The sequence below is a fragment of the Ranitomeya imitator genome, chromosome 2 (assembly GCF_032444005.1).
Source record: "Ranitomeya imitator isolate aRanImi1 chromosome 2, aRanImi1.pri, whole genome shotgun sequence".
NCBI lineage: Eukaryota > Metazoa > Chordata > Amphibia > Anura > Dendrobatidae > Ranitomeya > Ranitomeya imitator.
In genome coordinates, this window is record NC_091283.1 from 159,553,830 (window position 1) to 159,698,008 (window position 144,179).

General features: G+C 44.2%; 1 protein-coding gene across 4 annotated transcripts; it reads right to left on the reverse strand.

Moving 5' to 3' along the window:
• Positions 1-5,479: 5,479 nt before the first annotated feature.
• LOC138662257 (ficolin-1-B-like) lies at positions 5,480-73,845 on the reverse strand. Of its 4 annotated transcripts, none has more exons than XM_069747649.1 (8): positions 73,701-73,845; positions 71,835-71,939; positions 62,082-62,144; positions 54,179-54,205; positions 53,903-54,030; positions 53,674-53,803; positions 6,492-6,626; positions 5,480-6,023 (listed from the first exon to the last, which is right to left on the reverse strand). In XM_069747649.1, the coding sequence occupies exons 1-8, from the start codon at positions 73,777-73,779 to the stop codon at positions 5,773-5,775; spliced, it is 918 nt and encodes a 305-aa protein (XP_069603750.1). In that variant the 5' UTR covers positions 73,780-73,845; the 3' UTR covers positions 5,480-5,772. The 4 variants fall into 4 exon arrangements, with proteins under 4 accessions (XP_069603750.1, XP_069603751.1, XP_069603749.1 ...); XM_069747650.1 differs by having other exon boundaries at positions 5,635-6,023; positions 54,179-54,202; XM_069747648.1 differs by having other exon boundaries at positions 5,635-6,023; positions 53,903-54,045; positions 54,179-54,202.
• Positions 73,846-144,179: the final 70,334 nt, after the last annotated feature.

Genomic DNA, 144,179 nt, shown 5'->3' on the forward strand with positions numbered 1-144,179 from the left:
TTTTCAGGATCCATCTGGCTTCCCTTTGCAGCAATACTCGATTGTGATTGCCACCTTGCTGTGGAAACTTAACCATCTCCAAACCAGCAAAGTTTAACAGGTTGGGATCGCCGCCATGCACATCCTGCATATGTTTCACTAGGCGTACGCGTCCTTTCCCTGTTAGTACAGAGTTAAAATGCTCACAAAATCGGACCATGAGGGGTCTTATTGTTTTCCCGATATAAAATCGGTTACATGGACAGAAAATTGCATAGACTATAAATTTGGTTTTACAAGTTATAAAATCCATTACCTTATGCTGTACGGTGCCAACTTTTAACGGGTTATCAGTCTTGTGCAGATGACACATGCTACAACTACCACATTTAAAGTTTCCCTGGGGCATTGATTTCTTAATCCAATTATTATCCATGATAGAGAGCCGATTTTTTACCACTAAGTCTACCCCTATATAAGGAAGTGACATCACCAGCACTATTCACCTGACCCGTAGAAGCGCAGGAGCACGAAACGGCCGTCGTCTGTCTTGTCTCCATTCACTCCCGCTCCCCTCTGCAGTTTTGTCTACACCGCGCCACGTCCGAAATGGCTTGTAATGCTTAAATAAAGGACTTCTTATTACTGGAAGATTTTGGGTGACTGCTGCACTCTTTTTTTCTCTCTTCATGTGCTTGGATTACAAACTGTGTATGCATAGCACCGCCTTAGCTTCAGTGGGAACGGAGTCCGTCTAGCCCTCTCTAGATCACACATGCAGGTGATATGATGAATAGCAGCTTGTTCAGTGCCGGTCATACTTGCACCTTGTGCATGCCTTTTTTGAATTGGATTTGTCAGCAGATCTGTTTTCTGTGTACCTGAGCACGAAGTGAGAGCTGTGATCGTTGCATATTCCACCATGGAAATGGAAGGAATAGTGGATCTGGCTAAAGACGGAGAGGTTTCAAGTGGCTTAATGACAGGCAGAAAGGGAGCTGCGGAGGTTTTTATGGATTGTAACTTGAAGGATGAACTAGAATTGATTAGCACTAAGACTTTGGAATTTAAAATTCATACTTTGGCAGAAAGAGAAATTCGCCTTTATTGGACTATTAAGTCTCTCAAATCTTATGTTGAGTGCAATCGAGTGCCAAGAGGTTTGAGAGTTTTTAAAGAAATCTCACAATTTAAGGATGATCCCAGCTTCCAAAAGGCATGGGAACAAATACAGTACATCTGCAATGCTCCCAAAATTTACTACAGCGGGTGATATCACAAAACGAAAAGGATTACAGCAGTGTATGTGAACAACTAGAGAAATCCAAACAGGAATTGGCATCCCGCATGAGTGAAGACAATTATAGAATTTTTCAAAAGAAATTAGAGAAAAAACTTGTTATGGTGCAAATGGAAACTAAAGAAAAGAAAAAAGAAAAATTTCTTAGAGATAAACGGGACTTTGAGATGGGCCAAATTTTCTCATGGAACAAAAAAAACCCTAAAAAAACTTTTTTTTAAAATCGCCCAAGGAAATTTGGGAAAAAACAAAAGTTCTCCCGCGATGGATGGATTACAGACTCAGACGCTAGTGCTACCGAAGAGATCGGTGAGGATGTCGCCTCTACCTCTTCGAACTCGTTGTTACCAAGTGCAGCAAATTCTATGCCTGCAGTCCCTTTAGGGGGAAAAAAAATCCGACGAGGAGGGAGAAAAAAGCGCTCTAAAAAAACGCAAACATGTATCCTGGAGGCGTTAATGGCACAAAGTGAAAGCACTGCAATTGACAATGCACTACAAATCATTAATTTGTCAAAAAGGGTCTTATCCTCGGACCAAGTGAAGGTCCTTTCACAGGGGGTGAATTTTTGTTTACCTGAGGCATTTGATTTTTGTGAATTCAGAATTGATTTATTCAAAAGCATCAGAAAATTGCATCTCTATAAACATTTTTGAAGGAGCACTGAGAGAAGTGTAGCTTCTGTCACCACTGATACCCCTGCTACAGTGGGTCCCTTGGGGTTTATGGCGTACCCTATCATGTACCATGATGACATGGAAATGACCGCCCTGTTGGCAAATTTAGTCGAGTATTATGGAACAATCTGCGGGGCTTTCGTCTTCCGAAGGGTTTGGTCCTACTCAACCGTTTGTAGGGGGGGTTAATTCTAGTTGGATGCCTCCAATTTCACCTGGGAATTCCATAGATCTATTTCAGGATCTGGTTATCAAGGATATAGAAGCGCTTCTTTATAAGCAACCGCATAAGAACCTTTCAGCCCAAGAGGAACGCGCTCTTAGAGAAATACAAAAATGGGAGGATGTCATTATTAGAAAAGCCGATAAAGGCGGCAATTTAGTCATCTTGGACAAATCCTATTATATAGAGGAGGCGTTATCACAGCTTAATGATTTGGGCACATAAATAAAGTTGGAATGTAATCCAACTCATAACATCAAAGAAAAATGAAGAACATTGTTACGAAAATATGTGGAGAAAGGGACAATCACTAAAGGGAGAGCTGAAAATCTATTGCCGGAATTCCCGTGTTTCCCGCACTGGTATAACATCCCGAAAATTCATAAAAATGCAAAAAAAAAACCAGGGCGTTCAATAATCTCAGGAAAAAATTCGATGACAGAGCCGTTATCCCAGTTTTTAGACTGGTTATTGAAACCTCTGCTCCTAAAAATCCCCTCGTTTGTAAAAGATTCCGGCGACTTCTTGTTGGCTTTGAGGAGTTTTTGTTGGCAGCCAACTTTTGCTTTAGCATCTATTGACATTGTCAATCTGTACACAAGAATCTCCCAACAGAAGGGTCTAGAGGCAATCCACCGTATCCTCAAGAACACAGAAAAAGATCAGGACTTTATTTCCTTTGTTTTGGATGGTTTAGAGTTTGTCCTGTCACACAATATGTTTAAATTTTTGGACAAGTGGTATAGCCAAAGAGTTGACACTGCGATGGGCACTCCGGTGGCATGTGTCTTCGTGAACCTCTTTTTGGCGGCGTTTGAGGAGAAACATGTCACCGGACCCCAGAATCCCTATTTGAAGCACATTCGTCTGTATTTGAGGTTCGCCGATGACATCTTTATTGTGTGGGATGGAGGGGAACAGATTTTCAACGATTTTGTTGCATTTTTGAATGAAAACAATGATGAAAACATGAAGTTCACATCTGTTTTCAATGAGAGAGAAATGGAATTTCTTGATGTAAAAGTTGAGATCAGTGAGGGGTTAATTAAGACAAGTGTCCATAGAAAAATTACGGCCACAAATAATGTTCTACATTTCCAGAGTGCCCATCCTAACCACACTAGACATAGTATTCCGTACAGTCAAATGGTTAGGCTAAGAAAAATTAATAATTGTGAGGAAACGTATATAAGCCAAGTACAAGAACTAAAAACACGACTTAAAAACAGAGGTTACCCGGAGCCCATTTTACAACAGGCAGAATTGAGGGCAGCCAAATTATCTCAAATTGATCTCTTAAAAAAGGGCAGTAAAAGAAAAAATAGAGGGAGAAGCAAAACCACAAATTGGGTCGAAAACCGAAAGTTTACATTCATGTTCAAACATAGTCCACTCGATAATGATATTCATGCTGCAGTGCGTAGAAATTGGCACGTACTGCAAAATGATGCGGACTTCAGAAATTTATCTGCTTTTACCCCTCTTTTTGCATATAAACGGTCGGTGAATATAGGAGACTTAGGGTACCGTCACACAGTGGCATTTTGATCGCTACGACGGCATGATTCGTGACGTTCCAGCGATATAGTTACGATCTCGCAGTGTCTGACACGCTCCTGCGATCAGGGACCCCGCTGAGAATCGTACGTCGTAGCAGATCGTTTGAAACTTTCTTTCGTCGTCTAGTGTCCCGCTGTGGCGGCATGATCGCATGGTGTAACAAAGGTGTGCACGATATTGTATACGATGTGCGCATAGTAACCAACGGCTTCTACATCGCACATACGTCATGAAATTATCGCTCCAGCGTCGTACATTGCAAAGTGTGACAGCAGTCTACGACGCTGGAGCGATATTGTTACGATGCTGGAGCGTCACGGATCGTGCCGTCGTAGTGATCAAAATGCCACTGTGTGACGGTACCCTTAGTGGTAAAAAATCGGCTCTCTATCATGGATAATAATTGGATTAAGAAATCAATGTCCCAGGGAAACTTTAAATGTGGTAGTTGTAGCATGTGTCATCTGCACAAGACTGATAACCCGTTAAAAGTTGGCACCGTACAACATAAGGTAATGGATTTTATAACTTGTAAAACCAAATTTATAGTCTATGCAATTTTCTGTCCGTGTAACCGATTTTTTTATCGGGAAAACAATAAGACCCCTCATGGTCCGATTTTGTGAGCATTTTAACTCTACTAACAGGGAAAGGACGCGTACGCCTAGTGAAACATATGCAGGATGTGCACAGCGGCGATCCCAACCTGTTAAACTTTGCTGGTTTGGAGATGGTTAAGTTTCCACAGCAAGGTGACAATCACAATCGAGTATTGCTGCAAAGGGAAGCCAGATGGATCCTGAAAACTAATGCTCAGGGACCATGGGGACTTAACGATAAATTGGACATGGCAAATTTCATCTAGCTTGCCGGTAAATTACAGTTCTTGGAAGGAGACAGGTTGGTTTTTAAACAATGTTTATATATGTTTATATGTGTTTTTATGGTAAGTCTACCCCTATATAAGGAAGTGACATCACCAGCACTATTCACCTGACCCGTAGAAGCGCAGGAGCGCGAAACGGCCGTCGTCTGTCTTGTCTCCATTCACTCCCGCTCCCATCTGCAGTTTTGTCTACGCCGCGCCACGTCCGAAATGGCTTGTAATGCTTAAATAAAGGACTTCTTATTACTGGAAGATTTTGGGTGAGTGCTGCACTCTTTTTTTCTCTCTTCATGCACTATATGTGTTAGGGAACCTGCATGACAATATGGCTGCAGCATGGCTGTCATTTATATCCTTACCCACTGATCCCAGTTGTGTGATCACTCCACCATTGCACTCATTTACTCCTGAATGACCCTTTCCTTGCTTGTTTCTTACCGAACAGTTTATTTCACAGAAATACTGAGAAACGGAGCTCTAAGAGCCCCGTGTGAATGGAGCATTAGTCGATCATGAAAACTGCAGATTAATTATTTCTTAAGGGAAGTGACAAAGGGGAGCCAAACCTAGGTTCTTGCTATAATACTGCCCCCTATGTACAAGAATACAACTACTACAATACTGCCCCCCATGTACAAGAATACAGCTACTATAATACTGCCCCTATGTACAAGAATACAAGTATTATATTACTGAGTTAACATTATTATTTACATACAGATGCAGATCCATGCATATCCTTTCACTGACAGCAATTAGAGATCCTGAAAGCAGTAAACCATTAAAAAGATTTCATGCAATTGATTTACAAGAACGTCTTGACATGCACCAATGTGCAAAAAATAATCGGCAAATTTATCATGGAGCATGAGGCTTTTAATCAATTTAGCGCCTTTTCCTGTCACGCTCAGCAGGTTACGACATTAGATATAGTGAGAAGTTCTGCAACTTTTTCCTTTTGGGGGAGAATTTAGGGAATAAACTTTAAATGCCTTACGTATCACAGTGGCTATGCCGTCCATTCCAACCAATCAGAGGCCACATTTCTTTTTAATAGTGGTGAACACTGGATTCTGATTGGTTGGTACAGATAACATGGTCGCAGCCAGCGCTTTGTTGACACGTAGCTTTCCTGTGGGCGCCGATCTCAGGGCTGCGGGCGGATTTTCATTTCCGTCACTTGGTAGGAATAATGCTGGCCTCTTCCTCTTAGCCAGTTCACCCCATTGGCGTAGCTGGTGTGGTTTCCCCTCAGATACAGGCCGTTGAGGTTGGCGTAGTGACAGGCGTTATACCACCAGCCTCCGCGGTATGTCTGGGCGCAGTTATGTTTCACGCTGTCATTGTCACGGTCTTTTGTAGAAAATGCAGAATCTCTGTGGTAGGTTAGAGAATCTCCTGAAAGGGACAGAAGATGTGGCCATGAATTGCAGAGCCTAAAAGGCAGCAAAACTCTCAGTTGGAAAGTGCGGCTCTGTGTTGGAGCCATTACACATCACCACCCAGCTTTCCCAGAGCCTGGAATGGAAAGGGAGTTTTGTATAAATGTGCACACAGCGAGCGCACCCTAGTGGTGACTTTTTCCCCAAAATCTTGCTGGATATTATGTTTTTTTTCTTTCCGTAGTGCAGCTAATGCTGGGATGTCATAGGTGGGATACCAGTTAACAACATAATCCTGCAGCCATTATGGCTCCGCAGCTTTCCTGGTGTCCTAATGGCCAATCTGCCAACTTATATACCAATACGGTAGTGGGGGAATATGGTCGATCTGCGTAGTGATCTATGCCCGGGGCCCATATTGGACTCGATTAAAGCTGGGTGTGGGCAGCCCTTGTTCAATATGGGGGGATGTGTGGACACAAACCTGCAGATCCCTTCAGGAACTGGACAGAACTCAGCGTGTAGTTTTGCTCCTCAGAGGATATGCTGAAATCACGGTACAAGGCGAAAGTGTGTTTATTCGAAAAGTCTCTGAAGTCGACCCGGAGATTAAACTTCCCTGCAAGGACAAGAGTGCGATGAGAAATGAGAAGCGGTCCGCAGGTCATCCAACATTACAGAATACAAGGTATAAAGATGGCGCTGCTGTGAGGTCCCCAATGTTTGGGATGCTGAGTGACGCGGTGGCGGAGGCTCCTCTACACCTGCAATGATGGCTACAATCAAATTAAGATTGGAAGAACTGACCGAAACAAGAAAGGTGCAACTTACATCCCTTTCCATATATATCCCACCACCAACTATTAATAATACGGTACATAAATATCTATTCCTGTATAACATGCTGCCATAGTATCTGATTAAATCAGCTGCCATGTGCGAGAAGGATGCGGGTTCAGCACCAGAGTAGCACCAAAGTCATGACATAGATTTAAGTTTTATGTCGTGAAGGGGTTAAAAAGACCCATCTACATATTAAAGAGCTGCAATTCTTAAACCCTTACTCCAGTTAGGATATGAATACTCTTAAATTAAAGCTGAGAGTCTGCGCTATAAGCACATATTGCTTATATAAATGTTTATTGAATACAGTTAGGCCTATATATATTTGGACAGAGACAACATTTTTCTAATTTTGGTTATAGAAATTACCACAATGAATTTTAAACAAAACAATTCAGATGCAGTTGAAGTTCAGACTTTCAGCTTTCATTTGAGGGTATCCACATTAAAATTGGATGAAGGGTTTAGGAGTTTCAGCTCCTTAACTTGTGCCACCCTGTTTTTAAAGGGACCAAAAGTAATTGGACAATTGACTCCAAGGCTATTTGATGGACAGGTGTGGGCAATCCCTTCGTTATGTCATTCTCAATTAAGCAGATAAAAGGCCTGGAGTTGATTTGAGGTGTGGTGCTTGCATTTGGAAGGTTTGCTGTGAAGTAAACATGTGGTCAAAGGAGCTCTCCATGCAGGTGAAACAAGCCATCCTTAAGCTGCGAAAACAGAAAAAAACCCATCCGAGAAATTGCTACAATATTAGAAGTGGCAAAATCTAGTTTCGTACATCCTGAGAAAGAAAGAAAGCACTGCTGAACTCATCAATGCACAAAGACCTGGGCGCCCACGGAAGACAACAGTAGTGGATGATCGCAGAATAATCTCCATGGTGAAGAGAAACCCCTTCACAACAGCCAACCAAGTGACCAACACTCTCCAGGAGGTCGGTGAATCAATATCCAAATCTACCATAAAGAGAAGACTGCATGAAAGTAAATACAGAGGGATCACTGCACGGTGCAAGCCACTCATAAGCATCAAGAAGAAAAAGGCCAGACTGGACTTTTCTAAAAAACATCTAAAAAAGCCAGCACAGTTCTGGAAGAACATTCTTTGGACAGATGAAACCAAGATCAACCTCTACCAGAATGATGGAAAGAGAAAAGTATGGCGAAGGCGCGGTACAGCTCATGATCCAAAGCATACCACATCATCTGTAAAACACGGCGGAGGCAGTGTGATGGCTTGGGCATGCATGGCAGCCAGTGGCACTGGGTCACTAGTGTTTATTGATGATGTGACACAGGACAGGAGCAGCCGAATAAATTCTGAGGTATTCAGAGCCACCATACTGTGTGCTCAGATCTGTTGTGAATTCTGTGGTCAAGCTCCCTCCTGTGGTCATGAGTGGTACTTCGGCTGGTTCTGTCTATGAGCTTCCTCTGGTGGATGTGAGTGGGGCTGCGGCTTCTGAGTTTCCTTCCTCAGGTGACGAGGTTAAGTCGTTAGGTGCTGCTCTATTTAACTCCACCTAGTTCTTTGTTCCTGGCCTCCAGTCAGTGTTCCAGTATTGGTCTTGCTTTCTCCTGGATCGTTCTTGTGGCCTGTCTGCCCTGCATAAGCTAAGTTTTGCTTGTGTTGCTTTTGTTTGCTATATTTTCTGTCCAGCTTGCTATATTGGTTTTTCTTGCTTGCTGGAAGCTCTGAGATGCAGAGGGAGCACCTCCGTACCGTTAGTCGGTGCGGAGGGTCTTTTTGCCCCCTCTGCGTGGTTGTTTGTAGGTTTTTGTGCTGACCGCAAAGCTATCTTTCCTATCCTCGGTCTATTCAGTAAGTCGGGCCTCACTTTGCTAAAATCTATTTCATCTCTGTGTTTGTATTTTCATCTTAACTCACAGTCATTATATGTGGGGGGCTGCCTTTTCCTTTGGGGAATTTCTCTGAGGCAAGGTAGGCTTTATTTTTCTATCTTCAGGGCTAGCTAGTTTCTCAGGCTGTGCCGAGTTGCATAGGGAGCGTTAGGAGCAATCCACGGCTGCCTCTAGTGTGGTATGATAGGATTAGGGATTGCGGTCAGCAGAGTTCCCACGTCTCAGAGCTCGTCCTATGTTAGTAACTATCAGGTCACTTTGTGTGCTCTTAACCACTAGGTCCATTGAGGTTGTGAATCACCTGTTCATAACAGTACTGGAGGCCCAAAGTACTAATGCTTCTCAATAGAGGGAAAAGAGAAGTTCTGAGACCATTTTTTTTCTCTGTACTGTGTTTTGTCTTTCTTTTCCCCTAGACATTTGGGTGGTTCAGGACACAGGTGTAGTGATGGACATTAAAGGTCTGTCTTCTTGTGTGGATCATCTCACTGCAAGAGTACAAAATATTTAAGACTTTGTGGTTCAGAAATTTATGTTAGAACCAAGAATTCCTATTCCTGATTTGTTTTCTGGAGATAGAGCTAAGTTTCTGAGTTTTAAGAATAATTGTAAACTGTTTCTGGCTTTGAAACCCCGCTCCTCTGGTGACCCAGTTCAACAAGTTAAGATCATTATTTCTTTATTACGTGGCGACCCTCAAGACTGGGCATTTTCCCTTGCGCCAGGAGATCCTGCATTATGTAATATTGATACGTTTTTTCTGGCGCTCGGATTGCTGTATGATGAACCTAATTCAGTGGATCAGGCAGAGAAAAATTTGCTGGCTCTGTGTCAGGGTCAGGATGAGGTAGAGATATATTGTCAGAAGTTTAGGAAGTGGTCTGTGCTCACTCAATGGAATGAATGTGCGCTGGCAGCAATTTTCAGAAAAGGTCTCTCTGAAGCCCTAAAGGATGTCATGGTGGGATTTCCTATGCCTGCTGGTCTGAATGAGTCTATGTCTTTAGCCATTCAGATCGGTCGACGCTTGCGTGAGCGTAAAACTGTGCACCATTTTGCGGTATTATCTGAGCATGGACCTGAGCCTATGCAGTGCGATAGGACTTTGACCAGAGCTGAACGGCAAGAACACAGATGTCAGAATGGGCTGTGTTTTTACTGTGGTGATTCCACTCATGCTATCTCCGATTGTCCTAAGCGCACTAAGCGGTTCACTAGGTCTGCCACCATTGGTACGGTACAGTCGAAATTTCTTTTGTCCAATACTTTGATCTGCTCTTTGTCATCCTATTCTGTCATGGCATTTGTGGATTCAGGTGCTGCCCTGAATTTGATGGACTTGGAGTATGCTAGGCGCTGTGGGTTTTTCTTGGAGCCCTTGCAGTATCCTATTCCATTGAGAGGAATTGAGGCTACGCCTTTGGCCTAGAATAAGCCTCAGTACTGGACCCAGCTGACCATGTGCATGGCTCCTGCGCATCAGGAGGATATTCGCTTTTTGGTGTTGCATAATGTGGTCGTGTTGGGGTTGCCATGGCTACAAGTCCATAACCCAGTATTGGATTGGAAATCAATGTCTGTGTCCAGCTGGGGTTGTCAGGGGGTACATGGTGATGTTCCATTTCTGTCTATTTCATCATCCACCCCTTCTGAGGTCCCAGAGTTCTTGTCAGATTACCGGGATGTATTTGATGAGCCCAAGTCCAGTGCCCTACCTCCGCATAGATATTGTGATTGTGCTATCGATTTGATTCCTGGTAGTAAGTTTCCTAAAGGTCGACTGTTTAATTTGTCTGTGCCTGAGCACGCCGCTATGCGGAGTTACGTAAAGGAATCCTTGGAGAAGGGTCATATTCGCCCGTCGTCGTCGCCATTGGGAGCAGGGTTCTTTTTTGTGGCCAAGAAGGATGGTTCGCTGAGACCTTGTATTGATTACCGCCTTCTAAATAAAATCACGGTCAAATTTCAGTACCCCTTGCCGCTGCTGTCTGATTTGTTTGCTCGGATTAAGGGGGCTAGTTGGTTCTTGGTTCACCAAGATAGATCTTCGTGGTGCGTATAATCTTGTGCGTATTAAACAGGGCGATGAATGGAAAACAGCATTTAATACGCCCGAGGGCCATTTTGAGTACCTGGTTATGCCATTCGGGCTTTCTAATGCTCCATCAGTGTTTCAGTCCTTTATGCATGACATCTTCCGAGAGTACCTGGATAAATTCCTGATTGTATACTTGGATGATATTTTGGTCTTCTCGGATGATTGGGAGTCTCACGTGAAGCAGGTCAGAATGGTGTTCCAGGTCCTGCGTGCGAATTCTTTGTTTGTGAAGGGGTCAAAGTGTCTCTTTGGTGTTCAGAAGGTTTCATTTTTGGGTTTCATTTTTTCCCCTTCTACTATCGAGATGGACCCTGTTAAAGTTCAGGCCATTTATGATTGGACTCAGCCGACATCTCTGAAGAGTCTGCAAAAGTTCCTGGGCTTTGCTAATTTTTATCGTCGCTTCATCAATAATGTTTCTAGTATTGCTAAACCGTTGACTGATTTAACCAAGAAGGGTGCTGATGTGGTCAATTGGTCTTCTGCTGCTGTGGAAGCTTTTCAAGAGTTGAAGCGTCGTTTTTCTTCTGCCCCTGTGTTGTGCCAACCAGATGTTTCGCTCCCGTTCCAGGTCGAGGTTGATACTTCTGAGATTGGAGCAGGGGCTGTTTTGTCGCAAAGAAGTTCTGATGGCCTGGTGATGAAACCATGCTCCTTCTTTTCCAGGAAGTTTTCGCCTGCTGAGCGTAATTATGATGTTGGCAATCGAGAGTTGCTGGCCATGAAGTGGGCATTCGAGGAGTGGCGTCATTGGCTTGAAGGAGCTAAGCATCGCGTGGTGGTCTTGACTGATCACAAGAACTTGACTTATCTCGAGTCTGCCAAACGGTTGAATCCTAGATAGGCTCGTTGGTCGCTGTTTTTCTCCCGTTTTGACTTTGTGGTTTCGTACCTTCCGGGCTCTAAAAATGTGAAGGCGGATGCCCTGTCTAGGAGTTTTGTGCCCGACTCTCCGGGTTTGTCTGAGCCGGCGGGTATTCTCAAAGAGGGGGTAATTTTGTCTGCCATCTCCCCTGATTTGCGGCGGGTGCTGCAAAAATTTCAGGCTAATAGACCTGACCGTTGCCCAGCGGAGAAACCGTTTGTCCCTGATAAATGGACGAGTAGAGTTATCTCTGAGGTTCATTGTTCGGTGTTGGCTGGTCATCCTGGAATCTTTGGTACCAGAGATTTGGTGGCTAGATCCTTTTGGTGGCCGTCTCTGTCGCGGGATGTGCGTTCGTTTGTGCAGTCCTGTGGGATTTGTGCTCGGGCTAAGCCCTGCTGTTCTCGTGCCAGTGGGTTGCTTTTGCCCTTGCCAGTCCCGAAGAGGCCCTGGACACATATCTCTATGGATTTTATTTCGGATCTCCCCGTCTCTCAAAAAATGTCGGTCATTTGGGTTGTTTGTGATCGCTTCTCTAAGATGGTCCATTTGGTACCCTTGTCTAAATTGCCTTCCTCCTCTGATTTGGTGCCATTGTTCTTCCAGCATGTGGTTTGTTTACATGGCATTCCGGAGAACATCGTTTCTGACAGAGGTTCCCAGTTTGTTTCGAGGTTTTGGCGAGCCTTTTGTGCTAGGATGGGCATTGATTTGTCTTTTTCCTCGGCTTTCCATCCTCAGACAAATGGCCAGACTGAACGAACCAATCAGACCTTGGAAACATATTTGAGATGTTTTGTTTCTGCCGATCAGGATGATTGGGTGTCCTTTTTGCCTTTGGCTGAGTTCGCCCTTAATAATCGGGCCAGCTCGGCTACTTTGGTTTCGCCGTTTTTCTGCAATTCTGGTTTCCATCCTCGTTTCTCTTCAGGGCAGGTTGAGTCTTCGGACTGTCCTGGTGTGGATACTGTGGTGGATAGGTTGCAGCAGATTTGGACTCATGTAGTGGACAATTTGACATTGTCTCAGGAGAAGGCTCAACGTTTCGCTAACCGCAGGCGCTGTGTGGGTCCCCGACTTCGTGTTGGGGATTTGGTTTGGTTGTCATCTCGTTATATTCCTATGAAAGTTTCCTCTCCTAAGTTTAAGCCTCGTTTCATTGGTCCGTATAGGATTTCTGAGGTTCTTAATCCTGTGTCTTTTCGTTTGACCCTTCCAGCTTCTTTTTCCATCCATAACGTATTCCATAGGTCATTGTTGCGGAGATATGTGGCACCTGTGGTTCCATCCGTTGATCCTCCTGCCCCGGTTTTGGTTGAGGGGGAGTTGGAGTATATAGTGGAGAAGATTTTGGATTCTCGTATTTCGAGACGGAAACTCCAGTACCTGGTTAAGTGGAAGGGTTATGGTCAGGAAGACAATTCCTGGGTCTTTGCCTCTGATGTTCATGCTGCCGATCTGGTTCGTGCCTTTCATTTGGCTCATCCTGGTCGGCCTGGGGGCTCTGGTGAGGGTTCGGTGACCCCTCCTCAAGGGGGGGTACTGTTGTGAATTCTGTGGTCAAGCTCCCTCCTGTGGTCATGAGTGGTACTTCGGCTGGTTCTGTTTATGAGCTTCCTCTGGTGGATGTGAGTGGGGCTGCGGCTTCTGAGTTTCCTTCCTCAGGTGACGAGGTTAAGTCGTTAGGTGCTGCTCTATTTAACTCCACCTAGTTCTTTGTTCCTGGCCTCCAGTCAATGTTCCAGTATTGGTCTTGCTTTCTCCTGGATCGTTCTTGTGGCCTGTCTGCCCTGCATAAGCTAAGTTTTGCTTGTGTTGCTTTTGTTTGCTATATTTTCTGTCCAGCTTGCTATATTGGTTTTTCTTGCTTGCTGGAAGCTCTGAGACGCAGAGGGAGCACCTCCGTACCGTTAGTCGGTGCGGAGGGTCTTTTTGCCCCCTCTGCGTGGTTGTTTGTAGGTTTTTGTGCTGACCGCAAAGCTATCTTTCCTATCCTCGGTCTATTCAGTAAGTCGGGCCTCACTTTGCTAAAATCTATTTAATCTCTGTTTGTATTTTCATCTTAACTCACAGTCATTATATGTGGGGGGCTGCCTTTTCCTTTGGGGAATTTCTCTGAGGCAAGGTAGGCTTTATTTTTCTATCTTCAGGGCTAGCTAGTTTCTCAGGCTGTGCCGAGTTGCATAGGGAGCGTTAGGAGCAATCCACGGCTGCCTCTAGTGTGGTATGATAGGATTAGGGATTGCGGTCAGCAGAGTTCCCACGTCTCAGAGCTCGTCCTATGTTAGTAACTATCAGGTCACTTTGTGTGCTCTTAACCACTAGGTCCATTGTGGTTGTGAATCACCTGTTCATAACACAGATCCAGCCACATGCAGCCAAACTGATTGGTCATCGCTTCATACTACAGATGGACAATGACCCAAAACATAAAGCTAAAGCAACCCAGGAGTTTATTAAAGCAAAGAAGTGGAATATTCTTGAATGGCCAAGTCAGTCACCTGATCTCAACCCAATAGAGCATGCATTTCACTTGTTAAAGACTAAACTTCAGACAGAAAGGCCCACAAACAAACAGCAAGTGAAAACCACCGCAGTGAAGGCCTGGCAGAGCATCAAAAAGGAGGAAACAGCGTCTGGTGATGTCCATGAATTCAAGACTTCAGAAAGTAATTGCCAACAAAGGGTTTTCAACCAAGTACTAAAAATGAACATTTTATTTAAAATTATTGTATCTGTCCAATTACTTTTGGTCCCTTTAAAAACAGGGTGGCACATGTTAAGGAGCTGAAACTCCTAAACCATTCATCCAATTTTAATGTGGATACCTTCAAATGAAAGCTGAAAGTCTGAACTTCAACTGCATCTGAATTGTTTTTTTTTTTTAAATTCATTGTGGTAATGTCTATAACCAAAATTCTAAAAATGTTGTCTCTATCCAAATATATATGGCCTGTATATACGTCGATGATTAAAACATAACCTTTACTCAAATCTCTAAAAGGAAAAGTAACAAAATTTCTATACTCTATTAAAAAGGCTCTGTTGCACTGGGCGCACACCAAAGCATGTGTCAGCTGATAGGCAAGGTGAGCGATGCATCCTGGTTGCATATTGTAACAGCCTCTGATAGTAGCGCATGCGCATCTTGGATTTTTGCGCTCCACAAAAAGCCGGGTATACGGCGGTCCGAACATCCGGCTAACTGCTGCATTCTAATGAGCACATATCCAGTGTTCATGCGCGATCATTTGATCGGCACCCACGCGTCAATGAAGCTGGAAACATAGACAGAAGGCGCATATATAAGGCCGGCTTACACAGCACTGACCCCGCGCATGGATAGCAGCGTTGGCTGTACGGCAGGTTTGAACAGCCCCAACGGTATCCCCTGATGAGAGATAACGAAACGCGTCGGGACCAGAAGTTGGGGAGGTACTCAGCGCCAGTATTGGAACATGAATAGAGTTAAGATGGTTCCTGGCGGGTGACATCGTTTCATTTTTTATTTGCCGGTTGTAGTCCTTGGTGGAGATGGATTCCTGGAGGTATGAGGAACAATGGGTGATATATGTATTCATCAATACAAAGAGTATGGTTTTTGCATATCAACTGTATCCAGGAAGTTACTGTCTCATACCATTTAATCCTGATAGCCCATGAGAAATTGATTGCACAGATTTAGTTCAAAACAGAGGGGGAGAGGGAGAGGTAGAGGAGGACGAGGTAGTACCAGGGGAAGTGGTAAGAAATCCTACCACAGAGAGATTTTTTAGAACTGAGCTACCCGCTCAGAAATCGACAAAATCATCAAAACTCACCCTAGTACCCCAAGTCCTAAATCTATCCTCACGAGCTATATCAACTAACCAGATGTGTGTCCTAAGTAAGGGACTCTCATTCGTCCCCTCTACAGATTATGACAGATTTGAAACAATAAAGGATTTACATCTCTTCGCACATAAATTAAGATGGAAAAAACATTTTGCTAAAGAGGATAGGAAGACATCAAATGAATTGGGGATTCCTGATAATATGTTATCAGATGTACGTCTGTTATTCCATTTGGGAGACGTGGATCCCAATCATAGGGGGAATGGTCCATTCACAAATTTAAAAAATAAGAGTAAAAAGATGCCCCCGGTGACAAATGATGTCAGCTCTGCGGATGTATTTTTGAATCTGGTAACGGAGGATTTATTAAGACTACCGAGATCCATTAAAATGGGACGTTACAACCTGTCAAAAGAGGAGATGATGAGCCTCAAAAACCTTGAGGGGGATGTAAGCATAACAATCAAACCCTCTGATAAAGGGGGTAACGTCGTTGTTATGAATACATCCGAGTACAGATCCCTGTGTATGTCTCTGCTTGGAGACACTGACGGATATAAAATTCTTTCACATGACCCGAGTGGTGAAATCATGAACAATTTAAAGAGCATGATCAATGAGGGGTTTGAAATGGGAGTGATAGACAATAATGAAAGAGAATTTCTAACCCCTTTACATCCGGTTATGACTACATTTTACTGCCTGCCCAAGGTCCATAAAGGAACAAACTCTTTAAAGGGTAGACCTATAGTGGCAGGCATAAACAGCATGACACAAAATTTAGGCCTAAACATTAATCAGGTACTCAGGCCTTTTGTTTTGGCCTTGAATTAATATTTGTGTGACACGACTGACTTTCTCAGGAGACTGTATGGCATATGCATGGAGGCGGGCACGATACTCTGCAGTATAGATGTTGAGGCACTCTATTCCTCCATTCTTCACGAAGTGGGCCTGAGGGCTGTGGGTGAATTCTTGCAAACCAGAGGCTGCCAGTATAACAGGCATAATGAGTTTGTGCTCAAGGCCTTGAAATTCTGCCCCACCAATAACTTTTTTTGTTTGACGGTAAATACTTCCACCAGCTCAGGGGCACTGCGATGGGCAGCCACTGTGCGCCTACATACGCAAATTTGCTCCTAGGCTGGTGGGAAGAAAAAATCGTATTTAACGAGACGTCAAACAGTCTGGAGGACAAGGTAGCATTATGGCTACGGTATATCGACGATGTCTTTGTAATATAGAGGGGTGATGAGGTGGATTTCGGTAAATTTGTGGACAATCTGAATGTTAACAGTCTGGGTCTGCATTTCACTTATGAGACTGATAGAGCTAAGTTGGCATTTCTTAATGTCCTGGTCCAAAGGGGTGATAGTGGAGAAATTGTCACCAAAAACTATCGAAAACCCACTGCAACAAACTCTCTCTTAAGATGGGAAAGTAATCACCCAGGACCCTTGAAAAGGGGTATTCCGAAAGGACAATATTTGAGGCTTCGCCGGAATTGTTCTGATCTTTCCAGTTTTAAGGAACAGGCGGATGATCTAAGAGTTAGATTTCATGAGAGAGGATACCCTGACCATATATTAAATTAAGTGTATAGATCATCACTTTTAAAAGAACGGAAGGACCTTTTAGGACAAAAGCCCCCTAAGGTGGAAGAGGGCACTACACGCTTCATAACACGCTTCTCTAATGGAGCGGATGAGATCCGTAAGATCTTACAGAGGCATTGGCAAATCCTCCGTATGGACCCGGACATTAAGGATGCTATTAACCTCACACCACAAATCACTTTCCGTAGGGGTAAACCCCTTAAGGATAGACTCGTCCATAGCCATTACCACAGTCCAAGGAGCCAGTCGTGGCTGGGTGTACAACCGGCAGGTTGTTACAAATGTGGCAGATGCAAAGCCTGTGCCTTTTTACAGACGACAAAAATGTTTGTGAGCAATAACACAGGTAGGATCTATCAAATCAGGCAGTTTATCAACTGTCAAACAAGAGGAGTAATTTACAAGGCAACATGTGAATGCGGATTGGAATATATAGGGAAAACTAGAAGGGAATTTTGTACGAGAATAGGAGAACACATATGAGACAACCTGAACAAGAGAGACACCTCAATAGCAAATCACATGAACAGGTGTTATCAAGGTAATATAAATAAAATCTCCTTTGTAGGGATCAACAAAGTGAAACCCCCAAGTAGAGGGGGGAATTGGGACCAGATGATACTGCAGAGAGAATGCAAGTGGATCTTTTGGTTACGCACTGTCCATCCTAAGAGTCTTAATGACCAACTCTCCTTTGCTTCCTTCCTGTAGCGTAGGGGTTTAGCAGCGCCAGTAGTGAGGGTTAGCCGCCGTCGAGTGGGGGAGCCACTGCGCAGGTCCTAGGGTGCCAACCTCCGCGTTAGGTAGTGCTTGATAGTATAGGGTGCCCTAGGTATACTGTAGGCTTACACCACGCCCACCCCCCCTTTCTTTCCATCTGCATCTTTAATTCCTCATGCCTACTATTCTCCTGGGATACAGTTGGTCGTCTCATGCACAAATATGAAATCATACTCTGATTAGAGTATTTTTTAATATATTTAATCTCAGTCCATTAAGATTATGGACCACAATTTCACCACAAGAAGTGTCTTTATAGTAGCGAGTATGCTGAAATTGGCACAACCCTGAGCTCCCCTATGTGGCAAAGGATATATCGATAAGATGTCTTACTGAAGATTGCAATCTGTACATACAGAGTGGTATGATTAGGGAAATCTGAGTGTGTATTCCTTTGAATAGGTTATATGATACAGATCCCCTCTGTTGCACCGGGACGCACACCAAAACATGTGTCAGCTGATAGGCAAGGTGAGCAATGGATCCTGGTTGCATATTGTAGCAGCCTCTGATAGTAGCGCATGCGCATCTTGGATGTTTGCGCTCCACGAAAGGCTGGGTACACGGCGGTCCGAACACCCGGCTAACTGCTGCGTTACAATGAGCACATATCCGGTGTTCATGCGCGGTCATGTGATCGGCACCCACACGTCATTGAAGCCGGAAACATAGACAGAAGGCGCATTTATAAGGCAGGCTTACACAGCACTGACCACACGCATGGATAGCAGCGTCGGCTGTACGGCAGGTTTGAACAGCCCCAACGGTATCCCCTGATGAGAGATAACGAAACGCGTCGGGACCAGAAGATGGGGAGCGCCAGTATTGGAACGTGAATAGAGTTAAGATGGTTCCTGGCAGGTGAGATTGTTTCATTATTTATTTGCCGGTTGTAGTCCTTGGTGGAGATGGATTCCTGGAGGTATGAGGAACAATGGGTGATATATGTATTCCTCAATACAAAGAGTATGGTTTTTGCGTATTAACTGTATCCAGGAAGTTACTGTCTCATACCATTTAATCCAGATAGCCCATGAGAAATTGATTGCACAGATTGAGTTCTGAATGGTTAATGGAGGCTAATTGGGTAGTGGTTTAAATGCGGATAGGTGTTGAAAAAAACCCCGCAACAAGGAGCGATCACACTCACTAGGGCCTAAAGGGTGACTGGTTCCTAAGCCCAGGTCGTGAGTTTTGCTTCATTTAAGTGGATTCTGCATGATATTTTGAACTACAGTGTTTAAAACCTGATAAACAGTTTAAGAATTTGAGCCTGTACTGTATAAAAAAATTCTACTGAGGGTTCAATACATCTGAAAAGATCAGATGCAGACATAATAATCTTTATTTTTATATAATAATAATCTTTATTTTTATATAGCGCTAACATATTCCGCAGCGCTTTACAGTTTGCACACATTATCATCACTGTCCCCGATTGGGCTCACAATCTAGAATTCCTATCAGTATGTCTTTGGAATGTGGGAGGAAACCGGAGTGCCCGGAGGAAACCCACGCAAACACGGAGAGAACATACAAACTCTTTGCAGATGTTGTCCTGGGTGGGATTAGAACCCAGGACCCCAGCGCTGCAAGGCTGTTGTGCTAACCACTGCGCCACCGTGCTGCCCCTGAATATTGATCTGAAACGTAGTCCACAAGTGTGTTTAGTGTTTGTTTGTCTTATGCACCCTGCACTTTTTTAAGAGAGTATAGAAGTTTTGTTACTTTTCCTTTTAGAGATTTGAGTAAAGGTTATGTTTTAATCCTAGACGTATATACAGGCAGCTATTTAGGGTTACACCACAGGCTGAAACTACCAAATATATATGGACCTAACTGTATGTTTTGGTAATCTGCTAAATGCCAAAACTTGTGTCACTGTCCGAATCTTTCTCGACCTAACTATAGAACTGTAGATGTCCTCTGGTCCATGAAAGAAATAATTGAGCGTCATATATTGATCATACATATTTATATGTAATTTTTGATTATCTTCCACTTCTTGACACGGGACCTAATATGTTGGGTTTGGGTGTTTGGAGCTCTGCCGCCTAGGCTATGTGCACACGTTGCGGATTTTGATACGTTTCCGACGCGTTTTTGGCAGCACGGATTCGCATCAAATTTGCAGTGTGGTGCACAGCTAATGTTGGTCTATGTGAAATTGTCATTTAAGAAATAAACAGGAGACCTCCTAAATGATGGATGGGGGAGCCATCAGCACAGTCCACGTCACCCCGACACGCGTTTCGGCAAAGCCTTCGTCAGGGGACATGGCTAGAAACTAGTAGTGCGGGTTTATATAGGAAGCCGCAACCAATACCCGTTTACCCGGAAGTGTCCTGCTATCGTTTTGGCAACCAAATAGTTACCCAGGTTCGTCACACATCAGCCGATCATAACGGCTCACAAATGTCTTCAAACAATTGAAATCCCCAACAAAAGGGCTCCAAGCCCTAATGAGAACTTAAATAAATCGGCGTAAGTATCTATTGTGGGTTACTGTTGTGAATTCCGCTCTTGGGCTCCCTCCGGTGGTTGTAACTGGCACTTTTGTGAGTTCTGCTCTTGGGCTCCCTCTTGTGGTTTCTAGTGATATGGCTGCTCCTTGGAGTTAGCTGTCTTCAGCAGCCTCCACTTATCGTCCGCTATTTAAATCTGGCTCTTTCTTCAGCCTGTGCCACTTGTCAATGTTTCCTGGCTGGATTCACATCTCTGCTTGGATTCTCCTGGTTTCCTGACCAGTTCTGCAAAGATAAGTTCTGGCTTTGCTCATTTCGGTCCACATGTTGTGGACTTGTTGTTCTGTGCATTCTATGTTTGTCCAGCTTGTCAGTATGGATTTTTTCTGTTAGCTGGAAGCTCTGGGAAGCAGATTTACCCTCCACACCTTTAGTCAGGTGTGGTGTTTTTGTAAACTCTGTGTGGATTGTTTTGTAGTTTTTATACTGACCGCACAGTATCCTTTCCTGTCCTATCTATCAAGCTAGACTGGCCCCCTATGCTAAAATCTGATTTCATTTCTGCGTATGTTATTTTCCCCTCCTCTCACCGTCAATATTTGTGGGGGCTATCTTTCCTTTGGGGATTTTCTCTGAGGCAAGATAGGTTTCCTGTTTCCATCTTTAGGGGAAGTTAGATCTTAGGCTGTGCCGAGGGGTCTAGGGAGCGTCAGGTACCCCCCACGGCAATTTTTAGTTGCGCTGCTAGGTTCAGGGTTTGCGGTCAGTACAGATACCACCTCCTTCAGAGCTTGTCTCATGTTGTTCCTAAACCACCAGATCATAACAGTACAAGTGGCCAAAAATGAATTAAATGTATCTCAAAAGAAGGAAAAGAAAGTTCTGAACCATTTTTTTTTTCTGTGCTTTGGTTTGTCTTTTTTTCCCTCTTGATATCTGGGTGGTTCAGGATATATGTTTTGGCATGGATGTTCAGGGTTTGTTTTCTCGTGTGGATCAACTTGCTGCAAGAGTACAGAGCATCCAGGACTATGTTGTCCAGACTCCGGCTTTAGAGCCCAGAATTCCTACTCCTGATTTGTTTTTTGAGGACAGATCCAAGTTTTTGAACTTTAAAAATAACTGCAGATTGTTTTTTGCTTTGAGACTTCTTCTGGTGATCCCATTCAGCAGGTGAAAATCATCATATCCTTGCTGCGTGGTGATCCTCAAGACTGGGCTTTTTCTCTTGAAACAGGGGATCCGGCATTATTGAATGTAGATGCATTTTTTCAAGCGCTCGGATTATTGTATGACGAACCTAATTCTGTGGATCATGCAGAAAAAACCCTGTTGGCCTTGTGTCAAGGTCAGGAAGCGGCAGAGTTATACTGCCAGAAATTTAGAAAATGGTCTGTGCTCACTAAATGGAATGAAGAGGCTCTGGCTGCTATTTTCAGAAAAGGTCTTTCTGAAACCCTTAGGCTAGGGTCACATTGCGTTTTAGTGTGAGCGCTAACGGACAGCGTTGCACGGCGAAATTAACGCCATTCAACGCGCCCGTTAGCGCTCCCATAGCCCGCAATGTAACCAGCGCATTGCTAGCGCGTGTCCTTTTCGGCACGCGCTAGCGATGTGACGGTCTTTTGCAGCGCGCCTCGGACGCTGCTTGCAGCGTCCGCGGCGCGCCCGAGGTCCGTTCACCGCTCTCGCAGATCGGGGATCTGTGAGAGCGGGGACGTTTATGCGACCCCGAAATGCGGCCCCTTAAAAACATTGCGTTAGCGCAATCCGCTAGCGCTAAACGGATTGCCCTAACGCAATGTGACCCTAGCCTAAAAGATGTTATGGTGGGCTTTCCTACGCCTGCCGGTTTGAGCGAATCTATGTCTCTAGCCATTCAGATTGATCGGCGTCTGCGCAAGCACAAAGCTGTGCACCATATGGCAGTATCCTCTGAGCATAGTCCTGAACCTATGCAATGTGATAGGATTTTGACTAGAATAGAACGGCAGGAATTCAGACGTCAGAATAGGCTGTGTTTTTACTGTGGTGATTCGGCTCATGTTATCTCTGATTGCCCTAAGCGTACTAAGAGAGTCGCTAGGTCTGTTACCATTAGTACTATACAGCCTAAATTTCTCTTATCTGTGACCCTGATTTGCTCATTGTCGTCCTTTTCTGTCATGGCATTTGTGGATTCAGGCGCTGCCCTGAACTTAATGGACTTAGAATTCGCCAGGTGCTGTGGTTTTTCCTTGCAGCCTTTGCAGAACCCTATTCCTTTGAGAGGCATTGATGCTACACCCTTGGCCAAGGATAAACCTCAGTACTGGACACAGATGACTATGTACATGGCTCCTGCACATCAGGAAGATTGCCGTTTTCTGGTGTTGCATAACCTGCATGATGTTGTTGTGCTGGGATTTCCATGGTTACAGGAACATAATCCGGTGCTGGATTGGAAAACTATGTCGGTGACTAGTTGGGGTTGTCAAGGGGTACATAGTGACGTTCTTTTGATGTCAATTTCCTCTTCCCGCTCTTCTGAGGTCCCTGAGTTTTTGTCGGATTTCCAGGATGTATTTGATGAGCCCAAGTCCAGTTTGCTTCCTCCACATAGGGACTGTGATTGTGCTATTAACTTGATTCCTGGTTGTAAGTTTCCTAAGGGGCGACTTTTCAATCTGTCTGTGCCAGAGCATGCCGCCATGCGGAGCTATGTTAAGGAATCTTTGGAGAAAGGGCATATTCGGCCCTCTTCGTCACCATTGGGAGCGGGTTTCTTTTTTGTTGCTAAGAAGGATGGCTCCTTGAGACCCTGTATTGATTATCGTCTTCTTAATAAGATCACGGTTAAATTCTAATACCCCTTGCCTCTGCTTACTGATTTGTTTGCTCAGATTAAGGGGGCTAGTTGGTTTACTAAGATTGACCTCCGAGGGGCATATAATCTTGTTCGTATTAAACAGGGTGACGAATGGAAAACTGCATTTAATACGCCCGAAGGCCATTTTGAATACCTTGTAATGCCATTTGGGCTCTCTAATGCTCCATCTGTGTTCCAGTCTTTCATGCATGATATTTTCCGCAATAATCTTGATAAATTCATGGTCGTATATTTGGATGATATTTTGATTTTTTCCAATGATTGGGAGTCTCATGTGAAGCAGGTCAGGATGGTGTTCCAGATCCTTCGTGATAATGCTTTATTTGTGAAGGGGTCTAAGTGCCTATTCGGAGTTCAGAAGGTCTCTTTTTTGGGTTTTATTTTTTCTCCCTCGTCTATAGAAATGGATCCTGTTAAGGTCCAAGCTATTCATGACTGGATCCAACCCACATCTGTGAAGGGACTTCAAAAATTTTTGGGCTTTGCTAATTTCTATCGCCGTTTCATTGCCAACTTTTCCAGTGTGGTTAAGCCCCTTACTGATTTGACGAAGAAAGGCGCTGATGTATCGAATTGGTCCTCTGAGGCTGTTGAGGCCTTTCGGGAGCTTAAATGCCGATTTACTTCTGCCCGTGTTGCGTCAACCGGATGTTTCTCTTCCTTTTCAGGTTGAGGTCGACGCTTCTGAGATTGGGGCACGGGCCGTTTTGTCTCAGAGGGAGTCTGATGGTTCTTTGATGAAACCGTGTGCTTTTTTTTCCAGAAAGTTTTCGCCTGCGGAACGCAATTATGATGTCGCCAATCGGGAGTTGTTGGCTATGAAGTGGGCGTTTGAGGAGTGGCGACATTGGCTTGAGGGAGCTAAACACCGTGTTGTGGTCCTGACCGATCAAAAGAATCTGATTTACCTCGAGTCGGCCAAGCGGCTGAATCCTAGACAGGCTCGATGGTCCCTGTTTTTCTCCCGTTTTGATTTTGTGGTCTCGTATCTTCCGGGATCTAAGAATGTTAAGGCTGATGCCCTCTCTAGGAGTTTTTCGCCTGATTCTCCTGGAGTCCTGGAGCCGGTTGGCATTCTTAAGGAGGGGGTGATTCTTTCTGCTATCTCCCCTGATTTGCGGCGGGTGCTTCAGGAATTTCAGGCTGATAGGCCTGACCGCTGTCCAGTGGGGAAGCTGTTTGTTCCTGATAGATGGACAAGTAAGGTAATTTCTGAGGTTCATTGTTCAGTGTTGGCTGGTCATCCTGGGATTTTTGGTACCAGAGATTTGGTTGCTAGGTCCTTTTGGTGGCCTTCCTTGTCTCGCGATGTGCGTGCTTTTGTGCAGTCCTGTGGGACTTGCGCCCGGGCCAAGCCTTGCTGTTCCCGCGCTAGTGGGTTGCTTTTGCCTTTGCCGGTCCCTGAGAGGCCCTGGACGCATATTTCCATGGATTTTATTTCGGATCTTCCTGTTTCCCAGAAGATGTCTGTTATCTGGGTTGTTTGTGACCGGTTCTCTAAAATGGTCCATCTGGTACCTTTGCCTAAGTTGCCTTCCTCCTCAGATCTGGTTCCATTGTTTTTTCAGCATGTGGTTCGTTTGCATGGCATTCCGGAGAATATTGTGTCTGACAGAGGTTCTCAGTTTGTCTCTAGATTTTGTGCTAGGATGGGCATTGATTTATCTTTTTCTTCGGCGTTTCATCCTCAGACTAATGGCCAAACTGAGCGAACTAATCAGACCTTGGAGACCTATTTGAGATGCTTTGTGTCTGCTGATCAGGATGATTGGGTGTCTTTCTTGCCGTTGGCCAAGTTTGCCCTTAATAATCGGGCTAGTTCGGCTACTTTGGTTTCACCTTTCTTTTGTAATTTTGGTTTTCATCCTCGTTTTTCTTCTGGGCAGGTTGAGCCTTCTGATTGTCCTGGTGTTAATTCTGTGGTGGACAGGCTGCAGCGGATTTGGACTCATGTGGTGGACAATTTGACGTTGTCTCAGGAAAGGGCTCAACGTTTTGCTAACCGCCGTCGGCGTGTTGGTCCCCGGCTTCGTGTGGGGGATTTGGTGTGGTTGTCTTCTCGTCATGTTCCTATGAAGGTTTCTTCTCCTAAGTTTAAGCCTCGGTTTATTGGTCCTTATAAAATTTCTGAAATTATTAATCCGGTGTCTTTTCGTTTGGCTCTTCCTGCCTCTTTTGCCATTCATGATGTTTTCCGTAGATCTTTGTTGCGGAGATATGTGGTGCCCGTTGTTCCCTCGGTTGACCCTCCTGCCCCGGTGTTGGTTGAGGGAGAGTTGGAATATGAGGTTGAGAAGATTTTGGATTCTCGTTTTTCGAGGCGGAGGCTTCAGTATCTTGTCAAGTGGAAGGGTTATGGCCAGGAGGATTATTCTTGGGTTGTTGCCTTCGATGTCCATGCCACCGATTTGGTTCGTGCTTTTCACTTGGCTCGTCCTGATCGGCCTGGGGGCTCTGGTGAGGGTTCGGTGACCCCTCCTCAAGGGGGGGGGGGTACTGTTGTGAATTCCGCTCTTGGGCTCCCTCCGGTGGTTGTAAGTGGCACTTTTGTGAGTTCTGCTCTTGGGCTCCCTCTTGTGGTTTCTAGTGATATGGCTGCTCCTTGGAGTTAGCTGTCTTCAGCTGCCTCCACTTATCGTCCGCTATTTAAGTCTGGCTCTTTCTTCAGCCTGTGCCACTTCTCAATGTTTCCTGGCTGGATTCACATCTCTGCTTGGATTCTCCTGGTTTCCTGACCAGTTCTGCAAAGATAAGTTCTGGCTTTGCTCATTTCGGTCCACATGTTGTGGACTTGTTGTTCTGTGCATTCTATGTTTGTCCAGCTTGTCAGTATGGATTTTTTCTGTTAGCTGGTAGATCTGGGAAGCAGATTTACCCTCCACACCTTTAGTCAGGTGTGGTGTTTTTGTAAACTCTGTGTGGATTGTTTTGTAGTTTTTATACTGACCGCACAGTATCCTTTCCTGTCCTATCTATCAAGCTAGACTGGCCTCCTATGCTAAAATCTGATTTCATTTCCGCGTATGTTATTTTCCCCTCCTCTCACCATCAATATTTGTGGGGGGCTATCTTTCCTTTGGGGATTTTCTCTGAGGCAAGATAGGTTTCCTGTTTCCATCTTTAGGGGAAGTTAGATCTTAGGCTGTGCCGAGGGGTCTAGGGAGCGTCAGATACCCCCACGGCTATTTTTAGTTGCGCTGCTAGGTTCATGGTTTGCGGTCAGTACAGATACCACCTCCTTCAGAGCTTGTCTCATGTTGTTCCTAAACCACCAGATCATAACAGGTTACACACCACCGCAAAGCGACGCATGCGCTGCCGTAATCTAGACCCTGTCACACGGCATCAGTGTCACCGGGAGGCGGAGCCAGGACATAGACATGCGACCTGACTCACGTGACCACACGGACGCCGAGAGCCGGGAGACACGGAGAAGCACAGCGCGCATGCGTATACAGCGGGTGAAGTCCCATATGGCGCTGCCGTAATCTAGACCCTGTCACACGGCATCAGCGTCACCGGGAGGCAGAGCCAGGACACAAACATGTGACCTGACTCACGTGACCACACGGATGTTGAGAGCCGGGAGACACGGAGAAGCACAGCGCGCATGCGTACACAGCGGGTAAAGTCCCATATGGAACAACTCAGAGCCTAATATAAAAGGTGAGTATATAGATATATATGTACAACGCTGACCAGAAATAGGTCTGGTCAGCGTTGTACATATACAGTACAGACCAAAAGTTTGGACACACCTCATTTAAAGATTTTTCTGTATCTCCATGACTATGAAAATTGTAAATTCACAATGAAGGCATCAAAACTATGAATTAACACATGTGGAATTATATACTTAACAAAAAAGTGTGAAACAACTGAAAATATGTCTTATATTCTAGGTTCTTCAAAGTAGCCACATTTTGCTTTGATGACTGCTTTGCACACTCTTGGCATTCTCTTGAGGAGCTTCAAGAGGTAGTCATCGGGAATGGTCTTCCAACAATCTTGAAGGAGTTCCCAGAGATGCTTAGCACTTGTTGGCCCTTTTGTCTTCACTCTGAGGTCCAGCTCACCCCAAAACATCTCGACTGGGTTCCGGTCTGGACAGGTCATCTGGCGTAGCACCCCATCACTCTCCTTCTTGGTCAAATAGCCTTTACACAGCCTGGAGGTGTGTTTGGGGTCATTGTCCTGTTGAAAAATAAATGATGGCCCACCTAAACGCAAACAGGATGGAATAGCATGCCGCTGCAAGATGCTGTGGTAGCCATGCTGGATCAGTATGCCTTCAATTTTAAATAAATCCCCAACAGCAAAGCACCCCCACACCATCATACCTCCTCCTCCATGCTTCACGGTGGGAACCAGGCATGTAGAGTCCATCCGTTCACCTTTTCTGCGTCACACAAAGACACGGTGGTTGGAACCAAAGATCTCAAATTTGGACTCATCAGCCCAAAGCACAGATTTTCACTGGTCTAATGTCCATTTATTGTGTTCTTTAGCCCAAACAAGTCTCTTCTGCTTGTTGCCTGTTCTTAGCAGTGGTTTCCTAGCAGCTATTTTACCATGAAGGCCTGCTGCACAAATTCTCCTCTTATCAGTTGTTGTAGAGATGTGTCTGCTGCTAGACCTCTGTGTGGCATTGACCTGGTCTCTAATCTGAGCTGCTGTTAACCTGCGATTTCTGAGGCTGGTGACTCGGATAAACTTATCCTCAGAAGCAGAGGTGACTCTTGTTCTTCCAATCCTGGGGCGGTCCTCATGTGAGCCAGTTACTTTGTAGTGCTTGATGGTTTTTGCAACTGCACTTGGGGACACTTTCAAAGTTTTCCCAATTTTTCGGACTGACTGACCTTCATTTCATAAAGTAATGATGGCCACTCGTTTTTCTTAACTTAGCTGCTTTTTTCTTGCCATAATACAAATTCTAACAGTCTATTCAGTAGGACTATCAGCTGTGTATCCACCAGACTCCTGCTCAACACAACTGATGGTCCCAACTCCATTTATAAGGCAAGAAATCCCACTTATCAAACCTGAGAGGGCACACCTGTGAAGTGAAAACCATTTCCGGTGACTACCTCTTGAAGCTCATCAAGACAATGCCAAGAGTGTGCAAAGCAGTCATCAAAGCAAAAGGTGGCTACTTTGAAGAACCTAGAATATAAGACATATTTTCAGTTGTTTCACACTTTTTTGTTAAGTATATAATTCCACATGAGTTAATTCATAGTTTTGATGCATTCAGTGTGAATTTACAATTATCATAGTCATGAAAATACAGAAAAATCTTTAAATGAGAAGGTGTGTCCAAACTTTTGGTCTGTACTGTATATCTATAGACTCACCTTTTATATTAGGCTCTGACTTGTTCCATATGGGACTTTACCCGCTGTGTACGCATGCGCGCTGTGCTTCTCCGTGTCTCCCGGCTCTCAGCGTCCGTGTGGTCACGTGAGTCAGGTCACATGTTTGTGTCCTGGCTCCGCCTCCCGGTGACACTGATGCCGTGTTACAGGGTCTAGATTACGGCAGCGCCATATGGGACTTCACCCGCTGTATATGCATGCGCGCTGTGCTTCTCCGTGTCTCCCGGCTCTCAGTGTCCGTGTGGTCACGTGAGTCAGGTCGCATGTCTGTGTCCTGGCTCCGCCTCCCGGTGACGCTGATGCCGTGTGACAGGGTCTAGATTACGGCAGCGCATGCGTCGCTTTGCGGTGGTGTGTAACCCACAATAGATACTTACGCCGATTTATTTAAGTTCTCATTAGGGCTTGGAGCCCTTTTGTTGGGGATTTCAATTGTTTGAAGACATTTGCGAGCCATTATGATCGGCTGATGTGTGACGGACCTGGGTAACTATTTGGTTGCCAAAACGATAGCAGGACACTTTCGGGTAAACGGGTATTGGTTGCGGCTTCCTATATAAACCCGCACTACTAGTTTCTAGCCATGCCCCCTGACGAAGGCTTTGCCGAAACGCACGTCGGGGTGACGTGGACTGTGCTGATGGCTCCCCCATCCATCATTTAGGAGGTCTCCTGTTCATTCATTTAGGTATTGGAAAACTACAAATACTTGCTCTATTTCTATCTATGAGCTGATTATCTGTGGTATATACTATATAGTTTTCCTACCATTACTGTTGGTCTCTTATGACTAGTGTTGAGCATTCCGATACCGCAAGTATCGGGTATCGGCCGATACTTGCGGTATCGGAATTCCGATACCGAGATCCGATATTTTTGTGATATCGGGTATCGGTATCGGAAGTGTAAAATAAAGAATTAAAATAAAAAATATTGTTATATTCACCTCTCCGGCGGCCCCTGGACATCAGCGGGAGGATCCGGCGTCCGGCACGGCTTCTTTCTTCAAAATGCGCGCCTTCAGGACCTGTGGAATGACGTCCCGGCTTCTGATTGGTCGCGTGCCGCCCATGTGACCGCCACGCGACCAATCAGAAGCCGCGACGTCATTCCTCAGCTAAAGTCCTAGAATGAGCGCCTTCTAGGACCTGAGGAATGACGTCGCGGCTTCTGATTGGTCGCGTGGCGGTCACATGGGCGGCACGCGACCAATCAGAAGCCGGGACGTCATTCCACAGGTCCTGAAGGCGCGCATTTTGAAGAAAGAAGCCGTGCCGGACGCCGGATCCTCCCGCTGATGTCCAGGGGCCGCCGGAGAGGTGAATATAACAATATTTTTTATTTTAATTCTTTATTTTACACTTTAATATGGATCCCAGGGCCTGAAGGAGAGTTTCCTCTCCTTCAGACCCTGGGATCCATGAGGATACATTCCGATACTTGATGTCCCATTGACTTGTATTGGTATCGGATATCGGTATCGGCGATATCCGATATTTTTCGGGTATCGGCCGATACTATCCGATACCGATACTTTCAAGTATCGGACGGTATCGCTCAACACTACTTATGACCTTATAAGTTACCTCTATCTATTTGTACTATTCAGGAGTACCTTACCTATATTATTCTGTGGGTGGGTATGATTGTGATATTAGTCATTTGTGGTACATAGTAACATAGTAACATAGTTAGTAAGGCCGAAAAAAGACATTTGTCCATCCAGTTCAGCCTATATTCCATCATAATAAATCCCCAGATCTACGTCCTTCTACAGAACCTAATAATTGTATGATACAATATTGTTCTGCTCCAGGAAGACATCCAGGCCTCTCTTGAACCCCTCGACTGAGTTCGCCATCACCACCTCCTCAGGCAAGCAATTCCAGATTCTCACTGCCCTAACAGTAAAGAATCCTCTTCTATGTTGGTGGAAAAACCTTCTCTCCTCCAGACGCAAAGAATGCCCCCTTGTGCCCGTCACCTTCCTTGGTATAAACAGATCCTCAGCGAGATATTTGTATTGTCCCCTTATATGCTTATACATGGTTATTAGATCGCCCCTCAGTCGTCTTTTTTCTAGACTAAATAATCCTAATTTCGCTAATCTATCTGGGTATTGTAGTTCTCCCATCCCCTTTATTAATTTTGTTGCCCTCCTTTGTACTCTCTCTAGTTCCATTATATCCTTCCTGAGCACCGGTGCCCAAAACTGGACACAGTACTCCATGTGCGGTCTAACTAGGGATTTGTACAGAGGCAGTATAATGCTCTCATCATGTGTATCCAGACCTCTTTTAATGCACCCCATGATCCTGTTTGCCTTGGCAGCTGCTGCCTGGCACTGGCTGCTCCAGGTAAGTTTATCATTAACTAGGATCCCCAAGTCCTTCTCCCTGTCAGATTTACCCAGTAGTTTCCCATTCAGTGTGTAATGGTGACATTGATTCCTTCTTCCCATGTGTATAACCTTACATTTATCATTGTTAAACCTCATCTGCCACCTTTCAGCCCAAGTTTCCAACTTATCCAGATCCATCTGTAGCAGAATACTATCTTCTCTTGTATTAACTGCTTTACATAGTTTTGTATCATCTGCAAATATCGATATTTTACTGTGTAAACCTTCTACCAGATCATTAATGAATATGTTGAAGAGAACAGGTCCCAATACTGACCCCTGCGGTACCCCACTGGTCACAGCGACCCAGTTAGAGACTATACCATTTATAACCACCCTCTGCTTTCTATCACTAAGCCAGTTACTAACCCATTTACACACAATTTCCCCCAGACCAAGCATTCTCATTTTGTGTACCAACCTCTTGTGCGGCACGGTATCAAACGCTTTGGAAAAATCGAGATATACCACGTCCAATGACTCACCGTGGTCCAGCCTATAGCTTACCTCTTCATAAAAACTGATTAGATTGGTTTGACAGGAGCGATTTCTCATAAACCCATGCTGATATGGAGTTAAACAGTTATTCTCATTGAGATAATCCAGAATAACATCCCTCAGAAACCCTTCAAATATTTTACCAACAATAGAGGTTAGACTTACTGGCCTATAATTTCCAGGTTCACTTTTAGAGCCCTTTTTGAATATTGGCACCACATTTGCTATGCGCCAATCCTGCGGAACAGACCCCGTCGCTATAGAGTCCCTAAAAATAAGAAATAATGGTTTATCTATTACATTACTTAGTTCTCTTAGTACTCGTGGGTGTATGCCATCCGGACCCGGAGATTTATCTATTTTAATCTTATTTAGCCAGTTTCGCACCTCTTCTTGGGTTAGATTGGTGACCCTTAATATAGGGTTTTCATTGTTTCTTGGGATTTCACCTAGCATTTCATTTTCCACCGTGAATACCGTGGAGAAGAAGGTGTTTAATATGTTAGCTTTTTCCTCGTCATCTACAACCATTCTTTCCTCACTATTTTTTAAGGGGCCTACATTTTCAGTTTTTATTCTTTTACTATTGATATAGTTGAAGAACAGTTTGGGATTAGTTTTACTCTCCTTAGCAATGTGCTTCTCTGTTTCCTTTTTGGCAGCTTTAATTAGGTTTTTAGATAAAGTATTTTTCTCCCTATAGTTTTTTAGAGCTTCAATGGTGCCATCCTGCTTTAGTAGTGCAAATGCTTTCTTTTTACTGTTAATTGCCTGTCTTACTTCTTTGTTTAGCCACATTGGGTTTTTCCTATTTCTAGTCCTTTTATTCCCACAAGGTATAAACCGCTTACAGTGCCTATTTAGGATGTTCTTAAACATTTCCCATTTATTATCTGTATTCTTATTTCTGAGGATATTGTCCCAGTCTACCAGATTAAGGGCATCTCTAAGCTGGTCAAACTTTGCCTTCCTAAAGTTCAGTGTTTTTGTGACTCCCTGACAAGTCCCCCTAGTGAAAGACAGGTGAAACTGTACAATATTGTGGTCGCTATTTCCTAGATGCCCGACCACCTGCAGATTTGTTATTCTGTCAGGTCTATTAGATAGTATTAGGTCTAAAAGTGCTGCTCCTCTGGTTGGATTCTGCACCAATTGTGAAAGATAATTTTTCTTGGTTATTAGCAGAAACCTGTTGCCTTTATGGGTTTCACAGGTTTCTGTTTCCCAGTTAATATCCGGGTAGTTAAAGTCCCCCATAACCAGGACCTCATTATGGGTTGCAGCTTCACCTATCTGCTTTAGAAGTAGACTTTCCATGGTTTCTGTTATATTTGGGGGTTTGTAACAGACCCCAATGAGAATTTTGTTACCATTTTTCCCTCCATGAATTTCGACCCATATGGACTCGACATCCTCATTTCCTTCGCTAATATCCTCCCTTAAAGTGGACTTTAGACAAGACTTTACATAGAGACAAACCCCTCCTCCTTTCCGATTTTTACGATCCTTTCTAAACAGACTGTAACCCTGTAAGTTAACTGCCCAGTCATAGCTTTCATCTAACCATGTCTCGGTTATTCCCACTATGTCAAAGTTACCTGTAGATATTTCTGCTTCTAGTTCTTCCATCTTGTTTGTCAGGCTTCTGGCGTTTGCGAGCATGCAGTTTAGAGGATTTTGTTTTGTTCCAATCTCCTCGCTGTGGATTGTTTTAGAAATGTTCTTACCTCCCTTCTGAGTATGTTTTCCTGGATCTTCTTTGTTCAAGTCTAATGTTTTTCTTCCCGTCCCCTCTTCTTCTAGTTTAACGCCCTCCTGATGAGTGTAGCGAGTCTTCTGGCGAATGTGTGTTTCCCAGGTTTGTTGAGGTGTAGTCCGTCTCTGGCGAGGAGTCCATCGTACAAGTAATTCACACATTTACTGTATGATTATTATATTCTCAGCCGCTGGCCTTTCCATGTCCCGCGTTTCTTTGTAGATTGCACATATTCCCTATGGGAGTACCCACTGTTTTGCCTGTTATATATTTAAATAAAGCTTTTTCTACTTTTACTATAATTGTGGCCTTTTTAATCATTTTTTTCTTCTGTTTTCATCTGTGAAATTGTCATTTGTAGTGCACATGCTGCGGAAAAAAATGTGCGGCATCGCTGCTTTTTTTTTTCCACAGTATGTCAATTCTTTTGGAGGATCTGCAGTGTTTCGCCGCCTGGCTTTCTCAAAAGCCCCCCCTTTTGAGAATGCTAGGCGGCGAAACGCGCATCAAGGGGCTGCTGAGTGCCTTGGGGAACCATCCGTTTATACACTATACTATGTACTATGGGTAAGTTCATGGGAATGACTGTTTGACTATTCATTTGGGAGCACCGATGGAGTGTTAAACTCCTGTATGCTTGCATTTATATTTTACAATTACTCATGGTTCCCATGCATTTCCCTTTGGATGTATTAGCTTCCCTGTAGGCTACTCAGCTTACCGGTGTGTTTTCCTTCTTAATCTCCTTCTGTATTTGCTATGACAGCAGTTTACTGGATTTATGTTTTTTGTCAATATGATTTTTTGTAAAAATACAGTATTATTATTCCATTTTATTATGCTTTGTGGGACTGGTTCACTCCTTTCTCTTGTTTTATATGTTCTTTGGAGTTGTCCTTATAACCCAAGATATTTGGGTAATATTAGCAGGGGGGTGACACGAGTGTCTTCTCGACCCCAGTTTTTTTATGTGCTTATTGATTACTGTTTGGATTCCCCCACATACAGTATGATGCCCCACAGTACATTCTCCCCACACACAGTAGGATGTCCATACAGTACATTCGCACCCCACATAGTATGATTTTCCCATAGTACATTCCCCCAATACACAGTTTGATGTCCCCTCAGCACATTCCCCCACACACAGAGTGATGTCCCCACTGTACATTCCTCCATGCACATTATGATGTCCCCACAGTGCATTCCCCCCATTCACAGTATAATGTCCCCATGGTGCAATTCCCCCCACACAGAATGATGTCCCCATGGTGCAATTCCCCCCCCCACACACAGAATGATGTCTATGATATCTGTCCCTATGGTGTATTCCCCCCTCCCCCACACACATTATGACATCCCCACAGTGCATTTCCCCCACACAGTAAGATATCTGTCCCCATGATGTATTTCCCCCACCCACAGTACGGTGTCCCCACAGAGCATTACCCCACACACGGTATGATGTCCCCACGGTGCATTCCCCCACACACAATTTGATGTCCCTACGTTCATTCCCCCACACACTGTATGATGTCACCATAGTACATTTCCCCCACACATAGTATGATGTGCCCACAGTACCTTCCTTCATGCATAGTATAATGTCCCCACTCTGCATTCCCCCCACACACAGTATGATGTCCCTATGATGCATTCCCCCACACACAGTATGATGCCCTCACAGTGCATTCCCCACACACACAGAATGATGTCCCTATGGTGCATTTCCCCCACACACTGTATGATGTCCCCACGGTGCATTCCCCTCCACACACAGTATGATGTCCCCACAATGCATTCCCACCACACCCAATATGATGTCGCCATGGTGCATTCCCCTCACACACAGTATGATATCACCATGGTACATTTCCCCAACAAACAGTATGATGTCCCAATGGTGCATTCCCCCCACACACAGTATGATGTCTGTCCCCATGGTGTATTCCCCCCACACATTGAGATATCCCCACGGTGCATTCCCCCACACACAGTATGATGTCCCTATGGTGCATTCCCCCCACACACTGTATGATGTCCCCACGGTGCATTCCCCTCCACACACAGTATGATGTCCCCAAGGTGCATTCACACCACAAAGTATGATGTCACCATAGTACATTCCCCTCACACACAGTATGATGTCCCCACAGTACATTCCCCCATGCAGAGTATAATGTCTCCCACTCTGCATTCCCCCCTCACACAGTATGATGACCCCACGGTGCATTCCTCTACACACAGTATGATGTCTGTGCCCATGGTGTATAATCACCGACTAAAGCATTACATAAACAAATAATTACAATACACAATAAAACGTACCATTTATTAATCTTACTGATAAAAATAACAACACTCACAACCTAAAAACGTCTACTATTAGGCTGACAAAAAGATACAGGGTGCACTCAGAACCTATTAAATAACCATCTTACCCTACCTTGCCGCGGAGGTTGGCACCCTAAAAGTCCTGCGCAATGGCGCCCCCGCTCACCGAAGACTCGCCCTAACTCACCCTGGAACACCCTCAAGTGAGGAAGATAGACAACCAGCAGACCATACAAACAGACAAACAAACAAAAAATGCAATTGGAGATGCAAAAAACAGTAAGTGCACATATGCTATAAAAGATTAGCACATATCAAGCAGAAAATTGCACTTATCCCCGTACGGCCTATAGCCTTAATATAGGATCAGACTGTACCTAGATACATGCTACCTGCCTGCGGGGGTTGGCACCCTATAATCCTGCGCAAATGGCGCCCCCGCTCTCGTCGTCTGGCCCTGATACGCCCTAATACTGCCAATTGGCAACCAGACCGAAAAAAATACACAAAAAGCAGTCCGCATGTACAGTCACCAATTAGGTAAACTATACCACCTAACCAAAAAACAAAAAACAAGACATCCCCAATAGCACAAACATATACATCTCAATATACATATCCCAGTATGTTCATCTCGACGCGTTTCCCCGAGGTCGGTTCATCAGGAGACATACTAAAAAGATTACACTTATCTGAGTGACGGGTAGAGGAAAAATCACTTAAGGAGGTGTACGGTAGAGCAGTGGGGAACAGTGTCCATCCCTGACCGCAGGTTACAATCAGCCTTACACACAGCGATTTCGCAGTGCTTTAAATACAATCGCACTCACCCCCTCATGGTGCTAATCAGCGCTTCCTGACCGACGCTGAATCAATCACTTCCGGGTCTTATTTCTTAAAGGGTAACTCATTTATGCGCAAATGCATGGCGCCCTACGTCAGCGCTTCAGCCGAAACGCAAATGCGTCTCAGCTCGCGCATGCCCCGTTAGTCTTCCAGGGTCAACATAAAAAGAGCGATATGCGTTCCACATCACGCATGCGCCCCAGCGCAACACCGCAGGGCGCCTAAATATGATTTATTACACACTTAGATTATACTAAGAAAGCGCCAGCGTTAGAAAGAAGAAAGGCATGCGCCACTAATAATACAAAATGAAAATATTTTGACCCTTACCCTCACTCCCAGATCTTGAAGGGTAACTCATTACTGCGCAAATGTATGACGCCCTATGTCAGCTCTTCAACTGGAACGCAAATGCATCTCAGCTCGCGCATGCCCCGTTCATCTTACAGGGTCTGACAACAGCCCAACATTAAAAGAGCAATATGCGATCCACATTAACGCATGCGCTCAGCGCAACAACACAGGGCGCCTAAATATGATAAGTTACACACTTAGACTATACTAAAAAAAACGCCAATTATTACGTCAGCGTTAGAAGAAATAAGGCAACGCCACTAGTAATACCAAATGAAAATAGTTTACCCCTTACACAAAAACACTGAAAAGAGCCACTCAGATAAATCCCCACCATTTTTAGATTGTGTATAAACAAAATACAAAAATAAATAATAATAATTATAAATGATAATGACCAACCCCACTTTTGGGACAATGGGTCAAAGGACAAAAATCCATCAGGGAATCACAATAGGGAGATGGTGCAGAACAATTATCACACAAAGCAGCCAAATTGCAGTTGGTCGTTCAAGCCTTGTGGTTTCATGCTCTTCATGCGAAATATCCATTTTGCCTCTTTCTGCAAAATTAAGCGGTCCCAATCTCCTCCTCTCACTGGTGGTGTCACAACCTCCATCACTGAAAAACTAAAGCACCTCAAGTCACCTCCATGTACCCCCCTAATATGATTGGAAATAGGGGTATCACGTCCATTCAAAATATCACCAATGTGTTCGCCCATCCTCCTGCGCAGCTCCCGTTTAGTTTTACCCACATAATCCATAGGGCAGCTGCACTGGAAAAGATAGACTACACCTTCAGTTTTACAATTAGCGAAGTGCCTCATATCATAAGCCCTTCCCGTACAAGAGCTCACAAAGGTGCTACTCCTCGAGACATATTTACAAAATTTGCATTTTCCACATTTAAAGGTACCATTCTGTCTCTTTTCCAACCAAGTGGGAGACTTCTTTGGGGGGAAAAAGGCACTATGGACCAATTGATCACGAATTGATCTCCCTCTCCTATATGTAATAGATGGAATATCAGGGATGATATCCCTCAAAACTGGGTCCATTCTCAGAATCCCCCAGTGTTTCTGAATTACTTCCCTTACCTTATAGGATTGATTATCATATGTACCTATGATTCTCAGATCATTACCCCCCTCCTCCTTCGCTTTTTTAACAAGCAAAGGGGCTCTCTCCTTAGTACTAGAGTTTTTAAAGGCCTCATTTAGGACACCCAACGGGTAGCCTCTATCCACAAATTTGTCTCTCAAGTCCCCCACTTGTCGGTAAAAGCCAGAATCAGTTGAACAGTTCCTTCTCATACGCAGGTATTGCCCCCTCGGTATACCCCTCCTCAAAGCCACAGGGTGATGACACTCCCAACGCAACAAATTATTAGTAGCCGTGGGTTTATAATACGTCTCAGTAACTATCCGCCCTGTGCTACTCCTAGAGATTTTCAAATCCAGAAAATTTATAGAGTCCCGTTGGAACTCATAAGTCAACCTAAGATCAATAGCATTGTCATTAAGTTCATCCACAAATCTAGAGAACGACGACACATCCCCCGACCAGAGTATAAGCACATCGTCTATATATCTACCCCAAAATAATATCTGAGGTTTCCACCAGAATGCGTCGTCGTCCCCAAAAACTGATTGGTCCTCCCACCAGCCCAGGAATAAATTAGCGTACGTGGGAGCACAAGGGCTCCCCATAGCCGTACCCCTGAGCTGGTGGAAGAACCTACCCCCAAAAGCAAAAAAATTGTGTTTGAGCACAAATTCAAGTAATCCAACAATGCACTGATTATGTCGGGACAACTGTGTACCCCTTGATCTAAGGAAAAAGTTAGTAGCTTGAAGACCTTTATCGTGTGGGATATTGCTATAAAGTGCCTCCACATCAATGGAGGCAAAATTTACGTCATCACCAAGGACAATGTCCTCAAGCCTGAGGAGGAGATCCGAGGAGTCCCTCACGTAAGAGGGCAACGAGGTTACAAATGGTCTTAACACTCTATCGATGTACACACTGGTGTTCTGCGTGATCGAATCGATCCCAGCCACTATTGGGCGACCCTTCAACGGGCTCAAGCCCTTATGCACCTTTGGCAATGAATAAAAAACGGCCAAACTGGAAACTTAGGAAGCATAAAATTATACTCATTCCTTGATATTAGCCCATCATTACTCGCTTCTATAAGTAGTGTTTTAAGATCTTCCATAAACTCTTTAGTAGGGTCCTTTCTAAGAGGTCTATACGTAGAAGTGTCTTTCAAGATATTTTCACACATCACCTGGTATTGGCAGAGATCTAAAATTACCAGGTTCCCCCCCTTATCGGAGGGCTTAAATACATAATCCTTATTGGCAGCAAGACCATCCAATGCCTCCCTTTCCGCTTTAGTTAGATTAGAATAGTACTTATCCCCCTGAGTGTTAATCTTTTCCAGATCCTCCACCACCAATCTGGTAAATATCTCTATGCTATCATAGCCCTCTTGAGGGGGCATTCTAACACTTCTAGGTTTAAGATCAGTAAATGGGCCTGTGTCCAAAGGTCTCTCATTCTCCCTAAGCAGGTCAGTCAGAATTCTCACACTGGGCAAATCCTCCTCCGTTATACCCAACAGCTCACAATCAGCCCGATCATGTGTTTTAAAAAACTTTTTCCATCTGACTTTCCTAATGAACAGATTAATATCCTTGACCCAACCAAATTCATCAAATTTATTTGTAGGGACAAAAGAGAGACCCTTGGACAACACGGACCTCTCCACATTACTCAAAGAGTAGGAGGAAAGATTTATAATCCTATTATCCTCCATTACTTTTTGTTCTTGACCTCCTTTTCTTTTGGAGGATCCGTACCCATAACCCTCTTTTTCTCCAAAAAAGACAAGGATGAGGATGATGGAGAGGGTCCTGAGGGAGACATCTCTCTTCTGTAAAGATTCCTTGTGACCATACGGTCCTGTCTTACCCATTTGTGTCTATTATTTTTCCTACGTGTACCTCCAAAGATACCCCTACTTTCCAAAAAACTGGGTGCCGCTCTATCAGTATCCGATGAGTCAATATCAGAAGATGATATATCTGTAGTATTTTGCAACCTCCTATCCTCCTGCAAAAATGTGTACACCCTTTTCTCTTTAAACTCCTGGATGTCCCGAGTAAACTGTTTATGTTTTCTGGCCTTAATTTCACTCTGGAACTGTTCAACTGTAGTTTGAAGGCTAGCCTCCCTCCTAGAAAAATCGGTATGTGTCTTAAATTTTAGGACCTCCTCCACTTGGTCAGCTAGTTTCTTGGAGGTAGCTTCAAAGGTTCTCTTCTCCTCTTCCAATAGAATAGTCATGAACCTTAGGGAGCTTTCAGTAAGTTCTGTTTCCCATCTACTTAGGAGGTTAGCGGACCTAGATCTCCGTGCTGGTGTAATGGAGATCCTAAGACCTTTTGGTACAATTTTATTCTTAATATAATTTTCCAGTGACTGCGTTTCCCACCAGGAGCGAATATTATCTTTATAACATGCAGTAAGATCGTTGAAAAGGCACCTCAAGTCTGTACTCTTAGTACCGCTTCCTTCCTCTACTTCAGAGAAAGCATCCAAAGCATCAGCCACCCATAACTCCCTATTGATAGTCCCAGACAGAAAGCCCGCCATAAGTAAACAATATCACAGAAAATATAACAAATATAAATGCCCCAATTAAAGTATAATCACCGACTAAAGCATTACATAAACAAATAATTACAATACACAATAAAATGTACCATTTATTAATCTTACTGATAAAAATAACAACACTCACAACCTAAAAACGTCTACTATTAGGCTGACAAAAAGATACAGGGTGCACTCAGAACCTATTAAATAACCATCTTACCCTACCTTGCCGCGGAGGTTCGCACCCTAAAAGTCCTGCGCAATGGCGCCCCCGCTCACCGAAGACTCGCCCTAACTCACCCTGGAACACCCTCAAGTGAGGAAGATAGACAACCAGCAGACCATACAAACAGACAAACAAACAAAAAATGCAATTGGAGATGCAAAAAACAGTAAGTGCACATATGCTATAAAAGATTAGCACATATCAAGCAGAAAATTGCACTTATCCCCGTACGGCCTATAGCCTTAATATAGGATCAGACTGTACCTAGATACATGCTACCTGCCTGCGGGGGTTGGCACCCTATAATCCTGCGCAAATGGCACCCCCGCTCTCGTCGTCTGGCCCTGATACGCCCTAATACTGCCAATTGGCAACCAGACCGAAAAAAATACACAAAAAGCAGTCCGCATGTACAGTCACCAATTAGGTAAACTATACCACCTAACCAAAAAACAAAAAACAAGACATCCCCAATAACACAAACATATACATCTCAATATACATATCCCAGTATGTTCATCTCGACGCGTTTCCCCGAGGTCGGTTCATCAGGAGACATACTAAAAAGATTACACTTATCTGAGTGACGGGTAGAGGAAAAATCACTTAAGGAGGTGTACGGTAGAGCAGTGGGGAACAGTGTCCATCCCTGACCGCAGGTTACAATCAGCCTTACACACAGCGATTTCGCAGTGCTTTAAATACAATCGCACTCACCCCCTCATGGTGCTAATCAGCGCTTCCTGACCGACGCTGAATCAATCACTTCCGGGTCTTATTTCTTAAAGGGTAACTCATTTATGCGCAAATGCATGGCGCCCTACGTCAGCGCTTCAGCCGAAACGCAAATGCGTCTCAGCTCGCGCATGCCCCGTTAGTCTTCCAGGGTCAACATAAAAAGAGCGATATGCGTTCCACATCACGCATGCGCCCCAGCGCAACACCGCAGGGCGCCTAAATATGATTTATTACACACTTAGATTATACTAAGAAAGCGCCAGCGTTAGAAAGAAGAAAGGCATGCGCCACTAATAATACAAAATGAAAATATTTTGACCCTTACCCTCACTCCCAGATCTTGAAGGGTAACTCATTACTGCGCAAATGTATGACGCCCTATGTCAGCTCTTCAACTGGAACGCAAATGCATCTCAGCTCGCGCATGCCCCGTTCATCTTACAGGGTCTGACAACAGCCCAACATTAAAAGAGCAATATGCGATCCACATTAACGCATGCGCTCAGCGCAACAACACAGGGCGCCTAAATATGATAAGTTACACACTTAGACTATACTAAAAAAAAACGCCAATTATTACGTCAGCGTTAGAAGAAATAAGGCAACGCCACTAGTAATACCAAATGAAAATAGTTTACCCCTTACACAAAAACACTGAAAAGAGCCACTCAGATAAATCCCCACCATTTTTAGATCGTGTATAAACAAAATACAAAAATAAATAATAATAATTATAAATGATAATGACCAACCCCACTTTTGGGACAATGGGTCAAAGGACAAAAATCCATCAGGGAATCACAATAGGGAGATGGTGCAGAACAATTATCACACAAAGCAGCCAAATTGCAGTTGGTCGTTCAAGCCTTGTGGTTTCATGCTCTTCATGCGAAATATCCATTTTGCCTCTTTCTGCAAAATTAAGCGGTCCCAATCTCCTCCTCTCACTGGTGGTGTCACAACCTCCATCACTGAAAAACTAAAGTCTATCTTTTCCAGTGCAGCTGCCCTATGGATTATGTGGGTAAAACTAAACGGGAGCTGCGCAGGAGGATGGGCGTACACATTGGTGATATTTTGAATGGACGTGATACCCCTATTTCCAATCATATTAGGGGGGTACATGGAGGTGACTTGAGGTGCTTTAGTTTTTCAGTGATGGAGGTTGTGACACCACCAGTGAGAGGAGGAGATTGGGACCGCTTAATTTTGCAGAAAGAGGCAAAATGGATATTTCGCATGAAGAGCATGAAACCACAAGGCTTGAACGACCAACTGCAATTTGGCTGCTTTGTGTGATAATTGTTCTGCACCATCTCCCTATTGTGATTCCCTGATGGATTTTTGTCCTTTGACCCATTGTCCCAAAAGTGGGGTTGGTCATTATCATTTATAATTATTATTATTTATTTTTGTATTTTGTTTATACACGATCTAAAAATGGTGGGGATTTATCTGAGTGGCTCTTTTCAGTGTTTTTGTGTAAGGGGTAAACTATTTTCATTTGGTATTACTAGTGGCGTTGCCTTATTTCTTCTAACGCTGACGTAATAATTGGCGTTTTTTTTTAGTATAGTCTAAGTGTGTAACTTATCATATTTAGGCGCCCTGTGTTGTTGCGCTGAGCGCATGCGTTAATGTGGATCGCATATTGCTCTTTTAATGTTGGGCTGTTGTCAGACCCTGTAAGATGAACGGGGCATGCGCGAGCTGAGATGCATTTGCGTTCCAGTTGAAGAGCTGACATAGGGCGTCATACATTTGCGCAGTAATGAGTTACCCTTCAAGATCTGGGAGTGAGGGTAAGGGTCAAAATATTTTCATTTTGTATTATTAGTGGCGCATGCCTTTCTTCTTTCTAACGCTGGCGCTTTCTTAGTATAATCTAAGTGTGTAATAAATCATATTTAGGCGCCCTGCGGTGTTGCGCTGGGGCGCATGCGTGATGTGGAACGCATATCGCTCTTTTTATGTTGACCCTGGAAGACTAACGGGGCATGCGCGAGCTGAGACGCATTTGCGTTTCGGCTGAAGCGCTGACGTAGGGCGCCATGCATTTGCGCATAAATGAGTTACCCTTTAAGAAATAAGACCCCGAAGTGATTGATTCAGCGTCGGTCAGGAAGCGCTGATTAGCACCATGAGGGGGTGAGTGCGATTGTATTTAAAGCACTGCGAAATCGCTGTGTGTAAGGCTGATTGTAACCTGCGGTCAGGGATGGACACTGTTCCCCACTGCTCTACCGTACACCTCCTTAAGTGATTTTTCCTCTACCCGTCACTCAGATAAGTGTAATCTTTTTAGTATGTCTCCTGATGAACCGACCTCGGGGAAACGCGTCGAGATGAACATACTGGGATATGTATATTGAGATGTATATGTTTGTGTTATTGGGGATGTCTTGTTTTTTGTTTTTTGGTTAGGTGGTATAGTTTACCTAATTGGTGACTGTACATGCGGACTGCTTTTTGTGTATTTTTTTCGGTCTGGTTGCCAATTGGCAGTATTAGGGCGTATCAGGGCCAGACGACGAAAGCGGGGGCGCCATTTGCGCAGGATTATAGGGTGCCAACCCCCGCAGGCAGGTAGCATGTATCTAGGTACAGTCTGATCCTATATTAAGGCTATAGGCCGTACGGGGATAAGTGCAATTTTCTGCTTGATATGTGCTAATCTTTTATAGCATATGTGCACTTACTGTTTTTTGCATCTCCAATTGCATTTTTTGTTTGTTTGTCTGTTTGTATGGTCTGCTGGTTGTCTATCTTCCTCACTTGAGGGTGTTCCAGGGTGAGTTAGGGCGAGTCTTCGGTGAGCGGGGGCGCCATTGCGCAGGACTTTTAGGGTGCCAACCTCCGCGGCAAGGTAGGGTAAGATGGTTATTTAATAGGTTCTGAGTGCACCCTGTATCTTTTTGTCAGCCTAATAGTAGACGTTTTTAGGTTGTGAGTGTTGTTATTTTTATCAGTAAGATTAATAAATGGTACGTTTTATTGTGTATTGTAATTATTTGTTTATGTAATGCTTTAGTCAGTGATTATACTTTAATTGGGGCATTTATATTTGTTATATTTTCTGTGATATTGTTTACTTATGGCGGGCTTTCTGTCTGGGACTATCAATAGGGAGTTATGGGTGGCTGATGCTTTGGATGCTTTCTCTGAAGTAGAGGAAGGAAGCGGTACTAAGAGTACAGACTTGAGGTGCCTTTTCAACGATCTCACTGCATGTTATAAAGATAATATTCGCTCCTGGTGGGAAACGCAGTCACTGGAAAATTATATTAAGAATAAAATTGTACCAAAAGGTCTTAGGATCTCCATTACACCAGCACGGAGATCTAGGTCCGCTAACCTCCTAAGTAGATGGGAAACAGAACTTACTGAAAGCTCCCTAAGGTTCATGACTATTCTATTGGAAGAGGAGAAGAGAACCTTTGAAGCTACCTCCAAGAAACTAGCTGACCAAGTGGAGGAGGTCCTAAAATTTAAGACACATACCGATTTTTCTAGGAGGGAGGCTAGCCTTCAAACTACAGTTGAACAGTTCCAGAGTGAAATTAAGGCCAGAAAACATAAACAGTTTACTCGGGACATCCAGGAGTTTAAAGAGAAAAGGGTGTACACATTTTTGCAGGAGGATAGGAGGTTGCAAAATACTACAGATATATCATCTTCTGATATTGACTCATCGGATACTGATAGAGCGGCACCCAGTTTTTTGGAAAGTAGGGGTATCTTTGGAGGTACACGTAGGAAAAATAATAGACACAAATGGGTAAGACAGGACCGTATGGTCACAAGGAATCTTTACAGAAGAGAGATGTCTCCCTCAGGACCCTCTCCATCATCCTCATCCTTGTCTTTTTTGGAGAAAAAGAGGGTTATGGGTACGGATCCTCCAAAAGAAAAGGAGGTCAAGAACAAAAAGTAATGGAGGATAATAGGATTATAAATCTTTCCTCCTACTCTTTGAGTAATGTGGAGAGGTCCGTGTTGTCCAAGGGTCTCTCTTTTGTCCCTACAAATAAATTTGATGAATTTGGTTGGGTCAAGGATATTAATCTGTTCATTAGGAAAGTCAGATGGAAAAAGTTTTTTAAAACACATGATCGGGCTGATTGTGAGCTGTTGGGTATAACGGAGGAGGATTTGCCCAGTGTGAGAATTCTGACTGACCTGCTTAGGGAGAATGAGAGACCTTTGGACACAGGCCCATTTACTGATCTTAAACCTAGAAGTGTTAGAATGCCCCCTCAAGAGGGCTATGATAGCATAGAGATATTTACCAGATTGGTGGTGGAGGATCTGGAAAAGATTAACACTCAGGGGGATAAGTACTATTCTAATCTAACTAAAGCGGAAAGGGAGGCATTGGATGGTCTTGCTGCCAATAAGGATTATGTATTTAAGCCCTCCGATAAGGGGGGGAACCTGGTAATTTTAGATCTCTGCCAATACCAGGTGATGTGTGAAAATATCTTGAAAGACACTTCTACGTATAGACCTCTTAGAAAGGACCCTACTAAAGAGTTTATGGAAGATCTTAAAACACTACTTATAGAAGCGAGTAATGATGGGCTAATATCAAGGAATGAGTATAATTTTATGCTTCCTAAGTTTCCAGTTTTGGCCGTTTTTTATTCATTGCCAAAGGTGCATAAGGGCTTGAGCCCGTTGAAGGGTCGCCCAATAGTGGCTGGGATCGATTCGATCACGCAGAACACCAGTGTGTACATCGATAGAGTGTTAAGACCATTTGTAACCTCGTTGCCCTCTTACGTGAGGGACTCCTCGGATCTCCTCCTCAGGCTTGAGGACATTGTCCTTGGTGATGACGTAAATTTTGCCTCCATTGATGTGGAGGCACTTTATAGCAATATCCCACACGATAAAGGTCTTCAAGCTACTAACTTTTTCCTTAGATCAAGGGGTACACAGTTGTCCCGACATAATCAGTGCATTGTTGGATTACTTGAATTTGTGCTCAAACACAATTTTTTTGCTTTTGGGGGTAGGTTCTTCCACCAGCTCAGGGGTACGGCTATGGGGAGCCCTTGTGCTCCCACGTACGCTAATTTATTCCTGGGCTGGTGGGAGGACCAATCAGTTTTTGGGGACGACGACGCATTCTGGTGGAAACCTCAGATATTATTTTGGGGTAGATATATAGACGATGTGCTTATACTCTGGTCGGGGGATGTGTCGTCGTTCTCTAGATTTGTGGATGAACTTAATGACAATGCTATTGATCTTAGGTTGACTTATGAGTTCCAACGGGACTCTATAAATTTTCTGGATTTGAAAATCTCTAGGAGTAGCACAGGGCGGATAGTTACTGAGACGTATTATAAACCCACGGCTACTAATAATTTGTTGCGTTGGGAGAGTCATCACCCTGTGGCTTTGAGGAGGGGTATACCGAGGGGGCAATACCTGCGTATGAGAAGGAACTGTTCAACTGATTCTGGCTTTTACCGACAAGTGGGGGACTTGAGAGACAAATTTGTGGATAGAGGCTACCCGTTGGGTGTCCTAAATGAGGCCTTTAAAAACTCTAGTACTAAGGAGAGAGCCCCTTTGCTTGTTAAAAAAGCGAAGGAGGAGGGGGGTAATGATCTGAGAATCATAGGTACATATGATAATCAATCCTATAAGGTAAGGGAAGTAATTCAGAAACACTGGGGGATTCTGAGAATGGACCCAGTTTTGAGGGATATCATCCCTGATATTCCATCTATTACATATAGGAGAGGGAGATCAATTCGTGATCAATTGGTCCATAGTGCCTTTTTCCCCCCAAAGAAGTCTCCCACTTGGTTGGAAAAGAGACAGAATGGTACCTTTAAATGTGGAAAATGCAAATTTTGTAAATATGTCTCGAGGAGTAGCACCTTTGTGAGCTCTTGTACGGGAAGGGCTTATGATATGAGGCACTTCGCTAATTGTAAAACTGAAGGTGTAGTCTATCTTTTCCAGTGCAGCTGCCCTATGGATTATGTGGGTAAAACTAAACGGGAGCTGCGCAGGAGGATGGGCGAACACATTGGTGATATTTTGAATGGACGTGATACCCCTATTTCCAATCATATTAGGGGGGTACATGGAGGTGACTTGAGGTGCTTTAGTTTTTCAGTGATGGAGGTTGTGACACCACCAGTGAGAGGAGGAGATTGGGACCGCTTAATTTTGCAGAAAGAGGCAAAATGGATATTTCGCATGAAGAGCATGAAACCACAAGGCTTGAACGACCAACTGCAATTTGGCTGCTTTGTGTGATAATTGTTCTGCACCATCTCCCTATTGTGATTCCCTGATGGATTTTTGTCCTTTGACCCATTGTCCCAAAAGTGGGGTTGGTCATTATCATTTATAATTATTATTATTTATTTTTGTATTTTGTTTATACACGATCTAAAAATGGTGGGGATTTATCTGAGTGGCTCTTTTCAGTGTTTTTGTGTAAGGGGTAAACTATTTTCATTTGGTATTACTAGTGGCGTTGCCTTATTTCTTCTAACGCTGACGTAATAATTGGCGTTTTTTTTTAGTATAGTCTAAGTGTGTAACTTATCATATTTAGGCGCCCTGTGTTGTTGCGCTGAGCGCATGCGTTAATGTGGATCGCATATTGCTCTTTTAATGTTGGGCTGTTGTCAGACCCTGTAAGATGAACGGGGCATGCGCGAGCTGAGATGCATTTGCGTTCCAGTTGAAGAGCTGACATAGGGCGTCATACATTTGCGCAGTAATGAGTTACCCTTCAAGATCTGGGAGTGAGGGTAAGGGTCAAAATATTTTCATTTTGTATTATTAGTGGCGCATGCCTTTCTTCTTTCTAACGCTGGCGCTTTCTTAGTATAATCTAAGTGTGTAATAAATCATATTTAGGCGCCCTGCGGTGTTGCGCTGGGGCGCATGCGTGATGTGGAACGCATATCGCTCTTTTTATGTTGACCCTGGAAGACTAACGGGGCATGCGCGAGCTGAGACGCATTTGCGTTTCGGCTGAAGCGCTGACGTAGGGCGCCATGCATTTGCGCATAAATGAGTTACCCTTTAAGAAATAAGACCCGGAAGTGATTGATTCAGCGTCGGTCAGGAAGCGCTGATTAGCACCATGAGGGGGTGAGTGCGATTGTATTTAAAGCACTGCGAAATCGCTGTGTGTAAGGCTGATTGTAACCTGCGGTCAGGGATGGACACTGTTCCCCACTGCTCTACCGTACACCTCCTTAAGTGATTTTTCCTCTACCCGTCACTCAGATAAGTGTAATCTTTTTAGTATGTCTCCTGATGAACCGACCTCGGGGAAACGCGTCGAGATGAACATACTGGGATATGTATATTGAGATGTATATGTTTGTGTTATTGGGGATGTCTTGTTTTTTGTTTTTTGGTTAGGTGGTATAGTTTACCTAATTGGTGACTGTACATGCGGACTGCTTTTTGTGTATTTTTTTCGGTCTGGTTGCCAATTGGCAGTATTAGGGCGTATCAGGGCCAGACGACGAGGGCGCCATTTGCGCAGGATTATAGGGTGCCAACCCCCGCAGGCAGGTAGCATGTATCTAGGTACAGTCTGATCCTATATTAAGGCTATAGGCCGTACGGGGATAAGTGCAATTTTCTGCTTGATATGTGCTAATCTTTTATAGCATATGTGCACTTACTGTTTTTTGCATCTCCAATTGCATTTTTTGTTTGTTTGTCTGTTTGTATGGTCTGCTGGTTGTCTATCTTCCTCACTTGAGGGTGTTCCAGGGTGAGTTAGGGCGAGTCTTCGGTGAGCGGGGGCACCATTGCGCAGGACTTTTAGGGTGCCAACCTCCGCGGCAAGGTAGGGTAAGATGGTTATTTAATAGGTTCTGAGTGCACCCTGTATCTTTTTGTCAGCCTAATAGTAGACGTTTTTAGGTTGTGAGTGTTGTTATTTTTATCAGTAAGATTAATAAATGGTACGTTTTATTGTGTATTGTAATTATTTGTTTATGTAATGCTTTAGTCGGTGATTATACTTTAATTGGGGCATTTATATTTGTTATATTTTCTGTGACATGGTGTATTCTCCCCACACACAGTATGATGTCCCTATAATGCATTCTCCCACACACAGTATGATGTTCCCACAGTGCATTCTCTCATGCACAGTGTAATGTCCCCACTGTGCATTCCCCTCCACACACAGTATGATGCCCCCACGGTGCATTCCCCCCACACTCAGTATGATGTCACAGTAGTACATTTCCTCCACACATAGCATGATGTCCCCACAGTACATTCCCCATGCTCAGTATAATGTCCTTACTCTGCATTCCACCCACACACAGTATGATGACCCCATAGTGCATTTCCCCCACATACAGTATGATGTCTCCACGGTACATTTCCCACGCACACAGTATGATGTCCCCATGGTGCATTACCCCACACATAGTATGATATTCCCGCAGTACATTCCCCCTCACACAGTATGATGTCCCCACGGTGCATTCCCCTCCACACACAGTATGATGTCCCCATAGTTCATTTCCCTCACACACAGTATGATTTTCTCAAAGTACATTCCCCACTCACACAGTATGATGTCCAAACAGTACATTCTCCCATGCACAGTGTAATGTCCCCACGGTGTATTCCCCTCCACACACAGTATGATGACACCACTGTGCATTCCCCCACACACAGTATGATGTCCCAATGGTGCATTCTCCCCACACACAATATGTCTGTCCCCATGGTGTATTCCCCCACACATTATGATAGCCACATGGTGCATTCCCCCCACACACAATATGTCTGTCCCCATGGTGTATTCCCCCACACACTGTATGATGTCCCCACAGTACATTCCCCCATGCACAATATAATGTCCCCACTATGCATTCCCCCTACACAGAGTATGACGTCTGTCTTCATGGTGTATTCCCCCCACACAGTATGATGTCCACATGATGCATTCCCCTCCCACACAGTATGGTGTCCAGACAGAAAATTCCCCCATGCAGTGTTTTTGTCCTAACAGTGCATTCCCCCCAAACAGATAGTATGAAGTCTGTCCCCATGGGGTATTCCTCCCACACATTATCATGCCCCCATAGTGCATTTCCCCCACACACAGTATGATGTCTTTCCAAATGGTGTATCCCCCCACACACAGTATGTCCCCATAATGCATTCCCCCCACATACGGTATAATGTCCCCATGGTGCATTCCCCCCACACAAAGTATGATTTTCCCGCAGTACATTCCCTCCACACAGTATGATGTCCCAACAGTACATTCCCCCATGCACAGCATAATGTCCCCATGAAGCATTCCCCCCACACACAGTATGATGTCCCCACGATGCATTCCCCCCACACAGTATGATGTCCCCACAGAAAATTCCCCCATGCAGTATTTTTGTCCCCATGGTGCATATTCCCCCACACAGTATGATGTCCCAATGGTGCATTCTCCCCACACACAGTATGATGTCTGTCCCCATGGTGTATTCCTCTCACACATTATGATGCCCCCATGGTGCATTTCCCCCACACACAGTATGATGTCTATCCACATGGTGTATCCCCCCCAAACACAGTGTGTCCCCATGATGCATTCCCCCCACACACGGTATGATGTCCCCATGGTGCATTCACCCCACACAAAGTATGATTTTCCCGCAGTACATTCCCCCCACACAGTATGATGTCCCAACAGTACATTCCCCCATGCACAGTATAATGTCCCCATGATGCATTCCCCCCCACACACAGTATGATGACCCCACGGTGCACTCCCCCCACACACACAGTATGATGTCTGTCCCCACAGTGTATTCCACCTACACACATTATGATATTTGTCCCAATGGTGTATTCTCCCACACACAGTAGGATGTCCCCCCGGTGCATTCCCCTCACACACAGTATCATGTCTCCATGGTGCATTCCCCCCACACACACAGTATGATGTCCCCACGGTGCATTCCCCCCACACACAGTATGATGTTCCCACAGTGCATTCCCCCCACACACAGTATGATGTCCCCATGGTGTATTCTCCCACACACAGTAGGATGTCCCCATGGGCATTCCCCTCACACACAGTACGATGTCCCCATGGTGCATTCCCCCCTCCACACACAGTATGATTTCCCCACGGTGCATTCCCCCCCACACACACAGTATGATGTCCCCACGGTGCATTTCCCCCACACACAGTATGATGTCTGTCACCATGGTGCATTCCCCACACACAGTATGATGTCCCCAAGGTGCATTCTCCCCCACACACAGTATGATTTTTCCGCAGTACATTCCCCCATGTACAGTATAAAGTCCCCATGATGCATTTCGTCCCACACACAGTATGATGTCCCAATGGTACATTCCACCCACACACAGTATGATGTCCCCACGGTGTATTCTACCCACACACAGTTTGATGTCCCAATGGTGCATTTCCCTCACACACAGTATGATGTCTGTCCCCATGGTGTATCCTTCCCCCACACACAGTATGATGTCCCCACGATGCATCCCCCCCCCCACACAGTATGATGTCCCCACAGAAAATTACCCTATGCAGTGTTTTTGTCCCCATGGTGCATATTCCCCCACACAGTATGATGTCCCAACGGTGCATTCTCCTCACACACAGTATGATGTCTGTAACCATGGTGTATTCCTCCCACACATTATGATACCCCCATGGTGCATTTCCCCCACACAGTATGATGTCTGTACACAGGGTGATTCCCCCCCCCCACACACACACAGTATGATGTCCCAATGGTACATTCCGCCCACACACAGTATGATGTCCCCACGGTGTATTCTCCCCACACACAGTTTGATGTCCCAATGGTGCATTTCCCTCACACACAGTATGATGTCTGTCCCCATGGTGTATCCTTCCTCCGCACACAGTATGATGTCCCCACGATGCATCCCCCCCCCCCCCACACAGTATGATGTCCCCACAGAAAATTACCCTATGCAGTGTTTTTGTCCCCATGGTGCATATTCCCCCACACAGTATGATGTCCCAACGGTGCATTCTCCTCACACACAGTATGATGTCTGTAACCATGGTGTATTCCTCCCACACATTATGATGCCCCCATGGTGCATTTCCCCCACACACAGTATGATGTCTGTACACAGGGTGTTTCCCCCCCCCCCCCACACACACAGTATGATGTCCCCATGGTGCATTCCCCGAACACAAAGTATGATTTTCCCACAGTACATTCCCAACACACAGTATGATGTCCCAACAGTACACTCCCTCCCCCATGCACAGTATAATGTTCCCATGATGCATTCCCCCCCCCCTCCACAGTATGATGACCCCCACGGTGCACTCCCCCCACACACAGTATGATGTCTATCCCCATGGTGTATCCTTCCCCCACACACAGTATGATGTCCCTATGGTGCATTCCCCACACACACTGGATGATCATGATGTCTGACCACATGGTGTATTCCCCCCACACATAGTGTGATGTCACCAGAGTACATTCCCCCCACACAGTGTGATGTCCCGACAGTACATTCCTCCCACACTCAGTATGATGCCTCCACAGTTTTTGACTTCCACACACACAGTATGATGACCCGATAGTAAATTCCCCTTGCACAATATAATGGCCGAACATACCCATAGTGATCATCACAGAAGCATTCCACTTGACTACTTGCCTGCTCGTTAGCAATTGTCCTGTTCTCTGCTGCCCGGCCATGTGACCTTAAGGTCGCTTCCTGCTCCACGGTTGTGTTCAACTGTATCTGTAGTCAGGCCATATCCCTGACCTTCCAGAACAATATCTAAGTGCCCAATTTCAAACCGTCTCTAGTTTTCCTTAATCCGTAGTAAAATGTGGAGCCCAAAACTGGATCCCATGTTGAGGATGTGGGCTTAGGAAGGAACCATACATGGGTAATATTACATTGGGATCTCAGGTTTATTCTCTTTTTATACACCTTAAAATCTTCCTTGCTTTTGCAGATATCGCCTGACATTGAGTTCTATTGCTCAGTACAGGTAATTATTATTATTATTTATTGTTATAGCGCCATTTATTCCATGGCGCTTTACATGTGAATTCTAACGCATTAGGTTGGGACTGGGATGTACAGAAACTGATGGTGCCACTTATCACTTTGCTTTATATAACTTTATAGACAAATAGTTACAGACTGTAACAACAAACCAGCCAGCGAGGACCCTGAACTCCGTCATTACCGGAATAAGTCAGACGATGAAGGTTGTCATTTCCCAGCCAGAATTCACTGCTCTGATGGCCAAATCCCTTCTTATAATCATTCCAGGCCCTAAAAAAATCCACAGAACCGTCCATGCGCCTCTGGAACACCTACGAGAAAAAAAAGCCTCACTCAGTACAAGTGTGTCCAATATGTCACTCAGCTTTCCCAGGTACAGATAAGTAATATTACTGCAGGGGGAAACTCACTGTCCAGCCGCCTCCATCACGCTCCATGTCACACAGGACAGTGAGAGGAGCGCCACCTTCTGGATAGACCGTGTACCACCCAGTGAGAGACTGACCCTGATCCAGCAGATCCTTACAGTTCTGGGCAGCTGAAGAAAGACCATCAATGGATCATAGAGAATATCAAATAAAAAATGAAATGAATTGTCTTTAGAATAATCAATGAAAATCAATTTAATTATAAATGTAACTAATTGATGAATAAAAAAGGAATTTAATATAAATCTCACAACTTACTGTGCTGAGGACAAACTCCCGCATCTCCTAGAGAGAAAACAGTGACATTTACTGTAATTAATACGGTACACATAATGTACAGAATATACCCATGTTATACAAGCTGTTCATATATAATTGTATATATAATATACCCTGGTTATACCAGCTGTACATATATTATTATATATAGAAAATGACCAGCTTTTACTGGCTGTACATTTATAGTTACATACAAAAAATGCCCACTTTATCCCAGCTGTACATATAGAATTATATACAGGAGATGCTCAGGTTATACCGGTGGTATATATATCTATATATATAATTGTCTAAGGGTTTTTCCGTCTGTCTGTCTGTCTGTCTTTCTGTCTGTCTGTCCTGGAAATCCCGGCTCTCTGATTGGTCGAGGCCACCAGGCCTCGACCAATCAGAGACCGGCACAGCATCGACGTAGAAATCCCGCGTCTCTGATTGGTCGAGGCCGCCAGGCCTCGACCAATCAGCGACGGGCACAGCGACGATGATGTCATAAAGGACGTAGACATCCCGGCCAATCAGAGGCCGGCACAGCATCGACGTAGAAATCCCACGTCTCTGATTGACACTTCTATATTGATCAGTCCTCCTGACACTTCTGTATTGATCAGTCCTCCTGACACTTCTGTATTGATCAGTCCTCCTGACACTTCTATATTGATCAGTCCTCCTGATACCTCAATATTGATCAGTCCTCCTGATACCTCAATATTGATCAGTCCTCCTGGCACTTCTATATTGATCAGTCCTCCTGACACTTCTATATTGATCAGTCCTCCTGACACTTCTATATTGATCAGTCCTCCTGACACTTCTATATTGATCATTCCTCCTGACACTTCTATATTGATCAGTCCTCCTGACACTTCTATATTGATCAGTCCTCCTGACACTTCTATATTGATCAGTCCTCCTGACATTCTATATTGATCAGTCCTCCTGACACTTCTATATTGATCAGTCCTCCTGACACCTCTATATTGATCAGTCCTCCTGACACTTCTATATTGATCAGTCCTCATGACACTTCTATATTGATCAGTCCTCCTGACACTTCTATATTGATCAGTCCTCCTGACACCTCTATATTGATCAGTCCTCCTGACATTCTATATTGATCAGTCCTCCTGACACATCTATATTGATCAGTCCTCCTGATACCTCTATATTGATCAGTCCTCCTGACACTTCTATATTGATCAGTCCTCCTGACACCTCTATATTGATCAGTCCTCCTGACATTCTATATTGATCAGTCCTCCTGACACTTCTGTATTGATCAGTCCTCCTGACACCTCTATATTGATCAGTCCTCCTGATACCTCTATATTGATCAGTCCTCCTGACACCTCTATATTGATCAGTCCTCCTGACACTTCTATATTGATCAGTCCTCCTGATACCTCTATATTGATCAGTCCTCCTGATACCTCTATATTGATCAGTCCTCCTGACTCTTCTATATTGATCAGTCCTCCTGACACTTCTATATTGATCAGTCCTCCTGACACCTCTATATTGATCAGTCCTCCTGACACTTCTATATTGATCAGTCCTCCTGACACCTATATTGATCAGTCCTCCTGACACCTATATTGATCAGTCCTCCTGACACCTCTATATTGATCAGTCCTCCTGACACCTCTATATTGATCAGTCCTCCTGACACCTCTATATTGATCAGTCCTCCTGACACCTCTATATTGATCAGTCCTCCTGACACTTCTATATTGATCAGTCCTCCTGATACCTCTATATTGATCAGTCCTCCTGATACCTCTATATTGATCAGTCCTCCTGACTCTTCTATATTGATCAGTCCTCCTGACACCTCTATATTGATCAGTCCTCCTGACACTTCTATATTGATCAGTCCTCCTGATACCTCTATATTGATCAGTCCTCCTGACACATCTGTATTGATCAGTCCTCCTGACATTTCTATATTGATCAGTCCTCCTGATCTATATATATAATTGCCTAAGGGTTTTTCCGTCTGTCTGTCTGTCTGTCTGTCTGTCTGTCTGTCCTGGATATCCCGGCTCTCTGATTGGTCGAGGCCGCCAGGCCTCGACCAATCAGCGACGGGCACAGCATCGACGTAGAAATCCCGCGTCTCTGATTGACACTTCTATATTGATCAGTCCTCCTGACACTTCTGTATTGATCAGTCCTCCTGACACTTCTATATTGATCAGTCCTCCTGATACCTCTATATTGATCAGTCCTCCAGTCTGCCGCAAATTCTGGAATCATCATTGTCCATATACTACGGGGACATGCATATTCTAGAATACCCGATGCGTTAGAATCGGGCCACAATCTAGTATATATATAATTATATACAGGAGATGCCCAGGTTATACCAGCTATACATATATAATTATATACAAGAGGTGCCCAGGTTATACCAGCTATCTATATATATAATTGTCTAAGGGTTTTTCCGTCTGTCTGTCTGTCTGTCTGTCTTTCTGTCTGTCTGTCTGTCCTGGAAATCCCGGCTCTCTGATTGGTCGAGGCCGCCAGGCCTCGACCAATCAGAAACCGGCACGGCATCGACGTAGAAATCCCGCGTCTCTGATTGGTCGAGGCCGCCAGGCCTCGACCAATCAGCGACGGGCACAGCGACGATGATGTCATAAAGGACGTAGACATCCCGGCTCTCTGATCCCTGTCGGCCTCGACCAATCAGAGGCCGGCACAGCATCGACGTAGAAATCCCACGTCTCTGATTGACACTTCTATATTGATCAGTCCTCCTGACACTTCTGTATTGATCAGTCCTCCTGACACTTCTGTATTGATCAGTCCTCCTGACACTTCTATATTGATTAGTCCTCATGACACTTCTATATTGATCAGTCCTCCTGATACCTCTATGTTGATCAGTCCTCCTGACACTTCTATATTGATCAGTCCTCCTGACACCTATATTGATCAGTCCTCCTGACACTTCTATATTGATCAGTCCTCCTGACACCTATATTGATCAGTCCTCATGACACTTCTATATTGATCAGTCCTCCTGACACCTCTATGTTGATCAGTCCTCCTGACACTTCTATATTGATCAGTCCTCCTGACACCTATATTGATCAGTCCTCCTGACACTTCTATATTGATCAGTCCTCCTGACACCTATATTGATCAGTCCTCATGACACTTCTATATTGATCAGTCCTCCTGACACCTCTATGTTGATCAGTCCTCCTGACACTTCTATATTGATCAGTCCTCCTGACACCTATATTGATCAGTCCTCCTGACACTTCTATATTGATCAGTCCTCCTGATACCTCTATATTGATCAGTCCTCCTGACACTTCTATATTGATCAGTCCTCCTGACACCTCTATATTGATCAGTCCTCCTGACATTCTATATTGATCAGTCCTCCTGACACATCTATATTGATCAGTCCTCCTGACACCTCTATATTGATCAGTCCTCCTGACACCTCTATATTGATCAGTCCTCCTGACACTTCTATATTGATCAGTCCTCCTGACACTTCTATATTGATCAGTCCTCCTGACACTTCTATATTGATCAGTCCTCCTGACACTTCTATATTGATCAGTCCTCCTGACACTTCTATATTGATCAGTCCTCCTGACACCTATATTGATCAGTCCTCCTGACACCTCTATATTGATCAGTCCTCCTGACACCTCTATATTGATCAGTCCTCCTGACACTTCTATATTGATCAGTCCTCCTGACACCTCTATATTGATCAGTCCTCCTGACATTCTATATTGATCAGTCCTCCTGACACATCTATATTGATCAGTCCTCCTGATACCTCTATATTGATCAGTCCTCCTGACACCTCTATATTGATCAGTCCTCCTGACACTTCTATATTGATCAGTCCTCCTGACACTTCTATATTGATAAGTCCTCCTGACATTCTATATTGATCAGTCCTCCTGACATTCTATATTGATCAGTCCTCCTGACACATCTATATTGATCAGTCCTCCTGACACCTCTATATTGATCAGTCCTCCTGACACCTCTATATTGATCAGTCCTCCTGACACTTCTATATTGATCAGTCCTCCTGACACCTCTATATTGATCAGTCCTCCTGACATTCTATATTGATCAGTCCTCCTGACACTTCTATATTGATCAGTCCTCCTGACACTTCTATATTGATCAGTCCTCCTGACACCTCCATATTGATCAGTCCTCCTGACACTTCTATATTGATCAGTCCTCATGACACTTCTATATTGATCAGTCCTCCTGACACCTCTATATTGATCAGTCCTCCTGACACTTCTATATTGATCAGTCCTCCTGACACCTATATTGATCAGTCCTCCTGACACTTCTATACTGATCAGTCCTCCTGATACCTCTATATTGATAAGTCCTCCTGACACTTCTATATTGATCAGTCCTCCTGACATTCTATATTGATCAGTCCTCCTGACACATCTATATTGATCAGTCCTCCTGATACCTCTATATTGATCAGTCCTCCTGACACCTCTATATTGATCAGTCCTCCTGACACTTCTATATTGATCAGTCCTCCTGACACCTCTATATTGATCAGTCCTCCTGACACTTCTATATTGATCAGTCCTCCTGACACCTATATTGATCAGTCCTCCTGACACCTATATTGATCAGTCCTCCTGACACCTCTATATTGATCAGTCCTCCTGACACTTCTATATTGATCAGTCCTCCTGATACCTCTATATTGATCAGTCCTCCTGATACCTCTATATTGATCAGTCCTCCTGACTCTTCTATATTGATCAGTCCTCCTGACACTTCTATATTGATCAGTCCTCCTGATACCTCTATATTGATCAGTCCTCCTGACACATCTGTATTGATCAGTCCTCCTGACATTTCTATATTGATCAGTCCTCCTGATCTATATATATAATTGCCTAAGGGTTTTTCCGTCTGTCTGTCTGTCTGTCTGTCTGTCCTGGAAATCCCGGCTCTCTGATTGGTCGAGGCCGCCAGGCCTCGACCAATCAGCGACGGGCACAGCATCGACGTAGAAATCCCGCGTCTCTGATTGACACTTCTATATTGATCAGTCCTCCTGACACTTCTATATTGATCAGTCCTCCTGACACATCTATATTGATCAGTCCTCCAGTCTGCCGCAAATTCTGGAATCATCATTGTCCATATACTACGGGGACATGCATATTCTAGAATACCCGATGCGTTAGAATCGGGCCACAATCTAGTACATATATAATTATATACAGGAGATGCCCAGGTTATACCAGCTATATATATATAATTATATACAAGAGATGCCCAGGTTATACCAACTATACATATATAATTATATACAAGAGATGCCCAGGTTATACCAGCTATATATACAGTGGGGCAAAAAAGTATTTAGTCAGTCAGCAATAGTGCAAGTTCCACTACTTAAAAAGATGAGAGGCGTCTGTAATTTACATCATAGGTAGACCTCAACTATGGGAGACAAACTGAGAAAAAAAAATCCAGAAAATCACATTGTCTGTTTTTTTAACATTTTATTTGCATATTATGGTGGAAAATAAGTATTTGGTCAGAAACAAAATTTCATCTCAATACTTTGTAATACATCCTTTGTTGGCAATGACAGAGGTCAAACGTTTTCTGTAAGTCTTCACAAGGTTGCCACACACTGTTGTTGGTATGTTGGCCCATTCCTCCATGCAGATCTCCTCTAGAGCAGTGATGTTTTTGGCTTTTCGCTTGGCAACACGGACTTTCAACTCCCTCCAAAGGTTTTCTATAGGGGTGAGATCTGGAGACTGACTAGGCCACTCCAGGACCTTGAAATGCTTCTTACGAAGCCACTCCTTCGTTGCCCTGGCGGTGTGCTTTGGATCATTGTCATGTTGAAAGACCCAGCCACGTTTCATCTTCAATGCCCTTGCTGATGGAAGGAGGTTTGCACTCAAAATCTCACGATATATGGCCCCATTCATTCTTTCATGTACCCGGATCAGTCATCCTGGCCCCTTTGCAGAGAAACAGCCCCAAAGCATGATGTTTCCACCACCATGCTTTACAGTAGGTATGGTGTTTGATGGATGCAACTCAGTATTCTTTTTCCTCCAAACACGACAAGTTGTGTTTCTACCAAACAGTTCCAGTTTGGTTTCATCAGACCATAGGACATTCTCCCAAAACTCCTCTGGATCATCCAAATGCTCTCTAGCAAACTTCAGACGGGCCCGGACATGTACTGGCTTAAGCAGTGGGACACGTCTGGCACTGCAGGATCTGAGTCCATGGTGGCGTAGTGTGTTACTTATGGTAGGCCTTGTTACATTGGTCCCAGCTCTCTGCAGTACATTCACTAGGTCCCCCCGCGTGGTTCTGGGATTTTTGCTCACCGTTCTTGTGATCATTCTGACCCCACGGGGTGGGATTTTGCGTGGAGCCCCAGATCGAGGGAGATTATCAGTGGTCTTGTATGTCTTCCATTTTCTAATTATTGCTCCCACTGTTGATTTCTTCAGTCCAAGCTGGTTGGCTATTGCAGATTCAGTTTTCCCAGCCTGGTGCAGGGCTACAATTTTGTTTCTGGTGTCCTTTGACAGCTCTTTGGTCTTCACCATAGTGGAGTTTGGAGTCAGACTGTTTGAGGGTGTGCACAGGTGTCTTTTTATACTGATAACAAGTTTAAACAGGTGCCATTACTACAGGTAATGAGTGGAGGAAAGAGGAGACTCTTAAAGAAGAAGTTACAGGTCTGTGAGAGCCAGAAATCTTGATTGTTTGTTTCTGACCAAATACTTATTTTCCACCATAAAATGCAAAAAAAATGATAAAAAAAACAGACAATATGATTTTCTGGATTTTTTTTTCTCAGTTTGTCTCCCATAGTTGAGGTCTACCTATGATGTAAATTACAGACGCCTCTCATCTTTTTAAGTGGTGGAACTTGCACTATTGCTGACTGACTAAATACTTTTTTGCCCCACTGTATATAGTAACATAGTAACATAGTTAGTAAGGCCGAAAAAAGACATTTTTATATATATAATTATATACAAGAGATGCCCAGGTTATACCAGCTATACATATATAATTATATACAAGAGATGCCCAGGTTATACCAGCTTTACATATATAATTATATACAAAAGATGCCCAGGTTATACCAGCTGTACATATATAATTATATACAAGAGATGCCCAGGTTATACCAGCTGTACATATATAATTATATACAGGAGATGCCCAGGTTATACCAGCTATATATATATATATAATTATATACAAGAGATGCCCAGGTTATACCAGCTATACATACGAGTTATATAATTATATACAGGAGATGCCCAGGTTATACCAGCTGTACATATATAATTATATATAGGGGATACCCAGGTTATACCAGCTGTACATAAACAATTATACATAGGAGATGTCCAGGTTATACCGGCTGTACATATATAATTATATACAGGAGATGTCCAGGTTATACCAGCTGTATATATATAATTATATATAGGAGATGCCCAGGTTATACCAGCTGTACATATATAATTATATACAGGAGATGCCAAGGTTGTACCAGCAGTACATATATAATTATATATAGGAGATGCCCAGGTTATACCATCTGTACATATATAATTATATATAATTATATATAGGAGATGCCCAGGTTGTACCAGCAGTACATATATAATTATATATAGGAGATGGCCAGGTTATACCAGCTGTACATATATAATTATATACAGGAGATGCCCAGGTTATACCAGCTGTACATATATAATTATATATAGGAGATGCCCAGGTTGTACCAGCTTTCTCCACATAATTATATCCAAGGTGGTGGCTGCTTCTCTCTCTGAGGAATATAAAATATTGATTTTTGTACCTTTATCTCCTTTAACCCCTTGTGGACCCATTTTTCCTGGGATTCCTGGTGTCCCGCTCTCCCCTAAGAATATAAGAGACTGAATATCAGACTTTAAACCTTCACAGGATTCAACATGAAATCAGATAAACGGGTTTCAGCCAAATATCGATGTTTATTAAATGTTTTCAAAATTAGATAATAATTCAATTTCTTATTATTTTTTGTCTGAAATATTCTCCGACCTTCAGCTGCAAGTGCTCATCTCTCCTCCTTGTAGTTCCGCTTGCAGATTGTCTCCAGCACAGTACAGTCTGGACATGTAAGGCCTCTTTCACACTTCAGTTATTTGGCGTCAGTCTAAAACCGCCATTTTCGTCAAATAACGGATCCGTCATTTTTTTTGACGGATCCGTTATTTTCCCATAGACTTGCATTAGTGACGGATTGTGACGGATGGTCGTCCGTTCCATCCGCCATGCGACGGATCCGTCGAAATTTGGCGGACGTTTTCTGAAAATAGACGGACATTGTAACGTTTTTTGTCAACGCCGAAATGGCGGATCGCGACGGATCCATCGCGTCCGCCATTCCATAGAATGGGCGCCTATGGGCGACGGATCCGCCGCAACCGTTTTTTCGGCGGATCCGTCGCCCCAATCCGTTTTTTCAATTGCGCATGCTCCAAAAAGTAGATACTTCTCCCAGACAACCCCCAAGTAACTGATCCGTCAAAAAAACGGATCCGTTAGAACCGTTTTCGCAACAATTGTGACGGATCCGTCAATCCGTCACTATGTCGGTAGTGACTGACGCCAAATAACTGAAGTGTGAAAGAGGCCTAACAGGAACTGTGCATAGCTATTAAGATGTGCAGCCAGCCCCCTTCACACACTGCCCCGATAAAGTGTTGATACCAGAAATGTTATTCTCTGCCAGACATTGAATAAAATCATACTTAAAGCATACCAACCAACTGTCGAGGAAGGGAAAGAGGGACAAAGTTAGCGGCATGCGCAGCGGCAAATTTTAGGCCACACCTCTGACCACACCCATTTCACAACTAGTCACGCCCCAACCACACCCATTTAGCACTTCTGATCACAATGTTTCATAAACAATAATTAGAAACAAAAAAATATGGCCACACAGCGCTCCATACTGTATAATGGCTACACATGATGCTCCATACTGTATAATACCTGAAACCGGGACTAGGGGGCATCCTCTGCGTTTGGAGGAAAAAAGGTTTAAGCATAATAACAGACGTGGATTCTTTAGTGTAAGAGCAGTGAGACTATGGAACTCTCTGCCGTATGATGTTGTAATGAGTGATTCATTACTTAAATTTAAGAGGGGATTGGATACCTTTCTGGAAAAGTATAAAGTTACAGGGTATATACACTAGATTCCTTGATAGGGCGTTGATCCAGGGAACTAGTCTGATTGCCGTATGTGGAGTCGGGAAGGAATTTTTTTCCCCAATGTGGAGCTTACTCTTTGCCACATGGTTTTTTTTTGCCTTCCTCTGGATCAACATGTTAGGGCATGTTGGGTTAGGCTATGGGTTGAACTAGATGGACTTATAGTCTTCCTTCAACCTTAATAATAACTATAACTATAATGGCCCCACATGATGCTCCGTACTGTATAATGGCCCCAAATGTTGCTGCGTACAGTGTACTGGCCCCACGTGATGCTCCATACAGTATAATGGGCCCACATGATGCTGCATACTGTATAATGGCCACACATGATGCTCCATACTGTATAATGGCTCCACATGATGCTCCATACTGTATAATGGCCACACATGATGCTCCATACTGTATAATGGCTCCACATGATGCTCCATACTCTATATTGGCCATACAGTGCTCCATACTGTATAATGGCCACACAGTGCTCCATACTGTATAATGGCCACACATGATGCTCCATACTGTATAATGACCACATGATGCTCCATACTGTATAATGGCTACACATGATGCTCCATACTGTATAATGGCCACACATGATGCATGATGCTCCATACTGTATAATGGCTACATTATGCTCCATACTGTATAAGAGCCCCACATGATGCTTCGTACTATATAATGTCCACACATGATGCTCCATACTGTATAATGGCCACACATGATGCTCCTTACTGTATAATGTGTTGTGAATTCTGTTGTCGGGCTCCCTCCTGTGGTCATGAATGGTACTTCGGCTGGTTCTGTCCATGGACTTCCTCTGGTGGGTGTTTCTGAGTTTCACAGGTGACGAGGTTAATTCATTAGCTGCTGCTCTATTTAACTCCACTTAGATCTTTGCTCCATGCCACCTGTCAATGTTCCAGTATTGGTCTAGTTCACTCCTGGATCGTTCTTGTGACCTGTCTTCCAATCAGAAGCTAAGTTCCAGCTTGTATTTCTTTGGTTTGCTATTTTTCTGTCCAGCTTGCTATTTAATTTGTTGTCTTGCTTGCTGGAAGCTCTGGGACGCAGAGGGAGCGCCTCCGCACTGTGAGTCGGTGCGGAGGGTCTTTTTGCGCCCTCTGCGTGGTTTTTTTGTAGGTTTTTGTGCTGACCGCAAAGTAACCTTTCCTATCCTCGGTCTGTTCAGTAAGTCGGGCCTCACTTTGCTAAATCTATTTCATCTCTATGTTTGTATTTTCATCTTTACTCACAGTCATTATATGTGGGGGGCTGCCTTTTCCTTTGGGGAATTTCTCTGAGGCAAGGTAGGCTTTATTTTTCTATCTTCAGGGCTAGCTAGTTTCTTAGGCTGTGCCGAGTTGCATAGGGAGCGTTAGGCGCAATCCACGGCTATTTCTAGTGTGTTTGATAGGTTTAGGGATTGCGGTCAGCAGAGTTCCCACGTCCCAGAGCTCGTCCTTATTATCAGTAATTATCAGGTCATTCCGTGTGCTCTTAACCACCAGGTCCATTATTGTCCTGACCACCAGGTCATAACAATAATGGCTCCACATGATGCTCCATACTGTATAATGGCCACACAGTGCCCCATACTGTATAATGGCCACACATAATGCTCCATATTGTATAATGGCCACATTATGCTCCATACTGTACAATGGCCCCACATGATGCTGCGTACAGTATACTTGCCCCATGTGATGGTCCATACAGTATAATGGCCCCACATGATGCTTTGTACAGTATAATGTCCCCACACGATGCTGGGTACAGTATAATGGCCACACATAATGCTGGGTACAGTATAATAGCCCCACACGATGCTCCATACAGTATAATGGCCCCACACGATGCTCCATACAGTATAATGGCCCCACAGAATGCTGGGTACAGTATAATGGCCACACATGGTTACCCCACCCCCATCATTGCCTTCTCCATCACTACACACACACACCTTTCACCGCGCACCCTCGCAGCAGCCGGCAGCTTCCATTCCCATGGCGCTGAATGGTGTCATCCAGCTGCGCCGCTGACTGCTCACGTTGCTGCAGCTGTGATACGCCACTGATAAAGACCTCTCCGTGTCTCCTGTGCCAGTCAGTGTCAGAGCGAGGAGCAATATCCGCTCCGATCCGACACAGCCAGCGTCCGCTCCGTACACCTCGTACACATGCGACTCTGCTCCATACACCTCGCACACACACGACTCCGCTCCATACACCTTTCACATGGGGCTCAGCTCCGTACATCTCGTACACATGCGACTCCGCTCCATACACCTCGTACACACACGACTCCGCTCCATACACCTTTCACATGCGGCTCCGCTCCATACATCTCATACACACACGGCTCCGCTCCGTACACCTCATACACACACGGCTCCACTCCGTACACCTTGTACACACACGGCTCCACTCCGTACACCTCGTACACACACGGCTCCGTTCCATACGCATTGCACATGCTGCTCCGCTCCTTATACCTTGCACACACACGACTCCACTCCATACACCTCATACACACACGGCTCCTCTCCATACATCTCGTACACACACGGCACCACTCCGTACACCTCGTACACACACGGCTCTGCTCCCTACACCTCGTACATACATGGCTCCGCTCCGTACACCTCGTACACACACGGCTCCGCTCCTTACACCTCGTACACACACGGCTCCGCTCCATACACCTCGTACACACACGGCTCCGCTCCATACACCTCATACACACACGGCTCCACTCCGTACACAACATACACACACGGCTCCACTCCGTACACCTCATACACACACGGCTCCACTCCGTACGCATTGCACATGCTGCTCCGCTCCTTATACCTTGCACACACACGACTCCTCTCCGTACACCTCATACACACACGGCTCCTCTCCATACATCTCGTACACACACAGCACCACTCCGTACACCTCGTACACACACGGCTCTGCTCCCTACACCTCGTACATACACGGCTCCGCTCCGTACACCTCGTACACACACGGCTCCTCTCCATACATCTCGTACACACACGGCACCACTCCGTACACCTCGTACACACACGGCTCCGCTCCCTACACCTCGTACACACACGGCTCCTCTCCATACATCTCATACACACACGGCACCACTCCGTACACCTCGTACACACACGGCTCCGCTCCATGCACATTGCACACACATGGCTCCGCTCCGTACACCTCATACACACACGGCTCCTCTCCGTACATCTCGTACACACACGGCACCACTCTGTACACCTCGTACACACACGGCACCACTCCGTACACCTCGTACACACACGGCTCTGCTCCATACACCTTTCACATGCGGCTCCGCTCCGTACACCTCGTACACACACTGCTCTGCTCCGTACACCTCATACACACACGGCACCACTCTGTACACCTCGTACACATATGGCTCCGCTCCATACACATTGCACACGCTGCTCCGCTCCGTATACCTTGCACACACACGGCTCCGCTCCATACACCTCATACACACATGGCTCCTCTCCATACATCTCGTACACACACACGGCTCCACTCCATACACATTGCACACGCTGCTCCGCTCCGTATACCTTGCACACACACGGCTCCGCTCCATACACCTCATACACACACGGCTCCTCTCCATACATCTCGTACACACACGGCTCCGCTCCATACACCTTGTACACACGACTGCGCTGCATACACCTTGCACATGCGGCTCCGCTCCATACACCTCATACACACACGGCTCTGCTCCGTACGACTCATACACACATGGCTCCACTCCGTACACCTCGTACACACACGGCTCCACTCCATACACATTGCACACGCTGCTCCGCTCTGTATACCTTGCACACACACGGCTCCGCTCCGTACACCTCATACATACACGGCTCCTCTCCATACACCTCATACACACACGGCTCAACTCCGTACACCTCGTACACACACGGCTCCACTCCGTACACCTCGTACACACACGGCTCCGCTCCATACGCATTGCACATGCTGCTCCGCTCCGTATACCTTGCACACACACGGCTCCGCTCCGCACACCTCATACACACACGGCTCCTCTCCATACATCTCGTACACACACGGCACCACTCCGTACACCTCGTACACACACGGCTCCGCTCCGTACACCTCGTACATACACGACTCCGCTCCGTACACCTCGTACACACACGGCTCCTCTCCATACATCTCGTATACACACGGCACCACTCCGTATACCTCGTACACACACGGCTCCGCTCCATAAACATTGCACACTCACGTGTTATGATTAGGTAATTCAGTACCACAATGGACATAGAAGTCAGAGCACATACAGTGACCTGACAATAACCCAAAAACATAGAACGAGCTCTGAGACGTGGGAACTCTGCTGACCGCAAACCCTAATCCTCTCCAACCACACTAAAGGCAGCCGTGGATTGCGCCTAACGCTCCCTATGCAACTCGGCACAGCCTGAGAAACTAGCTAGCCTGAAGATAGAAAATAAGCCTACCTTGCCTCAGAGAAATACCCCAAAGGAAAAGGCAGCCCCCCACATATAATGACTGTGAGTAAGATGAAAAGACAAACGCAGAGATGAAATAGATTTAGCAAAGTGAGGCCCGACTTTCTGAACAGAGCGAGGATAGGAAAGGTAACTTTGCGGTCAACACAAAACCCTACAAACAACCACGCAAAGGGGGCAAAAAGACCCTCCGTACCGACTAACGGTACGGAGGTACACCCTCTGCGTCCCAGAGCTTCCAGCAAGCAAGAAAAAAACAAATAAGCAAGCAGGACAGAAAAAACAGCAAACAAAAATAACAAAAGCGGAACTTAGCTATGCAGAGCAGCAGGCCAAAGGAACGATCCAGGAGGAAGCAAGTCCAATACTAGAACATTGACTGGAAGCCAGGATCAAAGCACTAGGTGGAGTTAAATAGAGCAGCACCTAACGACGTCACCACATCAACTGAGGAAGGAAACTCAGAAGCCGCAGTACCACTTTCCTCCACCAACGGAAGCTCATAGAGAGAATCAGCCGAAGTACCACTTGTGACCACAGGAGGGAGCTCTGCCACAGAATTCACAACACACACGGCTCCGCTCCGTACACCTCATACACACACGGCTCCTCTCCATACATCTCGTACACACACGACACCACTCCGTACACCTCATACACATGGCTCCGCTCCATACACATTGCACACGCTGCTCAGCTCCGTATGCCTTGCACACACACGGCTCCTCTCCATACATCTCGTACACACAGCTCCGCTCCATACACCTCATACACACACGGCTCCACTCCATACATCTCGTACACACACGGCTCCACTCCATACACATTGCAACGCTGCTCCACTCCGTATACCTTGCACACACACGGCTCCTCTCCATACATCTCGTACACACAGCTCCGCTCCATACACCTCATACACACACGACTGCGCTGCATACACCTTGCACATGCGGCTCCGCTCCGTACACCTCATACACACACGGCTCCACTCCGTACACCTCGTACACACAGGGCTCCACTCCATACACATTGCACACGCTGTTCCGCTCCTTATACCTTGCGCACACACGGCTCTGCTCCGTACACCTCATACACACATGGCTCCTCTCCATACATCTCATACACACACGGCACCACTCCGTACACCTCGTACAAACACAGCTCTGCTCCCTACACCTCGTACATACACGGCTCCGCTCCGTACACCTCGTACACACACGGCTCCTCTCCATACACCTCGTACACACACGGCTCCACTCCGTACACCTCGTACACACACGGCTCCGCTCCATACACCTCGTACACACACGGCTCCGCTCCGTACACCTCATACACACACAGCTCCACTCCGTACACCTCGTACACACACGGCTCCACTCCGTACACCTCGTACACACACGGCTCCGCTCCATACGCATTGCACATGCTGCTCCGCTCCTTATACCTTGCACACACACGACTCCACTCCATACACCTCATACACACACGGCTCCTCTCCATACATCTCGTACACACACGGCACCACTCCGTACACCTCGTACACACACGGCTCTGCTCCCTACACCTCGTACATACACGGTTCCGCTCCGTACACCTCGTACACACACGGCTCCTCTCCATACATCTCGTACACACACGGCACCACTCCGTACACCTCGTACACACACGGCTCCGCTCCCTACACCTCATACACAGACGGCTCCTCTCCATACATCTCGTACACACACGGCACCACTCTGTACACCTCGTACACACACGGCACTCCATACACATTGCACACACACGGCTCCGCTCTGTACACCTCATACACACACGGCTCCTCTCCATACATCTCGTACACACACGGCACCACTCCGTACACCTCGTACACACATGGCTCCGCTCCATACACATTGCACACGCTGCTCCGCTCCGTATACCTTGCACACACACGGCTCCGCTCCATACACCTTATACACACGGCTCCTCTCCATACATCTCGTACACACACGGCTCCACTCCATACACATTGCACACGCTGCTCCGCTCCGTATACCTTGCACACACACGGCTCCTCTCCATACATCTCGTACACACACGGCTCCACTCCATACACCTCGTACACACACGACTGCGCTGCATACACCTTGCACATGCGGCTCCGCTCCGTACACCTCATACACACACGGCTCCACTCCGTACACCTCATACACACACGGCTCCACTCCATACACATTGCACACGCTGCTCCGCTCCGTATACCTTGCACACACACGGCTCTGCTCCGTACACCTCATACACACACGGCTCCTCTCCATACATCTCGTACACACACGGCACCACTCCGTACACCTCGTACACACATGGCTCCGCTCCATACACATTGCACACGCTGCTCCTCTCCGTATACCTTGCACACACACGGCTCCGCTCCGTACACCTCATACACACACGGTTCCTCTCCATACATCTCGTACACACACGGCTCCACTCCATACACATTGCACACACTGCTCCGCTCCGTATACCTTGTAAACACCTCGTACACCCGTGGCTCTGCTCTGCACACCTCGTACATACGTGGCTCCGCTCCGTACACCTCATACACACACGACTCTGCTCCATACACCTTTCACACTCTGCTCCGATCCGCACACCTCTTACACACATGGCTCCGCTCCGTACACAGCTTACACACACGACTCTGCTCCATACACCTTTCACATGCTGCTCCACTCGGTACACCTCGTACACACGTGGCTGTGCTCCGTACACCTCGTACACACGGCTCCGTACACCTCTTACACACACGACTCCGCTCCATACACCTTTCACACGCTGCTCCGATCCATACACCTCGTACACACATGGCTCTGCTACATCCACACTGTAAACACGTTCTGACCTCACACATACGCTTACCCTCCTCCAGCGCCATGACAACCAGCGGAGTCCTGCACATGGAGGTCCTCCCGATCATGTGACCCCTGACTCCTCCCATCCTGTGACCTCATCACAGGTCCTGTGCGCACAGAGCAGCCAATATGTGGTGTGCTGCTCAGCGGATGCAGGGACTCAGGGAGCTGACCGGGTGATATACACACCTCCCAACAGTGCGGGACAACTAATGTCATGCTGGGATCGCGGGGCTGACTGTCAAAATCGGGACGGGATCCCGCTGGATCCAGGACGGTTGGGAGGTATGCTTAAAGGGTTTTTTCCATGATCAAAAGTTGATTTTAATCAATAGGTCTTGGAATAATAATAATTTCCACAATTGGATGTGTTTAAATAAAATGTCCCTGTTCTGAGATAATCTTATAAATGTGGCCCTGCTGTGTACTGTGTAATGGCCTGTCTGACCCTGCAGGAACATGGTGTGATCATACCACAGCTCCTGGGCAGGGGAGGAAGCAAACAAGAGTATACAGACAGGACAGCAGGGATCACAGCTGATTGTTTCTTTGAAGTAACACATTGTGTAAAAAGGCAGGGAAATGTTTTACCTCACAAGAAGAACCATCTATGATCCCGGCAGTCCTGTCTGTATACTCTCGTGTCCTGCTCTGCCCAGGAGCTGTGGTATGATCAGACCATGTCCCTGCACGGTCAGACACAGACATTACACAGTACACAGCAGGGGCACATTTATAAGATTATCTCAGCACAGGGACATTTTATCTAAATACATCCAATTGTGAAGTTTATTTTTATTCCCTCTATCGATTAAAATTAACTTTTGCTCATGAGAAAACCATTAATGCACAGTCAATATAATTTTTTATTGACTGAAATACACCTTTAAAAATTAAGTCATGAGATATTGCATTTTACCTTTAGATCCAGCAGGTCCTAGGGGTCCATGAGGACCGGGGGTTCCTGGACATCCTCTTAAAATGGTCAACTTGTCTGATCCTCCAACCCCAATCACCTTCACATCTAAGGATTGAAAAAAGAAAGCAATAGAATGGTCCTTCAATACCAAGAAGAGGTGTATCTAATATTATCCTATTTGTTATTGTCAGCTGAGCTATCTAATCCTATCCTGTGTGATACTGTCTGGTGAGCTGTGTATCTAATCCTATCCTCTGTGATGCTGTCTGCTGAGCTATCTAATATCCTGTGTGATACTGTCTGCTGAGCCGTGTATCTAATCCTATCCTGTGTGATACTGTCTGCTGAGCCGTGTATCTAATCCTATCCTGTGTGATACTGTCTGCTGAGCCGTGTATCTAATCCTATCCTGTGTGATACTGTCTGCTGAGCTGTGTATCTAATCCTATCCTGTGTGATACTGTCTGCTGAGCCGTGTATCTAATCCTATCCTGTTTGATACTGTCTGCTGAGCTGTGTATCTAATCCTATCCTGTGATACTGTCTGCTGAGCTGTGTATCTAATCCTATCCTGTGTGATACTGTCTGCTGAGCTGTTTATCTAATCTTATCCTGTGTGATACTGTCTGCTGACCTGTGTATCTAATCCTATACTGTGTGATACGGTCTGCTGAGCTGTGTATCTAATCCTATCCTGTGTGATAGCGACTGCTGAGCTGTGTATCTAATCCGATATTGTGTGATACTGTCTGCTGAGCTGTGTATCTAATCCTATCCTGTGTGATACTGTCTGCTGAGCCGTGTATCTAATCCTATCCTGTGTGATACTGTCTGCTGAGGTGTGTATCTAATCCTATCCTGTGTGATACTGTCTGCTGAGCTGTGTATCTAATCCTATCCTGTGTGATCCTGTCTGCTGAGCCGTGTATCTAATCCTATCCTGTGTGATACTGTATACTGAGCCTTGTATCTAATCCTATCCTGTGTGATACTGTCTGCTGAGCTGTGTATCTAATCCTATCCTGTGTGATACTGTCTGCTGAGCTGTGTATCTAATCCTATCCTGTGTGATGCTGACTGCTGAGCCGTGTATCTACTCCTATTCTATGTGATACCATCTGCTGAGCCTTGTATGTAATCTTATCCTGTGTGGTACTGTATGCTGAGCCGTGTATCTAACCTTATCCGCTGTGATTTAGAGTCAGAGAACTACACATAATTACTGAATAAAGATTTGCCATTCATTACCCAGAAAAGCAGGCCAGAAAATGAAGCCTGCAATACCATGTCTAGACACCAGAGGGCACACTCCATCTGACCACATACAATGTATCAGGTGCTGCCTGCAGTGAATCATATTTGGGATTGTTTGTAATGATCTGAAATATCAGGATCGCAGGGTTCAGTGGTCATTGGTGGTCGGGCTGAGATTTGTGGCTAGATTTCTCATTTGAATCTGTCCCACTGTATTATGTCGGCACATGACATGATCTACGTTACTACACATCTGATGTACTAAGTATGACATGTCAAGCATACCGAGATGAGGAGACTTAAAACCGCGACGCTCCTCTGGGAAATATGCAAATTGTCTCTTCAGAAAGAAAGAGGACTAGAACGCTAGTGTCACCTATTGGAAGTAGCAATCCTAAAAGTCAATGTCGACCCTTTAACGAGCCTTGTCACATGACTTAGGATAAAAGCCAAAACCAGAATCTCAATTTGCAGACATTGTGTTTTGGGGTACTGCCCCTCGTAACAAGGCTCGTTAAAGGGTCGACGTTGACTTCTAGGATTGCTACTTCCTACAGGTGGCACTAGAGTCCTAGTCCTCTGAACAGACAATATAAGTATGACAATAATTACCTGGACAGGAGTCTTCACTGGAGCTTGTAGTTATCAGCCAGAGCAGGACGCACGCGGTGGTCGGCACACACCCTTTCATTGCTGATTTCCTCCACCAGTAAAAACTCTAACATGAAATGTTCCCCCTTATAAAGGACAAATTCTGAGCATTTTGCATGTTCTCAATCAGCAAATTTGTACCTTCCGCTTTTTCGCAATATTCGGTTCCTCATACCTGGAAGAAGTAATTTCTGCCATATGAGGAAAATAATAAATATATATATATACTGTATATATAGAGAGAGAGAGAGAGAGAGAGAAAATCATCAATAAATAATGTGTCTGAATTAAAGAAATGACAATTGTAAGGGATTCTAAACATTCTGGCAAGGAACATTGATACATTGAAAAGTTACATTGTGGACCAACGAGGGTAGGTTTGTTGCAGATTTGAGCTTTCAGCAGAATCTTCATTGCTCAGACATTGTGGGAAAATGCATGAGAAATATAATAGTTCTAAAAAGGTCCTATAGGTGCAATCTCCGCTACCGCATCAATCTGAAGACCACTGATCAAGTTTATCTTTTCTTTTGCTGGTGGTGTACAGTTTTGTGATTCATTTTGAAGATGAATATTCTTTATATAAGAAAGAACTGTTTGATTTGCCAGTCTGTATCATTACCAACACCACTTTGAGGATACAGGAAGAGAACTGGAACCAAACAGGCCAGAGAAGTCATATAGTGCAACAGTGCTATCTGCCATTTTTACAAATTGGTCCCTCCACAGTAAAAGCCTGCAGCTGTTGTTAAGCAGTTAAACAACCTTTTCCAGCAGTCAGGACTCAGTCCACTAGCCCCAAAATCAACATCAGCCTGCAATGTCTTTCTCTGCAGTCAATGTATTTGCAAAAATATCCACACTCATGGCCACAGTTGGGTAGTACTTTAAGTCCGTAAGTTATTGTTCTTGAAGATCCCTCATAAAATGGAACTTCACATGAATATTGCTTGGTTTTTGGGCTCTTACTATTTGTGCATTTGCAGACATCTATAGTGGTAATCAATTGATTTCATTTCTACCTATGCTGTCTTTATCTAATTATTGGCTTCCTGTTTTGAAAGATGAAACCTGTCTTCCCAACATATGGGTTTATCGTCACTGACTATTCTTGTTTTATAAGACAGATGTACTTTTGATTTTTCTTGTTGAAGCCTTTGGTTCTGGGTTCAGTTATATCTGCTCACTTCTATTGTTTCATCTTGTGCTGACTTCAGCCACTTGTTCATAGGTTGTCTGATGACCATCAGTTCTCTCTTTGGGGAGCAGGGCGCTTGTAGCCTTGGATTTAATGCAGCATTCACACCTTGCAGTATTTGGACTACCCGACTTTATAAGATCTTTTGTTGGGCTCTGTTTTTGGCATTTTTTAAAACATGTTTTCTGGATGCGTTTGACCCAATCGTCTATCCCCTGTGTGGTTACAGTCATTGTGTGTGGACTGGGAATATACAACACGTTTTTTACTGGCATGGCTAAATTCTATCAATTTCTACTGAGCCACACGAGGGCTCAATGTCCAGTACAGTACAGTTCTGTATGTATTCTGCTTCCATGATCGAGGCTTTTTCACACTGCTTGACTTTAATAACAAGCAAACAATCTATTGTCATGTGACTTGTCGCTGCAGGGTGGATGCACCATCCTTATAATGTCTGATTATTTGATACGTGAAAGTCGCCATTCCAATCTGCTCACGTATGAGATTGTAGTTTTCACCTTGTTTTAGCTCCTTCTGGAAATTGTTTTACCACTTCCCATATTGTACAACCTTTCTTTAAATATCCCTAATTGTCATTGTCAGGAATATGATGTATTTGATTGTCTATGATCATGTACACTGAGCTCTGCTATGTCCATTAAAGAGGTGTACAGACACACGCTGCGGGCTTTCCGATCCCCCTTCTTCCCAGCTCTTGCTCCCTGCTGACAATACAGCTGTAACATGAAACTCCAGTGTGGGACTCTGTCCCACTCCCTCTGGAATGCAGAAGTGAGCAGAAAACCAGTCCTTTGTCTGAAACCATGTGCTCCTTTGTGTATCAGAGAGTAGGATACAGAGAGAACAATTCCACCCCAAGTAGTGACATAGGTGTGAAAGTTATATATTTGGGATGTGCAACAATAGGGCTACACACAAGTGCGCTTACTAAGCGCAGCGCCTAGCAGAAACAGAGAAATGGTTTACTGCATTACCGGGGTTCATACCCACTTCATGTTTATACTTAAATGGACCTCCATGTCGTGCTGAGCATAATGATAACTTTGTCTTTCTCCTACGAGGTTCATACGCCGAGATATGAGTAATAGAAGATTTGACATAACTTCCAGAAAGGGAGGGCACTCCAGGGCGCAGCCCACTCAGTGAGGTCATCAAGCAGAGCATATACATTTAGGAGCTGAGTTAGGAGGGGTAGCTTTTGGCCCAGGGAGTCACCTGAGAGAGAGGCTCTGCAAATCTGCCTGATACATTGGGATATATGCTCCCCTTCCCCCACACTGCATGGTCTGCTATGAAATGACTTAAGAACTGTAAGTGTTTTTCTTCCTTTAACCCCTTAACGACCGCCGATACGCCTTTTAACGGCGGCAGTTAAGGGTACTTAAACCACAGCGCCTTTACTTAACGGTGCTGTGGAAAAAGTAAATGGCGCCCCCCAGAGTCCGATTTTCTCTGGGGTCTCGGCCGCCGGGGGTAGCTGAGACCCCAGAGAACATGATTCGGGTTTTTTTTTACCGACCCCGCTTTTGCGATCGCCGGTAATTAACCGTTTACCGGTGATTGCAAAAAAAAACGCGATTTCCCTTTTAATTTCTCTGTCCTCCGATGTGATCGCACATCAGAGGACAGAGAGAAGGGGTCCCAGATATCCCCCCGATACTCACCTGTTTCCCCCGGTGCTCCTCGTGGCTCCCGATGGGCGACGCCATCTTTTTCAGGCAAAAAAATGGCGGGCGCATGCGCAGTGCGCCCACCGGCCGGCACCGGGAGAATCTTTGGGGTCTCGGCTGCCGGGGGTAGCCGAGACCCCAAAGAACATGATCGGGGTCGGTTTTACGGAACCCTGTTTTGCGATCGTTGGTAATTAACTGTTTACCGGCGACCGCAAAAAAAAAAAAAGCAATGTGTAATTCTCTGTCCTCTGATGTGATCGCACATCAGAGGACAGAGAAATAGGGGGATTCAGGGACCCTATTATACTTACCGGTGTCTCTGGGTACTCCTGCGTCCTTCTGCCCGCCGGCGTCTTCATGGGGAAAGAAAATGGCGGGCGCAGTGCGCCCACCATCTGTCGCCATCGGCCGGCAGGAGAAAGCAGTTGTGGCTAAAATTAGGGCTAGGGTTGGGGCTAAATTTAGGGTTAGGGTTGGGGCTAAATTTAGGGTTAGGGTTGGTGTTAAATTTAGGGTTAGGCTTCTTTCACACTTACGTCGGTACAGGGCCATCGCAATGCGTCGGACCGACATACCGACGCACGTTGTGAAAATTGTGCACAACGTGGGCAGCGGATGTAGTTTTTCAACGCATCCGCTGCCCAATCTATGTCCTGGAGAGGAGGGGGCGGAGTGACGACCACGCATGTGTGGTCAGAAATGGCGGACGTGACGTACAAAAAAAGTTACATTGAACTTTTTTGTGCCGACGGTCCACCAAAACACAACTGATCCAGTGCACGACAGACGCGATGTGTGGCCATCCGTCGCGATCCGTCGGCAATACAAGTCTATGGGCAAAAAACGCATCCTGCAGGCACATTTGCAGGATTCGTTTTTTGTCCAAAACGACGGATTGCGACGGATGCCAAACGACGCAAGTGTGAAAGTAGCCTTAGGGTTAGGGTTGGTGCTAAAGTTAGGGCTAGGGTTGGGGCTAAAGTTAGGGTTAGCGTTGGGATTAGGGTTAGGGTTTGGATTAGGGTTGGTATTAGGGTTAGGGTTGGCATTAGGGTTACGCTTGGGATTAGGGTTAGGTTTGGGATTAGGGTTAAGGTTAGGGTTGTGATTAGGGGTGTATTGGGATTAGGGTTAGGTTTGAGATTAGGATTAGGGGTGTGTTGGATTTAGGGTTTTGATTAGGGTTATGGTTAGGGTTGACATTAGGGTTGTTTTGGGGTAAGGGTTGTGATTATCGTTAGGGTTAGTGATTAGGATTATGGATCGGGTTGGGATTAGGGTTAGGGGTGTGTTGGGGTTAGGGTTGGAGCTAGAATTGGGGGGTTTCCATTGTTTAGGTACATCAGGGGGTCTCCAAACATGACAGCCAATTTTGCGTTCAAAAAGTCAAATGGTGCTCCCTCCATTCTGAGCTCTGCCGTGTGCCCAAACAGTAGGTTACCCCCACATATGGGGCATCAGCGTACTCTGGATAAATTGGACAACAACTTTTGGGGTCCAATTTCTCCTGTTACCCTTGTGAAAATAAAAACTTGGGGGCTACAAAATCTTTTTTTGTGGGAAAAAAAAATATTTTTTATTTTCATGACTCTGCATTCTAAACTTCTGTGAAGCACTTGGGCATTCAAAGTTCTCACCGCACATCTAGATAAGTTCCTTGGGGGGTCTAGTTTCCAAAATGGGGTTACTTGTGGGGGGTTTCTACTGTTTAGGCACATCAGGGGCTCTCCAAACGGGACATGGCTTCCGATCTCAATTCCAGCCAATTCTACATTGAAAAAGTAAAACGGTACTCCTTCTCTTCCAAGCTCTGCGGTGCGCCCAAACAGTGGTCTACCCCCACATATGGGGTATTGACGTACTCAGGAGAAATTGCACAACAACTTTTGTTTCTAATTTCTCCTGTTACCCTTGTGAAAATAAAAATTTGGGGGCAAAAAGGTCATTTTTGCAGAATGCGATTTTTTTATTTTCACGGCTCTACGTTATAAACTTCTGTGAAGCACCTGGGGGTTTAAAGTGCTCACCACACATCTAAATAAGTTCCTTAAGGGGTCTAGTTTCCAAAATGGGGTCACTTGTGGGGGTTTTTGTTGTGAATTCAGCTTTTGGGCTCCCTCCGGTGGTTGTAGAGGGTAATGCAGTTGTGCCTGGATTGCAGGAGTGGACATGTGTATCTACTAATTGCAGGACTGACTGGGGTATATAGCTTTGCAGGATCCTTTAGTCAGTGCCAGTTGTCCATTGTTCTTGAAGGATTCACTTCCCTGCTGGTCTCTCCAGTTTGCTGTGTTTTTCTACAAAGATAAGTCCTGGCTTTGTTTTTGCTGTCCACCTGCAGTGGACCTTATAGTTCGGTGCATTTTCATGTTTTTGTCTTGTCCAGCTTGGTCTGTGAAGGATTTTTTGCAGCCTAGCTATTTCTATGGAGATGCAGATATACCCCCCATGTCTTTAGTCAGATGTGGTGATCCGTATTTTCTGCGGTGGATATTTTCTAGTGTTTTTATACTGACCGCATAGTACTCTGTTCTATTCTTTCTTTTTAGCTAGTATGGCCTCCTATGCTAAAATCTGATTTCATATCTGCGTATGTTTTTTCCCTCTCCTCTCACAGTCAATATTTGTGGGGGGCTATCTATCCTTTGGGGATTTTCTCTGAGGCAAGATAGGTTTCCTGTTTCTGTCTTTAGGGGTAGTTAGATCTTAGGCTGTGCCGAGGGGTCTAGGGAGTGTTGGGTACCCCCCACGGCTACTTTTAGTTGCACTGCTAGGTTCAGGGTTTGCGGTCAGTACAGGGACCATCTTCTCCAGAGTACGTCTCATGCTGCTCCAAGGCCACCAGATCATAACAGGGTTTCCACTGTTTAGGCACATCAGGGGCTCTCCAAACGCGACATGGCATCCAATCTCAATTCCAGCCAATTCTACATTGAAAAAGTAAAATGGCACTCCTTCTCTTCCAAGCTCTGCGGTGCGCCCAAACAGTGGTTTACCCTCACATATGGGGTATCGACGTATTCGGGAGAAATCGCACAACAACTTTTGTGGTCTAATTTCTTCTGTTACCCTTGTGAAAGTAAGAATTTGTGGGCGAAAAGATCATTTTTGTGTAAACAAATACGATTTTGTATTTTCACGGCTCTACGTTATAAACTTCTGTGAAGCACTTGGGGGTTCAAAGTGCTCACCACACATCTAGATAAGTTCCTTAAGGGGTCTAGTTTCCAAAATAGTGTCACTTGTGGGGAGTTTACACTGTTTAAGCACATCAGGGGCTCTCTAAACGTGACATGGCGTCCGATCTCAATTCCAGCCAATTCTGCATTAAAAAAGTCAAACGGCGCTCCTTCACTTCCAAGTTCTGCGGTGCGCCCAAAAAGTGGTTTACCCCCACATATGGGGTATTGGCGTATTCAGGAGAAATTGCATAACAAAATTTATGGTTACATTTCTGTTTTTACACTTGTGAAAATAAAAAAATGGTTCTGAATTAAAATGTTTGCAAAAAAAAGTTAAATGTTCATTTTTTCCTTCCACATTGTTTCAGTTCCTGTGAAGCACATAAAGTGTTAATAAACTTCTTGAATGTGGTTTTGAGAACCTTGAGGGGTGTAGTTTTTAGAATGGTGTCACACTTCGTTATTTTCTATCATATAGACCCCTCAAAATGACTTCAAATGTGATGTGTTCCCTAAAAGAAAATGGTGTTGTAAAAATGAGAAATTGCTGGTCAACTTTTAACCCTTATAACTCCCTAACAAAAAAAAATTTTGTTTCCAAAATTGTGCTGATGTAAAGTAGACATGTGGGAAATGTTATTTATTAACTATTTTTCATGACATATCTCTCTGATTTAAGGGCATAAAAATACAAAGTTTGAAAATTGCAAAATTTTAAAAATTTTCTCCATATTTCCGTTTTTTTCATAAATAATCGCAAGTAATATCGAAGAAATGTTGCCACTATCATTAAGTACAATATGTCACGAAAAAACAATCTCAGAATCAGCGGGATCCGTTGAAGCGTTCCAGAGTTATAACCTCATAAAGTGACAGTGGTCAGAATTGTAAAAATGGGCTCGGTCACTAAGGGGTTAATCCCTGTTTATTTTGTAATTGTCTGTACATACAATACTTGTCTCCTTTTATAATATCTTTTTATACTTTTGTAAACACTGCATACCTTTTGGACTAAAATATGTAAAATTACTAGCTTCGTTTCTCCTTGCTCTATAACATACTGTCATGTCCTCTGAAGTAAATTACGATACTAATTGGATTGGCTAATGACCTGTTATTGATTAAGGAATAGGAGCTGGTGGCAGCAGACCGTACTGAGCTTGTTGGGTAAAGCTGGCAGCGACCGAATGGGGTTTATAAGTGTATTGCTCGGCTGCAAATAATTATATCACCCTCACTACAGTGTGTGCCCCACAGCCAGTACATACCAGGCAGCCTTTCTGGTGACTAATTATCCTAGGTACAGTTCCCTGACTGACCTGCAGGTAAAAGGGGTGCCAGAGAGCTGCAAGTTCCAAAAAGGAACTGGGAAGTGGGATATAAATAAATCCCCTTCAGAAAAGAACCGGAGTCAGCCAAACAACCCCGGTTCATGACATACAGTGCCTTGCGAAAGTATTCGGCCCCCTGGAACTTTTCAACCTTTTCCCACATATCATGCTTCAAACATAAAGATACCAAATGTAAATTTTTGGTGAAGAATCAACAACAAGTGGAACACAGTTGTGAAGTTGAATTAAATTTATTGGTTATTTTAAATTTTTGTGGAAAGTCAAAAACTGAAAAGTGGGGCGTGCAATATTATTCGGCTCCTTTACTTTCAGTGCAGCAAACTCACTCCAGAAGTTCATTGTGGATCTCTGAATGATCCAATGTTTTCCTAAATGCCTAATGATGATAAATATAATCCATCTGTGTGTAATCAAGTCTCCGTATAAATGCACCTGCTCTGTGATAGTCTCAGGGTTCTGTTTGAAGCACAGAGAGCATCATGAAGACCAATGAACACAACAGGCAGGTCCATGATACTGTTGTGGAGAAGTTTAAAGCTGGATTTGGATACAAAATGATTTTCAAAACTTTAAACATCCCGAGGAGCGCTGTGCAAGCGATCATATTGAAATGGAAGGAGTATCATACCTCTGCATAGCTACCAAGACCCGGCTGTCCCTCTAAACTTTCATCTCAAACAAGAGAAGACTGATCAGAGATGCAGCCAAGAGGCCCATGATCACTCTGGATGAACTGCAGAGATCTACAGCTGAGGTGGGACAGTCTGTTCATCGGACAACAATCAGTCGTACACTGCACAAATCTGGCCTTTATGGAAGAGTGGCATAAAGAAAGCCATTTCTCAAAGATATCCATAAAAAGTGTCATTTAAAGTTTGCAACAAGCCACCTGGGAGACACACCAAACATGTGGAAGAAGGTGCTCTGGTCAGATGAAACCAAAATAGAACTTTTTGGCAACAATGCCAAACGATATGTTTGGCGTAAAGGCAACACAGCTCATCACCCTGAACACACCATCCCCACTGTCAAACATGGTGGTAGCAGCAACATGGTTTGGGCCTGCTTTTCTCCAGCAGGGAAAGGGAAGATGGTTAAAATTGATGGGAAGATGGATGGAGCCAAATACAGGACCATTCTTGAAGAAAACTTGTTGGAGTCTGCAAAAGACCTGAGACTGGGATGGAGATTTGTCTTCCAACAAGACAATGATCCCAAACTTAAAGCAAAATCTACAATAGAATGGTTCACAAATAAACGTATCCAGGTGTTAGAATGGCCAAGTCAAAGTCCAGACCTCAATCCAATCGAGAATCTGTGGAAAGAGCTGAAAACTGCTGTTCACAAACGATCTCCATCAAACCTCACTAAGCTCGAGCTGTTTGCCAAGGAAGAATGGGCAAGAATTTCAGTCTCTCGATATACAAAACTGATAGAGACATACCCCAAGCGACTTGCAGCTGTAATCGCAGCAAAAGGTGGCGCAACAAAGTATTAAGTTAAAGGGGCCCAATAATATTGCACGCCCCACTTTTCAGTTTTTGAAGTTCCACAAAAATTTAAAATAACCAATAAATTTCATTCAACTTCACAATTGTGTTCCACTTGTTGTTGATTCTTCACTAAAAATGTACATTTGGTGTCTTTATGTTTGAAGTATGATATGTGGGAAAAGGTTGAAAAGTTCCAGGGGGCCAAATACTTTTGCAAGGCACTGTATTGGTATCAGTGGTAGGGATGACAAAAATATCCTCCCTGTGATTCGTGACAGTCATAACTGAAACATGTTCCAATTTCTTTTTGTGTGACCTTGTATCTCTCTGTTAAAGAGCTTCTGCATGGTCACAATTCGTGATGTCTAAGGCTACTTTCACACTTGCGTCGGTACGGGGCCATCGCAAACCGTCGGCCCGACGTACCGACGGACAGTGTGCTAAATGTAGCACAACGTGGGCAGCGGATGCAGTTTTATGACGCATCCGCTGCCCATTGCGATGAACGAAGAGGAGGGGGTGGAGTTTCGGCCGCGCATGCGCAGTCGAAAATGGCGGACACGACGCACAAAAAAGTTACATTGAACTTTTTTTGTGCGTCGCGTCCGCCAAAAACACAACGCATCCGTTGCACGACGGATGTGACGTGTGGCCATACGTCGCAATGCGTCGGTAATACAAGTCTATGGAGAAAAAAACGCATCCTGTGGGCACATTTGCAGGATGCGTTTTTTCACCAAAACGACGCATTGCGACGTACGCCAAACAGCGCAAGTGTGAAAGTAGCCTAACAATAATTCCTTTCTTTTCTCCTCTTCAGCCACTAGCCAAGTCTTTACAAATTCTAGTGTCAGGTTTGTCTGCGGCCTTGAATCAGAGCACTGCACTGTATGTGTCAGAAAACGGCATAGCAATATTTCTACGTGGCTGTTTTCTATATCCTCACCCACTGATCTCAGCTGTCTGATCAACACCAGCATTGCACTTATTGCTCATGCACATTATTTTCCTTGCAATTCCTCAGATTGTTCATCCAGAAATAAAGAGAAATAAAGTGGCACTCACCCGATGTTGCTATTTGAAAATGTCCTTTAATCAGAGCATACACTCACAGACATGTAGTGGAGAGGCGGCTTGGTGAGGAGAGGAGTGCAAGGGGAGGCAAGAGGACGACGGCCGTTTCGCGCCTGCGCCCTCTTGCCTCCCCTAGCAACATCGGGTGAGTGCCACTTTATTTCTCTTTATTTCTGGATTCACATTACTATGGATGTTGAGCACCACCCTAACGCTATTGTTTACTGCATGCCGCAGTGGTGCTAATTTGAGTCTATCTGGTCCATATTCCCACGCTTGTTATTTGAGATTGGGGCAAACTCCACGTTACATTTTACCTGTGGAGACAACACCTGGTGCCATTCCACTTCTATTTTCCTCAGATTGTTCAGTTTCCTTAGTAGATGTGATTTGCTGTTTAGACAGGATCTCAAGCAGCAGTATCTTACATGCCATCAGCAAGGTTCTCATGTCTTATGGGGATTAGTAAGTAGTGGATGCTTTCCTGAAACGTGTAAGAGGGTGAACTGTAGTCCCACTGAGAGGGCACTAGGACCCTGTGGTTTTTGCCTGTTGCAGCAGAAGACAGACAGCGCAAAACTCCCAGAGACAATGTGTGCTGGGGGGTGGGGTCCAGTGTCTCGTGTGTGAAGTGAAACTAGGAAGTGAGAGCTGAGAGAGAAAAGGCGGGAAGCAAAGGAGAAGCTGCTGTGAGATCTTAAAAAAAGAGACTGTGTGTGGATTTACTGCAAGTGTTTTTGGAGGAAAAGAAGCTTTTGAGAGACTTTTTGTTGCTAACGTTCCCCTGGAGAAGAGCTAACCTTTTGTTTAACTCTGTGAGAGACTTGTGTTGCTAACGTTTCCTGGAGAAGAGCTAACCCTTTATCTAAGAAAAGACTGAGACTTTACTAAGAACCCAGTACGAATTTGGAAGTCTGTGGATTCCCTGTGCATTGAGTGGAGAAACAAGTCTGGACAGACGGCTGATACAGAGACGGACGGATTGTCGTGGAAGCATTCCTAGGAACTACAGAAGCAGAGACAACATCGTGAGACCACTAACTAAGTCCCCGGCGTTTGGGCTCGGCATCGGCCGACAAGAGGAGCTTGCTGTAACATATTGGCGCTGAAGATATGGACTGGCTACAGCCTGTGCGGATTCCTGCCTGAGAGGAAATCTATCTCAGGATACGGTACCATAGTTATAGATACCCGGGTATCTCTGCTCAGAGTGTTAAGTTGTTACTTTAGAGGTGTATCTTGTATTAGAGTTGTGTAAGTTATACTCAATGTGCCATTCCAGGGGCTCCCTTAATAACACTACATTCAATTTACACTTGTTCCTGTTTTTAGTTGCCTGTTAGGTAAATTTCTTACTAGTCTGTTGTGGTATACAGTTCTCAGGAGACCTTGGAGTGGCACAGTGATTTCAGCTGCTGCTGAGCTAGTGTATCTTTGGGGTGCATCTGCCTTAATATTCTCCATATTACCTTGATTATTTTGACTTTGAGTAAATACCGTTGGAGATTTCTGCCTTGGTCTTGGTTTGTGACTCACTGGATCATATTCGGACCTCTGGTCATTACAAACGGAAAGCATCCACTATGTATTTCCTTTAAGTAGAGGGCTTTTCGGTCTCTTTCGTCCCGCTACATTTAGCCCAACTTGGGTCTCTCCCTAAGGTGGCTAGCATGTATGTGTGGGGATTAGTAAGTCATCCTCAGTCAGCTACTCAGCTTATAATTGCCTACACCTGTCTGATTTTATGGTCGCTTTCCTATTCCCTTAAGGCCAGTTTCACACGTCAGTGGCTCCGGTACGCGAGGTGACAGTTTCCTCACGTACCGGAGACACTGACTCACGTAAACACATTAAAATCAATGTGTCTCTGCACATGTCAGCATGTTTTCACGGACCGTGTGTCCGTTTGGAAAACACGGAGACATGTCAGTGTTCGTGGGAGCACACGTATTACACGGACCCATTAAAGTCAATGGGTCCGTGTAAAACACGTACTGCACACGGATGTTGTCCGTGTGCAGTTCGTGTGCCGTGCAGGAGACAGCGCTACAGTAAGCGTTGTCCCCCCAGCGTGGTGCTGAAGCCGCTATTCATTTCTTCTCTCCAGCATCGTTCGCTGGAGAGAAGATATGAAAAATCTTATTTTTATTTTTTTTTGTGTTTAAAAAAAAAGATCCCTGTCCCCAACCCCCTGTGCGCTCCCCCGCTGTTAATAAAATACTTACCCGGCTCCCTCGCTGCTTCCTGTCCTCGCCGCAGCTTCTCCTGTATGAGCGGTCACGTGGTACCGCCCATTACAGTGATGAATATGCAGCTCCACCCCTAAGGGATCTTTTTTTTAAACACCCAAAAAAAAAAAAAAAAAAAGATTTTTCATATCTTCTCTCCAACGAACGATGCTGGAGAGAAGAAATGAATGGCGGCTTCAGCACCAGTTGCAGGGGACAGTGCTTAACTGTAGCGCTGTCTCCTGCATGGTGCGTGTGGTACCCAGTCGGCACACGGGCAGCACACGGATGCCGCACGTGTGCCACACTGACGTACCACGTGAGCACACGGACACACGGACACGGATAATTCCGGTACCGGAATTATCTGGACATGTGAGACTGGCCTAAGTGTTGTCTCTCTGTAATAATGACCTCGCCCAAGTCATTTCTGGTCACTACCATTTCTGCTACTATACTTCCATAGCTCTATAATCTGTAAAGCGCTGCGGAATATGTTGGTGCTATATAAATAAAATTATTATTATTATTATTATTATTATTATTATTAGCTCACCTCCACCTTCGGCTGGAAAGTCAACATAAATCACACCCCAACACAGTCCACACACCCTATATATACAATATACTGCTGCCACTCATCAAATAATGGTGGTGATGAGTTCCAAAAATAAACATTGCTGGCCACCAGCCAGAAGGCCAAACACTGTCAGAAAGGCTATGGATTAACTAGAGCAAACAAGGTCCAAATGTTACAGTTTTAAGAATGTTTACACTTTTTTAAGCATGATACTTTCTCTGTACCAAGTGATAAACCCCCATTGGCTCCAGCTATACCCCTGTGAAGAGCATTCAATAAAAGTTTAAAGTTATGTTATGGTCGTTTGTACAAAGTAACTGTGCGATGTCAGATATATTAATATTATATTTTCATCTTCATACATGATAAAATATAACTGCCCATAAGTCACCACCAGGGGGAGCTCCCTGCATACTAATATATACAGCAGGTCGCATTCTGGCTGTCAGGGGATGCTGATGAAGTTGCAGTTTTGCAATCCTTGGGAGGTGACAGGTTGCAAAACTGAATGAAATTATAAAATAAATTCTAATAAAAACTGCTGGTCTAAGGGGGAACACTTCTTCTAATGGAAAGGGCCAAACTGGTGTAAGGAGACTTATGGGCCATGCAGTGCTCCTCTGGGAAATTAAGCAAGCAGTACAAATAGCCTATTTAGAGAGAAAGAGGAAGAGGACCAGAACTAGAGGACCAACTACTGAAAGAGGGGCAAACACACAGAAACACATATCTGCAAATGCAGTGTCTGGTTTTGCTTTTTATCCCATGTGACATGGCTCATTAAAAGGTCGATATTGATTTTAGGATTCTACATCCAACAGGTGTTAAAGTCATCTTCCTCTTTCTCTTCCTCTTTCTCTCTAAAGAGGCTATTTGCAAATTAAAACTGCTGACATTTATATTTTGAAATTGCCCAATTTCTGTTTTTTTTCCTTTCAAAACTTTTCCATTTCTGCTTTTGATAGAACAAAACTGATATACTATCTGTTGTGAATTCTGTTGTCGGGCTCCCTCCTGTGGTCATGAATGGTACTTCGGCTGGTTCTGTCCATGGACTTCCTCTGGTGGGTGTTTCTGAGTTTCCTTCCACAGGTGACGAGGTTAATTCGTTAGCTGCTGCTCTATTTAACTCCACTTAGATCTTTGCTCCATGCCACCTGTCAATGTTCCAGTATTGGTCTAGTTCACTCCTGGATCGTTCTTGTGACCTGTCTTCCCATCAGAAGCTAAGTTCCAGCTTGTATTTCTTTGGTTTGCTATTTTTCTGTCCAGCTTGCTATTTAATTTGTTGTCTTGTTTGCTGGAAGCTCTGGGACGCAGAGGGAGCGCCTCCGCACCGTGAGTCGGTGCAGAGGGTCTTTTTGCGCCCTCTGCGTGGTCTTTTTGTAGGTTTTTGTGCTGACCGCAAAGTAACCTTTCCTATCCTCGGTCTGTTCAGTAAGTCGGGCCTCACTTTGCTAAATCTATTTCATCTCTGTGTTTGTATTTTCATCTTTACTCACAGTCATTATATGTGGGGGGCTGCCTTTTCCTTTGGGGAATTTCTCTGAGGCAAGGTAGGCTTTATTTTCTATCTTCAGGGCTAGCTAGTTTCTTAGGCTGTGCAGAGTTGCATAGGGAGCGTTAGGCGCAATCCACGGCTATTTCTAGTCTGTTTGATAGGTTTAGGGATTGCGGTCAGCAGAGTTCCCACGTCCCAGAGCTCGTCCTTATTATCAGTAATTATCAGGTCATTCCGTGTGCTCTTAACCACCAGGTCCATTATTGTCCTGACCACAAGGTCATAACAGTACAGGTGGCCCAAAGTACTAATGCATCTCAATAGAGGGATATGAGAAGTTCTGAGACCATTTTTTTTTCTTTGCAGTGTGTTTTGTCTCTCTTTTCCCCTTTACCTCTGGGTGGTTCAGGACACTGGTGTAAACATGGACATTCAAGGTCTGTCCTCTTGGATGGATAATCTCACTACAAGGATACAAAACATTCAAGATTTTGTGGTTCAGAATCCGATGTCAGAGCCTAGGATTCCAATTCCTGATTTATTTTTTTGGTGATAGATCTAAGTTCTTGAATTTCAAAAATAATTGTAAATTGTTTCTTGCCTTGAAACCTCGCTCCTCAGGTGACCCTGTTCAACAAGTAAAGATCATTATTTCTTTGTTACGTGGTGACCCTCAAGACTGGGCATTTTCCCTTGCGCCAGGAGATCCGGCATTGCGTGATGTTGATGCGTTTTTCCTGGCGCTTGGATTGCTTTATGACGAACCTAATTCAGTGGATCAGGCAGAGAAAATCTTGCTGGCTCTGTGTCAGGGTCAGGATGAAGCGGAGATATATTGTCAGAAGTTTAGAAAGTGGTCTGTGCTCACTCAGTGGAATGAATGTGCCCTGGCAGCAATCTTCAGAAAGGGTCTCTCTGAAGCCCTTAAGGATGTCATGGTGGGATTTCCCATGCCTGCTGGTCTGAATGAGTCTATGTCCTTGGCCATTCAGATCGATCGACGCTTGCGTGAGCGTAAAGCTGTGCACCATTTGGCGGTACTATCTGAGCATGGGCCTGAGCCTATGCAATGTGATAGGACTTTGACCAGAGCTGAACGGCAAGAACACAGACGTCGGAATGGGCTATGTTTTTACTGTGGTGATTCCACTCATGCTATCTCTGATTGTCCTAAGCGCACTAAGCGGTTCGCTAGGTCTGCCACCATTGGTACGGTACAGTCTAAATTTCTATTGTCTGTTACTCTGATTTGCTCTTTGACATCCTATTCTGTTATGGCATTTGTGGATTCAGGCGCTGCCCTGAATTTGATGGACTTGGAGTATGCTAGGCGCTGTGGTTTTTTCTTGGAGAGCTTGCAGTATCCTATTCCATTGAGAGGAATTGATGCTACGCCTTTGGCCAAGAATAAGCCTCAGTATTGGACCCAATTGACCATGTGCATGGCTCCTGCACATCAGGAGGATATCCGCTTTCTGGTGTTGCATAATCTGCATGATGTGGTCGTTTTGGGGTTGCCATGGCTACAGGTTCATAATCCAGTATTGGACTGGAAATCTATGTCTGTGTCCAGCTGGGGTTGCCAGGGGGTACATGGTGATGTTCCATTTTTGTCTATTTCGTCTTCCACTCCTTCTGAAGTTCCAGAGTTTTTGTCGGATTATCGGGATGTATTTGATGAGCCCAAAGCCAGTGCCCTACCTCCTCATAGGGATTGCGATTGTGCAATTAATTTGATTCCTGGTAGTAAGTTTCCTAAGGGCCGATTGTTCAATTTTATCTGTGCCAGAACACGCCGCTATGCGGAGTTATATAAAGGAATCCTTGGAGAAAGGCCATATTCGCCCGTCGTCATCACCGTTAGGAGCAGGGTTCTTTTTTGTGGCCAAGGAGGATGGTTCTTTGAGACCTTGTATTGATTACCGCCTTCTTAATAAAATTACAGTCAAATTTCAGTATCCTTTGCCGTTGCTGTCTGATTTGTTTGCTCGTATTAAAGGGACTAGTTGGTTCACCAAGATAGATCTTCGAGGGGCGTATAATCTTGTGCGTATTAAACAAGGCGATGAATGGAAAACAGCATTTAATACGCTCGAGGGCCATTTTGAGTACCTGGTTATGCCATTCGGGCTTTCCAATGCTCCATCAGTATTTCAGTCCTTTATGCATGACATCTTCCGAGAGTACCTGGATAAATTCCTGATTGTGTATTTGGATGATATTTTGGTCTTTTCGGATGATTGGGAGTCTCATGTGAAGCAGGTCAGAATGGTGTTCCAGGTCCTTCGTGCGAATTCCTTGTTTGTGAAGGGGTCAGTGTCTCTTTGGAGTTCAGAAGGTTTCATTTTTGGGGTTCATTTTTTTCCCCTTCTACTATCGAGATGGACCCTGTTAAAGTCCAGGCCATTTACAATTGGACTCAGCCGACATCTGTGAGGAGCCTGCAAAAGTTCCTGGGCTTTGCTAATTTTTATCGGCGCTTCATCGCTAATTTTTCTACTGTTGCTAAACCGTTGACTGATTTGACCAAGAAGGGTGCTGATGTGGTCAATTGGTCTTCTGCGGCTGTAGAGGCTTTTCAGGAGTTGAAGCGTCGTTTTTCTTCTGCCCCTGTGTTGTGCCAGCCAGATGTTTCGCTTCCGTTTCAGGTTGAGGTTGATGCTTCTGAGATTGGAGCAGGGGCTGTTTTGTCGCAAAGAAGTTCTGATGGCTCGGTGATGAAGCCATGTGCTTTCTTTTCTAGAAAGTTTTCGCCTGCTGAGCGTAACTATGATGTTGGTAATCGTGAATTGTTGGCCATGAAGTGGGCATTCGAGGAGTGGTGTCATTGGCTGGAAGGAGCCAAGCATCGCGTGGTGGTCTTGACAGATCACAAGAATTTGACTTATCTTGAGTCTGCCAAACGGTTGAATCCGAGACAGGCTCGATGGTCGTTATTTTTCTCCCGTTTTGATTTTGTGGTTTCGTACCTTCCGGGCTCTAAGAATGTGAAGGCTGATGCCCTGTCAAGGAGTTTTGTGCCTGACTCTCCGGGTGTTCCTGAGCCGGCGGGTATTCTCAAAGAGGGGGTAATTTTGTCTGCCATCTCCCCTGATTTGCGGCGGGTGCTGCAAAAATTTCAGGCTGATAGACCTGACCGTTGCCCAGCGGAGAAACTGTTTGTCCCTGATAGATGGACTAGTAGAGTTATCTCTGAGATTCATTGTTCAGTGTTGGCTGGGCATCCTGGAATTTTTGGTACCAGAGATTTGGTGGCTAGATCCTTCTGGTGGCAGTCTTTGTCGCGGGATGTGCGTTCTTTTGTGCAGTCCTGTGGGATTTGTGCTCGGGCTAAGCCCTGCTGTTCTCGTGCCAGTGGGTTGCTTTTGCCCTTGCCGGTCCCGAAGAGGCCCTGGACGCATATTTCTATGGATTTTATTTCGGACCTCCCCGTCTCTCAAAAGATGTTGGTCATTTGGGTGGTTTGTGATCGCTTTTCTAAGATGGTCCATTTGGTACCTTTGTCTAAATTGCCTTCCTCCTCTGATTTGGTGCCATTATTTTTCCAGCATGTGGTTCGTTTACATGGTATCCCGGAGAACATCGTTTCTGACAGAGGTTCCCAGTTTGTTTCAAGGTTTTGGCGATCCTTTTGTGCTAGGATGGGCATTGATTTGTCTTTTTCCTCGGCTTTCCATCCTCAGACAAATGGCCAAACCGAACGAACTAATCAAACTTTGGAAACATATCTGAGATGCTTTGTTTCTGCTGATCAGGATGATTGGGTGTCCTTTTTGCCGTTGGCTGAGTTTGCCCTTAATAATCGGGCCAGCTCGGCTACTTTGGTTTCGCCGTTTTTCTGCAATTCTGGTTTCCATCCTCGTTTCTCTTCAGGGCAGGTTGAGTCTTCAGACTGTCCTGGTGTGGATACTGTGGTGGATATGTTGCAGCAGATTTGGACTCATGTGGTGGACAATTTGACATTGTCCCAGGAGAAGGCTCAACGTTTCGCTAACCGCCGGCGCTGTGTGGGTCCCCGACTTCGTGTTGGGGATTTGGTTTGGTTGTCGTCTCGTTATGTTCCTATGAAGGTTTCCTCTCCTAAGTTTAAGCCTCGTTTCATTGGTCCGTATAAGATTTCTGAGGTTATCAATCCTGTGTCATTTCGTTTGGCCCTTCCTGCTTCTTTTGCCATCCATAATGTGTTCCATAGGTCGTTATTGCGGAGATACGTGGCTCCTGTGGTTCCATCCGTTGATCCTCCTGCCCCGGTGTTAGTTGAGGGGGAGTTGGAGTATGTGGTGGAGAAGATTTTGGATTCTCGTGTTTCGAGACGGAAACTCCAGTACCTGGTCAAGTGGAAGGGTTATGGTCAGGAAGATAATTCCTGGGTTTTTGCCTCTGATGTTCATGCTGCCGATCTGGTTCGTGCCTTTCATTTGGCTCATCCTGGTCGGCCTGGGGGCTCTGGTGAGGGTTCGGTGACCCCTCCTCAAGGGGGGGTACTGTTGTGAATTCTGTTGTCGGGCTCCCTCCTGTGGTCATGAATGGTACTTCGGCTGGTTCTGTCCATGGACTTCCTCTGGTGGGTGTTTCTGAGTTTCCTTCCACAGGTGACGAGGTTAATTCGTTAGCTGCTGCTCTATTTAACTCCACTTAGATCTTTGCTCCATGCCACCTGTCAATGTTCCAGTATTGGTCTAGTTCACTCCTGGATCGTTCTTGTGACCTGTCTTCCCATCAGAAGCTAAGTTCCAGCTTGTATTTCTTTGGTTTGCTATTTTTCTGTCCAGCTTGCTATTTAATTTGTTGTCTTGCTTGCTGGAAGCTCTGGGACGCAGAGGGAGCGCCTCCGCACCGTGAGTCGGTGCGGAGGGTCTTTTTGCGCCCTCTGCGTGGTCTTTTTGTAGGTTTTTGTGCTGACCGCAAAGTAACCTTTCCTATCCTCGGTCTGTTCAGTAAGTCGGGCCTCACTTTGCTAAATCTATTTCATCTCTGTGTTTGTATTTTCATCTTTACTCACAGTCATTATATGTGGGGGGCTGCCTTTTCCTTTGGGGAATTTCTCTGAGGCAAGGTAGGCTTTATTTTCTATCTTCAGGGCTAGCTAGTTTCTTAGGCTGTGCAGAGTTGCATAGGGAGCGTTAGGCGCAATCCACGGCTATTTCTAGTCTGTTTGATAGGTTTAGGGATTGCGGTCAGCAGAGTTCCCACGTCCCAGAGCTCGTCCTTATTATCAGTAATTATCAGGTCATTCCGTGTGCTCTTAACCACCAGGTCCATTATTGTCCTGACCACCAGGTCATAACAACTATCCCTTATATATATGAGTATAACTACTATAATACTGCCCCGTATGTACAAGAATATAACTACTGTAATACTGCCCCTATGCCCTATGTACAATAATATAACTACTATAATACTGCCCATATGTACAAGAATATAACTACTATAATGCTGCCCCTATGTACAAGAATATAACTCCTATAATACTGCCCCCTATGTACAATAATATATCTACTATAAAACTACTCCTATGTGCACGAATATAACTACTATAAAACTGCTCCTATATGCAAGAATATTACTATAATACTGCCCCCATGTACAAGAATATAACTACTATAATACTGCCCCCTATGTACAAGAATATAACTACTATAATGCTGCTCTTATGTACAAGAATATAACTACTATAATACTCCCCCCTATGTACAAGAATATAACTACTACAATACTGCCTCCTATGTACAAGAATATAACTACTATAATACTGCTCCTATGTAGAAGAATATAACTACTATAATACTGACCCCTATGTACAAGAGTATAACTACTATAATACTGACCCTGTGTACAAGAATATAACTACTATAATACTGCCCCTATGTACAAGAATATAACTACTATAATACTGCCTCCTATGTATAAGAATATAACTACTATAATACTGCAGCTATGTACAAGAATATAACTACTATAATACTGACCCCTACGTACAAAAATATTACTATAATACTGCCTCCTATGTACAAGAATATAACTACTATAATACTGCCTCCTATGTACAAGAATATAACTACTATAATACTGCCTCCTATGTACAAGAATATAACTACTATAATACTGCCCTCATGTGCAAGAATATAACTACTATAATAGTGCCCTCATGTGCAAGAATATAACTACTATAATAGTGCTCCTATGTACAAGAATATAACTACTATAATACTGCTCCTATGTACAAGAATTTAACTACTATAATACTGCCCCTATGTACAAGAATATAACTACTATAATACTGCTCCTATATACAAGAATATAACTACTATAATACTGACCCTATGTACAAGAATATAACTACTATAATACTGACCCTATGTACAAGAATATAACTCCTATAATGCTGCCCCCTGTGCACAAGAATATAGCTACTATAATACTGTCCCCTATGTACAAGAATATAACTACTATAATACTGCCTCCTATGTATAAGAATATAACTACTATAATACTGCCCTCTATGTACAAGAATATAACTGCTATATTACTGCACCCTATGTACAATAATATATCTACTACAAAACTGCTCCTGCAGGATCACTATACTGAATACTGCCTAACAGTGGAGGTTGGCACCCTTAGTTTTTGTAGTATGGTGCCCCCACTCCTCGACGGCTCACCCTGATGTCCATAGTACTCCCTAAATTAGAGAAAATGTCCCAATACATCCCGTTACCAGTGTAAAACTAACAGAAAATTTAGTGAAAAAATTAAATCACAAAAAATAAATAAAATAAAAAATGAAAAGAATGATTATTTGTCTATATTATTGACAATCTCAAAGATGTAATAAACATAAAAATGTAGGCTATATTAATGAATAAATTCAAAGCCTATTGTAATATGTATGCTAGAATGGGTAATAACATCAGACATCCTTTTCAAATAAATAACCCTAAATGAGCAAAATATGTATAACGATATTCATAAGTCAAAACAATGAGGGTACTAGACATACAGTGCCTTGCGAAAGTATTCGGTCCCCTGGAACTTTTCAACCTTTTCCCACATATCATGCTTCAAAAACAAAGATACTAAATGTAATTTTTTGGTGAAGAATCAACAATAAGTGGAACACAATTGTCAAGTTGAACGAAATGTATTGGTTATTTTAAATTTTTGTGGAAATTCAAAAACTGAAAAGTGGGGCGTACAATATTATTCGGTCCCTTTAACTTAATACTTGGTTGCGCCACCTTTTGCTGCGATTACAGCTTCACGTCGCTTGGGGTATGTCTCTATCAGTTTTGTACATCGAGAGACTGAAATTCTTGTCAATTCTTCCTTGGCAAACAGCTCGAGCTCAGTGAGGTTTGATGGAGATCGTTTGTGAACAGCGGTTTTCAGCTCTTTCCACAGATTCTTGATTGGATTGAGATCTGGACTTTGACTTGGCCATTCTAACACCTGGATATGTTTCTTTGTGAACCATTCCATTGTAGATTTTGCTTTATATTTGGGATCATTATCTTGTTGGAAGACAAATCTCCGTCCCAGTCTCAGGTCTTTTGCAGACTCCAACAAGTTTTCTTCAAGAATGGTCCTGTATTTGGCTCCATCCATCTACCCATCAATTTTAACCATCTTCCCTGACCCTGCTGAAGAAAAGCAGGCCCAAGCCATGATGCTGCCACCACTATGTTTGACAGTGGGGATGGTGTGTTCAGGGTGATGAGCTGTGTTGCCTTAACGCCAAACATATTGTTTAGCATTGTTGCCAAAAATTTCGATTTTGGTTTAATTTGACCAGAGCACCTTCTTCTACATGTTTGGTGTGTCTCCCAGGTGGCCTGTTGCAAACTTTAAACAACACTTTTTATGGATATCTTTGAGCTTCCTTCTTGCCACTCTTCCATAGAGGCCAGATTTGTGCAGTGTACGACTGATTGTTGTCCTATGAACAGACTGTCCCACCTCAGCTGTAGATCTCTGCAGTTCATCCAGAGTGATCATGGGCCTCTTGGCTGCATCTCTGATCAGTCTTCTCCTTGTTTGAGATGAAAGTTTAGAGGGACTGCCTGGTCTTGGTAGATTTACAGTGGTATGATACTCCTTCCATTTCAATATGATCGCTTGCACAGTGCTCCTTGGGATGTTTAAAGTTTTGGAAATCATTTTGTATCCACATCCGGCTTTAACCTTCTCCACAACAGTATCACGGACCTGCCTGTTATGTTCCTTGGTCTTCATGATGCTCTCTGTGCTTCAAACAGAACCCAGAGACTATCACAGAGCAGGTGCATTTATACGGAGACTTAATTACACACAAGTGGATTTTATTTATCATCATTAGGCATTTAGGACAACATTAGATCATTCAGAGATCCACAATGAACTTCTGGAGTGAGTTTGCTGCACTGAAAGTAAAGGGGACAAATAATATTGCATGCCCCACTTTTCAGTAGTTGAATTTCCAGAAAAATTTAAAATAACCAATAAATTTCATTCAACTTCACAATTGTGTTCCATTTGTTGTTGATTCTTCACCAAAAATTTACATTTCGTATCTTTGTGTTTGAAGCATGATATGTGGGAAAAGGTTGAAAAGTTCCAGGGGGCTGAATTCTTTCGCAAGGCACTGTAGTCCTATTATGGATGATGACAGCCAATAAAGAACAAAAGCACCAAAAGGAACCAAATTAATATGAAAGTAATAATTTTATTAACTCAAAAATAGTATAACAAAAAATAATACGACAATAGAGATCACAGGGAGATGACAAAGACTCACCAAAAGATGGTGGCAAAGCAGTACCCAACAGGCAAACAATAGTTAAGTAAATAGTCAGCTCAAAAAGTGCCAGTGCGGGGGCGTGGCTATGTAGCCGGAGAAGAAGGACGCACTGAGTAAGAGCTCCATACATCCTGATTCAATCCTGCCACATATATCTCATCCCCGCAAACAGAACCGACAGGGGCTGAGACCCCACACTTAGAGGAACCTTGTGAGCCCTCCGGACGGCTGCTGTAGTGATCTGAGGCGGCGGGAGCTGCAGGGACTGAGAGGCCGGGAGGATCCACGTGCAGTGGCGGACATCTTCGGTGCGCGCGCTCCAGGACACAGGACGCGGCGCCGTCTCCTGCTGAAGCCGGGCTCTCTTCTCGTCGGGGCGAACGGAAGCAGGATCGCAGCGGTGAGAGCTGTGCTTGTGCACGGAGGTTGGGAGACCTAAGGGGGACAGCGGTGCCCACGAGAGTGGCGGACATTAGCATAGCACGCTCCCTAACAGCAAAGGGAGCAGTGCCTCATATACCTGCGGTGCTGCTTGGAAGGAGAACAAGCAAATAAGGAACTGGGGGGTGGTGCGGTGTGTGCCCTGAAATATTGGGCCCTGTGCCTCCCCTGTCATACAGCCGCTTCGTTTAGCAGCACCATAAAACTGGGAATTAACCCCCTTCCTGCTGACCTCCCTGTGTGCGGACTGAGAGCCCGTTCAGTTATATAGGGCCTGAGTAAACATCTGAACGACCACCCTGTGACCCTCATTATTACTGTCTGCCAGCCCTGTGACCCCCTTTGACGCACAGTCTAATATTATACAGGACCTGAAGCTAGAGCTTGGTTTATCTGCAATCACAATCAGGATTACTTTGTGGAGTTCCTCTGCTTGCCCACCATGCAACACCCTAGGGGAGCAGGGGCGGCTGATAAACTGAGGAAATTTGCCAGAGATGATTCCTCGGACAATGTGCGCACTCTCAGAAATAATCCTGCACCTACCCAGCGTAAGGGCCGTCCTTCTGATAGTAACGAGGAGGGAGAACAAGATGAACTGACTCTTAAACAAGCATCCGAGCAGTTAATGCAGGCTATCTCCCTCACTAGATCATCTCTTACGGAAAAAATAGAGGATGTGCATACTGAGGTGGGTCGTTTGCGACATGACATGCAAGCTATGAGAGGGCGTATTTCGGAGGTGGAAACAAGAGTGTCACATATAGAAGATACTATTACTCCCATGGAAGCTAAACTGACAAAAGCTGCTGGCTCCGTAAACGCCTGGAAACAAAAGGCGGATGATTTGGAAAACAGACTGCGTCGCAATAATATTCGAATTATTGGTCTCCCGGAGCGATCGGAGGGTCAGCAGCCTGAGCAATTCCTGGAAGACTGGCTTAAGTCCACCCTGGGAGATGGATTCTCCTCAACATTCTCAGTGGAAAGAGCCCATAGGGTCCCAACGAGACCTCTGCCCCCTGGAACTCCACCTCGACCGTTTCTGGCACGCCTCCTTAATTGCAGAGATAGAGATGCTATTCTTCGCTTGGCAAGGCAGAAGGGCCCCATTAAACTCAACAATACCATCATATCGATTTTTCCGGATTTCTCCATGGAGCTCCAGAAACAGCGGGCACGATTTATGGAAGTCAAAAAGCTACTTCGAGACAAGAATATAATTTATTCCATGCTCTATCCAGCCCGGCTCCGCATTGTCCATGATGGATCCTCTTTATTTTTTACAGACCCAGCAGAAGTGGCCGAATGGTTGCGGTCTCACGGAGGGTCCAAAGCCCAAAAAAACTCCTAATTTGGGTTCTTTATCAAATGGCAATATAAATAGAGCTCTTTACATAGGTGCGAAAGAAGTCAACAATACCGGACACTGAATTCAGTGAGGGTATCCCCGTTTCTATTTGACTGTGGGAGTATGGAAGCATGCTCCTCTATTGTTCAAGTTATGTTGGGTTTGAGTTTATGCACTAGTTCTGACTGTTTGATGTATATGGTTGCCGCCAATATTGATTTTTTTTGCTCTGTGGGGTGTCTCTGGATCACGCCCGTATAATATTGTTGACATATATTATTTTTCTCTTTTTATATAAATATGGGATCTGAAATTATATATATATATATGACCTGGAACATACGGGGTATTAAGACTCCTCGGAAGAAAGTTAAAGTATTTTCACAGATCAAAAAACACAATCCTCATATAGTGGCAATGGTGGAGACACACCTGACTAGGGATACGGTTCGATGTATACAAAAGCCATGGGTACAGTGGTCGCTCCATGCATTCCATACTAGCTACTCAAGAGGGGTCTCCTTATTGATACACAGGGGGGTTAGGTGGGAGGCGAGGGAGGCACGGCGGGATCCGGAGGGCCGCTTTGTTTTTGTACATACAATTCTCAATTCATGTGAATATGTGATACTTTGTGTTTATAACCCTCCCCCTGCTAATATGTCGGTTCTCCGTATGGCATTGGGTTTCTCCTTAAAATATCCAGATGCCAATGTTATTTGCATGGGTGACTTCAACCTAGTAATGGACCATTCTAAGGACAGAGTGAGGTTGGATAACACAGTATTCGGGGAGTCTTTGCCTCAATCGCCCTCCCAGCTGGCGCTGTTTATGGATGGCAGCGGTTGGTTGGACTTGTGGAGAATGAGTCATCCGGAGGATAGAGGGTATACCTGCCACTCATCCACTAAACAATCTTTATCTCGTATAGATTATATATTTGGATCTAGTGGCGTGGCACTGCAGGTGGATAATATTGAACATGGTAACAGGGGGATCTCGGACCACAGTCCAGTAATTCTTAAACTTAAATATGGTCAATCCAATAACAATAGATCCTGGAAATTAAACCCTTTCTGGTTGAAATTGATAGATTCAAGTGACAGGACAGTCGAACAATTAAATAGTTTTATTTTAGCACATCCAGAACCCCAGAATCTTGGTTTATTTTGGGACACTCTGAAGGCATATTTAAGGGGATGCTTGTCCTCTACAATCTCTTACATTAAAAGGGTGACGGCGGGGGAGGATGACGAGATGGAGCAACGATTTAAAGGATTCAGAGGCTACATATATAGCAAATCAAACCAGCAGTAACAGGGCTGAGTGGCTCACCTCCCAGAGATTGTATGCCCAACATATAGACGTTAAATCGAAACGTAAATTATTCTTTACCCGCCAGTCCTATTTTGAGCTGGGGAACCAGGCCAGTACGCTCTTGGCTTTCTTAGTGCGCCAACACAATACATCCAACACAATATTACAAATCCGTATGCCTGATGGCACATTAGTATCCTCTACTGATGAGGTACTTCAAGGTTTTCACGATTATTATAATTTGTTATATAAATCTGGTAGCGGTTTTGATACTGATGAATGTTTGGATTATTTATCGGATATAATGTTTCCCTCGTTGAGCCCATCCCAACAGGCCTTTATGGATGCGGAGTTTACTTTGGAGGAAGTGGAGCAGGCTATAGCGCACATGGCTACAGGGAAGGCCCCGGGTCCTGATGGGTTCCCCATTGAGCTATATAGGAAATACAGGGACAAGTTGGCACCACTTCTATCGAAGGTACTCGGGGGAATATGGAGGGGAGAGTCTGTCCCTGAAACGTTTTATGATGCCAATATTATAGTACTCAGGAAAGAGGGGAAGGATCCTCTCGATTGTGGATCGTACCGACCTATATCCCTGGTGAACGTAGATTACAAGATTTTTACTAAAATTCTGGCTACCAGACTGAATACGATTATATTAGATCTCATACACCCGGATCAAACAGGCTTTATGCCTGGGAAAAGTACCTCCATCAATATTAGACGGGTCCAATCGGTTATTCAATATAGCTCTTTGGAGCCAGATAATAAGTGGGCATTGGCATCGCTGGATGCAGCCAAAGCTTTTGACTCCCTCGAGTGGTCCTTTCTGTTTGCATGTTTGCGGAAGTATGGTTTTGGGGACAGATTTCTGAAAGGGATAGGAACATTATATACGAAACCTAGGGCGCGTATGATAGTGAATGGCTCAATATCCGAGCCTTTTTCTTTACATAGAGGGACTCGCCAGGGGTGCCCTCTCTCCCCTGCTCTATTTGCATTGGCGATAGAGGCTCTGGCAATACAGATGAGATCCTCCAGCGACATCAAGGGGATACGCATTGCAGATCGGGTAGATATTATTGGCCTCTATGCTGATGATATGGTGGTATTTATGGATCAAACAGAGGATACGCTACCAAAAGTAATAACAATTATAGACAAATTTAGCAAATTCTCTGGTCTTTATATAAATTGGGATAAGTCTGCCCTGATGCCTCTTTCTCATGTCCCAATGTTGCGTCTCGGGACTCTCTCGGCGCTACCCATTGTCTCTAATTTCAAATATCTAGGAATACATATGTCTCAACATAGTAGATTTGATTTACAATTTAACATTTACCCATTAATTGATCTGGTAAAATCTAAATTTAATACTTGGGATAAACTCCCTCTCTCTGTGGCTGGCCGCATTAATTTGATCAAAATGATACTGCTTCCCAAGTTAAACTACTGCCTTCAACATAGTGCTGTCCCAATACCTAAATCCCTCTTTGCGACTCTAAATTCCCTAACCACGTCTTTTATATGGGGGAAAAGTAGGCCTAAACTTAGGTTATCTACTCTACAGAGACCGAGACGGGGGGGGAGGAGCGGCTTTGCCAGACTTCTACTTATATTATCTAGCCGGGCAGGTTAAAATGATAAATAAGTGGATGCCCAATAATTCTAATCCTCTTCCTAATTCAGAGAGTCATCTGCTTTACTCTGCTAGGATCAATTGTCCACTGGGGTTTTTGGAGATGGAGAGGGTCGGTGTTCCCCGTTTGCTTCCTTTGCTTCGGTTGGCAAGATCAATATGGAGTCAAATAAAAAAAAATAACCAAAGTTGTTGATATAGTGGCTGAAATGCCACTGTGGAATAACAGTTATTTCCCGGGATTATTAGGCCACCCATCCACGGAATTTTGGATATCACACGGTGTTCTCTCAGTAGGAAATGTACACAACCAGGGTTTTTTTACCTCCTTTGAACAATTACAAAATACTTATAACATCCCAAGATCCAGTTTTTCCGCTATCTGCAGTTGAGATCAGCCTTTCAATCACACATGCGAAATGTGGGTACGGGTCGAGCCATTTCATCTCTTCCACTGATAGGTATTCTCAATTCACAAGGCCCTCAAGGACTTATCTCCTCTTTATACACTTATCTATTATCCATAGGAGAGGGATCTACTATAGATTCTATTAAGAAAAGGTGGGAGGGGCTTCTTTCGGATACGCTGGGGGAAGAATGGGAAGACATTTTGGAATCTCCAACTAAGGTTTCCCCATCAATTAACAATAGGATGACTCAGCTGTACATAATATATCAATCCTATCTGACCCCGACTCGTCTTTTCAAGATGGGACGTCTCCATTCGTCAGATTGTCTGAGATGTCACTTAAGTGATGCGGATTTTATTCATGATATGGAGATGTCCCATTATCTCTCATTATTGGAAAGAGGTGACAACATTGTTGACATCCTTGCTGTTGATCCCTGTCCCACTTGAGCCATTGACCTGCTTATTTGAGGTGTGGGATTCAGGAGTTTGGGACCACCACACTGGGATTTTTTTGCGAGAGACACTGTTCCTGGCGCGAAAGGTACTGGCGCTGAGATGGATGGGTGGTTCTTGCCCATCTCTTAGAGCTTGGGTGGATTTAGTGAACTCAATTATCCCATATGAACGGACACTATATCAGAATAGAGGATGTCCAGATAAATTTGAGAAAATATGGGGTAAATGGAACTCCTCTCATCTTACTCTATAACCTATAATACTCTAATATATACATAGGAAGTGAGGCCTGTGGTTTTGGAGACATTACTTACAGGGTGAAATCTATACGGAACTTTCTTTTGGCGGCGTTCTTTTAGTTCTTTTCGTTCTTTTAGTAGTTGAGGTAGTTAAGGTTTTATAATAAGATACTTGTGATTGACATGCACTGTTTATTACTTTTGTAATACTACGCATTGTAACGATTCACATTGTATATCATAATGGATAATGATAGAATCATAGTAACATAGTAACATAGTTAGTAAGGCCGAAAAAAGACATTTGTCCATCCAGTTCAGCCTATAGATAGAATCAAATGCAAATGTGTGTATTGTATGATTTATTCTGCAATTAATAAACGAATTTAAAAAAAAAAAAGTGCCAGTGCATTGTGCAAAAGTTTGTAGAGATATAAGTATATATATCAAGTGTAAAAGATGCAGAAGCACCAAAAAGCCTCATCACACGGTTTCCAAGTAGAGACCTATAAATAACAATAGAGCATGACCCGTAATGATAATAGAACGACTAATTACCTATTATGGATGATGCCTGATTTAGGCTTATATGGAATGGGGATCCCAGGTTTCGGATATACGAACTATAGTAGGACAATGTGGTGAATATATGATTATTGCATCCTTCTTACCCACATCTAGTACCTTCATTGTTTTAACTTATGAATATTGTTATATACATTTTGCACACATTCTTTTATGTTTTAAAAATTACAAAAAGGAAAATGGGCTGATGTAACAGTTTTGGTACACTTGGCGATTTGTGTGCTCATATAACTTTGACCAAGGTTTCAGACCTTCGTTAGCCTGTTGTTCACTATCATCATTTGGAAGGGCCAGGTGATGCAAATTTCCCAGCTTTCTAAAAACCCAGCTTCCTCTAACCTTGTGCCAAAAAAAAAAAACCATGGGTTCTTCTAAGCAGCTGCCCAGCACTCTGAAAAGGAAAAGGCTATAAGAAGATAGCAAAGTCTTTTCAAGTTGCCCTGTCCTGTGTTCGAAATGTAATTAAGAAATGGCAGTTAACAGGAACAGTTGCAGTCAAGATAAAGTCTGGAAGACAAATCAAAATTTCAGTGAGAACTGCTCGTAGAATTGCTAGAAAGGCAAATCAGAACCCACACTTGACTGCAAAAGACCTTCAGAAAGATTTTGCAGACTCTGAAGTTGTGGTACATTGTTATACTGTTCGAAGACACTTGCACAAATATGGCTTTCATGGAAGGTTCATGAGAAGAAAACCTCTCCTGCGTCCTCACCATAAAATTCAGCATCCCAAGTAGGCAAAAGAACATCTAAACCAGCCTGCTGCATTTTGTAATCAAGTCCTGAGGGCCGATGACGTTAAAATAGAAGTCTTTGGCCACAATGATCAAAGGTATGTGTGAAGAAAAAAAGGGCACAGAATTTCGCCAACCATTAAGCATGGGGGTTGATCAATCATGCTTTGGGGTTGTGCTGCAGCCAATAGCACGGGAATATTTCATGGGTAGAGGGAAGAATGGATTCAATGAAATTTCAACAAATTCTTGATCCAAACATAACACCATCTGTAGAAAAACTGAAGTTGAAAAAGGGATGGCTTTTACAAATGAATAATGATCCTAAACACACGTCAAAGCCCACAATAGACAACTTCAAAAGGAGCAAGATGAAGGTTTTACAATGGCCCTCACAGTCCTCTGGTCTGAACATCATTGAAAATCTGTGGCTAGACCGCAAAATAGAAGTGTATGCAAGACGACCCTGGAACTGGAAGAATTTTCCAAGGAAAAATGTATGAAAATCCATCAAAAGAAAATTGAAAAACTCTTGTCTGGCTACAAATATCGTTTACAGCTTTGATACTTGCAAAAGGGAGTGCTACTAGGTAGTTACCATGCAGTGCGCCTAAAATACAAAGTAAATGTGCTATATTTAACTTTAGGCTTTTTAGAGATAATTTAATCTTCAACTTGCTTAACTGTTCACAATAACAGCAATTTTGACCAGGGGTGCCCAAACTTTTACATGCCACTGTAATTGAACAGTTTTGTTATCAGAAGCAGATCAAGTAAATCTTGTGATGTCAACATGAGTTTACAACAAACACTGCGCATGTCCACATATGAAATTCCCCTTTGTTAGTAGCCAAGTAGATGTTTTCTGTGGAGAGACAGTGAAAGTGCTTGGCACGGAGTGGGTGCCTTACATGAAACACAATGTACCCCTACATCTACATTTTTTTTTTTAAAGCAATGACTATATAATACAGGAATGTCTCTTTTTTGTAGCTCTAGAAATGGCATTAAATTCAACTGAATGTTGTATAGGAAAAATGAAGGAAGGTAATGTATTGATGATATTTCATCATCTTTAGATACAACTTGATTTCTATTCTTTTGTTTTGCTGCTTGTTTTGTCTTTCAAGTTAGAGCAAACTCTGTTGACTTCAAATCTGTAATTATTATTATTATTATTTTTATTTATATAGCACCATTGATTCCATGGTGCTGTACATGACGAGGGGTTACATACAAATTACTGATATCATTTACAGTAAACAAACTAACAATTACAGACTAATACAGAGGGTCGAGGATGCTGCCCTTTTGGGCTTACATTCTACAGGATGTTGGGGAAGGAGACAATAGGTTGAGGGTTGCAGGAGCTCCAGTGTTGGTGAGGCGGTAGCTTCAGTAGTGGTGAGGAGGCAGCAATGTCAGTGCAGGCTGTAGGCTTTCCTGAAGAGGTGGGTTTTCAGGTTCCGTCTGAAGGATCCGAATGTGGTTGATAGTCGGATGTGTTGGGGCAAAGAATTCCAGAGGATGGGGGATATTCGGGAGAAGTCTTGGAGGCGGTTGGGTGAGGAGCGAATAAGTGTGGAGGAGAGAAGGAAGTCTTGGGAGGACCGGAGATTACATGAGGGAAGATATCAGGAGAATAGTTCAGAGATATATGTAGGAGATATGTTATGGATGGCTTTGTAGGTCAGTATTAGTAATTTGAACTGGATACGCTGAGGGAATGGGAGCCAGTGAAGAGATTTGCAGAGGGGGGGAGCGGAGGAGTAGCGAGGAGAGAGATGAATTATTGGGGCAGCAGAGTTAAGGATGGACTGGAGAAGTGCAAGAGTGTTAGCAAGGAGGCCACAGAAAAGGATGTTGCAGTAGTCAAGGCGGGAGATGATGAGGGCATGCACAAGCATTTTAGGAGATTGACGGTTGAGGAAAGGACGGATTCTGGAGATATTTTTGAGCTGGAGGCGATAGGAGGTGAAAAGAGCTTGGATGTGCGGTTTGAAGGACAGGGCAGATTCAAGGGTTACCCTGAGGCAGCGGACTTCCGGGTGTTATGCTGCTGCCACCACAAGCCAACGGGCTAACAGGGTGGGTGCTGTGTCCCCCAATGATTGGCTCGGAGAAAAGGATTTTATGGTGAGTATGCAGCGCCCCAGAGTCCTGGTCGTTGCAGTAATGTTGCTCTGCCACTAAGGGGAGTGATGTTATGTCTGATTGCACTAAAGGAGTTTACCTGACCAAGTATCACAGTCACACATTACACTTCACACTCCGGCCACCAGGGGGAGCAAAAGGCTCTATGTATTAGGCCACTCCTCACACTCTGGTAAAACTGAGGGTTGGACAGGAAGTTAGAGAGAAAGCAGCCTGGGAGAGCTCCAGGGAGGACCTGTCAGAAGTGGGTTCCTGACAGGGGCTTAGCAGAAAGGACAGAATGTGACGGAGCCGTGCCTGCACTACCTTGCGGCGGTATCCAAAGAAAAGACACGAAGCAAAGGATATTGTGGAGAAATGAGAAACGGGATCAGAGTACGAAGGAGATAGAACCAGAAGGAGTCGTGCCCCTAAGACCGCGGCAACATCCTTCTGAGGCATGTAGCCGGTGGCTGGAGCACCGAGGAAGTAACAGACTTTACGCATTACTTCAAACAGCGGCAGGACAGTTGATTACAGGTTGGCTGTCTCCCTAAAATCACCTAAGCAGACATCGTAGGCAACCGTGGGAGAGGGGCGACACTAGGGTCCCAGAATAACTCCAGGCCTACCTGTCATACGGGTGCGTCCTAGCCAGATAAGCTGGGGGACGGAGAGAGAGAAAGTACAGATACGACAGTTGTGAGGACTATCCCGTGGTGCTCAGAAGGGAAGGACTACAACACACAGGCGCTAGAAAGTAGACACTGATTTCCACCTGCAAAGGGAACTCTGATGTGCCTTCGGACCAGCCGGTCTCAGCCAGCCCTGTTAGCAGTGCTCTGAATTGTGGATCCTGAAGCCTTCAGTAAAAGGTAAAGAGACTGCAACCCTGTGTCCTCGTTATTCCTCGCATTCTGCACCATGCACTATCACCTTTTATTGCACGCCCCTTAGCAGGGTCACAGACCGGGTCTAGCCACCGTGACCACCCCGGACCGAGTACCCCGCGGACCTGTGTCTGGGGGCGCTCCAACTACACAAAAATCCCTGTCTCTCCTTCACCTCATTGGGGGGACACAGGACCATGGGACATCGTAAGCAGTCCCTGGGTGGGAAACGTCACAACAGGTGAAACCTCACGCACCCAATGTTTAAAGAATTGTGATGACATGAAGCCTACAGATGCGAAACTGCTGATTGCAGAATCTGTCTGTTGAGGGCCGCATCTGAAGAAGCTTGAACACAAATGTTGTAATGTTTAGTGAACTTGTGAAGACTGGACCAAGTCGCTGCCTTACACACTTGCTGTGCGGATGCCTGTTGCCAAATGGACCAGGAGGCCCCCACTGACCGAGTGGAGTGTGCCTTAAGTCCCCGCGGGGATAGGCTGGCCTTTGACACGGAAACCTTCGTGGATCGCTGAGCGATGGATCCTTAAAAAGCCAACCCTCGATCCAACAGCTATGTCCAGCTATCGCTCCCATACGCTTCCAAACTCCTGGAGCAGCATGTCCATACTGAACTTTCCTCCCACTTCTCATCTAACTTGCTCTTTGACAATCTACAACCTGGTTTCCGCCCCATCACTTAACTGTGACAGCCCTGACCAAAATCACTAACAACCTACTTACAGCCAAAGCTAATGGACAATACTCTGTACTCCTCCTTCTAAACCTGTCCTCTGCTTTCGACACAATTGACCACTGCCTCCTACTACAGATCCTCTCCTCCTTTGGCATCAAAGACCTCGCCCTATCCTGGATCTCCTCGTACCTTTCCAACCGCACATTCAGCATCTCCAAATCCCACACTACCCCCTAGTCCCACCCTCTCTCTGTTGGAATCCCCCAAGGCTCTGTTCTAGGACCCCTACTCTTCTCAATCTATACACTTGGCAAGGGACAACTCATAAAGTCCCATGGATTCCAGTACCACCTTTATGCTGATGACACTCTGAGCTAGAAAGGTAGATCTGACACCACATCTCTACTGTCCAGAATCCAGGAGTGTCTATCAGCCATATCCTCCTTCTTCTCCTCTAGCTTCCTCAAACTCAATGTGGACAAATCTGAACTCATCATCTTTCCTCCATCTCATAGATCTTCCTTACCTGATCTGTCTATCGCAATTAATGACATCACGCTTTCCGCAACACCGTAATCATTAATATCACAACATTTTCCTTTGCCTCTCAGGAGTTCTCCTGCTGGAATACCCATGATGACACGGGGAAAGTGGAAGGCTTTGTTACATGCGGATTCCTTACTGCAAACTGGAGAGCGCGCCCTCTGAGCTGCAGGACACACTGTCAATATGACATCCAGGAATGTAATGGTCAAAAGTATGAATAGATAGAGGGTGGGCCAGGAGTACATCCTTTGTTCACGTGAGGCAACCACTTTGGGCCAAGGGCTTTCACCATGGCTTTTGTCAGATGCTCCACAGAACACAACTACTTGGCATCAAGCAAAGGAGAAGTTCCAATGTGCATGTGAGCAATTTTATGCTGTAAACACATGTTCACATTATGCGATTTTACATCTTCCAATAACAAAACTTTTATATCAAAACATTCCATGAATTGTAATACTGTTTTTGTTGTGTATCTGATCACTTGCACAGCCTGAGAACTACAATATGCTGGATAATCTACTGGTAACTTAAAACACGAATTTGCTAACATTTTGTCTGAAGCAGCCATCACAATGAAAAGACCCCATGTCAGCACATTGCCTCGCCAAACATGCAGAAAACACATCTCTACTACAAGTATTACCACCCACTCCACTTCTACACAAACTGCATAGTGCTTCCACCGGTGGCCTACACGGTAGTAGTATCCTCTCTTTTGTGACCAACAAAGTTCCTTTATCCTGAAAAATAAAATAGATCACAATAGTAATGCCCCCTCTGTGCCCAAACATATCAGTAATTTCCCCCCTTTATGGCTCCCAAACAGTAGTAGTCCCTGCGTTTATGCACGTACAGTAGGAATGTCCCTCTTTTCAGCCCCAGTACAGATTACTCCAATCACTCTACCGATATCCCACCACTCTGCAGCTGCACCTCTCTTAAATTAAGAGGGTCTTCTAATGCTCCTCCTTGTCAAGCCCTTAATTGGGCTACACGACTCCACCATTACTCTTTGTTCCACACTTTACAGAGGGCTGCTGCCTGCCATGTGGGAATCTCTCTCAGGCAAAAGTAACAGGTCCAGCAAGATCTTCCAAAAGGTAGGAGAGCAAACAAGGGGATCTGCTACCTTGGATCTAATCCTAATAAACAGGGAGGAAATCGTTCAGAGGTAAGGGTGGCTGGGACCCTAGGAGGCAGCCGCACACTGACTCACTTCATACTTGTCAGCCCTTTCTATAGTCTATGGAGGATTTAGTGCTAGTATAGCATTAATGCATTAAATACATACAGGTCCTTCTCAAAAAATTAGCATATAGTGTTAAATTTCATTATTTACCACAATGTAATGATTACAATTAAACTTTCATATATTATAGATTCATTATCCACCAACTGAAATTTGTCAGGTCTTTTATTGTTTTAATACTGATGATTTTGGCATACAACTCCTGATAACCCAAAAAACCTGTCTCAATAAATTAGCATATCAAGAAAAGGTTCTCTAAACGACCTATTACCCTAATCTTCTGAATCAACTAATTAACTCTAAACACATGCAAAAGATACCTGAGGCTTTTATAAACTCCCTGCCTGGTTCATTACTCAAAACCCCCATCATGGGTAAGACTAGCGACCTGACAGATGTCAAGAAGGCCATCATTGACACCCTCAAGCAAGAGGGTAAGACCCAGAAAGAAATTTCTCAACAAATAGGCTGTTCCCAGAGTGCTGTATCAAGGCACCTCAATGGTAAGTCTGTTGGAAGGAAACAATGTGGCAGAAAACGCTGTACAACGAGAAGAGGAGACCGGACCCTGAGGAAGATTGTGGAGAAGGACCGATTCCAGACCTTGGGGAACCTGAGGAAGCAGTGGACTGAGTCTGGTGTGGAAACATCCAGAGCCACCGTGCACAGGCGTGTGCAGGAAATGGGCTACAGGTGCCGCATTCCCCAGGTAAAGCCACTTTTGAACCATAAACAGCGGCAGAGGCGCCTGACCTGGGCTACAGAGAAGCAGCACTGGACTGTTGCTAAGTGGTCCCAAGTACTTTTTTCTGATGAAAGCAAATTTTGCATGTCATTCGGAAATCAAGGTGCCAGAGTCTGGAGGAAGACTGGGGAGAAGGAAATGCCAAAATGCCTGAAGTCCAGTGTCAAGTACCCACAGTCAGTGATGGTGTGGGGTGCCATGTCAGCTGCTGGTGTTGGTCCACTGTGTTTCATCAAGGGCAGGGTCAATGCAGCTAGCTATCAGGAGATTTTGGAGCACTTCATGCTTCCATCGGCTGAAATGCTTTATGGAGATGAAGATTTCATTTTTCAGCACGACCTGGCACCTGCTCACAGTGCCAAAACCACTGGTAAATGGTTTACTGACCATGGTATTACTGTGCTCAATTGGCCTGCCAACTCTCCTGACCTGAACCCCATAGAGAATCTGTGGGATATTGTGAAGAGAAAGTTGAGAGACGCAAGACCCAACACTCTGGATGAGCTTAAGGCCGCTATTGAAGCATCCTGGGCCTCCATAACATCTCAGCAGTGTCACAGGCTGATTGCCTCCATGCCACGCCGCATTGAAGCAGTCATTTCTGCCAAAGGATTCCCGACCAAGTATTGAGTGCATAACTGAACATTATTATTTGATGGTTTTTTTGTTTGTTATTAAAAAACACTTTTATTTGATTGGATGGGTGAAATATGCTAATTTATTGAGACAGGTTTTTTGGGTTATCAGGAGTTGTATGCCAAAATCATCAGTATTAAAACAATAAAAGACCTGACAAATTTCAGTTGGTGGATAATGAATCTATAATATATGAAAGTTTAATTGTAATCATTACATTATGGTAAATAATGAAATTTAACACTATATGCTAATTTTTTGAGAAGGACCTGTACACAAAGAACCAATGGGGGAAAAACAACGAACACCTATAAGAATGCACTCTGCTTACTATACCAAGTGAATGAGAAGCTTTGATTGTCTAGACTGGATGTAACTGTAGCAAGCACTCAGCTGTGAGCAAGACTTGTTCCTAGAAGCCAATGGACCAGCGTAGTTCATGTGTTCAGAAAAGTATCCCAGAGGTATAATAAAAAAGAAAACATAATAATAAGTAAATGACCCATGAGACTTCTTGATGGCAGGTTGTGAGGATTTTCATGATCTCATCAGTGTCAGGTCCTCATTAATTAACAAGTCTCTAAACAATTAGAATGTAAACATCCTGATACAATTGGTTTCCTCTAGAATTTGAGCTCAGATGCGCTCCCTTGACGCACAATCTTTGTACATCTGTCCCAATGGGGGATTGTTTCTCTAAAACTGACTATTTGTGCGAGTTCTCCGAGAGGTAAACAAGAAATACAGAACTTCATAGTACCAAATTGTTTTGTACAGACAGTGGTGGTATACTTACAGGACCCCAAAGCAAAAACACAGAATGATCAAGCCTAAGGATTCAATTGTTTTACAGTCATATATAAATAATAACATTCTTGCTACCTGAAGCCACAACTAGGAGGAGCACAGTGCATATGAATGTATACAGGCACCAATAGAAGAAGCTCAGTGCATATGAATTTATATGAGCCACCATTAGAGGGAGCTCAGTGGATATAAGTCTATACAGCCACCACTAGAAGGAGCTAGGTGCATATGAATTTGTATGAGCCACCACTAGGGGGAGCTAAGTGCATATGAATGTATACAGGCACCACTAGAAGAAGCTCAGTGCATATGAATTTATATGAGCCTCCATTAGAGGGAGCTCAGTGCATATAAGTCTATACAGCCACCACTAGAAGGAGCTAGGTGCGTATGAATTTATATGAGCCACCACTAGGGGGAGCTAAGTGCATATGAGTCTATACTGCCACCACTTGGAGACGCTTATTGCATGTAAATTTATATGAGCCACCACTAGGGGGGAGCTTAGTGAATATGAATCTATACAGCCGCAACTAGGGGGAGCTCCTTACATATAAATCTATGCATCCACCACTAGGGGGAGCTCAGTACATATACATCTATTTAGGCTCCACTAGAAGGAGCTAACTGAATATGAATCTATATAATCTACTGTATATAACCTCCACTAGGAGCAGCACAGTGAATATGAATTTATACAGCCACCACTATGAGGAGCTCAGTATAAATTGAAGTATACAGCTATTGACTTTGAAGGGAAAGTTAAAATCTCAATCTATTCAGCTCCCCAGGTGATGGCTATAGGGAAATGCAAATTCTTTGCTGAGCAGACAGAAGATCGAGAGACCTGGAAGGTAAACGAAAGCTTGGTATCCCTTTAAAGGACAAAATATAAAAGCAACCGAGTGATGAAGAAAACAGAAAAATAGTGATTCAACAGACATAAAATATTCTACAGACAAATGAAATGACAACTATTAATTGCCCCTCTCTTACATCAAAAGCAGGTGACCAAAGAAGGGTCTCTCAATGCAATTTTAGCTAGGGCTTCAGCACGCGAGAGTGATAGAATACATTTGTGTAGTTCTCAAACCCAGATAAGGCATGTTTACAACTGTAGAAGGGCATGCTAATCATAGTGGGCATCGTGGGCACCTCAGCAGATGACAATGCAGTCACTGAATAAAGAACACTAAAAAAGACCAAAGATCTACAGTGTATTACTGCCATACAGTAACCATAATAACAGTTCTGCAAACCTATAAGAGATAACAGTATATATAAGAAACTGGCTGGAAGACGTTGTCATGATGGTCTGGGTCCGATGGAAAAGAAGGGAAAAGTAAAGGACTCCAATCAGAAAGGATGTCACTAGGAGTAGATATCTCTCTCTCTTTGTATATATAATAGAGTGATATCAGCTCCTGGGTAATGTCCTATCTGATCGGAGTCTTTCACTTTTACTTTATTTCCTATCTGACCCAGACCACCATGATGACTACTTCCAGTCATGACTCGCCTGCAAAGTTTGCAACGCAAATATTTTACTTCTCACGATTCCAGCTCCTCCCATCTATTCTCAACCGACAAAAACACAAAAGTTAAACATTATAAGGTGTTCCTAAAAAGTAATAATGTCCAATAAAAATGTATTTCCTCCTTCCCTTATGGCCGGCCCTGTCTGGTTACATAGTATTTCAGTGCACACCTCTGATGACACCATCCAAAGCATTTTAAGGCTCATAATACTATGCTGTGCCTATGTATTCAGGTAACAGAGCATGCTGCTACCACCACATCATTTCCAGTGGTTTATCTGTAAAGTGGCCACGAGTGGTAGTCATGACCGTGCTGCAGTCCGGTTACGCCCTGCGCTTTACAGGAACATAGTGTCCCAGTGTGCTATCAGATGTGGGGTGCTTCACATTTACTTCTAGGCCACATGCCTCCATTGCCTCCAGCATACCTCCCAACTTTTGAAGATGGGAAAGAGGGACAAAGTTTGCGGCGCGCAACGCGCGTCACGGCAAATTTTAGGCCATGCCTCTGACCACACCCATTCATAACTAGTCACACCCATATCCACGTCCCAACCACACCCATTTAGCACTGCTGATCACACTGTTTCATAAAGAATAATTATAAACAAAAACATATGGCCACACAGTGCTCCATACTGTATAATGGCAACACATGATGCTCAATACTGTATAATGGCCACACAGTGCTCCATACTGTATAATGGCCACACAGTGCTCCATACTGTATAATGGCCACACATGATGCTCCATACTGTATAATGACCGCACATGATGCTCCATACTGTATAATGGCTGCACAAGATGCTCCATACTGTATAATGGCCCCACATGATGCTCCATACTGTATAATGACCGCACATGATGCTCCATACTGTATAATGACCGCACATGATGCTCCATACTGTATAATGACCGCACATGATGCTCCATACTGTATAATGACTGCACATGATGCTCCATACTGTATAATGGCAACACATGATGCTCCATACTGTATAATGACTGCACATGATGCTCCATACTGTATAATGGCCGCACATGATGCTCCATACTGTATAATGGCCGCACATGATACTCCATACTGTATAATGACTGCACATGATGCTCCATACTGTATAATGACTGCACATGATGCTCCATCCTGTATAATGACTGCACATGATGCTCCATACTGTATAATGACCGCACATGATGCTCCATACTGTATAATGACTGCACATGGTGCTCCATACTGTATAATGGCAACACATGATGCTCCATACTGTATAATGACTGCACATGATGCTCCATACTGTATAATGGCCACACATGATGCTCCATACTGTATAATGGCCGCACATGATGCTCCATACTGTATAATGACTGCACATGATGCTCCATACTGTATAATGACTGCACATGATGCTCCATACTGTATAATGACTGCACATGATGCTCCATACTGTATATTGGCCGCACATGATGCTCCATACTGTATAATGACTGCACATGATGCTCCATACTGTATAATGACTGCACATGATGCTCCATACTGTATATTGGCCGCACATGATGCTCCATACTGTATATTGGCCGCACATGATACTTCGTACCATATAATGGCCACACATAGCTACTCCTACACATGCGGCTGCGCTCCGTACACTTTGCACACACGGCTCCGCTCCGTACACATGCGCTCCGCTCCATACACTTTGTACACATGCGGCTCCGCTCCATACACTTTGTACACATTCAGCTCCGCTCCATACACCTCGTACACATTCAGCTCCGCTCCATACACCTCATGCACATTCAGCTCCGCTCCATACACCTCATACACACACGGCTCCACTCCATACACCTCCTGACCCCACACAAGGCAGCTTACTTACCTCATCCAGCAGCACCATGGCAAGTTGGCAACCAGCACAGCCGAGTCCTGCAATCCACAGAGGTCCCAATCATGTGACCCCTGACTCCTCCCCTCTGTGACCTCATCACAGGTCCTGTGGGCACAGAGCAGCCAATATGTGGTGTGCTGTAGTGATGGGTAGTTCGTGAGTGAGTATTTCAAAATGAACTAATCTTCAGAGTGAGCTAGTTCATCTAGTTCACCATCCTGACAGAGATTAGTTCATTATGAGCTAAACAGCAAGTGGGAGGAGACAGAGAGTGATCCCTCATACAGCTCCTCACACTGAAGATCCCTGCTCTCACACTTGCTCTTTATAGCTCCTGATGCTGGAAAAGAAGGTAGTAAAACACTATACCACACATCAAATAGTAAATACAAATATAATAGTAATAATAAAAACTGAAATTGTACAGTAGACAGACACAGCTCATGTGTGTGTGAGAGAGAGTGTTTCTGTGGTGGTTCATGCCCCTCACCAGTCTGTGATAAGATCCGCCTCCTGCAGAGGATCAGCCTCAATACAGAACATCTAGTTCAGCAGTTCATATAGTTCATTTAGTTCACATAGTTCATTTAGTTCACAGGTCACATGACATGATGCATTTCCTATCAGCTCCTCCCAGGATAGGGTGGAGAATTATCAGGCTGTCTAATAGGAAGATTTTCTTTGCCCCATAGCAACCAATCACAGGTCAGCTTTCTGATACTGCAGTAGTGCAGTGCTCTGCCAAGTGAAATCTGAGCTGTGATTGGTTGCTATGGGCATTTACTGTAAGGCAGCTTGGTAAATCTGTAGTTCTGTGTAGTTTCACCACATCTCTTCCTTTTGCCACCTACTGCAGTGGTGTGAAATGAATCCTGTCTGACTGCTCAGTGCTCAATACCAGAGACTGCAAGTGACCGTAATGTGTGCAGATAATACACTGAAGAGAAAGAAGCCAGGTATGGAATCATTTCACACTTAGTGGAGATCAGAAGAAAGCAAAATGTTCCTACTGCTCAAATGTGATAAGTGTAGCTTGCGGTTCTGTGGGTAATCTGTCACGCCATTTAAATAATATTAATAATAATAATATTTCACAAAGAAAAAAAAGAAATTATTAACTTGAATAAATAACTTTTGAATTTTTTTTCTCCAGACTGAGTACCCCTTTAGCAAGAGTTTGTTATGTAATGATCAGATGTACTAACTATTTCTGATCATTTTAACCAAACTATAACTCATCCTAGGAGCCACAGCGTCTGTGTAACGAACTAGAACCGATCCATCTCTTCTCAGCAGAATCCAGAGAAATACTGAACTAAATGAACTAAATGAACTAATCTTTTGAACTAATCTTTTCAGTGAACTAGTTCATGGTGAACTAATCACCAAAATGAACTAGATTTCCCATCACTAGTGTGCTGTGCTCAGGCTGCTCTGCGGGTGCAGGGATGAGGCTGACCGCCTGATATTGCAGCACACCTCCCAACCACTGCGGGACAACTAATGTCCTGCCCGGGATCACGGGGCTGACTGTCAAAATTGGGACAGTCCCGCTGGATCCGGGACGGTTGGGAGGTATGCCCCCAGGCCGTCATCCTCAGGAGCCGTTGCACATAATTCAGGGGACATCAAATTTATTGTAACAAGCAAACGTTTACTGGTCAGATCAAGTTCATCACGTGGTAACACGTGGGATAGAGCTCAGCACATCGTATTCTTTACTTTCTTAGCTGGTTTGGCTTTTATCCTAAGTCATGTGACAAGGATATGAATTCTAGGATTGCTACTTCCTATTGGTGGCACTAGAGTTCTAGTCCTCTTCCTCTCAGAAGAGACAATTTGCTTACTTTCTTAGCACAACACATCATCAGCCCTACCATTCATTCCTCCTTGAGCGTTCCTTCGCCCGCTGGCTCTGTTAGCTAAAAGGATCTGTAAAAACCTAAAGAAAGAAAACCCCATTAAAAAATAACTTTGAATGTTAAAGGGTATATCAAGGACTTTATAGAAAAAAATTTACCTAAGAACTAAAAGGCAGGGAATCCGTCTGTCAATCAGAATGAGGTCGGCTGTCTCGCCCTGTCGACAGAGCAAAGCGGAAAAGAAGTCCTTCTGAATCCCCGGCAGGAGTGTCTGTGACCGATTGCTGTTGGGGAAGAACGGCGCCGGATACAACAGACAGGTAAGTTGCAATTACCTGCCTGTTAGTGCTTAGGTATGTTTTTGTTTTTTTATAAAGTCCCGGATATACCCCTTAATCACAGTATAGTAACCCCTTTCCGACATCGGACGTAATAGTACGCTGATGTCGGACTCCCCCTGTAACTAGTTAACAGCCGTGGGTGGATCATGATTCCACCCGTGGCTGTTGTGGGCACATGTCAGCTGTATAAATCAGCTGACATGTGCCCGGAAAGGTGCAGGCTCAGCGCCAGAGCCCGCACCTTTCCGGGCACCATTTATACAGCTGAAATGTGCCCTCAACTGCCGTGGGTGGAATTGTGATCCACCCACGGCTGTTAACTAGTTAAATGCCGCTGTCAATTTCTGACAGTGGCATTTAATTCGCGCTTACCTGAAGCGCGTCACTAATCCCACCCATTGGTGACCCCCGTCACACGATTGCGGGTCATCGATGGGTAGAGATGAGCGAATTTGATCAGGACAGGGCTTATTCAGCAAGCTATAGCACTTACCGAATAAGCTGCAGAGGGAACCCCGCTTCCTGGATCGTGCCGGCTGATTAGCAGTTCAGCTCTGCAGCTGCATGTGTCGCGGCTGTGTGACAGTCACGACACATGCATGGAGAGCCCAACAAACATGCTCTCCAGGCATGTGTTGTGACTGTCACACCTTGCTACACTCATCAGTAGAGCTTTAGACTAGAACATCGTGGGAAAGGAAGAGCTATAGCAAATAAATCATAATAATAAAAATATTGGAGAAAGAGAAACCGATCACAAACTAAGATGTTTCTTTACAAATTCACAACACATGGGCAACAAACAAGGAGAATTGGAGCTACTAATGCAGGAAAATAAATATGATGTCATTGGCATCACTGAAACTTGGCGGGATGATACACATGATGAGAATACAAGGCTAGAAGGATACAACTTATTTGCAAAACAGTTGGGAAGGAGGTGTCGCATTGTACGTTAGAAAGGCGTATTTTATCTCCACAGAGATTGAAGCTTCAGAGACTGGGTGGAAACTGTTTGGGTGAGAATACAAGGAGAGAACTACGGAAAGGACACCATTGTAGGCGTTTACTACAGGCCACGTGGGTAAGATAGAGATATGGATGAACTCTTTATGCATCAGATGGACAAGTTCTCAAAAAAATATGACGTAGTGATAATGGGATATTTCAGCTATCCAGACATTTGTTGGGAATCTCTCTCAGGCAAAAGTAACAGGTCCAGCAAGACAACTTTATCTTCCAAAAGGTAGGAGAGTGTAAGGATTCGGAGAAGAACCCGAGAGTGGACCCTCTGGGTCATGACTCTAGAGCCCCCGAAGACGAGCGGACCAGATGGAACCACCCCCTATACAGGTAGCGTTAGCAGCAGGTCCAAGGGGGATTGAGACACAACAGCAGGAGCCAAAGGGACGACTACTGAAACAAAAGAAGATGACAGACACAGCGGAGACACCGAGTGGGAAAGACTGGAACTTGGAGAAGGCACAGCAAAGACACTGGGCTGACAAGGCAGGAACGCAGGGCAGGCACGGTGGAGACACAGGGCTGACAAGGCAAGTACGTAAGGCAGGCACAACTGGAACGCAGGAGAGGCACGACGTAGACACAGGGCAGACAAGGCAAGAACGCAGGGCAGGCACGGTGTAGACACCGGGCAGATAAGGCAAGTACACAGGGTACGCACGGAGGAGAGACAGGGCAGACAAGAATTGAACACAGAGCAGGCACGGCGAAGACAAAGGTACAGAGCCTAGGACATAGGTACGCTGAGAATAAGTACAGGGAAACCTACAAAGCAAAGGCGTCTTACCTGGGAAGACGCCGGGAAGAAATACCCGATGGGCGCCGCCATGTTGGGGCGGAGCCATCGGGTCGCAACCTACCAGGAGGCAGTGTGGCGCAGGAGACGCGACTGCGCATGCGCGGAAGAACAGGACGCCGCGACCGAGAGAAGGGAGAAGCAGAGCGGCGTGGAGCAGAGTCGGGAGCGCGCCGAGGGACAGAAGAAGACAGGTAAGAATGTGCGGTCGTAACAGAGAGAAAACAAGAGGATCTGCTACCTTGGATCTAATCCTAATAAACAGGGAGGAAATGGTTTAGGAGGTAAGGGTGACTGGGACCCTAGGAGGCAGCGATCATGCTATCATAGAATTTTGGATGACTAGAGGATTAAGTCCTGTAAAGAATCAGACTTCATGGTTAAATTTCAGAAAGGAAGATTTTAAGGGACTCAGAAAGAGAATAGGGAGAATCATTAACAATCCCTAAAAGAGGGAAGAACAGGAAGTGTTTAAGGAAGCCAGGATGGAGGAACACAGAGCTTAAACAAATGTTACAAAGGAAGAAGGAAATGTTTATCAAATGGAAAGAGGGAGGTATATATAAAGAAGAATATAATATCTGCAGAACCTGCAGGTCACGCATCAGACTATCTAAAGTTGATAATGAATTAAGGCTTGCAAGAGACGTTAAAAGCAATAAGAAAGGATTTTGACGGTATGATGAAAGTGAAAGAAAAGTCAAAGATGCTATAGGATTTTTACAGAATGAAAATGGTGAAGTGGTCAAAAATGATGTTGAGAAGACCGAACTTAAATTAATATTTTGCATCTGTTTTCTCTCAGAAAGTAATTGTAAAATCAACTGATCTTCACTGTACTATTGAAGGAATAGAATAATTCACACTATCTATAAACAGAGAGATAGTGTACGAATACTTAGCTAACATAAATGAATTAAAGTCTCCAGGTCCACATGAATTCCATCTTAGGGTACTGAAGGAGATAGCAGATGAAATTATTAATCCACTCTCCATAATCTTTGAAAACTCTTGGAGAATAGAAGTCCCAGAAGATTGGACAAGAGCAAATGTTGTCCTTATGTTCAAAAAGGGGAAGAAGACGGACCCAGGGAACTATAGGCCTGTGAGCCTTACTTCTATATCAGGAAAGATCTTTAATAATTTGCTCAAACAGCATGTATGTAAGTACTTGGATAAGAATACAATAATTAACCAAAGCCAGCATAAGTTTGTAGCAAACAAGTCATGTCAGACTAGTGTTATTTTCTTCTGACAGAATCCCTGACTGGGTGAATCAGGGAAATGCTGTAGATATAGTGTATCTTGACTTCAGCAAAGCATTTGACAAAGTATCTCACACAATCCTTATTGCAAAAATGACCAAGTATTGAATGGACAAAACAAGTGTTAGGTGATTCTTAACTGACTTAATGATCAGACCCAAAGAGTGGTCATAAATGGCTGTACATCCAGTTGGAAGAATGTCTCAAGTGGGGTACCACAAGGCTCTGTCCTGGGCCCTGCATTGTTCAAAAAGTTTTTCAATTATTTAGATGAAGGAATTGAGGTTAAACTGATTAATTTGCTGATGACACAAAGCTAGGAGGGATAGCTAATGCTAGAGAAGAGAGAGTGAGGATTCAAAAAGATATAATTATACTGGAACTGTGGGCAGCAACTAACAATATTTCTTAACAGGGAGAAATGCAAAGTACTACATCTGGGCAAGGTAAATGAAAAAATCATATACAGAATAGAAGGAATAGGGCTAAGCAACTGCATATGTGAAAAAGACTTGGGTGTACTAATAGATCACAGACAGTGCTGAGTACTTACAGCGGGGTTTCCGTGTAAATCTCTGAAATACGTGATTCAGACAGAACCCCCAGCGGAAAATTCCCTATAATGAGGCAGTTGGAGGTGCTGTGGACGCCATCTGACCTGTGATCCGGTGGCGTCTGTGTTTTTAGGATTGCATAAAAGTGCTGATGACCACAGTTTTGTGCGCTTCTGAAAGCAAGGACACCGCTGACCAGAAGGAGTCCAGAGTAACTCTGCTGCCTCATTATAATGAATGGATCAATCAAGGAATTTCATCTGTCACGTCACTCAGAGATTTAGATGTAAAGTCTGATGTAAATGCTCAGCGTAGAGCGCTGGATAAATGTGATCATAAATGTTATGCAAAATGTTCCCAATCAAAGCTTCAACTCAATCCACCAAAAAGCAATCCCTCACTCAGGTCTGTCACCTGTTAATGGAAACATAGAGGCTTCCACATTACTCGTAGCACAAAGGCTCTGGAAAAGCAAAATAGCTCATTGACCCCCAAAAGAAATTCAGCAAATTCTGTGCTCTCAAATCTAAATGTCCCCCTCCCTTCTGAGCCCCAGTGTGCCTAAACCACATTTGGTGCCCATATGTTTGCCATTTCTGTGGTGATGAGAGCCTGCCTAATTTACAGGTGCATGTCTCCAAAAGCATGAGCTGGGCATAATGTACTGGTCACTACAATGTACTGGTCACTACAACGGCAGTTTGCAATTTTCACTCAGCAACATCCACTGCCGCTTGTTTCTGGAAAACATCCATGGAGTCAAAATCGTCACTACATCTGTAGATAAATTCCCAAAGGAGTATTATTTCCAAAATTGGCTCACTTGAGGGGGGATTCTGCTTTTCTAGCACTTAGGGACTCTGTATATGGAGTCCGCAAACTATTCTAGGAAAATCTGCACTCCAGGAGGCAAATAGCGCTCCATCCCTCCCGAGTCTCTCCTACTTAGGGCTAAGCAGTACTGTACAGCCACATATGGGGTATTTCGACATTCAGCAGAAACTGTGGACAAATTTTGGTGCAATTTTTACCGTTTTCCCAGCATGAAAATGTAAAATTTGGGGCTAACACAATTTTGGCGGTAAAAATGTAAATTATTTTTTCTTCACTGCCCAATGGTATAAAATTCTGGGACACACCTGTGGTGTCAATGTGAGTCCCCGCTAGGGCCGTGGGGTACCCCGTACCGGGTCCGGTGTTCACAGGGGGATGTCATGGTGGCGACCCGGTCCGTGGCCCTGGGCGCCCATGTAAAAGGGAAATTGAATAAAGTTTATGTTCGTGATGCCACCTGTGGTATTCAGTCAGTGGGGACCGACGCTGCTTTAAGGGGTCCTCTGGGGTGGTGTTATGGCAGCTAGATGGTATAACTTCCCACAGGTGAAGTATATCCCCAGGGCTCCCGGTGTGTAGATGGAAGATGGTGAATGGTGCAGTAAAGAACAAGGACACAGGTTTGCAATCTCTTTACCTGGTTTACTGAAGACTTCAGGCAGGCACAGTCCAGGGTACCAGATCACAGGATAGGCAGAGTCTGGCCGGCTTGGAGGCAAATTGGGAGTCCCCTTATTCAGGTAGAGTTAAAAGCCTTCCTCTTGTGTGGTGGTGTTGTAGTCCCTTACGGCCTATGGCTTCTGACAAGGTCCTCACAGTTCTTCTCTCTGTCCCCCATATAGGATAGGACACAAACCCATATGACAGGTGACTTGAGCCTTTTTACAGGGTCTCTATCACAACCCGGGCTCTATGTGTCACTGTGCCTCCTGGGTATTGAGGCAGACAGGTAACTTGCAGTTCAGCTGTCCTGCCGATCTCTGCTGTAAGTCTTAGAGTCCCTTACAACCTCGGTGTTCCGGCTACCTGTTATCTTCGCTTCAGAGGGGGGTCGCTCATTCGCAGCTGTCCTCCCCTGATGTCACTCTCCTGTGCTTCGCTCTCCTACACGCTCGCTGCAATCTGTTCTGCTTTCGGTATTATCTATGTCCAGGAACTGCAGCACTTTCTCATGGCTGCACGGCTCCTCATATGTTCTTCCTGCCTCAGACTGCTCCAGTCTGCTCTCTGGCACTATCTGACTAACTTTACCTCCAAACCACAATATATATAGGGGAGTCACATAGGAATAGGATCAAAAGATCCCCCTTGTGGCCTGGAGTGTGAACATGTTGCATGTTTGTGTTTACCTGGTGAAAGTTATCCTTCCTTGCCTCCAATCGTAACATCACTCTCCCCGTGAGGAAAGCAATGTCACTGTGATGACCAGGACCCTGGGGCATCACAAATGTAACGAGGAGGGCCTATTTAATGTTCTCTCCTGCGTGTCTGGGCCGGAACCATTGGGGCTGTCACCAGTGTTGCAGGGGGAAGAGATTGCTGACCGGAGCAGTACAGGGCACCGCACTGATGGGTGTGGGTCTGACTTAAATAGCAGTTTGTACAAAAAAGGTTGCACTCTATCGTGCCAAAGCATGTCTAATATGAAATACATGAAATATGAATAGCAAAATGGCTTTTGAACATTAGGAAAATATTTGAAAGACGCTTTGCACAGAATTTGATCAAATAGTGTGAGCCCATCTACCATCGTCAAGGTGGTCTCATTAATCTGATGGGTCCCTGACCTCCCTGTCCAAATGTGAACACTTACCTAATGTTCTTGCACAGTAGCCCATGTGTTTCTGGTTCTGTAATTGTTCTCTTGTTTCTACAAGACTAGGGAGTCCACCACTCCTTATGGGTCATTTGCATCAAAGCTGTTCCATCCAGCATGTCCACATGAAAATTCCCTCTCTGAACCCTGCTTATACAGGTACTATACAGAAGATCAGGTTTTTAAATACATCAGATAGGGATTAAATACATTAGGTAGGACTGCTCTATATGAGTATACCTTGACGATTGGTGGAGCAGCTTAGTATACATTTTTTTGCAAAAAACGTATCAACTAAATACCCTGTTTTTTCCATCTTTTGACTAGCACTTGCTTATTACTGTGATTTTTTTTTACAACAGAGTATTTTTGACCTCACTGTGCTCTTTTGTGTCTCCAAGTTTCTTGGTGGTCTGTGAACAGGTTCCTACAGACTTGTTCATTGTGCAAGTAGTCCATGTGTTTCTGGTTCTGTAATTGTTCTCTTGTCTCTACAAGACTAGGGAGTCCAACACTCCTTATGGGTCATTTGCATCAAAGCTGTTCCGTCCAGCATGTCCACATGAAAATTCCCTCTCTGAACCCTGCTTATACAGGTACTATACAGATGATCAGGTTTTTAAATACATCAGATAGGGATTATATACATTAGGTAGGACTGCTCTATATGGGTGTACCTTGACGATTGGTGGAGCAGCTTAGTATACATTTTTCTTCCAAAAAAGTATCAACTAAATACCCTGTTTTTTTTCTATCTTTTGACTAGCACTTGCTTATTACTGTGGGGTTTTTTTTTACAACAGAGTATTTTTGACCTCACTGTGCTCTTTTGTGTCTTTAAGTTTCTTGGTGGTGTGTGAACAGGTTCCTACAGACTTGTTCATTGTGCAAGTAGCCCATGTGTTTCTGGTTCTGTAATTGTTCTCTTGTTTCTACAAGACTTGGGAGTCCACCACTCCTTATGTATCATTTGCATCAAAGCTGTTCCATCCAGCATGTCCACATGAAAATTCCCTCTCTGAACACTGCTTATACAGGTACTATACATATGATCAGGTTTTTAAATACATCAGATAGGGATTATATACATTAGGTAGGACTGCTCTATATGGGTATACCTTGACGATCGGTGGAGCAGCTTAGTATACATTTTTTTGCAAAAAAAGTATCAACTAAATACCCTGTTTTTTCCATCTTTTGACTAGAACTTGCTTATTACTGTGATTTTTTTTTACAACAGAGTATTTTTGACCTCACTGTGCTCTTTTGTGTCCTCAAGTTTCTTGGTGGTGTGTGAACAGGTTCCTACAGACTTGTTCATTGTGCAAGTAGCCCATGTGTTTCTGGTTCTGTAAATCACAGAGATATGTCACACAAAATACTTAATAAGCAACATTTCCCACGTCTACTTTACGCCAGCTGTTGTGAATTCTGTTGTCGAGCTCCCTCCTGTGGTCATGAATGGTACTTCGGTGAGTTCGGTCCGTGGGCTCCCTCTGGTGGCTGTGAATGGAGCTGCTGCTTCTGAGGTTCCTTACACAGGTGACGTGGTTTATCCTTTGGTTGGCTTCTCTATTTAACTCCACTCAGATTGTTTCTCCATGCCAGCTGGCAATGTTTTAGCATTGGTTCAGTTCGCCCCTGGATCTGTCTGGTGTCCTATCTTCTCCTGCAGAAGCTAAGTTCCTGATTGTTATTATTGCTCTTGTTTCTTTGTCCAGCTGGTTTCTTGATTTTGTCTTGCTAGCTGGAAGCTCTGGGATGCAGGGTGGCACCCCCGCACCGTGAGTCGGTGCGGAGGACCCTTTTGCACACTCTGCGTGGTCTTTTGTAGGTTTTTGTGCTGACCGCAAAGATTCCTTTCCTATCCTCTGTCTATTTAGTAAGTCGTGCCTCCCTTTGCTGAAACCTATCTCATTTCTGCGTTTGTGACTTTCATCTTTACTCACAGTCATAACATGTGGGGGGCTGCCTATTCCTTTGGGGAATTTCTCTGAGGCAAGGTAGGCTTTATTTTCTTCTCTAGGGCTAGCTAGCTCTTAGGCTGTGACGAGGCGCATAGGGAGCGTCAGGAGCGCTCCACGGCTATTTCTAGTGTGTGCGATAGGATTAGGGCTTGCGGTCAGCAGAGCTCCCACATCCCAGAGCTCGTCCTGTATGAGTTTACCTATCAGGTCGGGTGCTCCTAACCACCAGGTCATAACAGTACAGCTGGCCCAAAGTATTAATGCATCTCAATAGAGGGATAAGAGAAGTTCTGAGACCATTTTTTTTTCTTTGCACTGTGTTTTGTCTTTCTTTTCCCCTAGACCTTTGGGTGGTTCAGGACACAGGTGTAGAGATGGACATTCAAGGTCTGTCCTCTTGTGTGGATCATCTCACTGCAAGGGTACAAAACATTCAAGATTTTGTGGTTCAGAATCCGATGTTAGAGCCTAGAATTCCTACTCCTGATTTATTTTCTGGAAATAGATCTTAGTTTCTGAATTTCAAAAATAATTGTAAACTGTTTCTAGCTTTGAAACCACGCTTCTCTGGTGACCCCGCTCAACAAGTAAAAATCATTATTTCTTTATTACGTGGTGACCCTCAAGACTGGGCATTTTCCCTTGCGCCAGGAGATCCTGCATTGCGTGATGTTGATGCGTTTTTTCTGGCGCTAGGATTACTTTATGATGAACCAAATTCCATGGATCAGGCAGAGAAAATCTTGCTGGCTTTGTGTCACGGTCAGGATGAGACGGAGGTGTACTGTCAGAAGTTTAGAAAGTGGTCTGTGCTTACTCAGTGGAATGAATGTGCCCTGGCGGCAGTTTTCAGAAAGGGTCTTTCTGAAGCCCTTAAGGATGTCATGGTGGGATTTCCCACACCTGCTGGTCTGAATGAGTCTATGTCATTGGCCATTCAGATCGATCGGCGCTTGCGTGAGCGCAAAGCTGTGCACCATTTGGCGGTGTTCTCTGAGAATAGGCCTGAGCCTATGCAGTGTGATAGAACTTTGACCAGAGCTGAACGGCAAGAACACAGACGTCGGAATGGACTGTGTTTTTACTGTGGTGACTCCACTCATGCTATCTCCGATTGTCCTAAGCGCACTAAGCGGTTCGCTAGGTCTGCAACCATTGGTACGGTACAGTCAAAATTTCTTTTGTCCGTTACTCTGATTTGCTCTCTGTCGTCATATTCTGTTATGGCATTTGTGGATTCAGGCGCTGCCCTGAATTTGATGGACTTGGAGTTTGCCAGGCGCTGTGGTTTTTCCTTGGAGCCCTTGCAGCATCCTATTCCATTGAGAGGAATTGATGCTACGCCTTTGGCCAAGAATAAACCTCAATACTGGACACAATTGACCATGTGCATGGCTCCTGCACATCAGGAGGATATTCGCTTTTTGCTGTTGCATAATCTGCATGATGTAGTCGTTTTGGGGTTGCCATGGCTACAGGTCCATAATCCAGTGTTGGATTGGAAATCTATGTCTGTGTCCAGCTGGGGTTGTCAAGGGGTACATGGTGATGTTCCATTGTTGTCAATTTCGCCTTCCACTCCTTCTGAAGTACCTGAATTTTTATCAGATTACAGGGATGTATTTGAGGAGCCCAAATCCGGTGCCCTACCTCCTCATAGGGACTGCGATTGTGCTATTAATTTGATTCCCGGTAGTAAGTTTCCTAAGGGCCGACTGTTTAATCTATCTGTGCCAGAGCACGCTGCTATGCAGAATTATATAAAGGAATCCTTGGAGAAGAGTCATATTCGCCCGTCGTCATCACCGTTGGGAGCAGGGTTATTTTTTGTGGCCAAGAAGGATGGCTCTTTAAGACCTTGTATTGATTACCGCCTTCTTAATAAGATCACAGTCAAATTTCAGTATCCTTTGCCGCTGATGTCTGATCTTTTTGCTCGAATTAAGGGGGCTAGTTGGTTCACCAAGAGAGATCTTCGAGGGGCGTATAATCTGGTGCGAATTAAACAGGGCGATGAATGGAAAACAGCATTTAATACGCCCGAGGGCCATTTTGAGTACCTGGTTATGCCATTCGGGCTTTCTAATGCTCCATCTGTGTTTCAGTCCTTTATGCATGACATCTTCCGAGAGTACCTGGAGAGATTCATGATTGTATATTTGGATGACATTTTGGTCTTTTCGGATGATTGGGAGTCTCATGTGAAGCAGGTCAGAATGGTGTTCCAGGTTCTTCGTGCTAATTCCTTGTTTGTGGAGGGGTCTAAGTGTCTCTTTGGAGTTCAGAAGGTTTAATTTTTGGGTTTCACTTTTTCCCCTTCTACTATCGAGATGGACCCTGTTAAGGTCCAGGCCATTTATGATTGGACTCAGCCGACATCTGTGAAGAGCCTACAGAAGTTCCTGGGCTTTGTTAATTTTTACCGTCGCTTCATCGCTAATTTTTCTAGTGTTGCTAAACCGTTGACTGATTTGACCAAGAAAGGTGCTGATGTGGTCAATTGGTCCTCTGCGGCTGTAGAGGCTTTTCAGGAGTTGAAGCGTCGTTTTTCTTCTGCCCCTGTGCTGTGCCAGCCAGATGTTTCGCTTCCGTTTCAGGTCGAGGTTGATGCTTCTGAGATTGGAGCAGGGGCTGTTTTGTCGCAAAGAAGTTCTGATGGCTCGGTGATGAAACCATGTGCCTTCTTTTCTAGAAAATTCTCGCCTGCTGAGCGCAATTATGACGTTGGCAATCGAGAGTTGTTGGCCATGAAATGGGCATTCGAGGAGTGGCGACATTGGCTTAAAGGAGCTAAACATCGCGTGGTGGTCTTGACGGATCACAAGAATTTGACTTATCTCGAGTCTGCCAAACGGTTGAATCCTAGACAGGCTCGATGGTCGCTCTTTTTCTCCCGTTTTGATTTTGTGGTTTCATACCTTCCGGGATCTAAGAATGTGAAGGCTGATGCCCTGTCAAGGAGTTTTGTGCCTGACTCTCCGGGTGTTCCGGAGCCGGCGGGTATTCTTAAAGAGGGGGTAATTTTATCTGCCATCTCCCCTGATTTGCGGCGCGTGCTGCAGAAGTTTCAGGCTGATAGACCTGACCGTTGCCCAGCGGAGAAACTGTTTGTCCCTGATAGGTGGACGAATAAAGTTATCTCTGAGGTTCATTGTTCGGTGTTGGCTGGTCATCCTGGAATCTTTGGTACCAGAGATTTAGTGGCTAGATCCTTTTGGTGGCCTTCTTTGTCACGAGATGTGCGTTCTTTTGTGCAGTCCTGTGGGACTTGTGCTCGGGCTAAGCCCTGCTGTTCTCGTGCCAGTGGGTTGCTTTTGCCCTTGCCGGTCCCTAAGAGGCCCTGGATGCATATTTCCATGGATTTTGTTTCTCAAAGGATGTCGGTCATTTGGGTGGTTTGTGATCGCTTCTCTAAGATGGTCCATTTGGTACCCTTGTCTAAATTGCCTTCCTCCTCTGATTTGGTGCCATTGTTTTTCCAGCATGTGGTTCGTTTGCATGGCATTCCGGAGAACATCGTCTCGGACAGGGGCTCCCAGTTTGTTTCAAGGTTTTGGCGGTCCTTTTGTGCTAAGATGGGCATTGATTTGTCTTTTTCTTCGGCTTTCCATCCTCAGACTAATGGCCAAACCGAACGAACTAATCAGACTTTGGAGACATATCTGAGAAGCTTTGTTTCTGCTGATCAGGATAATTGGGTGTCCTTTTTGCCTTTGGCTGAGTTCACCCTTAATAATCGGGCCAGCTCGGCTACTTTGGTTTCTCCTTTTTTCTGCAATTCTGGTTTCCATCCTCGTTTCTCTTCAGGGCAGGTTGAGCCTTCGGACTGTCCTGGTGTGGATACTGTGGTTGACAGGTTGCAGCAGATTTGGACTCATGTGGTGGACAATTTGACATTGTCCCAGGAGAAGGCTCAACGTTTCGCTAACCGCTGGCGCTGTGTTGGTCCCCAACTTCGGGTTGGGGATATGGTTTGGTTGTCATCTCGTCATGTTCCTATGAAGGTTTCCTCTCCTAAGTTTAAGCCTCGTTTCATTGGGCCATATAAGATTTCTGAAATTCTTAATCCTGTGTCATTTCGTTTGGACCTTCCAGCTTCTTTTGCCATCCATAATGTGTTCCATAGGTCGTTGTTGCGGAGATACGTGGCGCCTATGGTTCCCTCCGTTGATCCTCCTGCCCCGGTGTTGGTCGAGGGGGAGTTGGAGTATGTGGTGGAAAAGATCTTGGATTCTCGTGTTTCGAGACGGAAACTCCAGTACCTGGTCAAGTGGAAGGGTTATGGTCAGGAGGATAATTCCTGGGTTTTTGCCTCTGATGTTCATGCTGCCGATCTAGTTCGTGCCTTTCATTTGGCTCATCCTGATCGGCCTGGGGGCTCTGGTGAGGGTTCGGTGACCCCTCCTCAAGGGGGGGGGTACTGTTGTGAATTCTGTTGTCGAGCTCCCTCCTGTGGTCAAGAATGGTACTTCGGTGAGTTCAGTCCGTGGGCTCCCTCTGGTGGCTGTGAGTGGAGCTGCTGCTTCTGAGGTTCCTTACACAGGTGACGTGGTTTATCCTTTGGTTGGCTTCTCTATTTAACTCCACTCAGATCGTTTCTCCATGCCAGCTGGCAATGTTTTAGCATTGGTTCGGTTCGCTCCTGGATCTGTCTGGTGTCCTATCTTCTCCTGCAGAAGCTAAGTTCCTGATTGTTATTATTGCTCTTGTTTCTTTGTCCAGCTGGTTTCTTGATTTTGTCTTGCTAGCTGGAAGCTCTGGGATGCAGGGTGGCACCCCCGCACCGTGAGTCGGTGCGGAGGACCCTTTTGCACACTCTGCGTGGTCTTTTGTAGGTTTTTGTGCTGACCGCAAAGATTCCTTTCCTATCCTCTGTCTATTTAGTAAGTCGTGCCTCCCTTTGCTGAAACTTATCTCATTTCTGCGTTTGTGACTTTCATCTTTACTCACAGTCATTACATGTGGGGGGCTGCCTATTCCTTTGGGGAATTTCTCTGAGGCGAGGTAGGCTTTATTTTCTTCTCTAGGGCTAGCTAGCTCTTAGGCTGTGACGAGGCGCATAAGGAGCGTCAGGAGCGCTCCACGGCTATTTCTAGTGTGTGCGATAGGATTAGGGCTTGCGGTCAGCAGAGCTCCCACATCCCAGAGCTCGTCCTGTATGAGTTTAACTATCAGGTTGGGTGCTCCTAACCACCAGGTCATAACAGCCAGCACAATTTTGGAATCCAAAATTTTTTTTGTTAGGGAGTTATAAGGGTTAAAAGTTGACCAGCAATTTCTCATTTTTAAAACACCATTTTTTTTAGGGACCACATCTCATTTGAAGTCATTTTGAGGGGTCTATATGATAGAAAATACCCAAGTTTGACACCATTCTAAAAACTGCACCCCTCAAGGTGCTCAAAACCTCATTCAAGAAGTTTATTAACCCTTCAGGTGTTTCACAGGAATTTTTGGAATGTTTAAATAAAAATGAACATTTAACTTTTTTTCACAAAAAAATTACTTCAGCTCCAATTTGTTTTATTTTACCAAGGGTAACAGGAGAAAATGGACTCCAAAAGTTGTTGTACAATTTGTCCTGAGTACGCTGATACCCCATATGTGGAGGGTAAACCACTGTTTGGGCGCATGGTAGAGCTCGGAAGGGAAGGAGCGCCGTTTGACTTTTCAATGCAAAATTGACAGGAATTGAGATGGGACGCCATGTTGCGTTTGGAGAGCCACTGATGTGCCTAAACATTGAAACCCCCTACGAGTGACACCATTTTGGAAAGTAGAGCCCCTAAGGAACTTATCTAGATGTGTGGTGAGCACTTTGACCCACCAAGTGCTTCACAGAAGTTTATAATACAGAGCCGTAAAAATAAAAAATCCTATTTTTTCACAAAAATGATCTTTTCACCCCCAATTCTTTATTTTCCCAAGGGTAAGAGAAGAAATTGGACCCCAAAAGTTGTTTTACAATTTGTCCTGAGTACGCTGATACCCCATATGTGGGGGTAAACCACTGTTTGAGCGCATGGCAGAGCTCGGAAGGGAAGGAGCGCCATTTGGAATGCAGACTTAGATGGATTGGTCTGCAGGCATCACATTGCGTTTGCAGAGCCCCTAATGTACCTAAACAGTAGAAACCCCCCACAAGTGACTCCATATTGGAAACTAGACCCCCCAAGGAACTTATCTAGATGTGTTGTGAGAACTTTGAACCCCCAAGTGTTTCACTACAGTTTATAACGCAGAGCCGTGAAAATAAAAAATCCTTTTTTTTTCCCACAAAAATTATTTTTTAGCCCCCAGGTTTGTATTTTCCCAAGGGTAACAGGAGAAATTGGACCCCAAAAGTTGTTGTCCAATGTGTCCTTAGTACGCTGATACCCCATATGTTGGGGTAAACCCTTGTTTGGGCGCACGGGAGAGCTCGGAAGAGAAGGAGCACTGTTTTACTTTTTCAACACAGAATTGGCTGGGATTGAGATCGGACGCCATGTCGCGTTTGGAGAGCCCCTGATGTGCCTAAATAGTGGAAACCCCCCAATTATAACTGAAACCCTAATCCAAGCACACCCCTAACCCTAATCCCAACGGGAACCCTAACCCCACCCCTAATCCCAACGGGAACCCTAACCACACCCCTAACCCTAATCCCAACCCTATTCCCAACCGTAAATGTAATCCAAACCCTAACTTTAGCCCCAACCCTAACTGTAGCCTTAACCCTAGTCCCAACCCAAGCCCTAGTCCCAACCCAAGCCCTAGTCCTAACTCTAGCCCTAACTCTAGCCCTAACTCTAGCCCTAACCCTAGCCCTAACCCTAACCCTAGCCCTAACCCTAGCCCTAACCCTAACCCTAGCCCTAACCCTAATGGGAAAAAGGAAATAAATACATTTTTTTAAATTTTTTAATTTTTCCCTAACTAAGGGGGTGATGAAGGGGGGTTTGATTTACTTTTATAGCGGGTTTTTTTAGCAGATTTTTATGATTGGCAGCCTTCACACACAGACGCTTTTTATTGCAAAAAAATATCTCGGCGGACTACAGAAGGTGAGAATAGCAGGGTTTTTTTATTATTATTTTTAACATTAGATCTTTTTACTATTGATGCTGCATAGGCAGCATCAATAGTAAAAAGTTGGTCACACAGGGTTAATAGCGGTGTTAACGGAGTGCATTATCCGCGGCATAATGCGGTCCGTTAATGCTGGCATTAACCCTGTGTGAGCGGTGACTGAATGGGAGTATGGATCGGGCACTGACGGCAGGAGAGTATGGAGCGCGCTCCAGGCATTGACTGGACTGAAGTAGGGAGGGACTAATTCTCGGCTTGACTGTGCTCGTTGCTGATTGGTCGTGGCAGCCAGGACAGGCAGCTGGTGAGACCAATCAGCGACGCGGGATTTCCGAGACAGACAGACGGAAGTGACCCTTAGACAATTATATATATATGGATAAGTATATTTAACAGATGTGTAATGGTTCCCAATGTTACCAGTGTGATGGCCATTCTCTGCTCTCATGATCTCACTTCAGAGTTGTGTGTGATTATACCTGACACATCTGAAGGCTCCTCTCAGCTTTTATCTCACAGGCAGACAGGGCTACAATATTGTTACAATACAGCAGAGCTAAGAAAGAAGCAAAACATGCGTTTGCAAAAAGACAAATTTAATTTCTCCTGTTCTGTGTTAGTTACTTCTCTCACACTGGTATCTCTACTTCATATATAATAATCCCTGGAGGCAGAGTTTTCTCCAGGCAGCTGCCTCCCCAGAGCCTGGAAGCAGTCACTTAAGTGATAAAAGATTATTTCTTGGTATTAAGGCATCTGATATGAGGCATCACTCTCCTCAGCAGTCTATAACCTGTATTCTCATAGTAATAGTTTAGATAGGTCAAATGTGGTGACAGATTCCCTTTAACATTAGGACCAGCAAAAATCTGAGCACATTTATGACAAAAATGTAAGTGTGTGAGATGCACCTAAATACAAATTATACCGACAAAAAGCAACTCAATGGTGCACTAATGTCACAAAACAGAATCTTTTATTGTAAGAAATTAAATATGTAAATAAAAATAATAATATTAAACAGCAGATTAACACAATCGAGGACCACATATGCCTAAAAGTAATAACACTAGTAGGTTGTTTTGTGCGCTTCCCAATACCTACAGTGAGTGAAATAAGTATTTGATCCCTAGCTGATTTTGTAAGTTTGCCCACTGACAAAGACATGAACAGTCTATAATTTTAAGGGTATTTTATTTTTTACATTGAGAGACAGAATATCAAAAATAAAATTCAGAAAATCACATTGCGTAAATTTATTTGCATTTTGCACTAAGAAATAAGTATTTGATCCCCTACCAACCATTAAGAGTCTAGCTCCTAGCTCCTACAGACCAATTAGACGCTTCTAATCAATTCGTTACCTGCACTAAAGACAGCTGTCTTACATTGTCACCTTTATAAAAGACTCCTGTCCACAGACTCAATTAATCAGTCAGACTCTAACCTCTACAACATGGGCAAGACCAAAGAGCTTTATAAGGATGTCAAGGGCAAGATCATAGACCTGCACAAATCACATGAAAATGCAGTCGACCTGTATAAAATAGCTATTAAATGACCACCAATATACTTGCATGTAGCAGATCAAAGTAGTTTAACAGTTACGAGTGTAACCCGACGTACACCCTAATTTAAAATCAGAAAATTACAATTGTTTAGATAATTAAAATAAAATTAAAAAATATGCGCACACACAGTATATATCTATATAAACATATATATACATATATACATAACGTGTATATATATATATATATATATATATATATATATATATATATATATAATTATTACTCAGATAAAGGATAGGACCATATAACTATATAAATCTCCTCAATTAACAATATGTTTACCAATGCATATTACATGATGAAAACTGCAGGGTAAGGAATATCTGTGACCCCTGTGGATAGAATTAATTGTTTTTCAAACTAATTTAATGAAATGTTTTGTTATTTTTGATGTTTTTACGTTAGTTAACTTATAATTATGGCTCAAGGGATCGTGAAGGAACAAGATGACAGCTAATCACCACATATTTGTTTTTGTTGTGACACGTATATATAAAAGGACCCAACAAAGAACCAATGCCCACTCTTTTTGAAGAAGGCCTGGATCCAAACTAAAGTAAGACTTTTTTGTGTCTCATTCTATTTGATTTATTGCCTTATGTAAAAATGTTAAGAGTATAGAAGGAAAATGAGTGGCACTCACCACTGGTACATTATTTTATACTTTATTATTCCAAGATCATATGGGAATACAAAGTGAAGACACACAGACTGGGCTACAGCTGTTTCGCATCTAATTGCCCTTCATCAGGCCCTGACAATTCACCAGTAATCTCATTTACAGACCTAAAGATGCCTTCGTAATGCTTGTTTTTGTAAAAGGTTTTTTTTGTGACGATTCCTTCCCTCTTGTGGTACTTTCTGCAAATATAGATCCACAAAATGCAGGCAGTTTGCATCACTATTATGTTCCTCCTTCATATGTGTAATAAGCCCAGGAAAACCGTTCCCAGATTTTATTGAACGAACATGTTCACTTAAGCGTTTATGGAGTGAACTAATGGTTTTTCCAACATAAAAATGATTACAATCACAAATTATTGCATTTACTACATATTTAGTTTGACATGTGATAAAATGATTGAAACTTACCTTATAGCAACCTAGTCTAACAAAATAAAAAATATACATTTGAAGTTACCACTGAGTGATGTTTCTTTAAGCCAATTATCTTTATTTTTCCTTCAGTTTTTGTGTGATTCTTCCTTTAACCAATGCATCTCTTATACTTTTACTAAGTCTGAGTGAGACAATTGGTTGCTTTGCAGGTAATGGAGCTAGTAAGGGATTACTGTCAACGACATACCAATTTTTTCTAATTATCGGTTTTATAATTTCACTCATAGGGTTATACTGGAATGATGAGACGTATCTCTTATAATTTTTCTTTTTCTAAATCTTAATATCAATTAAATGTTCCTGTGAATAGGCTATGTCAAAATTATCTTTATCGATATTGCATAACCACAATCCTGAAACTGTTTGTTTAATTCCTCAGAGTGCTTGGAAAAATAATTTCTCACTATTGTTGATGCGACATAATTCGCAAAACTGACCATAGGGTAAAGATTTTTTTATGTGATACTGATAATAACTATCAAAATGCATGAGTGAATTCTTTACTGTTGGTTTTTCATATTCATATTTATGTATCCATCTCTCCACTACTCTGATTTCAACACCCAGAAATTCGATTTGGTTCCCACCCATTTTGTTTGGAAATATATTAACTTCATTGTGGTTTATTATTATTATTATTATTATTATTAATTTATAAAACACCATTGATTCCATGGTGCTGTACATGTGAAAAGGGGTTACATACAGGGTTATAGATATCGTTAACAGTAAACAAATTTACAGTGACAGACTGGTACAGAGGGGAGAGGACCCTGTCCTTGCGGACTTACATTCTTCAGGATAGTGGGGAAGAGACAGGAGGTTGGTGTGCTGCAGCACTGGTGGTGGTGAGGCGGCAGCTCGGGTGGTCGTGGCAGCAGCTCGGGTGGTCGTGGCGGCAGCTAGGGTGGTCAGTGACATGGCGGCAGCTCGGGTGGTCAGTGACATGGCGGCAGCTCGTGTGGTCGGTGACGTGGCAGGTGAGTATTATTAGACAGCTCCCCCTCACCTGCCGACCCCTGGGTATGACTCGAGTATAAGCCGAGAGGGGGACTTTCAGCCCAAAAAAATGGGCTGAAAATCTTGGCTTATACTCGAGTATATACAGTAAGTATTTTTATCAATTAATTGACAATTGGCTTCAGCCATGTAGTATGACATGACCACAATATTACCCCCTTGTCTGCTGGCTTTATAAGTATGTCAATGTTGGAGCCATGCCAATTGAGAGCCTGTTGTTTCTCGGTCCTCAGATTGTATTACAATATTGCCATAGGTAAAAAAAAAAAAAATGCCCTAACTAAAAACCTTATTTAACATAGTTTTTAATTCATATATTAAAGTGAAGAACAGAAAAGAGCCTAATATTAAAAACGCATTTTTGCCATTATAGAGGAAACCTCAATAAGAACTCTGACAGGAAATCATTGACATTAATGAAAACGAATGACTGAGAATGAAAAATGGAGATTTTGATGGAAAATGAATCTGTTGGTGAAACAGTGATACTTCCACAAAGTGATGAAGTGCATAACAGTGTGTTAAGAATATAAGGATTGAGTGACCTTTCTATCATGTCACAAGCAAAACTATAAAAGGTTCTGTTTGTCTACAAATCAGTTCATTACAGCCTCATTCACCTGATGATACCTTAGTGGTGAAATATTTTGGGGAGGCTAGTAGCTGATCAGTTTTAATAGCATATTGCAAACAGGGAGGATCATACGACAAGTAGGACAAAGTAGTGCAATACATTTGCGGCAGATATTGCACTGAATCAGCATTTAGCTCTCAACCTATCAAAAGTTAAAGTATATACAGTTGAAACCAGGAGTTTACATGCACTATATAAAAAGACACATACTCATATTTTTCTCAATATCTGACATGAAATCAGAATAAACCTTTCCCATTTTAGGTCAATTAGGATTACCCTAATCTACTATATAATTGTCTAAGGGTCACTTCCGTCTTTCTATCTGTCTGTCTGTCTGTCCTTCTTTCTGTCACGGATATTCATTGGTCGCGGCCTCTGTCTGTCATGGAAATCCAAGTCGCTGATTGGTCGCGGCAAAACAGCCACGACCAATCAGTGACGGGCACAGTCCAGCAGAAAATGGCCGCTCCTTACTCCCCGCAGTCAGTGCCCGGCGCCCGCATACTCCCCTCCAGTCACCGCTCACACAGGGTTAATGCGGGCAGTAACGGACCGCGTTATGCCGTGGGTAACGCACTCTGTAACCGCCACTATTAACCCTGTGTGACCAATTTTTTACTATTGATGCTGCCTATGCAGCATCAATAGTAAAAAGATCTAATGTTAAAAATAATAAAAAAAACAAAAAACCTGCTATACTCACCCTCCATTGTCCGACGATCTGCTCGCGCTGGCCGCCATCTTCCGTTCCCGGCGATGCATTGCGAAATTACCCAGAAGACTTAGTGGTCTCGCGAGACCGCTAAGTCATCTGGGTAATTTTGCAATGCATCCTGGGAACGGAAGATAGCGGCAGCCGCGCGCGCATCGCCGGAGCTTCGGTGGATTCTAGGGGGTGAGTATAGAACTATTTTTTATTTTAATTATTTTTTTAACAGGGATATGGTGCCCACACTACTGTATACTACGTGGGCTGTGTTAGATACCACATGGCTGCTATACACTACATAGGCAGTGTTATATACTGCATGGGCTGTGTGACATACTCCGTGGGCTGTGCTATATATTACATGGCCACTGTTATATACTGCGTGGGCAGTGTTATATACTACGTGGCTGCTATATACTGCGTGGGCAGTGTTATATACTACGTGGCTGCTATATACTGCGTGGGCTGTGTTATATACTACGTGGCTGCTATATACTGCGTGGGCTGTGCTATATATTACGTGGGCAGTGTTATATACTGCGTGGCCTGTGTTATATACTACGTCGCCTGTGTTATATACTGCGTGGCTGCTATATACTACGTGGGCTGTGTTATATAGTACGTGGCTGTGTTATATAGTACGTGGCTGTGTTATATACTGCGTGGCCACTATTATATATTGCGTGGCCTGTATTAATGCATCGGGTATTTTACAATTTGTATGTATACAGCAGCCACATAGTATATAGCACAGGCCACGTAGTATTTGTCTGCTATATACTACATGGCTCCTATATACTACGTGGTCTGTGCTATATACTATGTGGCTGCTATATACATACATAAATACATATTCTAGAATACCTGATGCGTTAGAATCGGGCCACCATCTAGTTATTAATATTTGCCAAATGCCAGAATAATGAGAGAGGATGCTTTAAGGCATTTTTATTATTTACTGCAAAGTCAAAAGTTTACACACATTTCATTACAACCCAATTCCACTAGGGAGCAAGCGATGTACTAGTCTAATTTAAAATTTTATATACTCTTTATTATAAATAATAAAAGAATGAAATTACCAGGTGTGTGTCAATTACAACTATGAAAAACATTTATACCAAGGCACTACACACCCCTGTATATCCCCAGCAGTGTCAAATTACCATAGCAGAATAATGTATTATACTAACCAAGGGGTCTTAACCCCATAACTATCGCTACCCTGCACCAAATGTCTGTCACATATGCAACTCCTCAATAGACCATGTCCCAAATTGAGACTCCATATCATAATCAATTAATATTTTTATACTCACTATAAAATGCAGAGTGCGCAGCTAGAGGTAGGGAACCAAGAGAGTGTGCGCCCACCCCAACGCGCGTCCGTCCTTCATCAGGGGGCACACACTTCCTCATGTCCCGTGCATTAAATACTCCTAATTCACCTGTAGCGCCAATGGTTGGTAGCGGCGTCCCCCCGGATGTGATGTCACTGCTGGATATGATGCGCACATCCCCACGGCAACCACGACGCCTCAGAGCGTCGGCATCACGCAGCACCCCTATTGACGCTGAAAGCCCTGGGGAGTCATGGGCACTGAGTGGGACCGCACGTACAGGCAGAGACACAACATCACATATTTATATATATCCGTATATAGTGCTTATAGCCAGCGATCTATTACACTGGTCAACGCAATTTTTCTGGCAAAAGGTTTTAATACATATTTTAAGTCAATTTTGGCTGCTGATTACGAATATGAACTCAGTTTTTGGCTATCACATCAGGATTTCGAGATATTTTCAATTTTTGATGAAAATTACTCCTAATGTTTTATGATAAAAACACATGGTTTTTGGTACTACATTTTGTATATTTTTAATCAAGGAATAACAAAGATTACAAAGTGTATGTACAGCAAATCAAATATACTTACAGAATTAAACTACAAAATATAAAAACACATAGATATGGCACACAGATGAATAACAAATGGCAGTTATTTGAACTTTCTTTTCTTGGCTGATCTGTGATGTACAGCTTCTGGGTTGTCTCTCATCAAGCTCCAGCAATAGTCAGCCATCATATGTGAGTCCCACCAGCCTTGATACAGTTCTTCCATTGTTTTAATGTCCTGATGAAAACGCTCCCCTTGTTCCTCGCTCACATCCCCAAGGTTCTCTAGAAAAAAAGTCCAAATGGCTGTGTAAATAGTGAATCTTGATACTCATTCTACATCCAAGATTTTGCAGACTCATTAGAAGCTCTTCCACAATCTCTTCATAGTTGTCTGCTTTCTTATTCCCTAGAAAATTCTGCACCACATTACAAAATGCATTCCAAGCTCTTTCTCCTGTCTCATTCATTGATGTGATAAAATTTGGGTCTCTCATAAGTGTTCTTATTTGAGGTCCATCAAATATTCCAGCCTTTTTCTTCTCTTCACTAAGACCAGGAAAATTTGAACATATATAGTTAAAGCATTCTCCACTGTGATTGAGAGCTTTGACGAACTGCTTCATCAACCAAGTTTTATGTGTAAGGGAGGAAAGACAATGTCCTTCCTATCCACTAGAGGATCATGGATGACATTGTTATCGCCAGATGCCAAACTCTGTCGCTGAGGCCATTCAGTTTTCACCCAATGCTCTGCTGTAGCTCTACTGTCCCAGTAGCACAGAAAACAAGGGTGTTTCATAACAAATGGGAATTATGCATGTTCAGAGAAAACAAAGATATTCTCACATTTATTGGGAGACTAAATGAAAACTAAATTTACCTTAGTCAACCGTACAAACCGGCACTTTTTATACTCTACTTATATTTATCATGGAATTCATGAAAATGGGCTATATACCTATAGCGCAAAAACATGATGTGATAGAGAAATTATAAGATCAGATTTGAATTCAGCACCCTCAAATTAGTCTAAAAGGCTATGTGCACACGTATGATGGTCCACTGCGGATTTTTCCACAGCGGATTTGATAAATCTGCAGGGCAAAAACGCTTTTTTGTGGATTTACCGCGGATTTACTGCGGTTTTTCTGCGGATTTCACTGCGGTTTTACAACTGCGGTTTTCTATAGGAGCAGCTGTAAATCCGCAGAAAGAAGTGACATGCTGCGGAATGTAAACAGCTGCGTTTCCGCGCGTTTTTTTCCGCAGCATGTGCACAACGTTTTTTGTTTCCCATAGGTTTACATTGTAATGTAAACTCATGGGAAACTGCTGCGGACCTGCAGCTGCGGAAACGCTGCGGATCCGCAGCGTTTTCCACATCGTGTGCACATACCCAAACTGTTCTTAACCCCTTAATCCCATATGACGTACTATCCTGTCGAGGTGGGGTGGGCCTTAATTCCCACCGACGGGATAGTACGTCATAGCGATCGGCCGCGCTCACGGGGGGAGCGCGGCCGATCGTGGCCGGATGTCAGCTGCCTATCGCAGCTGACATCCGGCACTATGTGCCAGGAGCGGTCACGGACCGCCCCTGGCACATTAACCCCGGTATAGGGAAGCATCGCGCAGGGAGGGGGCTCCCTGCGGGCTTCCCTGAGCCCTCCCTGCTCCAGGCCCGGATCCAAAATGGCCGCGGCATCCGGATCCTGCAGGGAGGGAGGTGGCTTCACAGTGCCTGCTTAGAGCAGGCACTGTGAAGCCTGCAGCGCTGTAAGTCAGATCAGTGATCTGACAGAGTGCTATGCAAACTGTCAGTTTATCGATCTGTGATGCCCCCCCCCCCCCCCCGGGACAAAATAAAAAAGTTAAAAATTTTTTTTACACATATGTAAAAAAAAAAAAAAAATGCTAAATAATGAAAAAAAAAACAATTATTCCCATAAATACATTTCTTTATCTAAATAAAAAAAACAAAACAATAAAAGTACACATATTTAGTATCGCCGCGTCCGTAACGACCCGACCTATAAAACTGGCCCACCAGTTAACCCCTTCAGTAAACACTGTAAGAAAAAAAAAAAACGAGGCAAAAAACAACGCTTTATTATCATACCGCCGAACAAAAAGTGGAATAACACGCGATCAAAAAGACAGATATAAATAACCATGGTACCGCTGAAAACATCATCTTGTCCCGCAAAAAAACGAGCCGCCGGACAGCATCATCAGCAAAAATATAAAAAAGTTATAGTCCTGAGAATAAAGTGATGCAAAAATAATTATTTTTTCTATAAAATAGTTTTTATCGTATAAAAGCGCCAAAACATAAAAAATGATATAAATGAGGTATCGCTGTAATCGTACTGACCTGAGGAATAAAACTGCTTTATCAATTTTACCAAACGCGGAACGGTATAAACGCCTCCCCCAAAAGAAATTAATAAATAGCTGGTTTTTGGTAATTCTGCCTCACAAAAATCGGAATAAAAAGCGATCAAAAAAAGGGACGTGCCCGAAAATGTTACCAATAAAAACGTCAACTCGTCCCGCAAAAAACAAGACCTCACATGACTCTGTGGACCAAAATATGGAAAAATTATAGCTCTCAAAATGTTGTAACGCAAAAAATATTTTTTGCAATAAAAAGCGTCTTTCAGTGTGTGACGGCTGCCAATCATAAGAATCCGCTAAAAAAACGCTATAAAAGTAAATCAAACCTTCCTTCATCACCCCCTTAGTTAGGGAAAAATTAAAAAAATGTATTTATTTCCATTTTCCCATTAGGGCTAGGGTTAGGGCTAGGGTTAGGGTTAGGGCTAGGGTTAGGGCTAGAGTTAGGGTTAGGGTTAGGGCTAGGGTTAGGGCTAGGGTTAGGGCTAGGGTTAGGGTTGGGGCTAGGGTTAAGGCTACAGTTAGGGTTGGGGCTAAAGTTAGGGTTAGGGTCGAGGGGTTCAAGAGAGGCCTGGATGTCTTCCTGGAGCAGAACAATATTGTATCATACAATTATTAGGTTCTGTAGAAGGACGTAGATCTGGGGATTTATTATGATGGACTATAGTCTGAACTGGATGGACAAATGTCTTTTTTCGGCCTTACTAACTATGTTACTATGTTACTATGTTACTATGTTAGATTACATTCACGGTTGGGAATAGGGTTGGGATTAGGGTTAGGGGTGTGTCTGGGTTAGAGGTGTGGTTAGGGTTACTGTTGGGATTAGGGTTAGGGGTGTGTTTGGATTAGGGTTTCAGTTATAATTTGGTGGGTTTCCACTGTTTAGGCACATCAGGGGCTCTCCAAATGCGACATGGCGTCCGATCTAAATTCCAGCCAATTCTGCGTTGAAAAAGTAAAACAGTGCTCCTTCCCTTCAGAGCTCTCCCGTGTGCCCAAACAGGGGTTTACCCCAACATATGGGGTATCAGCATACTCAGGACAAATAGGACAACAACTTTTGGGGTCCAATTTCTCCTGTTACCCTCGGGAAAATACAAAACTGGGGGCTAAAAAATAATTTATGTGGGAAAAATTTTTTGTTTTATTTTTACGGCTCTGCATTATAAACTGTAGTGAAACACTTGGGGGTTCAAAGCTCTCACAATACATCTAGATGAGTTCCTTAAGGGGTCTAATTTCCAAAATGGTGACACTTGTGTGGGGTTTCTACTGTTTAGGTACATTAGGGGCTCTGCAAATGCAATGTGACGCCTGCAGACCATTCCATCTAAGTCTGCATTCCAAATGGCGCTCCTTCCCTTCTGAGCCCTCCCATGCGCCCAAACGGTGGTTCCCTCCCACATATGGGGTATCAGCGCACTCAGGACAAATTGGACCACAACTTTTGGGGTCCAATTTCTCCTGTTACCCTCGGGAAAATACAAAACTGGGGGCTAAAAAATAATTTATGTGGGAAAAATTTTTTGTTTTATTTTTACGGCTCTGCATTATAAACTTCTGTGAAGCCCTTGGTGGGTCAAAGCGCTCACCACACATCTAGATAAGTTCCTTAGGGGGTCTACTTTCCAAAATGGTGTCACTTGTGGGGGGTTTCTACTGTTTAGGTACATTAGGGGCTCTGCAAACGCAATGTGACACCTGGAGACCATTCCATCTAAGTCTGCATTCCAAATGGCGCTCCTTCCCTTCCGAGCCCTCTCATGCGCCCAAACAGTGGTTCCTCCCCACATATGGGGTATCAGCGCACTCAGGACAAATTGGACAACAAATTCTGGGGTCCAATTTCTCCTGATACCCTCGGGAAAATACAAAACTGGGGGCTAAAAAATAATTTTTGTGGGAAAAAATATTTGTTTTATTTTTATGGCTCTGCATTATAAACTTCTGTGAAGCCCTTGGTGTGTCAAAGCACTCACCACACATCTAGATAAGTTCCTTAGGGGGTCTACTTTCCAAAATGGTGTCACTTGTGGGGGGTTTCAATGTTTAGGCACATCAGTGGCTCTCCAAACGCAACATGGCGTTCCATCTCAATTCCTGTCAATTTTGCATTGAAAAGTTAAATGGCGCTCCTTCACTTCCGAGCTCTGTCATG

What these genes read in the sequence shown, in the direction of transcription:
- LOC138662257 (XM_069747647.1), bottom strand. Translation starts at nt 73,779, where the DNA reads ATGAAAGGGTGTGTGCCGACCACCGCGTGCGTCCTGCTCTGGCTGATA. An exon ending in AGGGGTTAAAGGAGATAAAG is followed by an intron (nt 54,206 to 62,081) that starts GTACAAAAATCA and finishes TTTTCTCTCTAG; the next exon opens with GAGATGCGGGAGTTTGTCCT. An exon ending in GTGATGGAGGCGGCTGGACA is followed by an intron (nt 53,804 to 53,902) that starts GTGAGTTTCCCC and finishes TTTTTCTCGTAG; the next exon opens with GTGTTCCAGAGGCGCATGGA.